We start from the raw sequence: 133,901 nt of genomic DNA, 5'->3' as shown, positions 1-133,901 counted from the left end.
CACAAATCAATAGAGCAATATCTCAACAACAATCGCAATAACTAATCAGCATGCTAATCAATAACCTTTAACGAGAGTCAATAAAGTGAACACACCATGATCTTTCAGTCATGAATAACCACACCAATTTAGTTAAGTGTTAGGATATTTATTTCCCTACTGGTTACAATCTAAAGTCATTTCTGTTAATCTCCTCAGCAATTCATCTCATTAGTAACTCTTCAGATTTGCAATTAGAAACACAATTAATCAATGCATAGAGAATATTCACTCAGTATTAACACATAATTATTAAGAAGCAACTTAGCAAAGTCTCAGTAGTGCATGGTTCAACAAAGCAAGAACTCAGTCATTTGTCTATTTGCGTCAGATTTTAGTGAACACCTTAAATAACCTCGTATTAGCATCAGCATGTTGGGCTTCATGCAAAACAATTTAGCAAACACAAATTTGGAAAACATCTAACTATGGCCTCTATCAAAGAGCAGTTGGTACCTAGAAAGAAAAGGCAAACAGACAATTACAATTTTCAATAGATAGTTACCGATCCAACGGATCAGCAAACAGCGTCAGCCTTCGTCCTCGGGACATCAGTCGTTTGCATCATCAGCAAAGAAAGGGCAGGGCAAAGTATCAGTATGGCATAGCTAAGGAACAAGAACTTCCCTCATATAGAGGAGAAGTAAGTATCAGGTAAGGAATAAGTAAAGGGTGGTTTAGAGTAACAGGGCGAACAAACGGCAAAGTCTCAAACGAAATGGCCTAAATGGCTCAGTAGAATGGCAAAGAATGGCTTGGAGTGGAATGTCCAATAAATGCCTGATTTCTCCTCGGGTCATGTGGTTAAATCAAAACTGTCTAATTTACTCCTAATTCCTTAATGGATAATCATTGGTGCATCGCCATCTCTGTCCAATAATCTTCACCAGAGTTTTACACAAACCACAGTTCTCATGTCGTTGATTGGCCCATGTTATTGACGTTTTCATCGGTTGGAATGTCAGGTAAGAAAAGTTAAATTTTACGCTACAGTCAGTAGTTCCATTGTTTTCTCCTACTCCAGGCAGCCTTGCACCTGTTACAAATTACACTGTTGCATTCAGCAAGAATGTCTCCTTGAGCAAGTAGGGTCCCATGAGAAAGAATTTACTACAGCTACACACATCTCTAGCTTCTGGGAAAGTACAGTTTCATGTCCTTCAGGAAAATAGCACATTGCACGTTAGAAAAAGGCAGTTTAATATGAGACCAGGCAGCTAGGCACAGACCTTCGCTAAACTAAGGCCTACTGCTTAATGAACAAACTCCTAATACATAACTCCAATTTTGATATGTTAATACAAATTAAAAACATTAGTACATAATTAATTCAGCATTAATAACTTTCATTAGTCTTCGTATACATTGGTAGCCACTCCCCGTGGGCACATTTCAAACGTGTGCATTATTTCTACGTTAACACATTTTTTATGCAGCTTCATTACACAATATATTGTAAGCTTTTCATGTTAATATTAATTTTAAAAGACTCACTCCAGCAATCCCTCCTCTGATGACTCTTGTCATCACACAAATCTTCCCTACTAATTTTACATACTAAAATTCCCTCATATCAATCTCTTCCCTTCTTGGTTTCCCCTTTGATCTTGCCCTGAATAATTTTTCCCTTTGTTTTTCTTCCCTCCTCCTATTATTTTTCGCCATCTTCAATTTTATTCTTTTACTAATTTTACATGCCACCCATGATCCAAATAAGCAATCTATAACAATCAATATCCCCTGTATTATTTTAGACAATATCCCATGCCAAATGTTACTAATCCAATTTCCCACTGAAGCAAATCCTTTCCCAACCTTTTTCCAAACACCTGGTTCTTTCAAATCCTTCAAGTCCGTACTATCCCTAGTCAAGTTAGTAAGCATACTTCTAATCTCATTACTATTATCTGGTATGTAAGCGCAACAATTACACCCATTGAGCAATCTACAAACTCTGCCATTTTACACTAAAAGAATGTCTAAAGCAAGCCTGTTTTGAAGAGTCATAGCCCCCTCCGCAGCAAGTTCAGTATCCATCAGGAGTATAGCCCCTGAAAAGTTTGTCAGCATGTTATCCTCAATAGTAGACAACTTTTGAATCTTTATGGAGTTCATAATAACTCCCACTGAAGAAATTATCGTCCCAAATATGTCTCCTACTACACCAGCAGCAGTCTCTTTCTTATGTCTAGTACGATGTAATTCAGACAATTTTGGTAACCTTTTCAAATCGTCAAGTTGATATATCTTTGGGAAAACTATCCTCAAATAACATGTCCCATACTATCCCTTTGGAAGACGGTAATAAGCATTAAGTCCACATATATAATAAATCCCGGGGATTGCTGGATCCTGTCCATTTAACATGAACGTCCATTTACTCTGAAACAAAAACACACGCTTACATTCACTCATTCCCACAAACACATTGTCATAGTATGATTTGGTCTTGGATATGCAAAGCTTTCCTACATGTAGTGCGTCTAAAGCTAACTTCCCTTGTTCTCTAATTGCACTATAACCGTCACTACTAGCAAAGGCCCGTTGCTGTAATCCTTTCTCTAGTTTACCCTTCAATGCCCTTCTTCTCTCTTCCGTGTGATCTAAAAAGCTTTTCTCTACAGGTGTAAGCAAACATGTCAAATTATTGTGGTGTGCATAAGATGTACTAATTGTTAATGTCGCCTGAAAGAATCCTTAAACTAACTTTATGCTATAGTACTTAGCTACCCCACTCACATCCTCTATGATAGGCACATTAGAAAACACAAGATCATGATTTGAGCAAAAATATTGAATCTCTTCCTGGTTATAGAATCTTGTTAGTAACAGACTACAACGTATCCCATATGTAAATGACAGTCTATGATAGGTAACCCCCTCTTGTACCGAAACAGGAATCTGTGTACACACAAAACAATCTTTTGCATCCATTGTGTCAACATACTCACTCAGCAAGCAATAGAAAACATCAGTGGATAGTTCCCCTTTCGAGTTAGTTCCCTCATGCAAGTATCTTGTATCCAGCTCAAACCTCTCCCAGGCTGTTAGTGCAGTGGTAGTCTCAGGAATTGTAGCATTGTTAGTCCCACTTTTATCCATTAGTGTCATACTCACAACCACGACCCTAATGAATATTTATTACATGAACCTTTTTTGCAAAAGTATTTGGTTCAAGTAAACTTAAAGTGTTGGGATTCAAGCCCACGGCTCCAGAGAGACTGGAGCCTAAATCTAGCCAGTTTAGCCTGCTCAGCCACGCTACCTCACATCTACAAGCTCACAACTATAGTAACTTGGCCAAACACTGTGGACACCCGCTGTGGTGACCTGGCTATGCAGGGTAACGCAGCATTCACCGACAGTTGAGCGAGTTACAGGTGAAAAGCAAAGTATAATAACTGTCTGCATATAATATATGTCTTTCCTTATTTATTCTTCTTCCCCATTGTATGTTTGCTCTCTGCTTTAGAAACGCGAGCTGTCATCACTGCAAGGAAACGTATCACACAGCGTTCTACTGTTTACACTCACTGAACCTTCAGCATCACAGTGACCCCTCTCGTCACCTCTATAGTTAGACTTCAAGACAGCTGGTTTGTTTACCGATACAATTCTTGTCACCTTAGGTTGTGCTTTTTTAAAATAAGAAGGCTCGGTCCCACTGTCTGGCTACCCTTATATATATACGTCACCACTTTACATAGTCTCACCTCTCGCTATGTGGATCGTAGGTGCAGGAGGCAGAGAGTGAGACACTGATGCTGACAAAATATGTTTGTGAGTTGAAAAATACTGGCAGCAGTGGGATTCGAACCCACGCCTCCAAAGAGACTGGAGCCTTAATCCACCGCCTAAGACCGCTCAGCCACACTACCCTGTGCAAACCTGCTTCTGTAAGCTTTCTGAAGTGAGATGTTCTGTTGTATAGGGTAGTTGGAGAATAAGGGTGTATAGCCTGTGAAGTGATCCTAGGAAAGTCAACGCCAACAGCAGCAGGCACGTGATACATTCAGTAGGTCAGGATTGGCCCCGGGCCATGGGAGGTGTCAGGGAGCGCCAGTCCTGAGAGTCCGTAGGAAGACAACCCTTACATTGGCGTCCCGCACGCGCTGCTTCTCTTTCTTTAAGGATAAGGAATCAAACTATCTACGTCCCTCAACTTACCAACCCTCCGCCTCAGGAAAGATTTTGTGATTCATGAGCAGAACCCGGCTGGCGCTGTTTACAGTAATGCCTAAGCACAGTACTCAACTGAGCGGTGTTTCCAAACTGAGCCGTTGTACTGCCGGAAATACCATGGGATATGTCATTTAACTTTCACATAAAATAGGGTTAACCCAGCCCTACCACATACTAAAAACTAAAGACGGAACAATAAGCCGACGAGGATGGGATTCGAACGCTCGCGTGCAGAGCACAATGGATTAGCAGTCCATCGCATTAACCACTCGGCCACCTCGTCTTCAAAACACCATGTTTCAGGAGTACAAAATATGGTAGCCAAAATGTGTTCTATTAGGTGATAGTTGTCTAAACATAATAAAGAGCATATATTTACAGATTGTTATGGTAACTTGTTGTCTTCAGCTTTGCTCTATACGACCTTGTTGTCCATCCCTACTTCAGCTTGAATTTATATGTTAAATGTAATGTAATCATGAAAATTACACTTTCCAAACGTGTTCTATCCATATCTGATGTACTATCACACTACCCTCAAATGAGCTAAGATTGCTTTAATTCAGTTGTACGTGGATTTAAAGTGCAATATCATACAAATATTGTACTGGTATGGCGCTTTCGAGTCTCTAGGTGTCATACGAGATGTCTTTTGGCATCACAAATCAATAGAGCAATATCTCAACAACAATCGCAATAACTAATCAGCATGCTAATCAATAACCTTTAATGAGAGTCAATAAAGTGAACACACCATGATCTTTCAGTCATGAATAACCACACCAATTTAGTTAAGTGTTAGGATATTTATTTCCCTACTGGTTACAATCTAAAGTCATTTCTGTTAATCTCATCAGCAATTCATCTCATTAGTAACTCTTCAGATTTGCAATTAGAAATGCAATTAATCAACGCATAGAGAATATTCACTCATAATTAACACATAATTATTAAGAAGCAAATTAGCAAAGTCTCAGTAGTGCATGGTTCAACAAAGCAAGAACTCAGTCATTTGTCTATTTGCGTCAGATTTTAGTGAACACCTTAAATAACCTCGTATTAGCATCAGCATGTTGGGCTTCATGCAAAACAATTTAGCAAACACAAATTTGGAAAACATCTAACTATGGCCTCTATCAAAGAGCAGTTGGTACCTAGAAAGAAAAGGCAAACAGACAATTACAATTTTCATCAGATAGTTACCCATCCAACGGATCAGCAAACAGCGTCAGTCTTCGTCCTCAGGACATCAGTCGTTTGCATCATCAGCAAAGAAAGGACAGGGCAAAGTATCAGTATGGCATAGCTAAGGAACAAGAACTTCCCTCATATAGAGGAGAAGTAAGTATCAGGTAAGGAATAAGTAAAGGGTGGTTCAGAGTAACAGGGCGAACAAACGGCAAAGTCTCAAACGAAATGGCTCAGTAGAATGGCAAAGAATGGCTTGGAGTGGAATGTCCAATAAATGCCTGATTTCTCCTCAGGTCATGTGGTTAAATCAAAACTGTCTAATTTACTCCTAATTCCTCAATGGATAATCATTGGTGCATCGCCATCTCTGTCCAATAATCTTCACCAGAGTTTTACACAAACCACAGTTCTCATGTCATTGATTGGCCCATGTTATTGACATTTTCATCGGTTGGAATGTCAGGTAAGAAAAGTTACATTTTACGCTACAGTCAGTAGTTCCATTGTTTTCTCCTACTCCAGGCAGCCTTGCACCTGTTACAAATTACATTGTTGCATTCAGCAAGAATGTCTCCTTGAGTAAGTAGGGTCCCATGAGAAAGAATTTACTACAGCTACACACATCTCTAGCTCCTGGGAAAGTACAGTTTCATGTCCTTCAGGAAAATAGCACATTGCACGTTAGAAAAAGACAGTTTAATATGAGACCAGGCAGCTAGGCACAGACCTTCGCTAAACTAAGGCCTACTGCTTAATGAACAAACTCCTAATACATAACTCCAATTTTGATATGTTAATACAAATTAAAAACATTAGTACATAATTAATTCAGCATTAATAACTTTCATTAGTCTTCGTATACATTGGTAGCCACTCCCCGTGGGCACATTTCAAACGTGTGCATTATTTCTACTTTAACACATTTTTTATGCAGCTTCATTACACAATATATGTAAGCTTTTCATGTTAATATTAATTTTAAAAGACACACTCCAGCAATCCCTCCTCTGATGACTCTTGTCATCACACAAATCTTCACTACTAATTTTACATACTAAAATTCCCTCATATCAATCTCTTCCCTTCTTGGTTTCCCCTTTGATCTTGCCCTGAATAATTTTTCCCTTTGTTTTTCTTCCCTCCTCCTATTATTTTTCGCCATCTTCAATTTTATTCTTTTACTAATTTTACATGCCACCCATGATCCAAATAAGCAATCTATAACAATCAATATCCCCTGTATTATTTTAGACAATATCCCATGCCAAATGTTACTAATCCAATTTCCCACTGAAGCAAATCCTTTCCCAACCTTTTTCCAAACACCTGGTTCTTTCAAATCCTTCAAGTCCGTACTATCCCTAGTCAAGTTAGTAAGCATACTTCTAATCTCATTACTATTATCTGGTATGTAAGCGCAACAATTACACCCATTGAGCAATCTACAAACTCTGCCATTTTACACTAAAAGAATGTCTAAAGCAAGCCTGTTTTGAAGAGTCATAGCCCCCTCCGCAGCAAGTTCAGTATCCATCAGGAGTATAGCCCCTGAAAAGTTTGTCAGCATGTTATCCTCAATAGTAGACAACTTTTGAATCTTTATGGAGTTCATAATAACTCCCACTGAAGAAATTATCGTCCCAAATATGTCTCCTACTACACCAGCAGCAGTCTCTTTCTTATGTCTAGTACGATGTAATTCAGACAATTTTGGTAACCTTTTCAAATCGTCAAGTTGATATATCTTTGGGAAAACTATCCTCAAATAACATGTCCCATACTATCCCTTTGGAAGACGGTAATAAGCATTAAGTCCACATATATAATAAATCCCGGGGATTGCTGGATCCTGTCCATTTAACATGAACGTCCATTTACTCTGAAACAAAAACACACGCTTACATTCACTCATTCCCACAAACACATTGTCATAGTATGATTTGGTCTTGGATATGCAAAGCTTTCCTACATGTAGTGCGTCTAAAGCTAACTTCCCTTGTTCTCTAATTGCACTATAACCGTCACTACTAGCAAAGGCCCGTTGCTGTAATCCTTTCTCTAGTTTACCCTTCAATGCCCTTCTTCTCTCTTCCGTGTGATCTAAAAAGCTTTTCTCTACAGGTGTAAGCAAACATGTCAAATTATTGTGGTGTGCATAAGATGTACTAATTGTTAATGTCGCCTGAAAGAATCCTTAAACTAACTTTATGCTATAGTACTTAGCTACCCCACTCACATCCTCTATGATAGGCACATTAGAAAACACAAGATCATGATTTGAGCAAAAATATTGAATCTCTTCCTGGTTATAGAATCTTGTTAGTAACAGACTACAACGTATCCCATATGTTAATGACAGTCTATGATAGGTAACCCCCTCTTGTACCGAAACAGGAATCTGTGTACACACAAAACAATCTTTTGCATCCATTGTGTCAACATACTCACTCAGCAAGCAATAGAAAACATCAGTGGATAGTTCCCCTTTCGAGTTAGTTCCCTCATGCAAGTATCTTGTATCCAGCTCAAACCTCTCCCAGGCTGTTAGTGCAGTGGTAGTCTCAGGAATTGTAGCATTGTTAGTCCCACTTTTATCCATTAGTGTCATACTCACAACCACGACCCTAATGAATATTTATTGCATGAACCTTTTTTGCAAAAGTATTTGGTTCAAGTAAACTTAAAGTGTTGGGATTCAAGCCCACGGCTCCAGAGAGACTGGAGCCTAAATCTAGCCAGTTTAGCCTGCTCAGCCACGCTACCTCACATCTACAAGCTCACAACTATAGTAACTTGGCCAAACACTGTGGACACCCGCTGTGGTGACCTGGCTATGCAGGGTAACGCAGCATTCACCGACAGTTGAGCGAGTTACAGGTGAAAAGCAAAGTATAATAACTGTCTGCATATAATATATGTCTTTCCTTATTTATTCTTCTTCCCCATTGTATGTTTGCTCTCTGCATTAGAAACACGAGCTGTCATCACTGCAAGGAAACGTATCACACAGCGTTCTACTGTTTACACTCACTGAACCTTCAGCATCACAGTGACCCCTCTCGTCACCTCTATAGTTAGACTTCAAGACAGCTGGTTTGTTTACCGATACAATTCTTGTCACCTTAGGTTGTGCTTTTTTAAAATAAGAAGGCTCGGTCCCACTGTCTGGCTACCCTTATATATATACGTCACCACTTTACATAGTCTCACCTCTCGCTATGTGGATCGTAGGTGCAGGAGGCAGAGAGTGAGACACTGATGCTGACAAAATATGTTTGTGAGTTGAAAAATACTGGCAGCAGTGGGATTCGAACCCACGCCTCCAAAGAGACTGGAGCCTTAATCCACCGCCTAAGACCGCTCAGCCACACTACCCTGTGCAAACCTGCTTCTGTAAGCTTTCTGAAGTGAGATGTTCTGTTGTATAGTGTAGTTGGAGAATAAGGGTGTATAGCCTGTGAAGTGATCCTAGGAAAGTCAACGCCAACAGCAGCAGGCACGTGATACATTCAGTAGGTCAGGATTGGCCCCGGGCCATGGGAGGTGTCAGGGAGCGCCAGTCCTGAGAGTCCGTAGGAAGACAACCCTTACATTGGCGTCCCGCACGCGCTGCTTCTCTTTCTTTAAGGATAAGGAATCAAACTATCTACGTCCCTCAACTTACCAACCCTCCGCCTCAGGAAAGATTTTGTGATTCATGAGCAGAACCCGGCTGGCGCTGTTTACAGTAATGCCTAAGCACAGTACTCAACTGAGCGGTGTTTCCAAACTGAGCCGTTGTACTGCCGGAAATACCATGGGATATGTCATTTAACTTTCACATAAAATAGGGTTAACCCAGCCCTACCACATACTAAAAACTAAAGACGGAACAATAAGCCGACGAGGATGGGATTCGAACGCTCGCGTGCAGAGCACAATGGATTAGCAGTCCATCGCATTAACCACTCGGCCACCTCGTCTTCAAAACACCATGTTTCAGGAGTACAAAATATGGTAGCCAAAATGTGTTCTATTAGGTGATAGTTGTCTAAACATAATAAAGAGCATATATTTACAGATTGTTATGGTAACTTGTTGTCTTCAGCTTTGCTCTATACGACCTTGTTGTCCATCCCTACTTCAGCTTGAATTTATATGTTAAATGTAATGTAATCATGAAAATTACACTTTCCAAACGTGTTCTATCCATATCTGATGTACTATCACACTACCCTCAAATGAGCTAAGATTGCTTTAATTCAGTTGTACGTGGATTTAAAGTGCAATATCATACAAATATTGTACTGGTATGGCGCTTTCGAGTCTCTAGGTGTCATACGAGATGTCTTTTGGCATCACAAATCAATAGAGCAATATCTCAACAACAATCGCAATAACTAATCAGCATGCTAATCAATAACCTTTAATGAGAGTCAATAAAGTGAACACACCATGATCTTTCAGTCATGAATAACCACACCAATTTAGTTAAGTGTTAGGATATTTATTTCCCTACTGGTTACAATCTAAAGTCATTTCTGTTAATCTCATCAGCAATTCATCTCATTAGTAACTCTTCAGATTTGCAATTAGAAATGCAATTAATCAACGCATAGAGAATATTCACTCATAATTAACACATAATTATTAAGAAGCAAATTAGCAAAGTCTCAGTAGTGCATGGTTCAACAAAGCAAGAACTCAGTCATTTGTCTATTTGCGTCAGATTTTAGTGAACACCTTAAATAACCTCGTATTAGCATCAGCATGTTGGGCTTCATGCAAAACAATTTAGCAAACACAAATTTGGAAAACATCTAACTATGGCCTCTATCAAAGAGCAGTTGGTACCTAGAAAGAAAAGGCAAACAGACAATTACAATTTTCATCAGATAGTTACCCATCCAACGGATCAGCAAACAGCGTCAGTCTTCGTCCTCAGGACATCAGTCGTTTGCATCATCAGCAAAGAAAGGACAGGGCAAAGTATCAGTATGGCATAGCTAAGGAACAAGAACTTCCCTCATATAGAGGAGAAGTAAGTATCAGGTAAGGAATAAGTAAAGGGTGGTTCAGAGTAACAGGGCGAACAAACGGCAAAGTCTCAAACGAAATGGCTCAGTAGAATGGCAAAGAATGGCTTGGAGTGGAATGTCCAATAAATGCCTGATTTCTCCTCAGGTCATGTGGTTAAATCAAAACTGTCTAATTTACTCCTAATTCCTCAATGGATAATCATTGGTGCATCGCCATCTCTGTCCAATAATCTTCACCAGAGTTTTACACAAACCACAGTTCTCATGTCATTGATTGGCCCATGTTATTGACATTTTCATCGGTTGGAATGTCAGGTAAGAAAAGTTACATTTTACGCTACAGTCAGTAGTTCCATTGTTTTCTCCTACTCCAGGCAGCCTTGCACCTGTTACAAATTACATTGTTGCATTCAGCAAGAATGTCTCCTTGAGTAAGTAGGGTCCCATGAGAAAGAATTTACTACAGCTACACACATCTCTAGCTCCTGGGAAAGTACAGTTTCATGTCCTTCAGGAAAATAGCACATTGCACGTTAGAAAAAGACAGTTTAATATGAGACCAGGCAGCTAGGCACAGACCTTCGCTAAACTAAGGCCTACTGCTTAATGAACAAACTCCTAATACATAACTCCAATTTTGATATGTTAATACAAATTAAAAACATTAGTACATAATTAATTCAGCATTAATAACTTTCATTAGTCTTCGTATACATTGGTAGCCACTCCCCGTGGGCACATTTCAAACGTGTGCATTATTTCTACTTTAACACATTTTTTATGCAGCTTCATTACACAATATATGTAAGCTTTTCATGTTAATATTAATTTTAAAAGACACACTCCAGCAATCCCTCCTCTGATGACTCTTGTCATCACACAAATCTTCACTACTAATTTTACATACTAAAATTCCCTCATATCAATCTCTTCCCTTCTTGGTTTCCCCTTTGATCTTGCCCTGAATAATTTTTCCCTTTGTTTTTCTTCCCTCCTCCTATTATTTTTCGCCATCTTCAATTTTATTCTTTTACTAATTTTACACGCCACCCATGATCCAAATAAGCAATCTATAACAATCAATATCCCCTGTATTATTTTAGACAATATCCCATGCCAAATGTTACTAAACCAATTTCCCACTGAAGCAAATCCTTTCCCAACCTTTTTCCAAACACCTGGTTCTTTCAAATCCTTCAAGTCCGTACTATCCCTAGTCAAGTTAGTAAGCATACTTCTAATCTCATTACTATTATCTGGTATGTAAGCGCAACAATTACACCCATTGAGCAATCTACAAACTCTGCCATTTTTCACTAAAAGAATGTCTAAAGCAAGCCTGTTTTGAAGAGTCATAGCCCCCTCCGCAGCAAGTTCAGTATCCATCAGGAGTATAGCCCCTGAAAAGTTTGTCAGCATGTTATCCTCAATAGTAGACAACTTTTGAATCTTTATGGAGTTCATAATAACTCCCACTGAAGAAATTATCGTCGCAAACATGTCTCCTACTACACCAGCAGCAGTCTCTTTCTTATGTCTAGTACGATGTAATTCAGACAATTTTGGTAACCTTTTCAAATCGTCAAGTTGATATATCTTTGGGAAAACTATCCCCAAATAACATGTCCCATACTATCCCTTTGGAAGACGGTAATAAGCATTAAGTCCACATATATAATAAATTCCGGGGATTGCTGGATCCTGTCCATTTAACATGAACGTCCATTTACTCTGAAACAAAAACACACGCTTACATTCACTCATTCCCACAAACACATTGTCATAGTATGATTTGGTCTTGGATATGCAAAGCTTTCCTACATGTAGTGCGTCTAAAGCTAACTTCCCTTGTTCTCTAATTGCACTATAACCGTCACTACTAGCAAAGGCCCGTTGCTGTAATCCTTTCTCTAGTTTACCCTTCAATGCCCTTCTTCTCTCTTCCGTGTGATCTAAAAAGCTTTTCTCTACAGGTGTAAGCAAACATGTCAAATTATTGTTGTGCGCATAAGATGTACTAATTGTTAATGTCGCCTGAAAGAATCCTTTAACTAACTTTATGCTATAGTACTTAGCTACCCCACTCACATCCTCTATGATAGACACATTAGAAAACACAAGATCATGATTTGAGTAAAAATATTGAATCTCTTCCTGGTTATAGAATCTTGTTAGTAACAGACTACAACGTATCCCATATGTTAATGAAAGTCTATGATAGGTAACCCCCTCTTGTACCGAAACAGGAATCTGTGTACACACAAAACAATCTTTTGCATCCATTGTGTCAACATACTCACTCAGCAAGCGATAGAAAACATCAGTGGATAGTTCCCCTTTCGAGTTAGTTCCCTCATGCAAGTATCTTGTATCCAGCTCAAACCTCTCCCAGGCTGTTAGTGCAGTGGTAGTCTCAGGAATTGTAGCATTGTTAGTCCCACTTTTATCCATTAGTGTCATACTCACAACCACGACCCTAATGAATATTTATTACATGAACCTTTTTTGCAAAAGTATTTGGTTCAAGTAAACTTAAAGTGTTGGGATTCAAGCCGACGGCTCCAGAGAGACTGGAGCCTAAATCTAGCCAGTTTAGCCTGCTCAGCCACACTACCTCACATCTACAAGCTCACAACTATAGTAACTTGGCCAAACACTGTGGACACCCGCTGTGGTGACCTGGCTATGCAGGGTAACGCAGCATTCACCGACAGTTGAGCGAGTTACAGGTGAAAAGCAAAGTATAATAACTGTCTGCATATAATATATGTCTTTCCTTATTTATTCTTCTTCCCCATTGTATGTTTGCTGTCTGCTTTAGAAACGCGAGCTGTCATCACTGCAAGGAAACGTATCACACAGCGTTCTACTGTTTACACTCACTGAACTTTCAGCATCACAGTGACCCCTCTCGTCGCCTCTATAGTTAGACTTCAAGACAGCTGGTTTGTTTACCGATACAATTCTTGTCACCTTAGGTTGTGGTTTTTTAAAATAAGAAGGCTCGGTCCCACTGTCTGGCTACCCTTATATATATACGTCACCACTTTACATAGTCTCACCTCTCGCTATGTGGATCGTAGGTGCAGAAGGCAGAGAGTGAGACACTGATGCAGACAAAATACGTTTGTGAGTTGAAAAATACTGGCAGCAGTGGGAATCGAACCCATGCCTCCAAAGAGACTGGAGCCTTAAGCCAGCGCCTTAGACCGCTCAGCCACACTACCCTGTGCAAACCTGTTTCTGTAAGCTTTCTGAAGTGAGATGTTCTGTTGTATAGGGGAGTTGGAGAATAAGGGTGTATAGCCTGTGAAGTGATCCTAGGAAAGTCAACGCCAACAGCAGCAGGCACGTGATACATTCAGTAGGTCAGGATTGGCCCCGGGCCATGGGAGGTGTCAGGGAGCACCAGTCCTGAGAGTCCATAGGAAGACAACCCTTACATTGGCGTCCCGCACGCGCTGCTTCTCTTTCTTTAAGGATAAGGAATCAAACTATCTACGTCCCTCAACTTACCAACCCTCCGCCTCAGGAAAGATTTTGTGATTCATGAGCAGAACCCGGCTGGCGCTGTTTACAGTAATGCCTAAGCACAGTACTCAACTGAGCGGTGTTTCCAAACTGAGCCGTTGTACTGCCGGAAATACCATGGGATATGTCATTTAACTTTCACATAAAATAGGGTTAACCCAGCCCTACCACATACTAAAAACTAAAGACGGAACAATAAACCAACGAGGATGGGATTCGAACCCACGCGTGCAGAGCACAATGGATTAGCAGTCCATCGCCTTAACCACTCGGCCACCTCGTCTTCAAAACACCATGTTTCAGGAGTACAAAATATGGTAGCCAAAATGTGTTCTATTAGGTGATAGTTGTCTAAACATAATAAAGAGCATATATTTACAGATTGTTATGGTAACTTGTTGTCTTCAGCTTTGCTCTATACGACCTTGTTGTCCATCCCTACTTCAGCTTGAATTTATATGTTAAATGTAATGTAATCATGAAAATTACACTTTCCAAACGTGTTCTATCCATATGTGATGTACTATCACACTACCCTCAAATGAGCTAAGATTGCTTTAATTCAGTTGTACGTGGATTTAAAGTGCAATATCATACAAATATTGTACTGGTATGGCGCTTTCGAGTCTCTAGGTGTCAGTTATTGGTGGTGTGCTTACATGTCAACATTAGGCAGCAAATAGTACACAATTAAGGAAAACTGCCTTCCCGTTTAATGTGCATTGTTCTGCAAAATGTTTTAAGTAGGAGAAAGTAAAACTTAGTTTATAAAACCACCTAAACTGGGAGTATTGCCGCTACAGCTATGACACTTCAGTTTAAAAACGTACGTGCATCAACAAGAAATATTTTTGCACTAAATAAATTGCTGTCCGACTACTCACGTAATGAATAAAACTGAGGCAGTCGTAATTACAATACATTGAAGTAATATTTTGGTAGTTTTTGTTGACGATGACTCCGCAGCAAGCGATCAGATTACTTTTTATTAGTGAAGGCTCGTCAGAGCCTTGATAAGTAAACTTACAAGGAGACACGCCTAGGTCGATGAACCTTTTAGACCAGGTTCGGGGACTTCCCAGTACGAGATGTCTTTTGGCATCACAAATCAATAGATCAATATCTCAACAACAATCGCAATAACTAATCAGCATGCTAATCAATAACCTTTAATGAGAGTCAATAAAGTGAACACACCATGATCTTTCAGTCATGAATAACCACACCAATTTAGTTAAGTGTTAGGATATTTATTTCCCTACTGGTTACAATCTAAAGTCATTTCTGTTAATCTCATCAGCAATTCATCTCATTAGTAACTCTTCAGATTTGCAATTAGAAACGCAATTAATCAATGCATAGAGAATATTCACTCAGTATTAACACATAATTATTAAGAAGCAACTTAGCAAAGTCTCAGTAGTGCATGGTTCAACAAAGCAAGAACTCAGTCATTTGTCTATTTGCGTCAGATTTTAGTGAACACCTTAAATAACGTCCTATTAGCATCAGCATGTTGGGCTTCATGCAAAACAATTTAGCAAACACAAATTTGGAAAACATCTAACTATGGCCTCTATCAAAGAGCAGTTGGTACCTAGAAAGAAAAGGCAAACAGACAATTACAATTTTCATCAGATAGTTACCCATCCAACGGATCAGCAAACAGCTTCAGTCTTCGTCCTCGGGACATCAGTCGTTTGCATCATCAGCAAAGAAAGGACAGGGCAAAGTATCAGTATGGCATAGCTAAGGAACAAGAACTTCCCTCATATAGAGGAGAAGTAAGTATCAGGTAAGGAATAAGTAAAGGGTGGTTTAGAGTAACAGGGCGATCAAACGGCAAAGTCTCAAACAAAATGGCCTAAATGGCTCAGTAGAATGGCAAAGCCTGGCTTGGAGTGGAATGTCCAATAAATGCCTGATTTCTCCTCGGGTCATGTGGTTAAATCAAAACTGTCTAATTTACTCCTAATTCCTCAATGGATAATCATTGGTGCATCGCCATCTCTGTCCAATAATCTTCACCAGAGTTTTACACAAACCACAGTTCGCATGTCGTTGATTGGCCCCTGTTATTGACGTTTTCATCGGTTGGAATGTCAGGTAAGAAAAGTTACATTTTACGCTATAGTCAGTAGTTCCATTGTTTTCTCCTACTCCAGGCAGCCTTGCACCTGTTACAAATTACACTGTTGCATTCAGCAAGAATGTCTCCTTGAGCAAGTAGGGTCCCATGAGAAAGAATTTACTACAGCTACACACATCTCTAGCTTCTGGGAAAGTACAGTTTCATGTCCTTCAGGAAAATAGCACATTGCACGTTAGAAAAAGACAGTTTAATATGAGACCAGGCAGCTAGGCACAGACCTTCGCTAAACTAAGGCCTATTGCTTAATGAACAAACTCCTAATACATAACTCCAATTTTGATATGTTAATACAAATTAAAAACATTAGTACATAATTAATTCACCATTAATAACTTTCATTAGTCTTCGTATACATTGGTAGCCACTCCCCGTGGGCACATTTCAAACGTGTGCATTATTTCTACGTTAACACATTTTTTATGCAGCTTCATTACACAATATATTGTAAGCTTTTCATGTTAATATTAATTTTAAAAGACACACTCCAGCAATCCCTCCTCTGATGACTCTTGTCATCACACAAATCTTCCCTACTAATTTTACATACTAAAATTCCCTCATATCAATCTCTTCCCTTCTTGGTTTCCCCTTTGATCTTGCCCTGAATATTTTTTGCCTTTGTTTTTCTTCCCTCCTCCTATTATTTTTCGCCATCTTCAATTTTATTCTTTTACTAATTTTACATGCCACCCATGATCCAAATAAGCAATCTATAACAATCAATATCCCCTGTATTATTTTAGACAATATCCCATGCCAAATGTTACTAATCCAATTTCCCACTGAAGCAAATCCTTTCCCAACCTTTTTCCAAACCCCTGGTTCTTTCAAATCCTTCAAGTCCGTACTATCCCTAGTCAAGTTAGGAAGCATACTTCTAATCTCATTACTATTATCTGGTATGTAAGCGCAACAATTACACCCATTGAGCAATCTACAAACTCTGCCATTTTTCACTAAAAGAATGTCTAAAGCAAACCTGTTTTGAGGAGTCATAGCCCCCTCCGCAGCAAGTTCAGTATCCATCAGGAGTATAACCCCTGAAAAGTTTGTCAGCATGTTATCCTCAATAGTAGACAACTTTTGAATCTTTATGGAGTTCATAATAACTCCCACTGAAGAAATTATCGTCCCAAATATGTCTCCTACTACACCAGCAGCAGTCTCTTTCTTATGTCTAGTACGATGTAATTCAGACAATTTTGGTAACCTTTTCAAATCGTCAAGTTGATATATCTTTGGGAAAACTATCCCCAAATAACATGTCCCATACTATCCCTTTGGAAGACGGTAATAAGCATTAAGTCCACATATATAATAAATCCCGGGGATTGCTGGATCCTGTCCATTTAACATGAACGTCCATTTACTCTGAAACAAAAACACACACTTACATTCACTCATTCCCACAAACATATTGTCATAGTATGATTTGGTCTTGGATATGCAAAGCTTTCCTACATGTAGTGCGTCTAAAGCTAACTTTCCTTGTTCTCTAATTGCACTATAACCGTCACTACTAGCAAAGGCCCGTTGCTGTAATCCTTTCTCTAGTTTACCCTTCAATGCCCTTCTTCTCTCTTCCGTGTGATCTAAAAAGCTTTTCTCTACAGGTGTAAGCAAACATGTCAAATTATTGTGGTGTGCATAAGATGTACTAATTGTTAATGTCGCCTGAAAGAATCCTTTAACTAACTTTATGCTATAGCGCTTAGCTACCCCACTCACAATCTCTATGATAGGCACATTAGAAAACACAAGATCATGATTTGAGTAAAAATATTGAATCTCTTCCTGGTTATAGAATCTTGTTAGTAACAGACTACAACGTATACCATATGTTAATGACAGTCTATGATAGGTAACCCCCTCTTGTACCGAAACAGGAATCTGTGTACACACAAAACAATCTTTTGCATCCATTGTGTCAACATACTCACTCAGCAAGCGAAAGAAAACATTATTGGATAGTTCCCCTTTCGAGTTAGTTCCCTCATGCAAGTATCTTGTATCCAGCTCAAACCTCTCCCAGGCTGTTAGTGCAGTGGTAGTCTCAGGAATTGTAGTATTGTTAGTCCCACTTTTATCCATTAGTGTCATACTCACAACCACGACCCTAATGAATATTTATTACATGAACCTTTTTTGCAAAAGTATTTGGTTCAAGTAAACTTAAAGTGTTGGGATTCAAGCCCACGGCTCCAGAGAGACTGGAGCCTAAACCTAGCCAGTTTAGCCTGGTCAGCCACGCTACCTCACATCTACAAGCTCACAACTATAGTAACTTGGTCAAACACTGTGGACACCCGCTGTGGTGACCTGGCTATGCAGGGTAACGCAGCATTCACCGACAGTTGAGCGAGTTACAGGTGAAAAGTAAAGTATAATAACTGTCTGCATATAATATATGTCTTTCCTTATTTATTCCTCTTCACCATTGTATGTTTGCTCTCTGCGTTAGAAACGCGAGCTGTCATCACTGCAAGGAAACGTATGACACAGCGTTCTACTGTTTACACTCACTGAACTTTCAGCATAAAAGTGACCCCTCTCGTCGCCTCTATAGTTAGACTTCAAGACAGCTGGTTTGTTTACCGATACAATTCTTGTCACCTTAGGTTGTGGTTTTTTAAAATAAGAAGGCTCGGTCCCACTGTCTGGCTACCCTTATATATATATACGTCACCACTTTACATAGTCTCACCTCTCGCTATGTGGATCGTAGGTGCAGAAGGCAGAGAGTGAGACACTGATGCAGACAAAATACGTTTGTGAGTTGAAAAATACTGGCAGCGGTGGGATTCAAACCCACACCTCCAAAGAGACTGGAGCCTTAATCCAGTACCTTAGACTGCTCGGCCACACTACCCTGTGCAAACAGCTTTCTGTAAGCTTTCTGAAGTGAGATGTTCTGTTGTATAGTGGAGTTGAAGAATAAGGGTGTATAGCCTGTGAAGTGATCCTAGGAAAGTCAACGCCAACAGCAGCAGACACGTGATACATTCAGTAGGTCAGGATTGGCCCCGGGCAATGGGAGGTGTCAGGGAGCGCCAGTCCTGAGAGTCCGTAGGAAGACAACCCTTACATTGGCGTCCCGCACGCGCTGCTTCTCTTTCTTTAAGGATAAGGAATCAAACTATCTACGTCCCTCAATTTACCAACCCTCCGCCTCAGGAAAGATTTTGTGATTCATGAGCAGAACCCGGCTGGCGCTGTTTACAGTAATGCCTAAGCACAGTACTCAACTGAGCGGTGTTTCCAAACTGAGCCGTTGTACTGCTGGAAATACCATGGGATATGTCATTTAACTTTCACATAAAATAGGGTTAACCCAGCCCTACCACATACTAAAAACTAAAGACGGAACAATAAACCGACGAGGATGGGATTCGACCCCACGCGTGCAGAGCACAATGGATTAGCAGTCCATCGCCTTAACCACTCGGCCACCTCGTCTTCAAAATGCCATGTTTCAGGAGTACAAAGGCCCATATTTATACTTTTTGACGCTAAACTGCGCTAACGCAGTTTAGCGTCAAATAATTTTGCGCCGTCTAACGCCATTCTGAAGCGCCATGCGGGCGCCGTATTTATGGAATGGCGTTAGCCGGTGCAAGCAGACCGGCGCTGCCTGGTGTGCGTGGAAAAAAACCACGTAGACCAGGCAGCGCCGGCGTTGGGCAAAAATGACGTTAGGGCGTCTTAAAATGGGGCAAGTCAGGTTGAGGCAAAAAAATCGTCTTAACCCGACTTGCGCCATTTTTTAACGACGCCCATCCCCCATCAACATGACTCCTATCATTGTAAAGATAGGAGTCATGCCCCCTTGCCCAATGGCCATGCCCAGGGGACTTCTGTCCCCTGGGCATGGTCATTGGGCATAGTGGCATGTAGGGGGGCACAAATCAGGCCCCCCTATGCCAAAAAAAATTATAAAAAAAAAAAAAAAAATACTTACCTGAACTTACCTGAATGTCCCTGGGGTGGGTCCCTCCAGCCTTGGGTGTCCTCCTGGGGTGGGCAAGGGTGGCAGGGGGGGTCCCTGGGGGCAGGGGAGGGCACTCTGGGCTCATTTTGAGCCCACTTGTCCCTTAACGCCATGCCTGACCCAGGCATTAAAAAGCGGCGCAAATGCGCCGTTTTTAGCCACGCCCACTCCCGGGCGTCTCTTTTGCCCGGGAGTATAAATACCACGTAAAGGCCTGGGAGTCATTTTTTAGACGGGAACGCCTCCCTTGCATATCATTAACGCAAGGAAGGGGTTCACGCTAAAAAATGACGCACATTCCGGGAACTTTGGCGCTATACGCCTCTAACGCCATAGTATAAATATGGCGTTAGTTGGCGTTAGTTTAGCGTCGAATTTGCGTCGAAAAAAACGACGCAAATTCGGCGCAAACGGAGTATAAATACGGCCCAAAATATGGTAGCCAAAATGTGTTCTATTAGGTGATAGTTGTCTAAACATAATAAAGAGCATATATTTACAGATTGTTATGGTAACTTGTTGTCTTCAGCTTTGCTCTATACGACCTTGTTGTCCATCCCTACTTCAGCTTGAATTTATATGTTAAATGTAATGTAATCATGAAAATTACACTTTCCAAACATGTTCTATCCATATGTGATGTACTATCACACTACCCTCAAATGAGCTAAGATTGCTTTAATTCAGTTGTACGTGGATTTAAAGTGCAATATCATACAAATATTGTACTGGTATGGCGCTTTCGAGTCTCTAGGTGTCAGTTATTGGTGGTGTGCTTACATGTCAACATTAGTCAGCAAATAGTACACAATTAAGGAAAACTGCCTTCCCATTTAATGTGCATTGTTCTGCAAAAACTTTTAAGTAGGAGAAAGTAAAACTTAGTTTATAAAACCACCTAAACTGGGAGTATTGCCGCTACAGCTATGACACTTCAGTTTAAAAACGTACGTGCATCAACAAGAAATATTTTTGCGCTAAATAAATTGCTGTCCGACTACTCACGTAATGCATAAAACTGAGGCAGTCGTAATTACAATACATTGAAGTAATATTTTGGTAGTTTTTGTTGACGATGACTCCGCAGCAAGCGATCAGATTACTTTTTATTAGTGAAGGCGCGTCAGAGCCTTGATAAGTAAACTTACAAGGAGACACGCCTAGGTCGATGAACCTTTTAGACCAGGTTCGGGGACTTCCCAGTACGAGATGTCTTTTGGCATCACAAATCAATAGATCAATATCTCAACAACAATCGCAATAACTAATCAGCATGCTAATCAATAACCTTTAATGAGAGTCAATAAAGTGAACACACCATGATCTTTCAGTCATGAATAACCACACCAATTTAGTTAAGTGTTAGGATATTTATTTCCCTACTGGTTACAATCTAAAGTCATTTCTGTTAATCTCATCAGCAATTCATCTCATTAGTAACTCTTCAGATTTGCAATTAGAAACGCAATCAATCAATGCATAGAGAATATTCACTCAGTATTAACACATAATTATTAAGAAGCAACTTAGCAAAGTCTCAGTAGTGCATGGTTCAACAAAGCAAGAACTCAGTCATTTGTCTATTTGCGTCAGATTTTAGTGAACACCTTAAATAACCTCGTATTAGCATCAGCATGTTGGGCTTCATGCAAAACAATTTAGCAAACACAAATTTGGAAAACATCTAACTTTGGCCTCTATCAAAGAGCAGTTGGTACCTAGAAAGAAAAGGCAAACAGACAATTACAATTTTCATCAGATAGTTACCCATCCAACGGATCAGCAAACAGCGTCAGTCTTCGTCCTCGGGACATCAGTCGTTTGCATCATCAGCAAAGAAAGGACAGGGCAAAGTATCAGTATGGCACAGCTAAGGAACAAGAACTTCCCTCATATAGAGGAGAAGTAAGTATCAGGTAAGGAATAAGTAAAGGGTGGTTTAGAGTAACAGGGCGAACAAACGGCAAAGTCTCAAACGAAATGGCCTAAATGGCTCAGTAGAATGGCAAAGAATGGCTTGGAGTGGAATGTCCAATAAAGGCCTGATTTCTCCTCGGGTCATGTGGTTAAATCAAAACTGTCTAATTTACTCCTAATTCCTCAATGGATAATCATTGGTGCATCGCCATCTCTGTCCAATAATCTTCACCAGAGTTTTACACAAACCAAAGTTCTCATGTCGTTGATTGGCCCATGTTATTGACGTTTTCATCGTTACTGACATTTCAGGTAAGAAAAGTTACATTTTACGCTACAGTCAGTAGTTCCATTGTTTTCTCCTACTCCAGGCAGCCTTGCACCTGTTACAAATTACACTGTTGCATTCAGCAAGAATGTCTCCTTGAGCAAGTAGGGTCCCATGAGAAAGAATTTACTACAGCTACACACATCTCTAGCTTCTGGGAAAGTACAGTTTCATGTCCTTCAGGAAAATAGCACATTGCACGTTAGAAAAAGACAGTTTAATATGAGACCAGGCAGCTAGGCACAGACCTTCGCTAAACTAAGGCCTACTGCTTAATGAACAAACTCCTAATACATAACTCCAATTTTGATATGTTAATACAAATTAAAAACATTAGTACATAATTAATTCAGCATTAATAACTTTCATTAGTCTTCGTATACATTGGTAGCCACTCCCCATGGGCACATTTCAAACGTGTGCATTATTTCTACGTTAACACATTTTTTATGCAGCTTCATTACACAATATATTGTAAGCTTTTCATGTTAATATTAATTTTAAAAGACACACTCCAGCAATCCCTCCTCTGATGACTCTTGTCATCACACAAATCTTCCCTACTAATTTTATACTAAAATTCCCTCATATCAATCTCTTCCCTTCTTGGTTTCCCCTTTGATGTTGCCCTGAATAATTTTTCCCTTTGTTTTTCTTCCCTCCTCCTATTATTATTCGCCATCTTCAATTTTATTCTTTTACTAATTTTACATGCCACCCATGATCCAAATAAGCAATCTATAACAATCAATATCCCCTGTATTATTTTAGACAATATCCCATGCCAAATCTTACCAATCCAATTTCCCACTGAAGCAAATCCTTTCCCAACCTTTTTCCAAACACCTGGTTCTTTCAAATCCTTCAAGTCCGTACTGTCCCTAGTCAAGTTAGTGAGCATACTTCTAATCTCATTACTATTATCTGGTATGTAAGCGCAACAATTACACCCATTGAGCAATCTACAAACTCTGCCATTTTTCACTAAAAGAATGTCTAAAGCAAGCCTGTTTTGAAGAGTCATAGCCCCCTCCGCAGCAAGTACAGTATCTATCAGGAGTATAGCCCCCTGAAAAGTTTGTCAGCATGTTATCCTCAATAGTAGACAACTTTTGAATCTTTATGGAGTTCATAATAACTCCCACTGAAGAAATTATCGTCCCAAATATGTCTCCTACTACACCGGCAGCAGTCTCATTCTTATGTCTATTACGATGTAATTCAGACAATTTTGGTAACCTTTTCAAATCGTCAAGTTGATATATCTTTGGGAAAACTATCCCCAAATAACATGTCCCATACTATCCCGTTGGAAGACGGTAATAAGAATTAAGTCCACATATATAATAAATCCCGGGGATTGCTGGATCCTGTCCATTTAACATGAACGTCCATTTACTCTGAAACAAAAACCCACGCTTACATTCACTCATTCCCACAAACACATTGTCATAGTATGATTTGGTCTTGGATATGCAAAGCTTTCCTACATGTAGTGTGTCTAAAGCTAACTTCCCTTGTTCTCTAATTGCACTATAACCGTCACTACTAGCAAAGGCCCGTTGCTGTAATCCTTTCTCTAGTTTACCCTTCAATGCCCTTCTTCTCTCTTCCGTGTGATCTAAAAAGCTTTTCTCTACAGGTGTAAACAAACATGTCAAATTATTGTGGTGTGCATAAGATGTACTAATTGTTAATGTCGCATGAAATAATTCTTTAACTAACTTTATGCTATAGTACTTAGCTACCCCACTCACATCCTCTATGATAGCCACATTAGAAAACACAAGATCATGATTTGAGTAAAAATATTGAATCTCTTCCTGGTTATAGAATCTTGTTAGTAACAGACTACAACGTATCCCATATGTTAATGACAGTCTATGATAGGTAACCCCCTCTTGTACCGAAACAGGAATCTGTGTACACAAAAAACAATCTTTTTCATCCATTGTGTCAACATACTCACTCAGCAAGCGATAGAAAACATCAGTGGATAGTTCCCCTTTCGAGTTAATTCCCTCGTGCAAGTATCTTGTATCCAGCTCAAACCTCTCCCAGGCTATTAGTGCAGTGGTAGTCTCAGGAATTGTAGCATTGTTAGTCCCACTTTTATCCATTAGTGTCATACTCACAACCCTAATGAATATTTATTACATGAACCTTTTTTGCAAAAGTATTTGGTTCAAGTCAACTTAAAGTGTTGGGATTCAAGCCCACGGCTCCAGAGAGACTGGAGCCTAAATCTAGCCAGTTTAGCCTGTTCAGCCACGCTACCTCACATCTACAAGCGCACAGCTATAGTAACTTGGCCAAACACTGTGGACACCCGCTGTGGTGACCTGGCTATGCAGGGTAACGCAGCATTCACCGACAGTTGAGCGAGTTACAGGTGAAAAGCAAAGTATAAAAACTATCTGCATATAATATATGTCTTTCCTTATTTATTCTTCTTCCCCATTGTATGTTTGCTCTCTGCTTTAGAAACGCGAGCTGTCATCACTGCAAGGAAACGTATCACACAGCGTTCTACTGTTTACACTCACTGAACTTTCAGCATCACAGTGACCCCTCTCGTCGCCTCTATAGTTAGACTTCAAGACAGCTGGTTTGTTTACCGATACAATTCTTGTCACCTTAGGTTGTGGTTTTTTAAAATAAGAAGGCTCGGTCCCACTGTCTGGCTACCCTTATATATATACGTCACCACTTTACATAGTCTCAACTCTCGCTATGTGGATCGTAGGTGCAGAAGGCAGAGAGTGAGACACTGATGCAGACAAAATACGTTTGTGAGTTGAAAAATACTGGCAGCGGTGGGATTCGAACCCACGTCTCCAAAGAGACTGGAGCCTTAATCCAGCACCTTAGACCACTCAGCCACACTACCCTGTGCAAACCTGTTTCTGTAAGCTTTCTGAAGTGAGATGTTCTGTTGTATAGGGGAGTTGGAGAATAAGGGTGTATAGCCTGTGAAGTGATCCTAGGAAAGTCAACGCCAACAGCAGCAGGCACGTGATACATTCAGTAGGTCAGGATTGGCCCCGGGCCATGGGACGTGTCAGGGAGCGCCAGTCCTGAGAGTCCGTAGGAAGACAACCCTTACATTGGCGTCCCGCAAGCGCTGCTTCTCTTTCTTTAAGGATAAGGAATCAAACTATCTACGTCCCTCAACTTACCAACCCTCCGCCTCAGGAAAGATTTTGTGATTCATGAGCAGAACCCGGCTGGCGCTGTTTACAGTAATGCCTAAGCACAGTACTCAACTGAGCAGTGTTTCCAAACTGAGCCGTTGTACTGCCGGAAATACCATGGGATATGTCATTTAACTTTCACATAAAATAGGGTTAACCCAGCCCTACCACATACTAAAAACTAAAGACAGAACAATAAACCGACGAGGATGGGATACGAACCCTCGCGTGCAGAGCACAATGGATTAGCAGTCCATCGCCTTAACCACTCGGCCACCTCATCTTCAAAACACCATGTTTCAGGAGTACAAAATATGGTAGCCAAAATGTGTTCTATTAGGTGATAGTTGTCTAAACATAATAAAGAGCATATATTTACAGATTGTTATGGTAACTTGTTGTCTTCAGCTTTGCTCTATACGACCTTGTTGTCCATCCCTACTTCAGCTTGAATTTATATGTTAAATGTAATGTAATCATGAAAATTACACTTTCCAAACGTGTTCTATCCATATGTGATGTACTATCACACTACCCTCAAATGAGCTAAGATTGCTTTAATTCAGTTGTACGTGGATTTAAAGTGCAATATCATACAAATATTATACTGGTATGGCGCTTTCGAGTCTCTAGGTGTCAGTTATTGGTGGTGTGCTTACATGTCAACATTAGGCAGCAACTAGTACACAATTAAGGAAAACTGCCTTCCCATTTAATGTGCATTGTTCTGCAAAAAGTTTTAAGTAGGAGAAAGTAAAACTTAGTTTATAAAACCACCTAAACTGGGAGTATTGCCGCTACAGCTATGACACTTCAGTTTAAAAACGTACGTGCATCAACAAGAAATATTTTTGCGCTAAATAAATTGCTGTCCGACTACTCACGTAATGCATAAAACTGAGGCAGTCGTAATTACAATACATTGAAGTAATATTTTGGTAGTTTTTGTTGACGATGACTCCGCAGCAAGCGATCAGATTACTTTTTATTAGTGAAGGCGCGTCAGAGCCTTGATAAGTAAACTTACAAGGAGACAAGCCTAGGTCGATGAACCTTTTAGACCAGGTTCGGGGACTTCCCAGTACGAGATGTCTTTTGGCATCACAAATCAATAGATCAATATCTCAACAACAATCGCAATAACTAATCAGCATGCTAATCAATAACCTTTAATGAGAGTCAATAAAGTGAACACACCATGATCTTTCAGTCATGAATAACCACACCAATTTAGTTAAGTGTTAGGATATTTATTTCCCTACTGGTTACAATCTAAAGTCATTTCTGTTAATCTCATCAGCAATTCATCTCATTAGTAACTCTTCAGATTTGCAATTAGAAACGCAATTAATCAATGCATAGAGAATATTCACTCAGTATTAACACATAATTATTAAGAAGCAACTTAGCAAAGTCTCAGTAGTGCATGGTTCAACAAAGCAAGAACTCAGTCATTTGTCTATTTGCGTCAGATTTTAGTGAACACCTTAAATAACCTCGTATTAGCATCAGCATGTTGGGCTTCATGCAAAACAATTTAGCAAACACAAAATTGGAAAACATCTAACTATGGCCTCTATCAAAGAGCAGTTGGTACCTAGAAAGAAAAGGCAAACAGACAATTCCAATTTTCATCAGATAGTTACCCATCCAACGGATCAGCAAACAGCGTCAGTCTTCCTCCTCGGGACATCAGTCGTTTGCATCATCAGCAAAGAAAGGACAGGGGAATGTATCAGTATGGCATAGCTAAGGAACAAGAACTTCCCTCATATATAGGAGAAGTAAGTATCAGGTAAGGAATAAGTAAAGGGTGGTTTAGAGTAACAGGGCGAACAAACGGCAAAGTCTCAAACTAAATGGCCTAAATGGCTCAGTAGAATGGCAAAGAATGGCTTGGAGTGGAATGTCCAATAAATGCCTGATTTCTCCTCGGGTCATGTGGTTAAATCAAAACTGTCTAATTTACTCCTAATTCCTCAATGGATAATCATTGGTGCATCGCCATCTCTGTCCAATAATCTTCACCAGAGTTTTACACAAACCACAGTTCTCATGTCGTTGATTGGCCCATGTTATTGACGTTTTCATCGGTTGGAATGACAGGTAAGAAAAGTTACATTTTACGCTACAGTCAGTAGTTCCATTGTTTTCTCCTACTCCAGGCAGCCTTGCACCTGTTACAAATTACACTGTTGTATTCAGCAAGAATGTCTCCTTGAGCAAGTTTGGTCCCATGAGAAAGAATTTACTACAGCTACACACATCTCTAGCTTCTGGGAAAGTACAGTTTCATGTCCTTCAGGAAAATAGCACATTGCACGTTAGAAAAAGACAGTTTAATATGAGACCAGGCAGCTAGGCACAGACCTTCGCTAAACTAAGGCCTACTGCTTAATGAACAAACTCCTAATACATAACTCCAATTTTGATGTTAATACAAATTAAAAACATTAGTACATAATTAATTCAGCATTAATAACTTTCATTAGTCTTCGTATACATTGGTAGCCACTCCCCGTGGGCACATTTCAAACGTGTGCATTATTTCTACGTTAACACATTTTTTATGCAGCTTCATTACACAATATATTGTAAGCTTTTCATGTTAATATTAATTTTAAAAGACACACTCCAGCAATCCCTCCTCTGATGACTCTTGTCATCACACAAATCTTCCCTACTAATTTTACATACTAAAATTCCCTCATATCAATCTCTTCCCTTCTTGGTTTCCCCTTTGATCTTGCCCTGAATAATTTTTCCCTTTGTTTTTCTTCCCTCCTCCTATTATTTTTCGCCATCTTCAATTTTATTCTTTTACTAATTTTACATGCCACCCATGATCCAAATAAGCAATCTATAACAATCAATATCCCCTGTATTATTTTAGACAATATCCCATGCCAAATGTTACTAATCCAATTTCCCACTGAAGCAAATCCTTTCCCAACCTTTTTCCAAACACCTGGTTCTTTCAAATCCTTCAAGTCCGTACTATCCCTAGTCAAGTTAGTAAGCATACTTCTAATCTCATTACTATTATCTGTTATGTAAGCGCAACAATCACACCCATTGAGCAATCTACAAACTCTGCCATTTTTCACTAAAAGAATGTCTAAAGCAAGCCTGTTTTGAAGAGTCATAGCCCCCTCCGCAGCAAGTTCAGTATCCATCAGGAGTATAGCCCCTGAAAAGTTTGTCAGCATGTTATCTTCAATAGTAGACAACTTTTGAATCTTTATGGAGTTCATAATAACTCCCACTGAAGAAATTATCGTCCCAAATATGTCTCCTACTACACCAGCAGCAGTCTCTTTCTTATGTCTAGTACGATGTAATTCAGACAATTTTGGTAACCTTTTCAAATCGTCAAGTTGATATATCTTTGGGAAAACTATCCCCAAATAACATGTCCCATACTATCCCTTTGGAAGACGGTAATAAGCATTAAGTCCACATATATAATAAATCCCGGGGATTGCTGGATCCTGTCCATTTAACATGAACGTCTATTTACTCTGAAACAAAAACACACGCTTACATTCACTCATTCCCACAAACACATTGTCATAGTTTGATTTGGTCTTGGATATGCAAAGCTTTCCTACATGTAGTGCGTCTAAAGCTAACTTCCCTTGTTCTCTAATTGCACTATAACCGTCACTACTAGCAAAGGCCCGTTGCTGTAATCCTTTCTCTAGTTTACCCTTCAATGCCCTTCTTCTCTCTTCCGTGTGATCTAAAAAGCTTTTCTCTACAGGTGTAAGCAAACATGACAAATTATTGTGGTGTGCATAAGATGTACTAATTGTTAATGTCGCCTGAAAGAATCCTTTAACTAACTTTATGCTATAGTACTTAGCTACCCCACTCACATCCTCTATGATAGGCACATTAGAAAACACAAGATCATGATTTGAGTAAAAATATTGAATCTCTTCCTGGTTATAGAATCTTGTTAGTAACAGACTACAACGTATCCCATATGATAATGACAGTCTATGATAGGTAACCCCCTCTTGAACCGAAACAGGAATCTGTGTACACACAAAACAATCTTTTGCATCCATTGTGTCAACATACTCACTCAGCAAGCGATAGAAAACATCAGTGGATAGTTCCCCTTTCGAGTTAGTTCCCTCATGCAAGTATCTTGTATCCAGCTCAAACCTCTCCCAGGCTGTTAGTGCAGTGGTAGTCTCAGGAATTGTAGCATTGTTAGTCCCACTTTTATCCATTAGTGTCATACTCACAACCACGACCCTAATGAATATTTATTACATGAACCTTTTTTGCAAAAGTATTTGGTTCAAGTAAACTTAAAGTGTTGGGATTCAAGCCCACGGCTCCAGAGAGACTGGAGCATAAATCTAGCCAGTTTAGCCTGCTCAGCCACGCTACCTCACATCTACAAGCGCACAGCTATAGTAACTTGGCCAAACACTGAGGACACCCGCTGTGGTGACCTGGCTATGCAGGGTAAAGCAGCATTCACCGACAGTTGAGCGAGTTACAGGTGAAAAGCAAAGTATAATAACTGTCTGCATATAATATATGTCTTTCCTTATTTATTCTTCTTCCCCATTGTATGTTTGCTCTCTGCTTTAGAAACGCGAGCTGTCATCACTGCAAGGAAACGTATCACACAGCGTTCTACTGTTTACACTCACTGAACTTTCAGCATCACAGTGACCCCTCTCGTCGCCTCTATAGTTAGACTTCAAGACAGCTGGTTTGTTTACCGATACAATTCTTGTCACCTTAGGTTGTGTTTTTTTAAAATAAGAAGGCTCGGTCCCACTGTCTGGCTACCCTTATATATATACGTCACCACTTTACATAGTCTCACCTCTCGCTATGTGGATCGTAGGTGCAGAAGGCAGAGAGTGAGACACTGATGCAGACAAAATACGTTTGTGAGTTGAAAAATACTGGCAGCGGTGGGATTCGAACCCACGCCTCCAAAGAGACTGGAGCCTTAATCCAGCGCCTTAGACCTCTCAGCCACACTACCCTGTGAAAACCTGTTTCTGTAAGCTTTCTGAAGTGAGATGTTCTGTTGTATAGGGGAGTTGGAGAATAAGGGTGTATAGCCTGTGAAGTGATCCTAGGAAAGTCAACGCCAACAGCAGCAGGCACGTGATACATTCAGTAGGTCAGGATTGGCCCCGGGCCATGGGAGGTGTCAGGGAGCGCCAGTCCTGAGAGTCCGTAGGAAGACAACCCTTACATTGGCGTCCCGCAAGCGCTGCTTCTCTTTCTTTAAGGATAAGGAATCAAACTATCTACGTCCCTCAACTTACCAACCCTCCGCCTCAGGAAAGATTTTGTGATTCATGAGCAGAACCCGGCTGGCGCTGTTTACAGTAATGCCTAAGCACAGTACTCAACTGAGCGGTGTTTCCAAACTGAGCCGTTGTACTACTGGAAATACCATGGGATATGTCATTTAACTTTCACATAAAATAGGGTTAACCCAGCCGTACCACATACTAAAAACTAAAGACGGAACAATAAACTGACGAGGATGGGATTCGAACCCACGCGTGCAGAGCACAATGGATTAGCAGTCCATCGCCTTAACCACTCGGCCGCCTCATCTTCAAAACACCATGTTTCAGGAGTACAAAATATGGTAGCCAAAATGTGTTCTATTAGGTGATAGTTGTCTAAACATAATAAAGAGCATATATTTACAGATTGTTATGGTAACTTGTTGTCTTCAGCTTTGCTCTATACGACCTTGTTGTCCATCCCTACTTCAGCTTGAATTTATATGTTAAATGTAACGTAATCATGAAAATTACACTTTCCAAACGTGTTCTATCCATATGTGATGTACTATCACACTACCCTCAAATGAGCTAAGATTGCTTTAATTCAGTTGTACGTGGATTTAAAGTGCAATATCATACAAATATTATACTGGTATGGCGCTTTCGAGTCTCTAGGTGTCAGTTATTGGTGGTGTGCTTACATGTCAACATTAGGCAGCAACTAGTACACAATTAAGGAAAACTGCCTTCCCATTTAATGTGCATTGTTCTGCAAAAAGTTTTAAGTAGGAGAAAGTAAAACTTAGTTTATAAAACCACCTAAACTGGGAGTATTGCCGCTACAGCTATGACACTTCAGTTTAAAAACGTACGTGCATCAACAAGACATATTTTTGCGCTAAATAAATTGCTGTCCGACTACTCACGTAATGCATAAAACTGAGGCAGTCGTAATTACAATACATTGAAGTAATATTTTGGTAGTTTTTGTTGACGTTGACTCCGCAGCAAGCGATCAGATTACTTTTTATTAGTGAAGGCGCATCAGAGCCTTGATAAGTAAACTTACAAGGAGACAAGCCTAGGTCGATGAACCTTTTAGACCAGGTTCGGGGACTTCCCAGTACGAGATGTCTTTTGGCATCACAAATCAATAGATCAATATCTCAACAACAATCGCAATAACTAATCAGCATGCTAATCAATAACCTTTAATGAGAGTCAATAAAGTGAACACACCATGATCTTTCAGTCATGAATAACCACACCAATTTAGTTAAGTGTTAGGATATTTATTTCCCTACTGGTTACAATCTAAAGTCTTTTCTGTTAATCTCATCAGCAATTCATCTCATTAGTAACTCTTCAGATTTGCAATTAGAAACGCAATTAATCAATGCATAGAGAATATTCACTCAGTATTAACACATAATTATTAAGAAGCAACTTAGCAAAGTCTCAGTAGTGCATGGTTCAACAAAGCAAGAACTCAGTCATTTGTCTATTTGCGTCAGATTTTAGTGAACACCTTAAATAACCTCGTACTAGCATCAGCATGTTGGGCTTCATGCAAAACAATTTAGCAAACACAAATTTGGAAAACATCTAACTATGGCCTCTATCAAAGAGCAGTTGGTACCTAGAAAGAAAAGGCAAACAGACAATTCCAATTTTCATCAGATAGTTACCCATTCAACGGATCAGCAAACAGCGTCAGACTTCGTCCTCGGGACATCAGTCGTTTGCATCATCAGCAAAGAAAGGACAGGGGAATGTATCAGTATGGCATAGCTAAGGAACAAGAACTTCCCTCATATATAGGAGAAGTAAGTATCAGGTAAGGAATAAGTAAAGGGTGGTTTAGAGTAACAGGGCGAACAAACGGCAAAGTCTCAAACTAAATGGCCTAAATGGCTCAGTAGAATGGCAAAGAATGGCTTGGAGTGGAATGTCCAATAAATGCCTGATTTCTCCTCGGGTCATGTGGTTAAATCAAAACTGTCTAATTTACTCCTAATTCCTCAATGGATAATCATTGGTGCATCGCCATCTCTGTCCAATAATCTTCACCAGAGTTTTACACAAACCACAGTTCTCATGTCGTTGATTGGCCCATGTTATTGACGTTTTCATCGGTTGGAATGACAGGTAAGAAAAGTTACATTTTATGCTACAGTCAGTAGTTCCATTGTTTTCTCCTACTCCAGGCAGCCTTGCACCTGTTACAAATTACACTGTTGTATTCAGCAAGAATGTCTCCTTGAGCAAGTTTGGTCCCATGAGAAAGAATTTACTACAGCTACACACATCTCTAGCTTCTGGGAAAGTACAGTTTCATGTCCTTCAGGAAAATAGCACATTGCACGTTAGAAAAAGACAGTTTAATATGAGACCAGGCAGCTAGGCACAGACCTTCGCTAAACTAAGGCCTACTGCTTAATGAACAAACTCCTAATACATAACTCCAATTTTGATATGTTAATACAAATTAAAAACATTAGTACATAATTAATTCAGCATTAATAACTTTAATTAGTCTTCGTATACATTGGTAGCCACTCCCCGTGGGCACATTTCAAACGTGTGCATTATTTCTACGTTAACACATTTTTTATGCAGCTTCATTACACAATATATTGTAAGCTTTTCATGTTAATATTAATTTTAAAAGACACACTCCAGCAATCCCTCCTCTGATGACTCTTGTCATCACACAAATCTTCTCTACTAATTTTACATTCTAAAATTCCCTCATATCAATCTCTTCCCTTCTTGGTTTCCCCTTTGATCTTGCCCTGAATAATTTTTCCCTTTGTTTTTCTTCCCTCCTCCTATTATTTTTCGCCATCTTCAATTTTATTCTTTTACTAATTTTACATGCCACCCATGATCCAAATAAGCAATCTATAACAATCAATATCCCCTGTATTATTTTAGACAATATCCCATGCCAAATGTTACTAATCCAATTTCCCACTGAAGCAAATCCTTTCCCAACCTTTTTCCAAACACCTGGTTCTTTCAAATCCTTCAACTCCGTACTATCCCTAGTCAAGTTAGTAAGCATACTTCTAATCTCATTACTATTATCTGTTATGTAAGCGCAACAATTACACCCATTGAGCAATCTACAAACTCTGCCATTTTTCACTAAAATAATGTCTAAAGCAAGCCTGTTTTGAAGAGTCATAGCCCCCTCCGCAGCAAGTTCAGTATCCATCAGGAGTATAGCCCCTGAAAAGTTTGTCAGCATGTTATCCTCAATAGTAGACAACTTTTGAATCTTTATGGAGTTCATAATAACTCCCACTGAAGAAATTATCGTCCCAAATATGTCTCCTACTACACCAGCAGCAGTCTCTTTCTTATGTCTAGTACGATGTAATTCAGACAATTTTGGTAACCTTTTCAAATCGTCAAGTTGATATATCTTTGGGAAAACTATCCCCAAATAACATGTCCCATACTATCCCTTTGGAAGACGGTAATAAGCATTAAGTCCACATATATAATAAATCCCGGGGATTGCTGGATCCTGTCCATTTAACATGAACGTCCATTTACTCTGAAACAAAAACACACGCTTACATTCACTCATTCCCACAAACACATTGTCATAGTATGATTTGGTCTTGGATATGCAAAGCTTTCCTACATGTAGTGCGTCTAAAGCTAACTTCCCTTGTTCTCTAATTGCACTATAACCGTCACTACTAGCAAAGGCCCGTTGTTGTAATCCTTTCTCTAGTTTACCCTTCAATGCCCTTCTTCTCTCTTCCGTGTGATCTAAAAAGCTTTTCTCTACAGGTGTAAGCAAACATGTCAAATTATTGTGGTGTGCATAAGATGTACTAATTGTTAATGTCGCCTGAAAGAATCCTTTAACTAACTTTATGCTATAGTACTTAGCTACCCCACTCACATCCTCTATGATAGGCACATTAGAAAACACAAGATCATGATTTGAGTAAAAATATTGAATCTCTTCCTGGTTATAGAATCTTGTTAGTAACAGACTACAACGTATCCCATATGTTAATGACAGTCTATGATAGGTAACCCCCTCTTGTACCGAAACAGGAATCTGTGTACACACAATACAATCTTTTGCATCCATTGTGTCAACATACTCACTCAGCAAGCGATAGAACACATCAGTGGATAGTTCCCCTTTCGAGTTAGTTCCCTCATGCAAGTATCTTGTATCCAGCTCAAACCTCTCCCAGGCTGTTTGTGCAGTGGTAGTCTCAGGAATTGTAGCATTGTTAGTCCCACTTTTATCCATTAGTGTCATACTCACAACCACGACCCTAATGAATATTTATTACATGAACCTTTTTTGCAAAAGTATTTGGTTCAAGTAAACTTAAAGTGTTGGGATTCAAGCACACGGCTCCAGAGAGACTGGAGCCTAAATCTAGCCAGTTTAGCCTGCTCAGCCACGCTACCTCACATGTACAAGCTCACAACTATAGTAACTTGGCCAAACACTGTGGACACCCTCTGTGGTGACCTGGCTATGCAGGGTAACGCAGCATTCACCGACAGTTGAGCGAGTTACAGGTGAAAAGCAAAGTATAATAACTGTCTGCATATAATATATGTCTTTCCTTATTTATTCTTCTTCCCCATTGTATGTTTGCTCTCTGCTTTAGAAACGCGAGCTGTCATCACTGCAAGGAAACGTATCACACAGCGTTCTACTGTTTACACTCACTGAACTTTCAGCATCACAGTGACCCCTCTCGTCGCCTCTATAGTTAGACTTCAAGACAGCTGGTTTGTTTACCGATACAATTCTTGTCACCTTAGGTTGTGGTTTTTTAAAATAAGAAGGCTCGGTCCCACTGTCTGGCTACCCTTATATATATACGTCACCACTTTACATAGTCTCACCTCTCGCTATGTGGATCCTAGGTGCAGAAGGCAGAGAGTGAGACACTGATGCAGACAAAATACGTTTGTGATTTGAAAAATACTGGCAGCGGTGGGATTCGAACCCACGCCTCCAAAGAGACTGGAGCCTTAATCCAGTGCCTTAGACCGCTCAGCCACACTACCCTGTGCAAACCTGTTTCTGTAAGCTTTCTGAAGAGAGATGTTCTATTGTATAGGGGAGTTGGAGAATAAGGGTTTATAGCCTGTGAAGTGATCCTAGGAAAGTCAACGCCAACAGCAGCAGGCACGTGATACATTCAGTAGGTCAGGATTGGCCCCGGGCCATGGGAGGTGTCAGGGAGCGCCAGTCCTGAGAGTCCGTAGGAAGACAACCCTTACATTGGCGTCCCGCAAGCGCTGCTTCTCTTTCTTTAAGGATAAGGAATCAAACTATCTACCTCCCTCAACTTACCAACCCTCCGCCTCAGGAAAGATTTTGTGATTCATGAGCAGAACCCGGCTGGCGCTGTTTACAGTAATGCCTAAGCACAGTACTCAACTGAGCGGTGTTTCCAAACTGAGCCGTTGTACTACCGGAAATACCATGGGATATGTCATTTAACTTTCACATAAAATAGGGTTAACCCAGCCCTACCACATACTAAAAACTAAAGACGGAACAATAAACCGACGAGGATGGGATTCGAACCCACGCGTGCAGAGCACAATGGATTAGCAGTCCATCGCCTTAACCACTCGGCCACCTCATCTTCAAAACACCATGTTTCAGGAGTACAAAATATGGTAGCCAAAATGTGTTCTATTAGGTGATAGTTGTCTAAACATAATAAAGAGCATATATTTACAGATTGTTATGGTAACTTGTTGTCTTCAGCTTTGCTCTATACGACCTTGTTGTCCATCCCTACTTCAGCTTGAATTTATATGTTAAATGTAATGTAATCATGAAAATTACACTTTCCAAACGTGTTCTATCCATATGTGATGTACTATCACACTACCCTCAAATGAGCTAAGATTGCTTTAATTCAGTTGTACGTGGATTTAAAGTGCAATATCATACAAATATTGTACTGGTATGGCGCTTTCGAGTCTCTAGGTGTCAGTTATTGGTGGTGTGCTTACATGTCAACATTAGGCAGCAAATAGTACACAATTAAGGAAAACTGCCTTCCCATTTAATGTGCATTGTTCTGCAAAAAGTTTTAAGTAGGAGAAAGTAAAACTTAGTTTATAAAACCACCTAAACTGGGAGTATTGCCGCTACAGCTATGACACTTCAGTTTAAAAACGTACGTGCATCAACAAGAAATATTTTTGCGCTAAATAAATTGCTGTCCGACTACTCACGTAATGCATAAAACTGAGGCAGTCGTAATTACAATACATTGAAGTAATATTTTGGTAGTTTTTGTTGACGATGACTCCGCAGCAAGCGATCAGATTACTTTTTATTAGTGAAGGCGCATCAGAGCCTTGATAAGTAAACTTACAAGGAGACAAGCCTAGGTCGATGAATCTTTTAGACCAGGTTCGGGGACTTCCCAGTACGAGATGTCTTTTGGCATCACAAATCAATAGATCAATATCTCAACAACAATCGCAATAACTAATCAGCATGCTAATCAATAACCTTTAATGAGAGTCAATAAAGTGAACACACCATGATCTTTCAGTCATGAATAACCACACCAATTTAGTTAAGTGTTAGGATATTTATTTCCCTACTGGTTACAATCTAAAGTCATTTCTGTTAATCTCATCAGCAATTCATCTCATTAGTAACTCTTCAGATTTGCAATTAGAAACGCAATTAATCAATGCATAGAGAATATTCACTCAGTATTAACACATAATTATTAAGAAGCAACTTAGCAAAGTCTCAGTAGTGCATGGTTCAACAAAGCAAGAACTCAGTCATTTGTCTATTTGCGTCAGATTTTAGTGAACACCTTAAATAACCTCGTACTAGCATCAGCATGTTGGGCTTCATGCAAAACAATTTAGCAAACACAAATTTGGAAAACATCTAACTATGGCCTCTATCAAAGAGCAGTTGGTACCTAGAAAGAAAAGGCAAACAGACAATTCCAATTTTCATCAGATAGTTACCCATCCAAGGGATCAGCAAACAGCGTCAGTCTTCGTCCTCGGGACATCAGTCGTTTGCATCATCAGCAAAGAAAGGACAGGGGAATGTATCAGTATGGCATAGCTAAGGAACAAGAACTTCCCTCATATATAGGAGAAGTAAGTATCAGGTAAGGAATAAGTAAAGGGTGGTTTAGAGTAACAGGGCGAACAAACGGCAAAGTCTCAAACTAAATGGCCTAAATGGCTCAGTAGAATGGCAAAGAATGGCTTGGAGTGGAATGTCCAATAAATGCCTGATTTCTCCTCGGGTCATGTGGTTAAATCAAAACTGTCTAATTTACTCCTAATTCCTCAATGGATAATCATTGGTGCATCGCCATCTCTGTCCAATAATCTTCACCAGAGTTTTACACAAACCACAGTTCTCATGTCGTTGATTGGCCCATGTTATTGACGTTTTCATCGGTTGGAATGACAGGTAAGAAAAGTTACATTTTACGCTACAGTCAGTAGTTCCATTGTTTTCTCCTACTCCAGGCAGCCTTGCACCTGTTACAAATTACACTGTTGTATTCAGCAAGAATGTCTCCTTGAGCAAGTTTGGTCCCATGAGAAAGAATTTACTACAGCTACACACATATCTAGCTTCTGGGAAAGTACAGTTTCATGTCCTTCAGGAAAATAGCACATTGCACGTTAGAAAAAGACAGTTTAATATGAGACCAGGCAGATAGGCACAGACCTTCGCTAAACTAAGGCCTACTGCTTAATGAACAAACTCCTAATACATAACTCCAATTTTGATATGTTAATACAAATTAAAAACATTAGTACATAATTAATTCAGCATTAATAACTTTCATTAGTCTTCGTATACATTGGTAGCCACTCCCCGTGGGCACATTTCAAACGTGTGCATTATTTCTACGTTAACACATTTTTTATGCAGCTTCATTACACAATATATTGTAAGCTTTTCATGTTAATATTAATTTTAAAAGACACACTCCAGCAATCCCTCCTCTGATGACTCTTGTCATCACACAAATCTTCCCTACTAATTTTACATACTAAAATTCCCTCATATCAATCTCTTCCCTTCTTGGTTTCCCCTTTGATCTTGCCCTGAATAATTTTTCCCTTTGTTTTTCTTCCCTCCTCCTATTATTTTTCGCCATCTTCAATTTTATTCTTTTACTAATTTTACATGCCACCCATGATCCAAATAAGCAATCTATAACAATCAATATCCCCTGTATTATTTTAGACAATATCCCATGCCAAATGTTACTAATCCAATTTCCCACTGAAGCAAATCCTTTCCCAACCTTTTTCCAAACACCTGGTTCTTTCAAATCCTTCAAGTCCGTACTATCCCTAGTCAAGTTAGTAAGCATACTTCTAATCTCATTACTATTATCTGGTATGTAAGCGCAACAATTACACCCATTGAGCAATCTACAAACTCTGCCATTTTTCACTAAAAGAATGTCTAAAGCAAGCCTGTTGTGAAGAGTCATAGCCCCCTCCGCAGCAAGTTCAGTATCCATCAGGAGTATAGCCCCTGAAAAGTTTGTCAGCATGTTATCCTCAATAGTAGACAACTTTTGAATCTTTATGGAGTTCATAATAACTCCCACTGAAGAAATTATCGTCCCAAATATGTCTCCTACTACACCAGCAGCAGTCTCTTTCTTATGTCTAGTACGATGTAATTCAGACAATTTTGGTAACCTTTTCAAATCGTCAAGTTGATATATCTTTGGGAAAACTATCCCCAAATAACATGTCCCATACTATCCCTTTGGAAGACGGTAATAAGCATTAAGTCCACATATATAATAAATCCCGGGGATTGCTGGATCCTGTCCATTTAACATGAACGTCCATTTACTCTGAAACAAAAACACACGCTTACATTCACTCATTCCCACAAACACATTGTCATAGTATGATTTGGTCTTGGATATGCAAAGCTTTCCTACATGTAGTGCGTCTAAAGCTAACTTCCCTTGTTCTCTAATTGCACTATAACCGTCACTACTAGCAAAGGCCCGTTGTTGTAATCCTTTCTCTAGTTTACCCTTCAATGCCCTTCTTCTCTCTTCCGTGTGATCTAAAAAGCTTTTCTCTACAGGTGTAAGCAAACATGTCAAATTATTGTGGTGTGCATAAGATGTACTAATTGTTAATGTCGCCTGAAAGAATCCTTTAACTAACTTTATGCTATAGTACTTAGCTACCCCACTCACATCCTCTATGATAGGCACATTAGAAAACACAAGATCATGATTTGAGTAAAAATATTGAATCTCTTCCTGGTTATAGAATCTTGTTAGTAACAGACTACAACGTATCCCATATGTTAATGACAGTCTATGATAGGTAACCCCCTCTTGTACCGAAACAGGAATCTGTGTACACACAATACAATCTTTTGCATCCATTGTGTCAACATACTCACTCAGCAAGCGATAGAACACATCAGTGGATAGTTCCCCTTTCGAGTTAGTTCCCTCATGCAAGTATCTTGTATCCAGCTCAAACCTCTCCCAGGCTGTTTGTGCAGTGGTAGTCTCAGGAATTGTAGCATTGTTAGTCCCACTTTTATCCATTAGTGTCATACTCACAACCACGACCCTAATGAATATTTATTACATGAACCTTTTTTGCAAAAGTATTTGGTTCAAGTAAACTTAAAGTGTTGGGATTCAAGCACACGGCTCCAGAGAGACTGGAGCCTAAATCTAGCCAGTTTAGCCTGCTCAGCCACACTACCTCACATGTACAAGCTCACAACTATAGTAACTTGGCCAAACACTGTGGACACCCTCTGTGGTGACCTGGCTATGCAGGGTAACGCAGCATTCACCGACAGTTGAGCGAGTTACAGGTGAAAAGCAAAGTATAATAACTGTCTGCATATAATATATGTCTTTCCTTATTTATTCTTCTTCCCCATTGTATGTTTGCTCTCTGCTTTAGAAACGCGAGCTGTCATCACTGCAAGGAAACGTATCACACAGCGTTCTACTGTTTACACTCACTGAACTTTCAGCATCACAGTGACCCCTCTCGTCGCCTCTATAGTTAGACTTCAAGACAGCTGGTTTGTTTACCGATACAATTCTTGTCACCTTAGGTTGTGGTTTTTTAAAATAAGAAGGCTCGGTCCCACTGTCTGGCTACCCTTATATATATACGTCACCACTTTACATAGTCTCACCTCTCGCTATGTGGATCCTAGGTGCAGAAGGCAGAGAGTGAGACACTGATGCAGACAAAATACGTTTGTGATTTGAAAAATACTGGCAGCGGTGGGATTCAAACCCACGCCTCCAAAGAGACTGGAGCCTTAATCCAGTGCCTTAGACCGCTCAGCCACACTACCCTGTGCAAACCTGTTTCTGTAAGCTTTCTGAAGAGAGATGTTCTATTGTATAGGGGAGTTGGAGAATAAGGGTTTATAGCCTGTGAAGTGATCCTAGGAAAGTCAACGCCAACAGCAGCAGGCACGTGATACATTCAGTAGGTCAGGATTGGCCCCGGGCCATGGGAGGTGTCAGGGAGCGCCAGTCCTGAGAGTCCGTAGGAAGACAACCCTTACATTGGCGTCCCGCAAGCGCTGCTTCTCTTTCTTTAAGGATAAGGAATCAAACTATCTACGTCCCTCAACTTACCAACCCTCCGCCTCAGGAAAGATTTTGTGATTCATGAGCAGAACCCGGCTGGCGCTGTTTACAGTAATGCCTAAGCACAGTACTCAACTGAGCGGTGTTTCCAAACTGAGCCGTTGTACTACCGGAAATACCATGGGATATGTCATTTAACTTTCACATAAAATAGGGTTAACCCAGCCCTACCACATACTAAAAACTAAAGACGGAACAATAAACCGACGAGGATGGGATTCGAACCCACGCGTGCAGAGCACAATGGATTAGCAGTCCATCGCCTTAACCACTCGGCCACCTCATCTTCAAAACACCATGTTTCAGGAGTACAAAATATGGTAGCCAAAATGTGTTCTATTAGGTGATAGTTGTCTAAACATAATAAAGAGCATATATTTACAGATTGTTATGGTAACTTGTTGTCTTCAGCTTTGCTCTATACGACCTTGTTGTCCATCCCTACTTCAGCTTGAATTTATATGTTAAATGTAATGTAATCATGAAAATTACACTTTCCAAACGTGTTCTATCCATATGTGATGTACTATCACACTACCCTCAAATGAGCTAAGATTGCTTTAATTCAGTTGTACGTGGATTTAAAGTGCAATATCATACAAATATTGTACTGGTATGGCGCTTTCGAGTCTCTAGGTGTCAGTTATTGGTGGTGTGCTTACATGTCAACATTAGGCAGCAAATAGTACACAATTAAGGAAAACTGCCTTCCCATTTAATGTGCATTGTTCTGCGAAAAGTTTTAAGTAGGAGAAAGTAAAACTTAGTTTATAAAACCACCTAAACTGGGAGTATTGCCGCTACAGCTATGACACTTCAGTTTAAAAACGTACGTGCATCAACAAGAAATATTTTTGCGCTAAATAAATTGCTGTCCGACTACTCACGTAATGCATAAAACTGAGGCAGTCGTAATTACAATACATTGAAGTAATATTTTGGTAGTTTTTGTTGACGATGACTCCGCAGCAAGCGATCAGATTACTTTTTATTAGTGAAGGCGCATCAGAGCCTTGATAAGTAAACTTACAAGGAGACAAGCCTAGGTCGATGAATCTTTTAGACCAGGTTCGGGGACTTCCCAGTACGAGATGTCTTTTGGCATCACAAATCAATAGATCAATATCTCAACAACAATCGCAATAACTAATCAGCATGCTAATCAATAACCTTTAATGAGAGTCAATAAAGTGAACACACCATGATCTTTCAGTCATGAATAACCACACCAATTTAGTTAAGTGTTAGGATATTTATTTCCCTACTGGTTACAATCTAAAGTCATTTCTGTTAATCTCATCAGCAATTCATCTCATTAGTAACTCTTCAGATTTGCAATTAGAAACGCAATTAATCAATGCATAGAGAATATTCACTCAGTATTAACACATAATTATTAAGAAGCAACTTAGCAAAGTCTCAGTAGTGCATGGTTCAACAAAGCAAGAACTCAGTCATTTGTCTATTTGCGTCAGATTTTAGTGAACACCTTAAATAACCTCGTACTAGCATCAGCATGTTGGGCTTCATGCAAAACAATTTAGCAAACACAAATTTGGAAAACATCTAACTATGGCCTCTATCAAAGAGCAGTTGGTACCTAGAAAGAAAAGGCAAACAGACAATTCCAATTTTCATCAGATAGTTACCCATCCAACGGATCAGCAAACAGCGTCAGTCTTCGTCCTCGGGACATCAGTCGTTTGCATCATCAGCAAAGAAAGGACAGGGGAATGTATCAGTATGGCATAGCTAAGGAACAAGAACTTCCCTCATATATAGGAGAAGTAAGTATCAGGTAAGGAATAAGTAAAGGGTGGTTTAGAGTAACAGGGCGAACAAACGGCAAAGTCTCAAACTAAATGGCCTAAATGGCTCAGTAGAATGGCAAAGAATGGCTTGGAGTGGAATGTCCAATAAATGCCTGATTTCTCCTCGGGTCATGTGGTTAAATCAAAACTGTCTAATTTACTCCTAATTCCTCAATGGATAATCATTGGTGCATCGCCATCTCTGTCCAATAATCTTCACCAGAGTTTTACACAAACCACAGTTCTCATGTCGTTGATTGGCCCATGTTATTGACGTTTTCATCGGTTGGAATGACAGGTAAGAAAAGTTACATTTTACGCTACAGTCAGTAGTTCCATTGTTTTCTCCTACTCCAGGCAGCCTTGCACCTGTTACAAATTACACTGTTGTATTCAGCAAGAATGTCTCCTTGAGCAAGTTTGGTCCCATGAGAAAGAATTTACTACAGCTACACACATATCTAGCTTCTGGGAAAGTACAGTTTCATGTCCTTCAGGAAAATAGCACATTGCACGTTAGAAAAAGACAGTTTAATATGAGACCAGGCAGATAGGCACAGACCTTCGCTAAACTAAGGCCTACTGCTTAATGAACAAACTCCTAATACATAACTCCAATTTTGATATGTTAATACAAATTAAAAACATTAGTACATAATTAATTCAGCATTAATAACTTTCATTAGTCTTCGTATACATTGGTAGCCACTCCCCGTGGGCACATTTCAAACGTGTGCATTATTTCTACGTTAACACATTTTTTATGCAGCTTCATTACACAATATATTGTAAGCTTTTCATGTTAATATTAATTTTAAAAGACACACTCCAGCAATCCCTCCTCTGATGACTCTTGTCATCACACAAATCTTCCCTACTAATTTTACATACTAAAATTCCCTCATATCAATCTCTTCCCTTCTTGGTTTCCCCTTTGATCTTGCCCTGAATAATTTTTCCCTTTGTTTTTCTTCCCTCCTCCTATTATTTTTCGCCATCTTCAATTTTATTCTTTTACTAATTTTACATGCCACCCATGATCCAAATAAGCAATCTATAACAATCAATATCCCCTGTATTATTTTAGACAATATCCCATGCCAAATGTTACTAATCCAATTTCCCACTGAAGCAAATCCTTTCCCAACCTTTTTCCAAACACCTGGTTCTTTCAAATCCTTCAAGTCCGTACTATCCCTAGTCAAGTTAGTAAGCATACTTCTAATCTCATTACTATTATCTGTTATGTAAGCGCAACAATTACACCCATTGAGCAATCTACAAACTCTGCCATTTTTCACTAAAAGAATGTCTAAAGCAAGCCTGTTTTGAAGAGTCATAGCCCCCTCCGCAGCAAGTTCAGTATCCATCAGGAGTATAGCCCCTGAAAAGTTTGTCAGCATGTTATCCTCAATAGTAGACAACTTTTGAATCTTTATGGAGTTCATAATAACTCCCACTGAAGAAATTATCGTCCCAAATATGTCTCCTACTACACCAGCAGCAGTCTCTTTCTTATGTCTAGTACGATGTAATTCAGACAATTTTGGTAACCTTTTCAAATCGTCAAGTTGATATATCTTTGGGAAAACTATCCCCAAATAACATGTCCCATACTATCCCTTTGGAAGACGGTAATAAGCATTAAGTCCACATATATAATAAATCCCGGGGATTGCTGGATCCTGTCCATTTAACATGAACGTCCATTTACTCTGAAACAAAAACATACGCTTACATTCACTCATTCCCACAAACACATTGTCATAGTATGATTTGGTCTTGGATATGCAAAGCTTTCCTACATGTAGTGCGTCTAAAGCTAACTTCCCTTGTTCTCTAATTGCACTATAACCGTCACTACTAGCAAAGGCCCGTTGCTGTAATCCTTTCTCTAGTTTACCCTTCAATGCCCTTCTTCTCTCTTCCGTGTGATCTAAAAAGCTTTTCTCTACAGGTGTAAGCAAATATGTCAAATTATTGTGGTGTGCATAAGATGTACTAATTGTTAATGTCGCCTGAAAGAATCCTTTAACTAACTTTATGCTATAGTACTTAGCTACCCCACTCACATCCTCTATGATAGGCACATTAGAAAACACAAGATCATGATTTGAGTAAAAATACTGAATCTCTTCCTGGTTATAGAATCTTGTTAGTAACAGACTACAACGTATCCCATATGTTAATGACAGTCTATGATAGGTAACCCCCTCTTGTACCGAAACAGGAATCTGTGTACACACAATACAATCTTTTGCATCCATTGTGTCAACATACTCACTCAGCAAGCGATAGAACACATCAGTGGATAGTTCCCCTTTCGAGTTAGTTCCCTCATGCGAGTATCTTGTATCCAGCTCAAACCTCTCCCAGGCTGTTAGTGCAGTGGTAGTCTCAGGAATTGTAGCATTGTTAGTCCCACTTTTATCCATTAGTGTCATACTCACAACCACGACCCTAATGAATATTTATTACATGAACCTTTTTTGCAAAAGTATTTTGTTAAAGTAAACTTAAAGTGTTGGGATTCAAGCACACGGCTCCAGAGAGACTGGAGTCTAAATCTAGCCAGTTTAGCCTGCTCAGCCATGCTACCTCACATGTACAAGCTCACAACTATAGTAACTTGGCCAAACACTGTGGACACCCTCTGTGGTGACCTGGCTATGCAGGGTAACGCAGCATTCACCGACAGTTGAGCGAGTTACAGGTGAAAAGCAAAGTATAATAACTGTCTGCATATAATATATGTCTTTCCTTATTTATTCTTCTTCCCCATTGTATGTTTGCTCTCTGCTTTAGAAACGCGAGCTGTCATCACTGCAAGGAAACGTATCACACAGCGTTCTACTGTTTACACTCACTGAACTTTCAGCATCACAGTGACCCCTCTCGTCGCCTCTATAGTTAGACTTCAAGACAGCTGGTTTGTTTACCGATACAATTCTTGTCACCTTAGGTTGTGGTTTTTTAAAATAATAAGGCTCGGTCCCACTGTCTGGCTACCCTTATATATATACGTCACCACTTTACATAGACTCACCTCTCGCTATGTGGATCCTAGGTGCAGAAGGCAGAGAGTGAGACACTGATGCAGACAAAATACGTTTGTGATTTGAAAAATACTGGCAGCGGTGGGATTCGAACCCACGCCTCCAAAGAGACTGGAGCCTTAATCCAGTGCCTTAGACCGCTCAGCCACACTACCCTGTGCAAAGCTGTTTCTGTAAGCTTTCTGAAGTGAGATGTTCTATTGTATAGGGGAGTTGGAGAATAAGGGTGTATAGCCTGTGAAGTGATCCTAGGAAAGTCAACGCCAACAGCAGCAGGCACGTGATACATTCAGTAGGTCAGGATTGGTCCCGGGCCATGGGAGGTGTCAGGGAGCGCCAGTCCTGAGAGTCCGTAGGAAGACAACCCTTACATTGGCGTCCCGCACGCGCTGCTTCACTTTCTTTAACGATAAGGAATCAAACTATCTACGTCCCTCAACTTACCAACCCTCCGCCTCAGGAAAGATTGTGTGATTTATGAGCAGAACCCGGCTGGCGCTGTTTACAGTAATGCCTAAGCACAGTACTCAACTGAGCGGTGTTTCCAAACTGAGCCGTTGTACTGCCGGAAATACCATGGGATATGTCATTTAACTTTCACGTAAAATAGGGTTAATCCAGCCCTACCACATACTAAAATCTGAGAACGGAACAATAAACCAACGAGGATGGGATTCGAACCCACGCGTGCAGAGCACAATGGATTAGCAGTCCATCGCCTTAACCACTCGGCCACCTCATCTTCAAAGCACCATGTTTCAGGACTACAAAATATGGTAGCCAAAATGTGTTCTATTAGGTGATAGTTGTCTAAACATAATAAAGAGCATATATTTACAGATTGTTATGGTAACTTGTTGTCTTCAGCTTTGCTCTATACGACCTTGTTGTCCATCCCTACTTCAGCTTGAATTTATATGTTAAATGTAATGTAATCATGAAAATTACACTTTCCAAACGTGTTCTATCCATATGTGATGTACTATCACACTACCCTCAAATGAGCTAAGATTGCTTTAATTCAGTTGTACGTGGATTTAAAGTGCAATATCATACAAATATTGTACTGGTATGGCGCTTTCGAGTCTCTAGGTGTCAGTTATTGGTGGTGTGCTTACATGTCAACATTAGGCAGCAAATAGTACACAATTAAGGAAAACTGCCTTCCCATTTAATGTGCATTGTTCTGCAAAAAGTTTTAAGTAGGAGAAAGTAAAACTTAGTTTATAAAACCACCTAAACTGGGAGTATTGCCGCTACAGCTATGACACTTCAGTTTAAAGACGTACGTGCATCAACAAGAAATATTTTTGCGCTAAATAAATTGCAGTCCGACTACTCACGTAATGCATAAAACTGAGGCAGTCGTAATTACAATACATTGAAGTAATATTTTGGTAGTTTTTGTTGACGATGACTCCGCTGCAAGCGATCAGATTACTTTTTATTAGTGAAGGTGCGTCAGAGCCTTGATAAGTAAACTTACAAGGAGACACGCCTAGGTCGATGAACCTTTTAGACCAGGTTCGGGGACTTCCCAGTACGAGATGTCTTTTGGCATCACAAATCAATAGATCAATATCTCAACAACAATCGCAATAACTAATCAGCATGCTAATCAATAACCTTTAATGAGAGTCAATAAAGTGAACACACCATGATATTTCAGTCATGAATAACCACACCAATTTAGTTAAGTGTTAGGATATTTATTTCCCTACTGGTTACAATCTAAAGTCATTTCTGTTAATCTCATCAGCAATTCATCTCATTAGTAACTCTTCAGATTTGCAATTAGAAACGCAATTAATCAATGCATAGAGAATATTCACTCAGTATTAACACATAATTATTAAGAAGCAACTTAGCAAAGTCTCAGTAGTGCATGGTTCAACAAAGCAAGAACTCAGTCATTTGTCTATTTGCGTCAGATTTTAGTGAACACCTTAAATAACCTCGTATTAGCATCAGCATGTTGGGCTTCATGCAAAACAATTTAGCAAACACAAATTTGGAAAACATCTAACTATGGCCTCTATCAAAGAGCAGTTGGTACCTAGAAAGAAAAGGCAAACAGACAATTACAATTTTCATCAGATAGTTACCCATCCAACGGATCAGCAAACAGCGTCAGTCTCCGTCCTCGGGACATCAGTCGTTTGCATCATCAGCAAAGAAAGGACAGGGCAAAGTATCAGTATGGCATAGCTAAGGAACAAGAACTTCCCTCATATAGAGGAGAAGTAAGTATCAGGTAAGGAATAAGTAAAGGGTGGTTTAGAGTAACAGGGCGAACAAACGGCAAAGTCTCAAACGAAATGGCCTAAATGGCTCAGTAGAATGGCAAAGAATGGCTTGGAGTGGAATGTCCAATAAATGCCTGATTTCTCCTCGGGTCATGTGGTTAAATCAAAGCTGTCTAATTTACTCCTAATTCCTCAATGGATAATCATTGGTGCATCGCCATCTCTGTCCAATAATCTTCACCAGAGTTTTACACAAACCACAGTTCTCATGTCGTTGATTGGCCCATGTTATTGACGTTTTCATCGGTTGGAATGACAGGTGAGAAAAGTTACATTTTACGCTACAGTCAGTAGTTCCATTGTTTTCTCCTACTCCAGGCAGCCTTGCACCTGTTACAAATTACACTGTTGCATTCAGTAAGAATGTCTCCTTGAGCAAGTAGGGTCCCATGAGAAAGAATTGACTACAGCTACACACATCTCTAGCTTCTGGGAAAGTACAGTTTCATGTCCTTCAGGAAAATAGCACATTGTACGTTAGAAAAAGACAGTTTGATATGAGACCAGGCAGCTAGGCACAGACCTTCGCTAAACTAAGGCCTACTGCTTAATGAACAAACTCCTAATACATAACTCCAATTTTGATACGTTAATACAAATTAAAAACATTAGTACATAATTAATTCAGCATTAATAACTTTCATTAGTCTTCGTATACATTGGTAGCCACTCCCCGTGGGCACATTTCAAACGTGTGCATTATTTCTACGTTAACACATTTTTTATGCAGCTTCATTACACAATATATTGTAAGCTTTTCATGTTAATATTAATTTTAAAAGACACACTCCAGCAATCCCTCCTCTGATGACTCTTGTCATCACACAAGTCTTCCCTACTAATTTTACATACTAAAATTCCCTCATATCAATCTCTTCCCTTCTTGGTTTCCCCTTTGATCTTGCCCTGAATAATTTTTCCCTTTGTTTTTCTTCCCTCCTCCTATTATTTTTCGCCATCTTCAATTTTATTCTTTTACTAATTTTACATGCCACCCATGATCCAAATAAGCAATCTATAACAATCAATATCCCCTGTATTATTTTAGACAATATCCCATGCCAAATGTTACTAATCCAATTTCCCACTGAAGCAAATCCTTTCCCAACCTTTTTCCAAACACCTGGTTCTTTCAAATCCTTCAAGTCCGTACTATCCCTAGTCAAGTTAGTAAGCATACTTCTAATCTCATTACTATTATCTGTTATGTAAGCGCAACAATTACACCCATTGAGCAATCTACAAACTCTGCCATTTTTCACTAAAAGAATGTCTAAAGCAAGCCTGTTTTGAAGAGTCATAGCCCCCTCCGCAGCAAGTTCAGTATCCATCAGGAGTATAGCCCCTGAAAAGTTTGTCAGCATGTTATCCTCAATAGTAGACAACTTTTGAATCTTTATGGAGTTCATAATAACTCCCACTGAAGAAATTATCATCCCAAATATGTCTCCTACTACACCAGCAGCAGTCTCTTTCTTATGTCTAGTACGATGTAATTCAGACAATTTTGGTAACCTTTTCAAATCGTCAAGTTGATATATCTTTGGGAAAACTATCCCCAAATAACATGTCCCATACTATCCCTTTGGAAGACGGTAATAAGCATTAAGTCCACATATATAATAAATCCCGGGGATTGCTGGATCCTGTCCATTTAACATGAACGTCCATTTACTCTGAAACAAAAACACACGCTTACATTCACTCATTCCCACAAACACATTGTCATAGTATGATTTGGTCTTGGATATGCAAAGCTTTCCTACATGTAGTGCGTCTAAAGCTAACTTCCCTTGTTCTCTAATTGCACTATAACCGTCACTACTAGCAAAGGCCCGTTGCTGTAATCCTTTCTCTAGTTTACCCTTCAATGCCCTTCTTCTCTCTTCCGTGTGATCTAGAAAGCTTTTCTCTACAGGTGTAAGCAAACATGTCAAATTATTGTGGTGTGCATAAGATGTACTAATTGTTAATGTCGCCTGAAAGAATCCTTTAACTAACTTTATGCTATAGTACTTAGCTACCCCACTCACATCCTCTATGATAGGCACATTAGAAAACACAAGATCATGATTTGAGTAAAAATATTGAATCTCTTCCTGGTTATAGAATCTTGTTAGTAACAGACTACAACGTATCCCATATGTTAATGACAGTCTATGATAGGTAACCCCCTCTTGTACCGAAACAGGAATCTGTGTACACACAATACAATCTTTTGCATCCATTGTGTCAACATACTCACTCAGCAAGCGATAGAACACATCAGTGGATAGTTCCCCTTTCGAGTTAGTTCCCTCATGCAAGTATCTTGTATCCAGCTCAAACCTCTCCCAGGCTGTTAGTGCAGTGGTAGTCTCAGGAATTGTAGCATTGTTAGTCCCACTTTTATCCATTAGTGTCATACTCACAACCACGACCCTAATGAATATTTATTACATGAACCTTTTTTGCAAAAGTATTTGGTTCAAGTAAACTTAAAGTGTTGGGATTCAAGCCCACGGCTCCAGAGAGACTGGAGCCTAAATCTAGCCAGTTTAGCCTGCTCAGCCACGCTACCTCACATGTACAAGCTCACAACTATAGTAACTTGGCCAAACACTGTGGACACCCGCTGTGGTGACCTGGCTATGCAGGGTAACGCAGCATTCACCGACAGTTGAGCGAGTTACAGGTGAAAAGCAAAGTATAATAACTGTCTGCATATAATATATGTCTTTCCTTATTTATTCTTCTTCCCCATTGTATGTTTGCTCTCTGCTTTAGAAACGCGAGCTGTCATCACTGCAAGGAAACGTATCACACAGCGTTCTACTGTTTACACTCACTGAACTTTCAGCATCACAGTGACCCCTCTCGTCGCCTCTATAGTTAGACTTCAAGACAGCTGGTTTGTTTACCGATACAATTCTTGTCTCCTTAGGTTGTGGTTTTTTAAAATAAGAATGCTCGGTCCCACTGTCTGGCTACCCTTATATATATACGTCACCACTTTACATAGTCTCACCTCTCGCTATGTGGATCCTAGGTGCAGAAGGCAGAGAGTGAGACACTGATGCAGACAAAATACGTTTGTGAGTTGAAAAATACTGCCAGCAGTGGAATTTGAACCCACGCCTCCAAAGAGACTGGAGCCTTAATCCAGTGCCTTAGACCTCTCAGCCACACTACCCTGTGCAAACCTGTTTCTGTAAGCTTTCTGAAGTGAGATGTTCTATTGTATAGGGGAGTTGGAGAATAAGGGTGTATAGCCTGTGAAGTGATCTAGGAAAGTCAACGCCAACAGCAACAGGCACGTGATACATTCAGTAGGTCAGGATTGGTCCCGGGCCATGGGAGGTGTCAGGGAGCGCCAGTCCTGAGAGTCCGTAGGAAGACAACCCTTACATTGGCGTCCCGCACGCGCTGCTTCTCTTTCTTTAACGACAAGGAATCAAACTATCTACGTCCCTCAACTTACCAACCCTCCGCCTCAGGAAAGATTTTGTGATTAATGAGCAGAACCCGGCTGGCGCTGTTTACAGTAATGCCTAAGCACAGTACTCAACTGAGCGGTGTTTCCAAACTGAGCCGTTGTACTGCCGGAAATACCATGGGATATGTCATTTAACTTTCACATAAAATAGGGTTAATCCAGCCCTACCATACTAAAATCTGAGAACGGAACAATAAACCAACGAGGATGGGATTCTAACCCACGCGTTCAGAGCACAATGGATTAGCAGTCCATCGCCTTAACCACTCGGCCACCTCGTCTTCAAAACACCATGTTTCAGGAGTACAAAATATGGTAGCCAAAATGTGTTCTATTAGGTGATAGTTGTCTAAACATAATAAAGAGCATATATTTACAGATTGTTATGGTAACTTGTTGTCTTCAGCTTTGCTCTATACAACCTTGTTGTCCATCCCTTCTTCAGCTTGAATTTATATGTTAAATGTAATGTAATCATGAAAATTACTCTTTCCAAACGTGTTCTATCCATATGTGATGTACTATCACACTACCCTCAAATGAGCTAAGATTGCTTTAATTCAGTTGTACGTGGATTTAAAGTGCAACATCATACAAATATTGTACTGGTATGTCGCTTTCGAGTCTCTAGGTGTCAGTTATTGGTGGTGTGCTTACATGTCAACATTAGGCAGCAAATAGTACACAATAAAGGAAAACTGCCTCCCCATTTAATGTGCATTGTTCTGCAAAAAGTTTTAAGTAGGAGAAAGTAAAACTTAGTTTATAAAACCACCTAAACTGGGAGTATTGCCGCTACAGCTATGACACTTCAGTTTAAAAACGTACGTGCATCAACAAGAAATATTTTTGCGCTAAATAAATTGCTGTCCAACTACTCACGTAATGCATAAAACTGAGGCAGTCGTAATTACAATACATTGAAGTAATATTTTGGTAGTTTTTGTTGACGATGACTCCGCAGCAAGCGATCAGATTACTTTTTATTAGTGAAGGTGCGTCAGAGCCTTGATAAGTAAACTTACAAGGAGACACGCCTAGGTCGATGAACCTTTTAGACCAGGTTCGGGGACTTCCCAGTACGAGATGTCTTTTGGCATCACAAATCAATAGATCAATATCTCAACAACAATCGCAATAACTAATCAGCATGCTAATCAATAACCTTTAATGAGAGTCAATAAAGTGAACACACCATGATATTTCAGTCATGAATAACCACACCAATTTAGTTAAGTGTTAGGATATTTATTTCCCTACTGGTTACAATCTAAAGTCATTTCTGTTAATCTCATCAGCAATTCATCTCATTAGTAACTCTTCAGATTTGCAATTAGAAATGCAATTAATCAATGCATAGAGAATATTCACTCAGTATTAACACATAATTATTAAGAAGCAACTTAGCAAAGTCTCAGTAGTGCATGGTTCAACAAAGCAAGAACTCAGTCATTTGTCTATTTGCGTCAGATTTTAGTGAACACCTTAAATAACCTCGTATTAGCATCAGCATGTTGGGCTTCATGCAAAACAATTTAGGAAACACAAATTTGGAAAACATCTAACTATGGCCTCTATCAAAGAGCAGTTGGTACCTAGAAAGAAAAGGCAAACAGACAATTACAATTTTCATCAGATAGTTACCCATCCAACGGATCAGCAAACAGCGTCAGTCTCCGTCCTCGGGACATCAGTCGTTTGCATCATCAGCAAAGAAAGGACAGGGCAAAGTATCAGTATGGCATAGCTAAGGAACAAGAACTTCCCTCATATAGAGGAGAAGTAAGTATCAGGTAAGGAATAAGTAAAGGGTGGTTTAGAGTAACAGGGCGAACAAACGGCAAAGTCTCAAACGAAATGGCCTAAATGGCTCAGTACAATGGCAAAGAATGGCTTGGAGTGGAATGTCCAATAAATGCCTGATTTCTCCTCGGGTCATGTGGTTAAATCAAAGCTGTCTAATTTACTCCTAATTCCTCAATGGATAATCATTGGTGCATCGCCATCTCTGTCCAATAATCTTCACCAGAGTTTTACACAAACCACAGTTCTCATGTCGTTGATTGGCCCATGTTATTGATGTTTTCATCGGTTGGAATGTCAGGTAAGAAAAGTTACATTTTACGCTACAGTCAGTAGTTCCATTGTTTTCTCCTACTCCAGGCAGCCTTGCACCTGTTACAAATTACACTGTTGCATTCAGCAAGAATGTCTCCTTGAGCAAGTAGGGTCCCATGAGAAAGAATTTACTACAGCTACACACATCTCTAGCTTCTGGGAAAGTACAGTTTCATGTCCTTCAGAAAAATAGCACATTGCACGTTAGAAAAAGACAGTTTAATATGAGACCAGGCAGCTAGGCACAGACCTTCGCTAAACTAAGGCCTACTGCTTAATGAACAAACTCCTAATACATAACTCCAATTTTGATATTTTAATACAAATTAAAAACAGTAGTACATAATTAATTCAGCATTAATAACTTTCATTAGTCTTCGTATACATTGGTAGCCACTCTCCATGGGCACATTTCAAACGTGTGCATTATTTCTACGTTAACACATTTATAATGCAGCTTCATTACACAATATATTGTAAGCTTTTCATGTTAATATTAATTTTAAAAGACACACTCCAGCAATCCCTCCTCTGATGACTCTTGTCATCACACAAATCTTCCCTACTAATTTTACATACTAAAATTCCCTCATATCAATCTCTTCCCTTCTTGGTTTCCCCTTTGATCTTGCCCTGAATAATTTTTCCCTTTGTTTTTCTTCCCTCCTCCTATTATTTTTCGCCATCTTCAATTTTATTCTTTTACTAATTTTACATGCCACCCATGATCCAAATAAGCAATCTATAACAATCAATATCCCCTGTATTATTTTAGACAATATCCCATGCCAAATGTTACTAATCCAATTTCCCACTGAAGCAAATCCTTTCCCAACCTTTTTCCAAACACCTGGTTCTTTCAAATCCTTCAAGTCCGTACTATCCCTAGTCAAGTTAGTAAGCATACTTCTAATCTCATTACTATTATCTGGTATGTAAGCACAACAATTACACCCATTGAGCAATCTACAAACTCTGCCATTTTTCACTAAAAGAATGTCTAAAGCAAGCCTGTTTTGAAGAGTCATAGCCCCCTCCGCAGCAAGTTCAGTATCCATCAGGAGTATAGCCCCTGAAAAGTTTGTCAGCATGTTATCCTCAATAGTAGACAACTTTTGAATCTTTATGGAGTTCATAATAACTCCCACTGAAGAAATTATCGTCCCAAATATGTCTCCTACTACACCAGCAGCAGTCTCTTTCTTATGTCTAGTACAATGTAATTCAGACAATTTTGGTAACCTTTTCAAATCGTCAAGTTGATATATCTTTGGGAAAACTATCCCCAAATAACATGTCCCATACTATCCCTTTGGAAGACGGTAATAAGCATTAAGTCCACATATATAATAAATCCCGGGGATTGCTGGATCCTGTCCATTTAACATGAACGTCCATTTACCCTGAAACAAAAACAAACGCTTACATTCACTCATTCCCACAAACACATTGTCATAGTATGATTTGGTCTTGGATATGCAAAGCTTTCCTACATGTAGTGCTTCTAAAGCTAACTTCACTTGTTCTCTAATTGCACTATAACCGTCACTACTAGCAAAGGCCCGTTGCTGTAATCCTTTCTCTAGTTTACCCTTCAATGCCCTTCTTCTCTCTTCCGTGTGATCTAAAAAGCTTTTCTCTACAGGTGTAAGCAAACATGTCAAATTATTGTGGTGTGCATAAGATGTACTAATTGTTAATGTCGCCTGAAAGAATCCTTTAACTAACTTTATGCTATAGTACTTAGCAACCCCACTCACATCCTCTATGATAGGCACATTAGAAAACACAAGATCATGATTTGAGTAAAAATATTGAATCTCTTCCTGGTTATAGAATCTTGTTAGTAACAGACTACAACGTATCCCATATGGTAATGACAGTCTATGATAGGTAACCCCCTCTTGTACCGAAACAGGAATCTGTGTACACACAAAACAATCTTTTGCAACCATTGTGTCAACATACTCACTCAGCAAGCGATAGAAAACATCAGTGGATAGTTCCCCTTTCGAGTTAGTTCCCTCATGCAAGTATCCTGTATCCAGCTCAAACCTCTCCCAGGCTGTTAGTGCAGTGGTAGTCTCAGGAATTGTAGCATTGTTAGTCCCACTTTTATTCATTAGTGTCATACTCACAACCACGACCCTAATGAATATTTATTACATGAACCTTTTTTGCAAAAGTATTTGGTTCAAGTAAACTTAAAGTGTTGGGATTCAAGCCCACGGCTCCAGAGAGACTGGAGCCTAAATCTAGCCAGTTTAGCCTGCTCAGCCACGCTACCTCACATGTACAAGCTCACAACTATAGTAACTTGGCCAAACACTGTGGACACCCGCTGTGGTGACCTGGCTATGCTGGGTAACGCAGCATTCACCGACAGTTGAGCGAGTTACAGGTGAAAAGCAAAGTATAATAACTGTCTGCATATAATATATGTCTTTCCTTATTTATTCTTCTTCCCCATTGTATGTTTGCTCTCTGCTTTAGAAACGCGAGCTGTCCTCACTGCAAGGAAACGTATCACACAGCGTTCTACTGTTTACACTCACTGAACTTTCAGCATCACAGTGACCCCTCTCGTCGCCTCTATAGTTAGACTTCAAGACAGCTGGTTTGTTTACCGATACAATTCTTGTCACCTTAGGTTGTGGTTTTTTAAAATAAGAAGGCTCGGTCCCACTGTCTGGCTACCCTTATATATATACGTCACCACTTTAAATAGTCTCACCTCTCGCTATGTGGATCGTAGGTGCAGAAGGCAGAGAGTGAGACACTGATGCAGACATAATTCTTTTGTGAGTTGAAAAATACTGGCAGCGGTGGGATTCGAACCCACACCTCCAAAGAGACTGGAACCTTAATCCAGCGCCTTAGACTGCTCGGCCACACTACCCTGTGCAAACCTGTTTCTGTAAGCTTTCTGAAGTGAGATGTTCTGTTGTATAGGGGAGTTGGAGAATAAGGGTGTATAGCCTGTGAAGTGATCCTAGGAAAGTCAACGCCAACAGCAGCAGGCACGTGATACATTCAGTAGGTCAGGATTGGCCCCGGGCCATGGGAGGTGTCAGGGAGTGCCAGTCCTGAGAGTCCGTAGGAAGACAACCCTTACATTGGCGTCCCGCACGCACTGCTTCTCTTTCTTTAAGGATAAGGAATCAAACTATCTACGTCCCTCAACTTACCAACCCTCCGCCTCAGGAAAGATTTTGTGATTCATGAGCAGAACCCGGCTGGCGCTGTTTACAGTAATGCCTAAGCACAGTACTCAACTGAGCGGTGTTTCCAAACTGAGCCGTTGTACTGCCGGAAATACCATGGGATATGTCATTTAACTTTCACATAAAATAGGGTTAACCCAGCCCTACCACATACTAAAAACGGAACAATAAACCAACGAGGATGGGATTCGAACCCACGCGTGCAGAGCACAATAGATTAGCAGTCCATCGCCTTAACCACTCTGTCACCTCGTCTTCAAAACACCATGTTTCAGGAGTACAAAATATGGTAGCCAAAATGTGTTCTATTAGGTGATAGTTGTCTAAACATAATAAAGAGCATATATTTACAGATTGTTATGGTAACTTGTTGTCTTCAGCTTTGCTCTATACGACCTTGTTGTCCATCCCTACTTCAGCTTGAATTTATATGTTAAATGTAATGTAATCATGAAAATTACACTTTCCAAACGTGTTCTATCCATATGTGATGTACTATCACACTACCCTCAAATGAGCTAAGATTGCTTTAATTCAGTTGTACGTGGATTTAAAGTGCAATATCATACAAATATTGTACTGGTATGGCGCTTTCGAGTCTCTAGGTGTCAGTTATTGGTGGTGTGCTTACATGTCAACATTAGGCTGCAAATAGTACACAATTAAGGAAAACTGCCTTCCCATTTAATGTGCATTGTTCTGCAAAAAGTTTTAAGTAGGAGAAAGTAAAACTTAGTTTATAAAACCATCTAAACTGGGAGTATTGCCGCTACAGCTATGACACTTCAGTTTAAAAACGTACGTGCATCAACAAGAAATATTTTTGCGCTAAATAAATTGCTGTCCGACTACTCACGTAATGCATAAAACTGAGGCAGTCGTAATTACAATACATTGAAGTAATATTTTGGTAGTTTTTGTTGACGATGACTCCGCAGCAAGCGATCAGATTACTTTTTATTAGTGAAGGCGCGTCAGAGCCTTGATAAGTAAACTTACAAGGAGACACGCCTGGGTCGATGAACCTTTTAGACCAAGTTCGGGGACTTCCCAGTACGAGATGTCTTTTGGCATCACAAATCAATAGATCTATCTCAACAACAATCGCAATAACTAATCAGCATGCTAATCAATAACCTTTAATGAGAGTCAATAAAGTGAACACACCATGATCTTTCAGTCATGAATAACCACACCAATTTAGTTAAGTGTTAGGATATTTATTTCCCTACTGGTTACAATCTAAACTCATTTCTGTTAATCTCATCAGCAATTCATCTCATTAGTAACTCTTCAGATTTGCAATTAGAAACGCAATTAATCAATGCATAGAGAATATTCACTCAGTGTTAACACATAATTATTAAGAAGCAACTTAGCAAAGTCTCAGTAGTGCATGGTTCAACAAAGCAAGAACTCAGTCATTTGTCTATTTGCGTCAGATTTTAGTGAACACCTTAAATAACCTCGTATTAGCATCAGCATGTTGGGCTTCATGCAAAACAATTTAGCAAACACAAATTTGGAAAACATCTAACTATGGCCTCTATGAAAGAGCAGTTGGTACCTAGAAAGAAAAGGCAAACAGACAATTACAATTTTCATCAGATAGTTACCCATCCAACGGATCAGCAAACAGCGTCAGTCTTCGTCCTCGGGACATCAGTCGTTTGCATCATCAGCAAAGAAAGGACAGGGCAAAGTATCAGTATGGCATAGTTAAGGAACAAGAACTTCCCTCATATAGAGGAGAAGTAAGTATCAGGTAAGGAATAAGTAAAGGGTGGTTTCGAGTAACAGGGCGAACAAACGGCAAAGTCTCAAACGAAATGGCCTAAATGGCTCAGTAGAATGGCAAATAATGGCTTGGAGTGGAATGTCCAATAAATGCGTGATTTCTCCTCGGGTCATGTGGTTAAATCAAAACTGTCTAATTTACTCCTAATTCCTCAATGGATAATAATTGGTGCATCGCCATCTCTGTCCAATAATCTTCACCAGAGTTTTACACAAACCACAGTTCTCATGTCGTTGATTGGCCCCTGTTATTGACGTTTTCATCGGTTGGAATGTCAGGTAAGAAAAGTTACATTTTACGCTACAGTCAGTAGTTCCATTGTTTTCTCCTACTCCAGGCAGCCTTGCACCTGTTACAAATTACACTGTTGCATTCAGCAAGAATGTCTCCTTGAGCAAGTAGGGTCCCATGAGAAAGAATTTACTACAGCTACACACATCTCTAGCTTCTGGGAAAGTACAGTTTCATGTCCTTCAGGAAAATAGCACATTGCACGTTAGAAAAAGACAGTTTAATATGAGACCAGGCAGCTAGGCACAGACCTTCGCTAAACTAAGGCCTACTGCTTAATGAACAAACTCCTAATACATAACTCCAATTTTGATATGTTAATACAAATTAAAAACATTAGTACATAATTAATTCAGCATTAATAACTTTCATTAGTCTTTGTATACATTGGTAGCCACTCCCCGTGGGCACATTTCAAACGTGTGCATTATTTCTACGTTAACACATTTTTTATGCAGCTTCATTACACAATATATTGTAAGCTTTTCATGTTAATATTAATTTTAAAAGACACACTCCAGCAATCCCTCCTCTGATGACTCTTGTCATCACACAAATCTTCCCTACTAATTTTACATACTAAAATTCCCTCATATCAATCTCTTCCCTTCTTGGTTTCCCCTTTGATCTTGCCCTGAATAATTTTTCCCTTTGTTTTTCTTCCCTCCTCCTATTATTTTTCGCCATCTTCAATTTTATTCTTTTACTAATTTTACATGCCACCCATGATCCAAATAAGCAATCTATAACAATCAATATCCCCTGTATTATTTTAGATAATATCCCATGCCAAATGTTACTAATCCAATTTCCCACTGAAGCAAATCCTTTCCCAACCTTTTTCCAAACACCTGGTTCTTTCAAATCCTTCAAGTCCGTACTATCCCTAGTCAAGTTAGTAAGCATACTTCTAATCTCATTACTATTATCTGGTATGTAAGCGCAACAATTACACCCATTGAGCAATCTACAAACTCTGCCATTTTTCACTAAAAGAATGTCTAAAGCAAGCCTGTTTTGAAGAGTCATAGCCCACTCCGCAGCAAGTTCAGTATCCATCAGGAGTATAGCCCCTGAAAAGTTTGTCAGCATGTTATCCTCAATAGTAGACAACTTTTGAATCTTTATGGAGTTCATAATAACTCCCACTGAAGAAATTATCGTCCCAAATATGTCTCCTACTACACCAGCAGCAGTCTCTTTCTTATGTCTAGTACGATGTAATTCAGACAATTTTGGTAACCTTTTCAAATCGTCAAGTTGATATATCTTTGGGAAAACTATCCCCAAATAACATGTCCAATACTATCCCTTTGGAAGACGGTAATAAGTATTAAGTCCACATATATAATAAATCCCGGGGATTGCTGGATCCTGTCCATTTAACATGAACGTCCATTTACCCTGAAACAAAAACAAACGCTTACATTCACTCATTCCCACAAACACATTGTCATAGTATGATTTGGTCTTGGATATGCAAAGCTTTCCTACATGTAGTGCGTCTAAAGCTAACTTCCCTTGTTCTCTAATTGCACTATAACCGTCACTACTAGCAAAGGCCCGTTGCTGTAATCCTTTCTCTAGTTTACCCTTCAATGCCCTTCTTCTCTCTTCCGTGTGATCTAAAAAGCTTTTCTCTACAGGTGTAAGCAAACATGTCAAATTATTGTGGTGTGCATAAGATGTACTAATTGTTAATGTCGCCTGAAAGAATCCTTTAACTAACTTTATGCTATAGTACTTAGCTACCCCACTCACATCCTCTATGATAGGCACATTAGAAAACACAAGATCATGATTTGAGTAAAAATATTGAATCTCTTCCTGGTTATAGAATCTTGTTAGTAACAGACTACAACGTATCCCATATGTTAATGACAGTCTATGATAGGTAACCCCCTCTTGTACCGAAACAGGAATCTGTGTACACACAAAACAATCTTTTGCAACCATTGTGTCAACATACTCACTCAGCAAGCGATAGAAAACATCAGTGGATAGTTCCCCTTTCGAGTTAGTTCCCTCATGCAAGTATCTTGTATCCAGCTCAAACCTCTCCCAGGCTGTTAGTGCAGTGGTAGTCTCAGGAATTGTAGCATTGTTAGTCCCACTTTTATTCATTAGTGTCATACTCACAACCACAACCCTAATGAATATTTATTACATGAACCTTTTTTGCAAAAGTATTTGGTTCAAGTAAACTTAAAGTGTTGGGATTCAAGCCCACGGCTCCAGAGAGACTGGAGCCTAAATCTAGCCAGTTTAGCCTGCTCAGCCACGCTACCTCACATGTACAAGCTCACAAATATAGTAACTTGGCCAAACACTGTGGACACCCGCTGTGGTGACCTGGCTATGCTGGGTAACGCAGCATTCACCGACAGTTGAGCGAGTTACAGGTGAAAAGCAAAGTATAATAACTGTCTGCATATAATATATGTCTTTCCTTATTTATTCTTCTTCCCCATTGTATGTTTGCTCTCTGCTTTAGAAACGCGAGCTGTCATCACTGCAAGGAAATGTATCACACAGCGTTCTACTGTTTACACTCACTGAACTTTCAGCATCACAGTGACCCCTCTCGTCGCCTCTATAGTTAGACTTCAAGACAGCTGGTTTGTTTACCGATACAATTCTTGTCACCTTAGGTTGTGGTTTTTTAAAATAAGAAGGCTCGGTCCCACTGTCTGGCTACCCTTATATATATACGTCACCACTTTACATAGTCTCACCTCTCGCTATGTGGATCGTAGGTGCAGAAGGCAGAGAGTGAGACACTGATGCAGACATAATTCTTTTGTGAGTTGAAAAATACTTGCAGCAGTGGGATTCGAACCCACACCTCCAAAGAGACTGGAACCTTAATCCAGCGCCTTAGACCGCTCGGCCACACTACCCTGTGCAAACCTGTTTCTGTAAGCTTTCTGAAGTGAGATGTTCTGTTGTATAGGGGAGTTGGAGAATAAGGGCGTATAGCCTGTGAAGTGATCCTAGGAAAGTCAACGCCAACAGCAGCAGGCATGTGATACATTCAGTAGGTCAGGATTGGCCCCGGGCCATGGGAGGTGTCAGGGAGTGCCAGTCCTGAGAGTCCGTAGGAAGACAACCCTTACATTGGCGTCCCGCACGCGCTGCTTCTCTTTCTTTAAGGATAAGGAATCAAACTATCTACGTCCCTCAACTTACCAACCCTCCGCCTCAGGAAAGATTTTGTGATTCATGAGCAGAACCCGGCTGGCGCTGTTTACAGTAATGCCTAAGCACAGTACTCAACTGAGCGGTGTTTCCAAACTGAGCCGTTGTACTGCCGGAAATACCATGGGATATGTCATTTAACTTTCACATAAAATAGGGTTAACCCAGCCCTACCACATACTAAAAACTAAAGACGGAACAATAAACCGACAAGGATGGGATTCGAACCCACGCGTGCAGAGCACAATGGATTAGCAGTCCATCGCCTTAACCACTCGGCCACCTCGTCTTCAAAACAACATGTTTCAGGAGTACAAAATATGGTAGCCAAAATGTGTTCTATTAGGTGATAGTTGTCTAAACATAATAAAGAGCATATATTTACAGATTGTTATGGTAACTTGTTGTCTTCAGCTTTGCTCTATACGACCTTGTTGTCCATCCCTACTTCAGCTTGAATTTATATGTTAAATGTAATGTAATCATGAAAATGACACTTTCCAAACGTGTTCTATCCATATGTGATGTACTATCACACTACCCTCAAATGAGCTAAGATTGCTTTAATTCAGTTGTACATGGATTTAAAGTGCAATATCATACAAATATTGTACTGGTATGGCGCTTTCGAGTCTCTAGGTGTCAGTTATTGGTGGTGTGCTTGCATGTCAACATTAGGCAGCAAATAGTACACAATTAAGGAAAACTGCCTTCCCATTTAATGTGCATTGTTCTGCAAAACGTTTTAAGTAGGAGAAAGTAAAACTTAGGTTATAAAACCACCTAAACTGGGAGTATTGCCGCTACAGCTATGACACTTCAGTTTAAAAACGTACGTGCATCAACAAGAAATATTTTTGCGCTAAATAAATTGCTGTCCTACTACTCACGTAATGCATAAAACTGAGGCAGTCGTAATTACAATACATTGAAGTAATATTTTGGTAGTTTTTGTTGACGATGACTCCGCAGCAAGCGATCAGATTACTTTTTATTAGTGAAGGCGCGTCAGAGCCTTGATAAGTAAACTTACAAGGAGACACGCCTAGGTCGATGAACCTTTTAGACCAGGTTCGGGGACTTCCCAGTACGAGATGTCTTTTGGCATCACAAATCAATAGATCAATATCTCAACAACAATCGCAATAACTAATCAGCATGCTAATCAATAACCTTTAATGAGAGTCAAGAAAGTGAACACACCATGATCTTTCAGTCATGAATAACCACACCAATTTAGTTAAGTGTTAGGATATTTATTTCCCTACTGGTTACAATCTAAAGTCATTTCTGTTAATCTCATCAGCAATTCATCTCATTAGTAACTCTTCAGATTTGCAATTAGAAACGCAATTAATCAATGCATAGAGAATATTCACTCAGTATTAACACATAATTATTAAGAAGCAACTTAGCAAAGTCTCAGTAGTGCATGGTTCAACAAAGCAAGAACTCAGTCATTTGTCTATTTGCGTCAGATTTTAGTGAACACCTTAAATAACCTCGTATTAGCATCAGCATGTTGGACTTCATGCAAAACAATTTAGCAAACACAAATTTGGAAAACATCTAACTATGGCCTCTATGAAAGAGCAGTTGGTACCTAGAAAGAAAAGGCAAAGAGACAATTACAATTTTCATAAGATAGTTACCCATCCAACGGATCAGCAAACAGCGTCAGTCTTCGTCCTCGGGACATCAGTCGTTTGCATCATCAGCAAAGAAAGGATAGGGCAAAGTATCAGTATGGCATAGCTAAGGAACAAGAACTTCCCTCATATAGAGGAGAAGTAAGTATCAGGTAAGGAATAAGTAAAGGGTGGTTTAGAGTAACAGGGCGAACAAACGGCAAAGTCTCAAACGAAATGGCCTAAATGGCTCAGTAGAATGGCAAAGAATGGCTTGGAGTGGAATGTCCAATAAATGCCTGATTTCTCCTCGGGTCATGTGGTTAAATCAAAACTGTCTAATTTACTCCTAATTCCTCAATGGATAATCATTGGTGCATCGCCATCTCTGTCCAATAATCTTCACCAGAGTTTTACACAAACCACAGTTCTCATGTCGTTGATTGGCCCATGTTATTGACGTTTTCATCGGTTGGAATGTCAGGTAAGAAAAGTTACATTTTACGCTACAGTCAGTAGTTCCATTGTTTTCTCCTACTCCAGGCAGCCTTGTACCTGTTACATATTACACTGTTGCATTCAGCAAGAATGTCTCCTTGAGCAAGTAGGGTCCCATGAGAAAGAATTTACTACAGCTACACACATCTCTAGCTTCTGGGAAAGTACAGTTTCATGTCCTTCAGGAAAATAGCACATTGCACATTAGAAAAAGACAGTTTAATATGAGACCAGGCAGCTAGGCACAGACCTTCGCTAAACTAAGGCCTAATGCTTAATGAACAAACTCCTAATACATAACTCCAATTTTGATATGTTAATACAAATTAAAAACATTAGTACATAATTAATTCAGCATTATTAACTTTCATTAGTCTTCGTATACATTGGTAGCCACTCCCCGTGGGCACATTTTTAAACGTGTGCATTATTTCTACGTTAACACATTTTTTATGCAGCTTCATTACACAATATATTGTAAGCTTTTCATGTTAATATTAATTTTAAAAGACACACTCCAGCAATCCCTCCTCTGATGACTCTTGTCATCACACAAATCTTCCCTACTAATTTTACATACTAAAATTCCCTCATATCAATCTCTTCCCTTCTTGGTTTCCTCTTTGATCTTGCCCTGAATAATTTTTCCCTTTGTTTTTCTTCCCTCCTCCTATTATTTTTCGCCATCTTAAATTTTATTATTTTACTAATTTGACATGCCACCCATGATCCAAATTAGCAATCTATAACAATCAATATCCCCTGTATTATTTTAGACAATATCCCATGCCAAATGTTACTAATCCAGTTTCCCACTGAAGCAAATCCTTTCCCAACCTTTTTCCAAACACCTGGTTCTTTCAAATCCTTCAAGTCCGTACTATCCCTAGTCAAGTTAGTAAGCATACTTCTAATCTCATTACTATTATCTGGTATGTAAGCGCAACAATTACACCCATTGAGCAATCTACAAACTCTGCCATTTTTCACTAAAAGAACGTCTAAAGCAAGCCTGTTTTGAAGAGTCATAGCCCCCTCCGCAGCAAGTTCAGTATCCATCAGGAGTATAGCCCCTGAAAAGTTTGTCAGCATGTTATCCTCAATAGTAGACAACTTTTGAATCTTTATGGAGTTCATAATAACTCCCACTGAAGAAATTATCGTCCCAAATATGTCTTCTACTACACCAGCAGCAGTCTCTTTCTTATGTCTAGTACGATGTAATTCAGACAATTTTGGTAACCTTTTCAAATCGTCAAGTTGATATATCTTTGGGAAAACTATCCCCAAATAACATGTCCCATACTATCCCTTTGGAAGACGGTAATAAGCATTAAGTCCACATATATAATAAATCCCGGGGATTGCTGGATCCTGTCCATTTAACATGAACGTCCATTTACTCTGAAACAAAAACACACGCTTACATTCACTCATTCCCACAAACACATTGTCATAGTATGATTTGGTCTTGGATATGCAAAGCTTTCCTACATGTAGTGCGTCTAAAGCTAACTTCCCTTGTTCTCTAATTGCACTATAACCGTCACTACTAGCAAAGGCCCGTTGCTGTAATCCTTTCTCTAGTTTATCCTTCAATGCCCTTCTTCTCTCTTCCGTGTGATCTAAAAAGCTTTTCTCTACAGGTGTAAGCAAACATGTCAAATTATTGTGGTGTGCATAAGATGTACTAATTGTTAATGTCGCCTGAAAGAATCCTTTAACTAACTTTATGCTATAGTACTTAGCTACCCCACTCACATCCTCTATGATAGGCACATTAGAAAACACAAGATCATGATTTGAGTAAAAATATTGAATCTCTTCCTGGTTATAGAATCTTGTTAGTAACAGACTACAACGTATCCCATATGTTAATGACAGTCTATGATAGGTAACCCCCTCTTGTACCGAAACAGGAATCTGTGTACACACAAAACAATCTTTTGCATCCATTGTGTCAACATACTCACTCAGCAAGCGATAGAAAACATCAGTGGATAGTTCCCCTTTCGAGTTAGTTCCCTCATGCAAGTTTCTTGTATCCAGCTCAAACCTCTCCCAGGCTGTTAGTCCAGTGGTAGTCTCAGGAATTGTAGCATTGTTAGTCCCACTTTTATCCATTAGTGTCATACTCACAACCACGACCCTAATGAATATTTATTACATGAACCTTTTTTGCAAAAGTATTTGGTTCAAGTAAACTTAAAGTGTTGGGATTCAAGCCCACGGCTCCAGAGTGACTGGAGCCTAAATGTAGCCAGTTTAGCCTGCTCAGCCACGCTACCTCACATCGACAAGCTCACAACTATAGTAACTTGGCCAAACACTGTGGACACCCGCTGTGGTGACCTGGCTATGCAGGGTAACGCAGCATTCACCGACAGTTGAGCGAGTTACAGGTGAAAAGCAAAGTATAATAACTGTCTGCACATAATATATGTCTTTCCTTATTTATTCTTCTTCCCCATTGTATGTTTGCTCTCTGCTTTAGAAACGCGAGCTGTCATCACTGCAAGGAAACGTATCACACAGCGTTGTATTGTTTACACTCACTGAACTTTCAGCATCACAGTGACCCCTCTCATCGCCTCTATAGTTAGACTTCAAGACAGCTGGTTTGTTTACCGATACAATTCTTGTCACCTTAGGTTGTTTTTTTTTAAAATAAGAAGGCTCGGTCCCACTGTCTGGCTACCCTTATATATATACGTCACCACTTTACATAGTCTCACCTCTCGCTATGTGGATCGTAGGTGCAGAAGGCAGAGAGTGAGACACTGATGCAGACAAAATACGTTTGTGAGTTGAAAAATACTGGCAGCAGTGGGAATCGAACCCACGCCTCCAAAGAGACTGGAGCCTTAATCCAGCACCTTAGACCGCTCAGCCACACTACCCTGTGCAAACCTGTTTCTGTAAGCTTTCTGAAGTGAGATGTTCTGTTGTATAGGGGAGTTGGAGAATAAGGGTGTATAGCCTGTGAAGTGATCCTAGGAAAGTCAACGCCAACAGCAGCAGGCATGTGATACATTCAGTAGGTCAGGATTGGCCCCGGGCCATGGGAGGTGTCAGGGAGCGCCAGTCCTGAGAGTCCATAGGAAGACAACCCTTACATTGGCGTCCCGCACGCGCTGCTTCTCTTTCTTTAAGGATAAGGAATCAAACTATCTACGTCCCTCAACTTACCAACCCTCCGCCTCAGGAAAGATTTTGTGATTCATGAGCAGAACCCGGCTGGCGCTGTTTACAGTAATGCCTAAGCACAGTACTCAACTGAGCGGTGTTTCCAAACTGAGCCGTTGTACTGCCGGAAATACCATGGGATATGTCATTTAACTTTCACATAAAATAGGGTTAACCCAGCCCTACCACATACTAAAAACTAAAGATGGAACAATAAACCGACGAGGATGGGATTCGAACCCACGCGTGCAGAGCACAATGGATTAGCAGTCCATCGCCTTAACCACTCGGCTAACTCATCTTCGAAACAACATGTTTCAGGAGTACAAAATATGGTAGCCAAAATGTGTTCTATTAGGTGATAGTTGTCTAAACATAATAAAGAGCATATATTTACAGATTGTTATGGTAACTTGTTGTCTTCAGCTTTGCTCTATACGACCTTGTTGTCCATCCCTACTTCAGCTTGAATTTATATGTTAAATGTAATGTAATCATGAAAATTACACTTTCCAAACGTGTTCTATCCATATGTGATGTACTATCACACTAGCCTCAAATGAGCTAAAATTGCTTTAATTCAGTTGTACGTGGATTTAAAGTGCAATATCATACAAATATTGTACTGGTATGGCGCTTTCGAGTCTCTAGGTGTCAGTTATTGGTGGTGTGCTTACATGTCAACATTAGGCAGCAAATAGTACACAATTAAGGAAAACTGCCTTCCCATTTAATGTGCATTGTTCTGCAAAAAGTTTTAAGTAGGAGAAAGTAAAACTTAGTTTATAAAACCACCTGAACTGGGAGTATTGCCGCTACAGCTATGACACTTCAGTTTAAAAACGTACGTGCATCAACAAGAAATATTTTTGCGCTAAATAAATTGCTGTCCGACTACTCACGTAATGCATAAAACTGAGGCAGTCGTAATTACAATACATTGAAGTAATATTTTGGTAGTTTTTGTTGACGATGACTCCGCAGCAAGTGATCAGATTACTTTTTATTAGTGAAGGCGCGTCAGAGCCTTGATAAGTAAACTTACAAGGAGACATCCTAGGTCGATGAACCTTTTAGACTTGGTTCGGGGACGTCCCAGTACGAGATGTCTTTTGGCATCACAAATCAATAGCTCAATATCTCAACAACAATCGCAATAACTAATCAGCATGCTAATCAATAACCTTTAATGAGAGTCAATAAAGTGAACACACCATGATCTTTCAGTCATGAATAACCACACCAATTTAGTTAAGTGTTAGGATATTTATTTCCCTACTGGTTACAATCTAAAGTCATTTCTGTTAATCTCATCAGCAATTCATCTCATTAGTAACTCTTCAGATTTGCAATTAGAAACGCAATTAATCAATGCATAGAGAATATTCACTCAGTATTAACACATAATTATTAAGAAGCAACTTAGCAAAGTCTCAGTAGTGCATGGTTCAACAAAGCAAGAACTCAGTAATTTGTCTATTTGCGTCAGATTTTAGTGAACACCTTAAATAACCTCGTATTAGCATCAGCATGTTGGGCTTCATGCAAAACACTTTAGCAAACACAAATTTGGAAAACATCTAACTATGGCCTCTATCAAAGAGCAGTTGGTACCTAGAAAGAAAAGGCAAAGAGACAATTACAATTTTCATAAGATAGTTACCCATCCAACGGATCAGCAAACAGCGTCAGTCTTCGTCCTCGGGACATCAGTCGTTTGCATCATCAGCAAAGAAAGGACAGGGCAAAGTATCAGTATGGCATAGCTAAGGAACAAGAACTTCCCTCATATAGAGGAGAAGTAAGTATCAGGTAAGGAATAAGTAAAGGGTGGTTTAGAGTAACAGGGCGAACAAACGGCAAAGTCTCAAACGAAATGGCCTAAATGGCTCAGTAGAATGGCAAAGAATGGCTTGGAGTGGAATGTCCAATAAATGCCTGATTTCTCCTCGGGTCATGTGGTTAAATCAAAACTGTCTAATTTACTCCTAATTCCTCAATGGATAATCATTGGTGCATCGCCATCTCTGTCCAATAATCTTCACCAGAGTTTTACACAAACCACAGTTCTCATGTCGTTGATTGGCCCATGTTATTGACGTTTTCATCGGTTGGAATGTCAGGTAAGAAAAGTTACATTTTACGCTACAGTCAGTAGTTCCATTGTTTTCTCCTACTCCAGGCAGCCTTGCACCTGTTACAAATTACACTGTTGCATTCAGCAAGAATGTCTCCTTGAGCAAGTAGGGTCCCATGAGAAAGAATTTACTACAGCTACACACATCTCTAGCTTCTGGGAAAGTACAGTTTCATGTCCTTCAGGAAAATAGCACATTGCACGTTAGAAAAAGACAGTTTAATATGAGACCAGGCAGCTAGGCACAGACCTTCGCTAAACTAAGGCCTACTGCTTAATGAACAAACTCCTAATACATAACTCCAATTTTGATATGTTAATACAAATTAAAAAAATTAGTACATAATTAATTCAGCATTAATAACTTTCATTAGTCTTCGTATACATTGGTAGCCACTCCCCGTGGGCACATTTTTAAACGTGTGCATTATTTCTACATTAACACATTTTTTATGCAGCTTCATTACACTATATATTGTAAGCTTTTCATGTTAAGATTAATTTTAAAAGACACACTCCAGCAATCCCTCCTCTGATGACTCTTGCTATCACACAAATCTTCCCTTCTAATTTTACATACTAAAATTCCCTCATATCAATCTCTTCCCTTCTTGGTTTCCTCTTTGATCTTGCCCTGAATAATTTTTCCCTTTGTTTTTCTTCCCTCCTCCTATTATTTTTCGCTATCTTAAATTTTATTATTTTACTAATTTGACATGCCACCCATGATCCAAATAAGCAATCTATAACAATCAATATCCCCTGTATTATTTTAGTCAATATCCCATGCCAAATGTTACTAATCCAGTTTCCCACTGAAGCAAATCCTTTCCCAACCTTTTTCCAAACACCTGGTTCTTTCAAATCCTTCAAGTCCGTACTATCCCTAGTCAAGTTAGTAAGCATACTTCTAATCTCATTACTGTTATCTGGTATGTAAGCGCAACAATTATACCCATTGAGCAATCTACAAACTCTGCCATTTTTCACTAAAAGAATGTCTAAAGCAAGCATGTTTTGAAGAGTCATAGCCCCCTCCGCAGCAAGTTCAGTATCCATCAGGAGTATAGCCCCTGAAAAGTTTGTCAGCATGTTATCCTCAATAGTAGACAACTTTTGAATCTTTATGGAGTTCATAAAAACTCCCACTGAAGAAATTATCGTCCCAAATATGTCTCCTACTACACCAGCAGCAGTCTCTTTCTTATGTCTAGTACGATGTAATTCAGACAATTTTGGTAACCTTTTCAAATCGTCAAGTTGATATATCTTTGGGAAAACTATCCCCAAATAACATGTCCCATACTATCCCTTTGGAAGACGGTAATAAGCATTAAGTCCACATATATAATAAATCCCGGGGATTGCTGGATCCTGTCCATTTAACATGAACGTCCATTTACTCTGAAACAAAAACACACGCTTACATTCACTCATTCCCACAAACACATTGTCATAGTATGATTTGGTCTTGGATATGCAAAGCTTTCCTACATGTAGTGCGTCTAAAGCTAACTTCCCTTGTTCTCTAATTGCACTATAACCGTCACTACTAGCAAAGGCCCGTTGCTGTAATCCTTTCTCTAGTTTATCCTTCAATGCCCTTCTTCTCTCTTCCGTGTGATCTAAAAAGCTTTTCTCTACAGGTGTAAGCAAACATGTCAAATTATTGTGGTGTGCATAAGATGTACTAATTGTTAATGTCGCCTGAAAGAATCCTTTAACTAACTTTATGCTATAGTACTTAGCTACCCCACTCACATCCTCTATGATAGGCACATTAGAAAACACAAGATCATGATTTGAGTAAAAATATTGAATCTCTTCCTGGTTATAGAATCTTGTTAGTAACAGACTACAACGTATCCCATATGTTAATGACAGTCTATGATAGGTAACCCCCTCTTGTACCGAAACAGGAATCTGTGTACACACAAAACAATCTTTTGCATCCATTGTGTCAACATACTCACTCAGCAAGCGATAGAAAACATCAGTGGATAGTTCCCCTTTCGAGTTAGTTCCCTCATGCAAGTATCTTGTATCCAGCTCAAACCTCTCCCAGGCTGTTAGTGCAGTGGTAGTCTCAGGAATTGTAGCATTGTTAGTCCCACTTTTATCCATTAGTGTCATACTCACAACCACGACCGTAATGAATATTTATTACATGAACCTTTTTTGCAAAAGTATTTGGTTCAAGTAAACTTAAAGTGTTGGGATTCAAGCACATGGCTCCAGAGAGACTGGAGCCTAAATCTAGCCAGTTTAGCCTGCTCAGCCATGCTGCCTCACATCTACAAGCTCACAACTATAGTAACTTGGTCAAACACTGTGGACACCCGCTGTGGTGACCTGGCTATGCAGGGTAACGCAGCATTCACCGACAGTTGAGCGAGTTACAGGTGAAAAGCAAAGTATAATAACTGTCTGCATATAATATATGTCTTTCCTTATTTATTCTTCTTCCCCATTGTATGTTTGCTCTCTGCTTTAGAAACGCGAGCTGTCATCACTTCAAGGAAACGTATCACACAGCGTTCTACTGTTTTCACTCACTGAACTTTAAGCATCACAGTGACCCCTCTCGTCGCCTCTATAGTTAGACTTCAAGACAGCTGGTTTGTTTACCGATACAATTCTTGTCACCTTAGGTTGTGGTTTTTTAAAATAAGAAGGCTCGGTCCCACTGTCTGGCTACCCTTATATATATACGTCACCACTTTACATAGTCTCACCTCTCGCTATGTGGATCGTAGGTGCAGAAGGCAGAGAGTGAGACACTGATGCAGACAAAATACGTTTGTGAGTTGAAAAATACTGGCAGCGGTGGGATTCGAACCCACGCCTCTAAAGAGACTGGAGCCTTAATCCAGCGCCTTAGACCGCTCAGCCACACTACCCTGTGCAAACCTGTTTCTGTAAGCTTTCTGAAGTGAGATGTTCTGTTGTACAGGGGAGTTGGAGAATAAGGGTGTATAGCCTGTGAAGTGATCCTAGGAAAGTCAACGCCAACAGCAGCAGGCACGTGATACATTCAGTAGGTCAGGATTGGCCCCGGGCCATGGGAGGTGTCAGGGAGCGCCAGTCCTGAGAGTCCGTAGGAAGACAACCCTTACATTGGCGTCCCGCACGCGCTGCTTCTCTTTCTTTAAGGATAAGGAATCAAACTATCTATGTCCCTCAACTTACCAACCCTCCGCCTCAGGAAAGATTTTGTGATTCATGAGCAGAACCCGGCTGGCGCTGTTTACAGTAATGCCTAAGCACAGTACTCAACGGAGCGGTGTTTCCAAACTGAGCCGTTGTACTGCCGGAAATACCATGGGATATGTCATTTAACTTTCACATAAAATAGGGTTAACCCAGCCCTACCACATACTAAAAACTAAAGACGGAACAATAAACCGACGAGGATGGGATTCGAACCCACGCGTGCAGAGCACAATGGATTAGCAGTCCATCGCCTTAACCACTCGGCCACCTCGTCTTCAAAAACACCATGTTTCAGGAGTACAAAATATGGTAGCCAAAATGTGTTCTATTAGGTGATAGTTGTCTAAACATAATAAAGAGCATATATTTACAGATTGTTATGGTAACTTGTTGTCTTCAGCTTTGCTCTATACGACCTTGTTGTCCATCCCTACTTCAGCTTGAATTTATATGTTAAATGTAATGTAATCATGAAAACTACACTTTCCAAACGTGTTCTATCCATATGTGATGTACTATCACACTACCCTCAAATGAGCTAAGATTGCTTTAATTCAGTTGTACGTGGATTTAAAGTGCAATATCATGCAAATATTGTACTGGTATGGCGCTTTCGAGTCTCTAGGTGTCAGTTATTGGTGGTGTGCTTACATGTCAACATTAGGCAGCAAATAGTACACAATTAAGGAAAACTGCCTTCCCATTTAATGTGCATTGTTCTGCAAAAAGTTTTAAGTAGGAGAAAGTAAAACTTAGTTTATAAAACCACCTAAACTGGGAGTATTGCCGCTACAGCTATGACACTTCAGTTTAAAAACGTACGTGCATCAACAAGAAATATTTTTGCGCTAAATAAATTGCTGTCCGACTACTCACGTAATGCATAAAACTGAGGCAGTCGTAATTACAATACATTGAAGTTATATTTTGGTAGTTTTTGTTGACGATGACTCCGCAGCAAGCGATCAGATTACTTTTTATTAGTGAAGGCGCGTCAGAGCCTTGATAAGTAAACTTACAAGGAGACACGCCTAGGTCGATGAACCTTTTAGACCAGGTTCGGGGACTTCCCAGTACGAGATGTCTTTTGGCATCACTAATCAATAGATCAATATCTCAACAACAATCGCAATAACTAATCAGCATGCTAATCAATAACCTTTAATGAGAGTCAATAAAGTGAACACACCATGATCTTTCAGTCATGAATAACCACACCAATTTAGTTAAGTGTTAGGATATTTATTTCCCTACTGGTTACAATCTAAAGTCATTTCTGTTAATCTCATCAGCAATTCATCTCATTAGTAACTCTTCAGATTTGCAATTAGAAACGCAATTAATCAATGCATAGAAAATATTCACTCAGTATTAACACATAATTATTAAGAAGCAACTTAGCAAAGTCTCAGTAGTGCATGGTTCAACAAAGCAAGAACTCAGTCATTTGTCTATTTACGTCAGATTTTAGTGAACACCTTAAATAACCTCGTATTAGCATCAGCATGTTGGGCTTCATGCATAACAATTTAGCAAACTCAAATTTGGAAAACATCTAACTATGGCCTCTATCAAAGAGCAGTTGGTACCTAGAAAGAAAAGGCAAACAGACAATTACAATTTTCATCAGATAGTTACCCATCCAACGGATCAGCAAACAGCGTCAGTCTTCGTCTTCGGGACATCAGTCGTTTGCATCATCAGCAAAGAAAGGACAGGGCAAAGTATCAGTATGGCATAGCCAAGGAACAAGAACTTCCCTCATATAGAGGAGAAGTAAGTATCAGGTAAGGAATAAGTAAAGGGTGGTTTAGAGTAACAGGGCGAACAAACGGCAAAGTCTCAAATGAAATGGCCTAAATGGCTCAGTAGAATGGCAAAGAATGGCTTGGAGTGGAATGTCCAATAAATGCCTGATTTCTCCTCGGGTCATGTGGTTAAATCAAAACTGTCTAATTTACTCCTAATTCCTCAATGGATAATCATTGGTGCATCGCCATCTCTGTCCAATAATCTTCACCAGAGTTTTACACAAACCACAGTTCTCATGTCGTTGATTGGCCCATGTTATTGACGTTTTCATTGGTTGGAATGTCAGGTAAGAAAAGTTACATTTTACGCTACAGTCAGTAGTTCCATTGTTTTCTCCTACTCCAGGCAGCCTTGCACCTGTTACAGATTACACTGTTGCATTCAGCAAGAAAGTCTCCTTGAGCAAGTAGGGTCCCATGAGAAAGAATTTACTACAGCTACACACATCTCTAGCTTCTGGGAAAGTACAGTTTCATGTCCTTCAGGAAAATAGCACATTGCACGTTAGAAAAAGACAGTTTAATATGAGACCAGGCAGCTAGGCACAGACCTTCGCTAAACTAAGGCCTACTGCTTAATGAACAAACTCCTAATACATAACTCCAATTTTGATATTTTAATACAAATTAAAAACATTAGTACATAATTAATTCAGCATTAATAACTTTCATTAGTCTTCGTATACATTGGTAGCCACTCCCCGTGGGCACATTTCAAACGTGTGCATTATTTCTACGTTAACACATTTTTAATGCAGCTTCATTACACAATATATTGTAAGCTTTTCATGTTAATATTAATTTTAAAAGACACACTCCAGCAATCCCTCCTCTGATGACTCTTGTCATCACACAAATCTTCCCTACTAATTTTACATACTAAAATTCCCTCATATCAATCTCTTCCCTTCTTGGTTTCCCCTTTGATCTTGCCCTGAATAATTTTTCCCTTTGTTTTTCTTCCCTCCTCCTATTATTTTTCGCCATCTTCAATTTTATTGTTTTACTAATTTTACATGCCACCCATGATCCAAATAAGCAATCTATAAAAATCAATATCCCCTGTATTATTTTAGACAATATCCCATGCCAAATGTTACTAATCCAATTTCCCACTGAAGCAAATCCTTTCCCAACCTTTTTCCAAACACCTGGTTCTTTCAAATCCTTCAAGTCCGTACTATCCCTAGTCAAGTTAGTAAGCATACTTCTAATCTCATTACTATTATCTGGTATGTGAGCGTAACAATTACACCCATTGAGCAATCTACAAACTCTGCCATTTTTCACTGAAAGAATGTCTAAAGCAAGCCTGTTTTGAAGAGTCATAGCCCCCTCCGCAGCAAGTTCAGTATCCATCAGGAGTATAGCCCCTGAAAAGTTTGTCAGCATGTTATCCTCAATAGTAGACAGCTTTTGAATCTTTATGGAGTTCATAATAACTCCCACTGAAGAAATTGTCGTCCCAAATATGTCTCCTTCTACACCAGCAGCAATCTCTTTCTTGTGTCTAGTACGATGTAATTCAGACAATTTTGGTAACCTTTTCAAATCGTCAAGTTGATATATCTTTGGGAAAACTATCCCCAAATAACATGTCCCATACTATCCCTTTGGAAGACGGTAATAAGCATTAAGTCCACATATATAATAAATCCCAGGGATTGCTGGATCCTGTCCATTTAACATGAACGTCCATTTACTCTGAAACAAAAACACACGCTTACATTCACTCATTCCCACAAACACATTGTCATAGTATGATTTGGTCTTGGATATGCAAAGCTTTCCTACATGTAGTGCGTCTAAATCTAACTTCCCTTGTTCTCTAATTGCACTATAACCGTCACTACTAGCAAAGGCCCGTCGCTGTAATCCTTTCTCTAGTTTACCCTTCAATGCCCTTCTTCTCTCTTCCGTGTGATCTAAAAAGCTTTTCTCTACAGGTGTAAGCAAACATGTCAAATTATTGTGGTGTGCATAAGATGTACTAATTGTTAATGTCGCCTGAAAGAATCCTTTAACTAACTTTATGCTATAGTACTTAGCTACCCCACTCACATCCTCTATGATAGGCACATTAGAAAACACAAGATCATGATTTGAGTAAAAATATTGAATCTCTTCCTGGTTATAGAATCTTGTTAGTAACAGACTACAACGTATCCCATATGTTAATGACAGTCTATGATAGGTAACCCCCTATTGTACCGAAACAGGAATCTGTGTACACACAAAACAATCTTTTGCATCCATTGTGTCAACATACTCACTCAGCAAGCGATAGAAAACATCAGTGGATAGTTCCCCTTTCGAGTTTGTTCCCTCATGCAAGTATTTTGTATCCAGCTCAAACCTCTCCCAGGCTATTAGTGCAGTGGTAGTCTCAGGAATTGTAGCATTGTTAGTCCCACTTTTATCCATTAGTGTCATACTCACAACCATGACCCTAATGAATATTTATTACATGAACCTTTTTTGCAAAAGTATTTGGTTCAAGTAAACTTAAAGTGATGGGATTCAAGCCCAAGGCTCCAGAGAGACTGGAGCCTAAATCTAGCCAGTTTAGCCTGCTCAGCCACGCTACCTCACATCTACAAGCGCACAACTATAGTAACTTGGCCAAACACTGTGGACACCCGCAGTGGTGACCTGGCTATGCAGGGTAACGCAGCATTCACCGACAGTTGAGCGAGTTACAGGTGAAAAGCAAAGTATATTAACTGTCTGCATATAATATATGTCTTTCCTTATTTATTCTTCTTCCCCATTGTATGTTTGCTCTCTGCTTTAGAAACGCGAGCTGTCATCACTGCAAGGAAACGTATCACACAGCGTTCTACTGTTTACTCTCACTGAACTTTCAGCATCACAGTGACCCCTCTCGTCGCCTCTATAGTTAGACTTCAAGACAGCTGGTTTGTTTACCGATACAATTCTTGTCACCTTAGGTTGTTGTTTTTTAAAATAAGAAGGCTCGGTCCCACTGTCTGGCTACCCTTATATATATACGTCACCACTTTACATAGTCTCACCTCTCGCTATGTGGAGCGTAGGTGCAGAAGGCAGAGAGTGAGACACTGATGCAGACTAAATACGTTTGTGAGTTGAAAAATACTGGCAGCGGTGGGATTAGAACACACGCCTCCAAAGAGACTGGAGCCTTAATCCAGCGCATTAGACCGCTCAGCCACACTACCCTGTGCAAACTTGTTTCTGTAAGCTTTCTGAAGTGAGATGTTCTGTTGTATAGGGGAGTTGGAGAATAAGGGTGTATAGCCTGTGAAGTGATCCTAGGAAAGTCAACGCCAACAGCAGCAGGCACGTGATACATTCAGTAGGTCAGGATTGGTCCCGGGCCATGGGAGGTGTCAGGGACCGCCAGTCCTGAGAGTCCGTAGGAAGACAACCCTTACATTGGCGTCCCGCACGGGCTGCTTCTCTTTCTTTAAGGATAAGGAATCAAGCTATCTACATCCCTCAACTTACCAACCCTCCGCCTCAGGAAAGATTTTGTGATTCATGAGCAGAACCCGGCTGGCGCTGTTTACAGTAATGCCTAAGCACAGTACTCAACTGAGCGGTGTTTCCAAACTGAGCCGTTGTACTGCCGGAAATACCATGGGATATGTCATTTAACTTTCACATAAAATAGGGTTAATCCAGCCCTACCACATACTAAAAACTAAGGACGGAACAATAAACCGACAAGGATGGGATTCGAACCCACGCGTGCAGAGCACAATGGATTAGCAGTCCATCACCATAACCACTCGGCCACCTCGTCTTCAAAACACCATCTTTCAGGAGTACAAAATATGGTAGCCAAAATGTGTTCTAATAGGTGATAGTTTTCTAAACATAATAAAGAGCATATATTTACAGATTGTTATGGTAACTTGTTGTCTTCAGCTTTGCTCTATACGACCTTGTTGTCCATCCCTACTTCAGCTTGAATTTATATGTTAAATGTAATGTAATCATGAAAATTACACTTTCCAAACGTGTTCTATCCATATGTGATGTACTATCACACTACCCTCAAATGAGCTAAGATTGCTTTAATTCAGTTGTACGTGGATTTAAAGTGCAATATCATACAAATATTGTACTGGTATGGCGCTTTCAAGTCTCTAGGTGTCAGTTATTGGTGGTGTGCTTACATGTCAACATTAGGCAGCAAATAGTACACAATTAAGGAAAACTGCCTTCCCATTTAATGTGCATTGTTCTGCAAAAAGTTTTAAGTAGGAGAAAGTAAAACTTAGTTTATAAAACCACCTAAACTGGGAGTATTGCCGCTACAGCTATGACACTTCAGTTTAAAAACGTACGTACATCAACAAGAAATATTTTTGCGCTAAATAAATTGCTGTCCGACTACTCACGTAATGCATAAAACTGAGGCAGTCGTAATTACAATACATTGAAGTAATATTTTGGTAGTTTTTATTGACGATGACTCGCAGCAAGCGATCAGCATTACTTTTTATTAGTGAAGGCGCGTCAGAGCCTTGATAAGTAAACTTACAAGGAGACACGCCTAGGTCGATGAACCTTTTAGACCAGGTTCGGGGACTTCCCAGTACGAGATGTCTTTTGGCATCACAAATCAATAGATCAATATCTCAACAACAATCGCAATAACTAATCAGCATGCTAATCAATAACCTTTAATGAGAGTCAATAAAGTGAACACACCATGATCTTTCAGTCATGAATAACCACACCAATTTAGTTAAGTGTTAGGATATTTATTTCCCTACTGGTTACATCTAAAGTCATTTCTGTTAATCTCATCAGCAATTCATCTCATTAGTAACTCTTCAGATTTGCAATTAGAAACGCAATGGTTCAACAAAGCAAGAACTCAGTCATTTGTCTATTTGCGTCAGATTTTAGTGAACACCTTAAATAACCTCGTATTAGCATCAGCATGTTGGGCTTCATGCAAAACAATTTAGCAAAAACAAATTTGGAAAACATCTAACTATGGCCTCTATCAAAGAGCAGTTGGTACCTAGAAAGAAAAGGCAAAGAGACAATTACAATTTTCATAAGATAGTTACCCATCCAACGGATCAGCAAACAGCGTCAGTCTTCGTCCTCGGGACATCAGTCGTTTGCATCATCAGCAAAGAAAGGACAGGGCAAAGTATCAGTATGGCATAGCTAAGGAACAAGAACTTCCCTCATATAGAGGAGAAGTAAGTATCAGGTAAGGAATAAGTAAAGGGTGGTTTAGAGTAACAGGGCGAACAAACGGCAAAGTCTCAAACTAAATGGCCTAAATGGCTCAGTAGAATGGCAAAGAATGGCTTGGAGTGGAATGTCCAATAAATGCCTGATTTCTCCTCGGGTCATGTGGTTAAATCAAAGCTGTCTAATTTACTCCTAATTCCTCAATGGATAATCATTGGTGCATCGCCATCTCTGTCCAATAATCATCACCAGAGTTTTACACAAACCACAGTTCTCATGTCGTTGATTGGCCCATGTTATTGACGTTTTCATCGGTTGGAATGACAGGTAAGAAAAGTTACATTTTACGCTACAGTCAGTAGTTCCATTGTTTTCTCCTACTCCAGGCAGCCTTGCACCTGTTACAAATTACACTGTTGCATTCAGCAAGAATGTCTCCTTGAGCAAGTAGGGTCCCATGAGAAAGAATTTACTACAGCTACACACATCTCTAGCTTCTGGGAAAGTACAGTTTCATGTGCTTCAGGAAAATAGCACATTGCACGTTAGAAAAAGACAGTTTAATATGAGACCAGGCAGCTAGGCACAGACCTTCGCTAAACTAAGGCCTACTGCTTAATGAACAAACTCCTAATAAATAACTCCAAATTTGATATGTTAATACAAATTAAAAACATTAGTACATAATTAATTCAGCATTAATAACTTTCATTAGTCTTCGTATACATTGGTAGCCAATCCCCGTGGGCACATTTCAAACGTGTGCATTATTTCTACGTTAACACATTTTTTATGCAGCTTCATTACACAATATATTGTAAGCTTTTCATGTTAATATTCATTTTAAAAGACACACTCCAGCAATCCCTCCTCTGATGACTCTTGTCATCACACAAATCTTCCCTACTAATTTTACATACTAAAATTCCCTCATATCAATCTCTTCCCTTCTTGGTTTCCCCTTTGATCTTGCCCTGAATAATTTTTCCCTTTGTTTTTCTTCCCTCCTCCTATTATTTTTCGCCATCTTCAATTTTATTCTTTTACTAATTTTACATGCCACCCATGATCCAAATAAGCAATCTATAACAATCATTATCCCCTGTATTATTTTAGACAATATCCCATGCCAAATGTTACTAATCCAATTTCCCACTGAAGCAAATCCTTTCCCAACCTTTTTCCAAACACCTGGTTCTTTCAAATCCTTCAAGTCCGTACTATCCCTAGTCAAGTTAGTAAGCATACTTCTAATCTCTTTACTATTATCTGGTATGTAAGCGCAACAATTACACCCATTGAGCAATCTACAAACTCTGCCATTTTTCACTAAAAGAATGTCTAAAGCAAGCCTGTTTTGAAGAGTCATAGCCCCCTCCGCAGCAAGTTCAGTATGCATCAGGAGTATAGCCCCTGAAAAGTTTGTCAGCATGTTATCCTCAATAGTAGACAACTTTTGAATCTTTATGGAGTTCATAATAACTCCCACTGAAGAAATTATCGTCCCAAATATGTCTCCTACTACACCAGCAGCAGTCTCTTTCTTATGTCTAGTACGATGTAATTCAGACAATTTTGGTAACCTTTTCAAATCGTCAAGTTGATATATCTTTGGGAAAACTATCCCCAAATAACATGTCCCATACTATCCCTTTGGAAGATGGTAATAAGCATTAAGTCCACATATGTAATAAATCCCGGGGATTGCTGGATCCTGTCCATTTAACATGAACGTCCATTTACTCTGAAACAAAAACACACGCTTACATTCACTCATTCCCACAAACACATTGTAATAGTATGATTTGGTCTTGGATATGCAAAGCTTTCCTACATGTAGTGCGTCTAAAGCTAACTTCCCTTGTTCTCTAATTGCACTATAACCGTCACTACTAGCAAAGGCCCGTTGCTGTAATCCTTTCTCTAGTTTACCCTTCAATGCCCTTCTTCTCTCTTCCCTGTAATCTAAAAAGCTTTTCTCTACAGGTGTAAGCAAACATGTCAAATTATTGTGGAGTGCATAAGATGTACTAATTGTTAATGTCGCCTGAAAGAATCCTTTAACTAACTTTATGCTATAGTACTTAGCTACCCCACTCACATCCTCTATGATAGGCACATTAGAAAACACAAGATCATGATTTGAGTAAAAATACTGAATCTCTTCCTGGTTATAGAATCTTGTTAGTAACAGACTACAACGTATCCCATATGTTAATGACAGTCTATGATAGGTAACCGCCTCTTGTACCGAAACAGGAATCTCTGTACACACAAAACAATCTTTTGCATCCATTGTGTCAACATACTCAATTAGCAAGCAATAGAACACATCAGTGGATAGTTCCCCTTTCGAGTTAGTTCCCTCATGCAAGTATCTTGTATCCAGCTCAAACCTCTCCCAGGCTGTTAGTGCAGTGGTAGTCTCAGGAATTGTAGCATTGTTAGTCCCACTTTTATCCATTAGTGTCATACTCACAACCACGACCCTAATGAATATTTATTACATGAACCTTTTTTGCAAAAGTATTTGGTTCAAGTAAACTTAAAGTGTTGGGATTCAAGCCCACGGCTCCTGAGAGACTGGAGCCTAAATCTAGCCAGTTTAGCTTGCTCAGCCACGCTACCTCACATCTACAATCTCACAACTATAGTAACTTGGCCAAACACTGTGGACACCTGCTGTGGTGACCTGGCTATGCAGGGTAACGCAGCATTCACCGACAGTTGAGCGAGTTACAGGTGAATAGCAAAGTATAATAACTGTCTGCATATAATATATGTCTTTCCTTATTTATTCTTCTTCCCCATTGTATGTTTGCTCTCTGCTTTAGAAACGCGAGCTGTCATCACTGCAAGGAAACGTATCACACAGCGTTCTACTGTTTACACTCACTGAACTTTCAGCATCACAGTGACCCCTCTCGTCGCCTCTATAGTTAGACTTCAAGACAGCTGGTTTGTTTACCGATACAATTCTTGTCACCTTAGGTTGTGGTTTTTTAAAATAAGAAGGCTCGGTCCCGCTGTCTGGCTACCCTTATATATATACGTCACCACTTTACATAGTCTCACCTCTCGCTATGTGGATTGTAGGTGCAGAAGGCAGAGAGTGAGACACTGATGCAGACAAAATACGTTTGTGAGTTGAAAAATACTGGCAGCGGTGGGATTCGAACCCACGCCTCCAAAGAGACTGGAGCCTTAATCCAGCGCCTTAGACCGCTCAGCCACACTACTCTGTGCAAACCTGTTTCTGTAAGCTTTCTGAAGTGAGATGTTCTGTTGTATAGGGGAGTTGGAGAATAAGGGTGAATAACCTGTGAAGTGATCCTAGGAAAGTCAACGCCAACAGCAGCAGGCACGTGATACATTCAGTAGGTCAGGATTGGTTCCGGGCCATGGGAGGTGTCAGGGAGCGCCAGTCCTGAGAGTCCGTAGGAAGACAACCCTTACATTGGCGTCCCGCACGCGCTGCTTCTCTTTCTTTAAGGATAAGGAATCAAACTATCTATATCCCTCAACTTACTAACCCTCCGCCTCAGGAAAGATTTTGTGACTCATGAGCAGAACCCGGCTGGCGCTGTTTACAGTAATGTCTAAGCACAGTACTCAACTGAGCGGTGTTTCCAAACTGAGCCGTTGTACTGCCGGAAATACCATGGGATATGTCATTTAACTTTCACATAAAATAGGGTTAACCCAGCCCTACCACATACTAAAAACTAAAGACGGAACAATAAACCAACGAGGATGGGATTCGAACCCACGCGTGCAGAGCTCAATGGATTAGAAGTCCATCGCCTTAACCACTCTGCAACCTCGTCTTCAAAACACCATGTTTCAGGAGTACAAAATATGGTAGCCAAAATGTGTTCTATTTGGTGATAGTTGTCTAAACATAATAAAGAGCATATATTTACAGATTGTTATGGTAACTTGTTGTCTTCAGCTTTGCTCTATACGACCTTGTTGTCCATCCCTACTTCAGCTTGAATTTATATGTTAAATGTAATGTAATCATGAAAATTACACTTTCCAAACGTGTTCTATCCATATGTGATGTACTATCACACTACCCTCAAATGAGCTAAGATTGCTTTAATTCAGTTGTACGTGGATTTAAAGTGCAATATCATACAAATATTGTACTGGTATGGCGCTTTCGAGTCTCCAGGTGTCAGTTATTGGTGGTGTGCTTACATGTCAACATTAGGCTGCAAACAGTACACAATTAAGGAAAACTGCCTTCCCATTTAATGTGCATTGTTCTGCAAAAAGTTTTAAGTAGGAGAAAGTAAAACTTAGTTTATAAAACCACCTAAACTGGGAGTATTGCCGCTACAGCTATGACACTTCAGTTTAAAAACATACGTGCATCAACAAGAAATATTTTTGCGCTAAATAAATTGCTGTCCGAATACTCACGTAATGCATAAAACTGAGGCAGTCGTAATTACAATACATTGAAGTAATATTTTGGTAGTTTTTGTTGACGATGACTCCGCAGCAAGCGATCAGATTACTTTTTATTAGTGAAGGCGCGTCAGAGCCTTGATAAGTAAACTTACAAGGAGACACGCCTAGGTCGATGAACCTTTTAGACCAGGTTCGGGGACTTCCCAGTACGAGATGTCTTTTGGCATCACAAATCAATAGATCAATATCTCAACAACAATCGCAATAAATAATCAGCATTCTAATCAATAACCTTTAATGAGAGTTAATAAAGTGAACACACCATGATCTTTCAGTCAAGAATAACCACCCCAATTTAGTTAAGTGTTAGGATATTTATTTCCCTACTGGTTACAATCTAAAGTCATATCTGTTAATCTCATCAGCAATTCATCTCATTAGTAACTCTTCAGATTTGCAATTAGAAACGCAATTAATCAATGCATAGAGAATATTCACTCAGTATTAACACATAATTATTAAGAAGCAACTTAGCAAAGTCTCAGTAGTGCATGGTTCAACAAAGCAAGAACTCAGTCATTTGTCTATTTGCGTCAGATTTTAGTGAACACCTTAAATAACCTCGTATTAGCATCAGCATGTTGGGCTTCATGCAAAACAATTTAGCAAACACAAATTTGGAAAACATCTAACTATGGCCTCTATCAAAGAGCAGTTGGTACCTAGAAAGAAAAGGCAAACAGACAATCACAATTTTCATCAGATAGTTACCCATCCAACGGATCAGCAAACAGCGTCAGTCTTCGTCCTCGGGACATCAGTCGTTTGCATCATCAGCAAAGAAAGGACAGGGCAAAGTATCAGTATGGCATAGCTAAGGAACAAGAACTTACCTCATATAGAGGAGAAGTAAGTACCAGGTAAGGAATAAGTAAAGGGTGGTTTAGAGTAACAGGGCGAACAAACGGCAAAGTCTCAAACGAAATGGCCTAAATGGCTCAGTAGAATGGCAAAGAATGGCTTGGAGTGGAATGTCCAATAAATGCCTGATTTCTCCTCGGGTCATGTGGTTAAATCAAAACTGTCTAATTTACTCCTAATTCCTCAATGGATAATCATTGGTGCATCGCCATCTCTGTCCAATAATCTTCACCAGAGTTTTACACAAACCACAGTTCTCATGTCGTTGATTGGCCCCTGTTATTGACGTTTTCATCGGTTGGAATGTCAGGTAAGAAAAGTTACATTTTACGCTACAGTCAGTAGTTCCATTGTTTTCTCCTACTCCAGGCAGCCTTGCACCTGTTACAAATTACACTGTTGCATTCAGCAAGAATGTCTCCTTGAGCAAGTAGGGTCCCATGAGAAAGAATTTAATACAGCTACACACATCTCTAGCTTCTGGGAAAGTACAGTTTCATGTCCTTCAGGAAAATAGCACATTGCACGTTAGAAAATGACAGTTTAATATGAGACCAGGCAGCTAGGCACAGACCTTCGCTAAACTAAGGCCTACTCCTTAATGAACAAACTCCTAATACATAACTCCAATTTTGATATGTTAATACAAATTAAAAACATTAGTACATAATTAATTCAGCATTAATAACTTTCATTAGTCTTCGTATACATTGGTAGCCACTCCCCGTGGGCACATTTCAAACGTGTGCATTATTTCTACGTTAACACATTTTTTATGCAGCTTCATTACACAATATATTGTAAGCTTTTCATGTTAATATTAATTTTAAAAGACACACTCCAGCAATCCCTCCTCTGATGACTCTTGTCATCACACAAATCTTCCCTACTAATTTTACATACTAAAATTCCCTCATATCAATCTCTTCCCTTCTTGGTTTCCCCTTTGATCTTGCCCTGAATAATTTTTCCCTTTGTTTTTCTTCCCTCCTCCTATTATTTTTCGCCATCTTCAATTTTATTCTTTTACTAATTTTACATGCCACCCATGATCCAAATAAGCAATCTATAACAATCAATATCCCCTGTATTATTTTAGACAATATCCCATGCCAAATGTTACTAATCCAATTTCCCAATGAAGCAAATCCTTTCCCAACCTTTTTCCAAACACCTGGTTCTTTCAAATCCTTCAAGTCCGTGCTATCCCTAGTCAAGTTAGAAAGCATACTTCTAATCTCATTACTATTATCTGGTATGTAAGCGCAACAATTACACCCATTGAGCAATCTACAAACTCTGCCATTTTTCACTAAAAGAATGTCTAAAGCAAGCCTGTTTTGAAGAGTCATAGCCCCCTCCGCAGCAAGTTCAGTATCCATCAGGAGTATAGCCCCTGAAAAGTTTGTCAGTATGTTATCCTCAATAGTAGACAACTTTTGAATCTTTATGGAGTTCATAATAACTCCCACTGAAGAAATTATCGTCCCAAATATGTCTCCTACTACACCAGCAGCAGTCTCTTTCTTATGTCTAGTACGATGTAATTTAGACAATTTTGGTAACCTTTTCAAATCGTCAAGTTGATATATCTTTGGGAAAACTATCGCCAAATAACATGTCCCATACTATCCCTTTGGAAGACGGTAATAAGCATTAAGTCCACATATATAATAAATCCCGGGGATTGCTGGATCCTGTCCATTTAACATGAACGTCCATTTACTCTGAAACAAAAACACACGCTTACATTCACTCATTCCCACAAACACATTGTCATAGTATGATTTGGTCTTGGATATGCAAAGCTTTCCTACATGTAGTGCGTCTAAAGCTAACTTCCCTTGTTCTCTAATTGCACTATAACCGTCACTACTAGCAAAGGCCCGTTGCTGTAATCCTTTCTCTAGTTTACCCTTCAATGCCCTTCTTCTCTCTTCCGTGTGATCTAAAAAGCTTTTCTCTACACGTGTAAGCAAACATGTCAAATTATTGTGGTGTGCATAAGATGTAATAATTGTTAATGTCGCCTGAAAGAATCCTTTAACTAACTTTATGCTATAGTACTTAGCTACCCCACTCACATCCTCTATGATAGGCACATTAGAAAACACAAGATCATGATTTGAGTAAAAATATTGAATCTCTTCCTGGTTATAGAATCTTGTTAGTAACAGACTACAACGTATCCCATATGTTAATGACAGTCTATTATAGGTAACCCCCACTTGTACCGAAACAGGTATCTGTGTACACACAAAACAATCTTTTGCATCCATTGTGTCTACATACTCACTCAGAAAGCGATAGAAAACATCAGTGGATAGTTCCCCTTTCGAGTTAGTTCCCTCATGCAAGTATCTTGTATCCAGCTCAAACCTCTCCCAGGCTGTTAGTGCAGTGGTAGTCTCAGGAATTGTAGCATTGTTAGTCCCACTTTTATCCATTAATGTCATACTCACAACCACGACCCTAATGAATATTTATTACATGAACCTTTTTTGCAAAAGTATTTGGTTCAAGTAAACTTAAAGTGTTGGGATTCAAGCCCACGGCTCCAGAGAGACTGGAGCCTAAATCTAGCCAGTTTAGCCTGCTCAGCCACACTACCTCACATCTACAAGCTCACAACTATAGTAACTTGGCCAAACACTGTGGACACCCGCTGTGGTGACCTGGCTATGCAGGGTAACGCAGCATTCACCGACAGTTGAGCGAGTTACAGGTGAAAAGCAAAGTATAATAACTGTCTGCATATAATATATGTCTTTCCTTATTTATTCTTCTTCCCCATTGTATGTTTGCTCTCTGCTTTAGAAACGCGAGCTGTCATCACTGCAAGGAAACGTATCACACAGCGTTCTACTGTTTACACTCACTGAACTTTCAGCATCACAGTGACCCCTCTCGTCGCCTCTATAGTTAGACTTCAAGACAGCTGGTTTGTTTACCGATACAATTCTTGTCACCTTAGGTTGTGGTTTTTTAAAATAAGAAGGCTCGGTCCCACTGTCTGGCTACCCTTATATATATATGTCACCACTTTACATAGTCTCACCTCTCGCTATGTGGATCGTAGGTGCAGAAGGCAAAGAGTGAGACACTGATGCAGACAAAATACGTTTGTGAGTTGAAAAATACTGGCAGCGGTGGGATTTGAACCCACGCCTCCAAAGAGACTGGAGCCTTAATCCAGCGCCTTAGACCGCTCGGCCACACTACCCTGTGCAAACCTGTTTCTGTAAGCTTTCTGAAGTGAGATGTTCTGTTGTATAGGGGAGTTGGAGAATAAGGGTGTATAGCCTGTGAAGTGATCCTAGGAAAGTCAACGCCAACAGCAGCAGGCACGTGATACATTCAGTAGGTCAGGATTGGCCCCGGGCCATGGGAGGTGTCAGGGAGCGCCAGTCCTGAGAGTCCGTAGGAAGACAACCCTTACATTGGCGTCCCGCACGCGCTGCTTCTCTTTCTTTAAGGATAAGGAATCAAACTATCTACGTCCCTCAACTTACCAACCCTCCACCTCAGGAAAGATTTTGTGATTCATGAGCAGAACCCGGCTGGCGCTGTTTACAGTAATGCCTAAGCACAGTACTCAACTGAGCGGTGTTTCCAAACTGAGCCGTTGTACTGCCGGAAATACCATGGGATATGTCATTTAACTTTCACATAAAATAGGGTTAACCCAGCCCTACCACATACTAAAAACTAAAGACGGAACAATAAACCAATGAGGATGGGATTTGAACCCACGCGTGCAGAGTACAATGGATTAGCAGTCCATCGCCTTAAACACTTTGCCACCTCATCTTCAAAACACCATGTTTCAGGAGGACAAAATATGGTAGCCAAAATGTGTTCTATTAGGTGATAGTTGTCTAAACAATTAAAGAGCATATATTTACAGATTGTTATGGTAACTTGTTGTCTTCAGCTTTGCTCTATACGACCTTGTTGTCCATCCCTACTTCAGCTTGAATTTATATGTTAAATGTAATGTAATCATGAAAATTACACTTTCCAAACGTGTTCTATCCATATGTGATGTACTATCACACTACCCTCAAATGAGCTAAGATTGCTTTAATTCAGTTGTACGTGGATTTAAAGTGCAATATCATACAAATATTGTACTGGTATGGCGCTTTCGAGTCTCTAGGTGTCAGTTATTGGTGGTGTGCTTACATGTCAACATTAGGCTGCAAATAGTACACAATTAAGGAAAACTGCCTTCCCATTTAATGTGCATTGTTCTGCAAAAAGTTTTAAGTAGGAGAAAGTAAAACTTAGTTTATAAAACCACCTAAACTGGGAGTATTGCCGCTACAGCTATGACACTTCAGTTTAAAAACGTACGTGCATCAACAAGAAATATTTTTGCGCTAAATAAATTGCTGTCCGACTACTCACGTAATGCATAAAACTGAGGCAGTCGTAATTACAATACATTGAAGTAATATTTTGGTAGTTTTTGTTGACGATTACTCCACAGCAAGCGATCAGATTACTTTTTATTAGTGAAGGCGCGTCAGAGCCTTGATAAGTAAACTTACAAAGAGACACGCCTAGGTCGATGAACCTTTTAGACCAGGTTCGGGGACTTCCCAGTACGAGATGTCTTTTGGCATCACAAATCAATAGATCAATATCTCAACAACAATCGCAATAACTAATCAGCATGCTAATCAATAACCTTTAATGAGAGTTAATAAAGTGAACACACCATGATCTTTCAGTCATGAATAACCACACCAATTTAGTTAAGTGTTAGGATATTTATTTCCCTACTGGTTACAATCTAAAGTCTTTTCTGTTAATCTCATCAGCAATTCATCTCATTAGTAACTCTTCAGATTTGCAATCAGAAACGCAATTAATCAATGCATAGAGAATATTCACTCAGTATTAACACATTATTATTAAGAAGCAACTTAGCAAAGTCTCAGTAGTGCATGGTTCAACAAAGCAAGAACTCAGTCATTTGTCTATTTGCGTCAGATTTTAGTGAACACCTTAAATAACCTCGTATTAGCATCAGCATGTTGGGCTTCATGCAAAACAATTTAGCAAACACAAATTTGGAAAACATCTAACTATGACCTCTATCAAAGAGCAGTTGGTACCTAGAAAGAAAAGGCAAACAGACAATTACAATTTTCATCAGATAGTTACCCATCCAACGGATCAGCAAACAGCGTCAGTCTTCGTCCTCGGGACATCAGTCGTTTGCATCATCAGCAAAGAAAGGACAGGGCAAAGTATCAGTATGGCATAGCTAAGGAACAAGAACTTCCCTCATATAGAGGAGAAGTAAGTATCAGGTAAGGAATAAGTAAAGGGTGGTTTAGAGTAACAGGGCGAACAAACGGCAAAGTCTCAAACGAAATGGCCTAAATGGCTCAGTAGAATGGCAAAGAATGGCTTGGAGTGGAATGTCCAATAAATTCCTGAATTCTCCTCGGGTCATGTGGTTAAATCAAAACTGTCTAATTTACTCCTAATTCCTCAATGGATAATCATTGGTGCATCGCCATCTCTGTCCAATAATCTTCACCGGAGTTTTACACAAACCACAGTTCTCATGTAGTTGATTGGCCCATGTTATTGACGTTTTCATCGGTTGGAATGTCAGGTAAGAAAAGTAACATTTTACGCTACAGTCAGTAGTTCCATTGTTTTCTCCTACTCCAGGCAGCCTTGCACCTGTTACAAATTACACTGTTGCATTCAGCAAAAATGTCTCCTTGAGCAAGTAGGGTCCCATGAGAAAGAATTTACTACAGCTACACACATCTCTAGCTTCTGGGAAAGTTCAGTTTCATGTCCTTCAGGAAAATAGCACATTGCCCGTTAGAAAAAGACAGTTTAATATGAGACCAGGCAGCTAGGCACAGACCTTCGCTAAACTAAGGCCTACTGCTTAATGAACAAACACCTAATACATAACTCCAATTTAGATATGTTAATACAAATTAAAAACATTAGTACATAATTAATTCAGCATTAATAACTTTCATTAGTCTTCGTATACATTGGTAGCCACTCCCCGTGGGCACATTTCAAACGTGTGCATTATTTCTACGTTAACACATTTTTTATGCAGCTTCATTACACAATATATTGTAAGCTTTTCATGTTAATATTAATTTTAAAAGACACACTCCAGCAATCCCTCCTCTGATGACTCTTGTCATCACACAAATCTTCCCTACTAATTTTACATACTAAAATTCCCTCATATCAATCTCTTCCCTTCTTGGTTTCCCCTTTGATCTTGCCCTGAATAATTTTTCCCTTTGTTTTTCTTCCCTCCTCCTATTATTTTTCGCAATCTTCAATTTTATTCTTTTACTAATTTTACATGCCACCCATGATCCAAATAAGCAATCTATAACAATCAATATCCCCTGTATTATTTTAGACAATATCCCATGCCAAATGTTACTAATCCAATTTCCCACTGAAGCAAATCCTTTCCCAACCTTTTTCCAAACACCTGGTTCTTTCAAATCCTTCAAGTCCGTACTATCCCTAGTCAAGTTAGTAAGCATACTTCTAATCTCATTACTATTATCTGGTATGTAAGCGCAGCAATAACACCCATTGAGCAATCTACAAACACTGCCATTTTTCACTAAAAGAATGTCTAAAGCAAGCCTGTTTTGAAGAGTCATAGCCCCCTCCGCAGCAAGTTCAGTATCCATCAGGAGTATAGCCCCTGAAAAGTTTGTCAGCATGTTATCCTCAATAGTAGACAACTTTTGAATCTTTATGGAGTTCATAATAACTCCCACTGAAGAAATTATCGTCCCAAATATGTCTCCTACTACACCAGCAGCAGTCTCTTTCTTATGTCTAGTACGATGTAATTCAGTCAATTTTGTTAACCTTTTCAAATCGTCAAGTTGATATATCTTTGGGAAAACTATCCCCAAATAACATGTCCCATACTATCCCTTTGGAAGACGGTAATAAGCATTAAGTCCACATATATAATAAATCCTGGGGATTGCTGGATCCTGTCCATTTAACATGAACGTCCATTTACTCTGAAACAAAAACACACGCTTACATTCACTCATTCCCACAAACACATTGTCATAGTATGATTTGGTCTTGGATATGCAAAGCTTTCCTACACGTAGTGCGTCTAAAGCTAACTTCCCTTGTTCTCTAATTGCACTATAACCGTCACTACTAGCAAAGGCCCGTTGCTGTAATCCTTTCTCTAGTTTACCCTTCAATGCCCTTCTTCTCTCTTCCGTGTGATCTAAAAAGTTTTTCTCTACAGGTGTAAGCAAACATGTCAAATTATTGTGGTGTGCATAAGATGTACTAATTGTTAATGTCGCCTGAAAGAATCCTTTAACTAACTTTATGCTATAGTACTTAGCTACCCCACTCACATCCTCTATGATAGGCACATTAGAAAACACAAGATCATGATTTGAGTAAAAATATTGAATCTCTTCCTGGTTATAGAATCTTGTTAGTAACAGACTACAACGTATCCCATATGTTAATGACAGTCTATGATAGGTAACCCCCTCTTGTACCGAAACAGGAATCTGTGTACACACAAAACAATCTTTTGCATCCATTGTGTCAACATACTCTCTCAGCAAGCGATAGAAAACATCAGTGGATAGTTCCCCTTTCGAGTTAGTTCCCTCATGCAAGTATCTTGTATCCAGCTCAAACCTCTCCCAGGCTGTTAGTGCAGTGGTAGTCTCAGGAATTGTAGCATTGTTAGTCCCACTTTTATCCATTAGTGTCATACTCACAACCACGACCCTAATGAATATTTATTACATGAACCTTTTTTGCAAAAGTATTTGGTTCAAGTTAACTTAAAATGTTGGGATTCAAGCCCACGGCTCTAGAGAGACTGAAGCCTAAATCTAGCCAGTTTAGCCTGCTCAGCCACGCTACCTCACATCTACCAGCTCACAACTATAGTAACTTGGCCAAACACTGTGGACACCCGCTGTGGTGACCTGGCTATGCAGGGTAACGCAGCATTCACCGACAGTAGAGCGAGTTACAGGTGAAAAGCAAAGTATAATAACTGTCTGCATATAATATATGTCTTTCCTTATTTATTCTTCTTCCCCATTGTATGTTTGCTCTCTGCTTTAAAAACGCGAGCTGTCATCACTGCAAGGAAACGTATCACACAGCGTTCTACTGTTTACACTCACTGAACTTTCAGCATCACAGTGACCCCTCTCGTCGCCTCTATAGTTAGACTTCAAGACAGCTGGTTTGTTTACCAATACAATTCTTGTCACCTTAGGTTGTGGTTTTTTAAAATAAGAAGGCTCGGTCCCACTGTCTGGCTACCCTTATATATATACGTAACCACTTTACATAGTCTCACCTCTCGCTATGTGGATCGTAGGTGCAGAAGGCAGAGAGTGAGACACTGATGCAGACAAAATACGTTTGTGAGTTGAAAAATACTGGCAGCGGTGGGATTTGAACCCACGCCTCCAAAGAGACTGGAGCCTTAATCCAGCACCTTAGACCGCTCGGCCACACTACCCTGTGCAAACCTGTTTCTGTAAGCTTTCTGAAGTGAGATGTTCTGTTGTATAGGGGAGTTGGAGAATAAGGGTGTATAGCCTGTGAAGTGATCCTAGGAAAGTCAACGCCAACAGCAGCAGGCACGTGATACATTCAGTAGGTCAGGATTGGCCCCGGGCCATGGGAGGTGTCAGGGAGCGCCAGTCCTGAGAGTCCGTAGGAAGGCAACCCTTACATTGGCGTCCCACACGCGCTGCTTCTCTTTCTCTAAGGATAAGGAATCAAACTATCTACGTCCCTCAACTTACCAACCCTCCACCTCAGGAAAGATTTTGTGATTCATGAGCAGTACCCGTCTGGCGCTGTTTACAGTAATGCCTAAGCACAGTACTCAACTGAGCGGTGTTTCCAAACTGAGCCGTTGTACTGCCGGAAATACCATGGGATATGTCATTTAACTTTCACATAAAATAGGGTTAACCCAGCCCTACCACATACTAAAAACTAAAGACGGAACAATAAACCTACGAGGATGGGATTCGAACCCACGCGTGCAGAGCACAATGGATTAGCAGTCCATCACCTTAACCCCTCGGCCACCTCGTCTTCAAAACACCATGTTTCAGGAGTACAAAATATGGTAGCCAAAATGTGTGCTATTAGGTGATAGTTGTCTAAACATAATAAAGAGCATATATTTACTGATTGTTATGGTAACTTGTTGTCTTCAGCTTTGCTCTATACGACCTTGTTGTCCATCCCTACTTCAGCTTGAATTTATATGTTAAATGTAATGTACTCATGAAAATTACACTTTCCAAACGTGTTCTATCCATATGTGATGTACTATCACACTACCCTCAAATGAGCTAAGATTGCTTTAATTCAGTTGTACGTGGATTTAAAGTGCAATATCATACAAATATTGTACTGGTAAGGCGCTTTCGAGTCTCTAGGTGTCAGTTATTGGTGGTGTGCTTACATGTCAACATTAGGCAGCAAATAGTACACAATTAAGGAAAACTGCCTTCCCATTTAATGTGCAATGTTCTGCAAAAAGTTTTAAGTAGGAGAAAGTAAAACTTAGTTTATAAAACCACCTAAACTGGGAGTATTGCCGCTACAGCTATGTCACTTCAGTTTAAAAACGTACGTGCATCAACAAGAAATATTTTTGCGCTAAATAAATTGCTGTCCGACTACTCACGTAATGCATAAAACTGAGGCAGTCGTAATTACAATACATTGAAGTAATATTTTGGTAGTTTTTGTTGACGATGACTCCGCAGCAAGCGATCAGATTACTTTTTATTAGTGAAGGCGCGTCAGAGCCTTGATAAGTAAACTTACAAGGAGACACACCTAGGTCGATGAACCTTTTAGACCAGGTTCGGGGACTTCCCAGTACGAGATGTCTTTTGGCATCACAAATCAATAGATCAATATCTCAACAACAATCGCAATAACTAATCAGCATGCTAATCAATAACCTTTAATGAGAGTCAATAAAGTGAACACACCATGATCTTTCAGTCATGAATAACCACACCAATTTAGTTAAGTGTTAGGATATTTATTTCCCTACTGGTTACAATCTAAAGTCATTTCTGTTAATCTCATCAGCAATTCATCTCATTAGTAACTCTTCAGATTTGCAAATAGAAACGCAATTAATCAATGCATAGAGCATATTCGCTCAGTATTAACCCATAATTATTAAGAAGCAACTTAGCAAAGTCTCAGTAGTGCATGGTTCAACAAAGCAAGAACTCAGTCATTTGTCTATTTGCGTCAGATTTTAGTGAACACCTTAAATAACCTCGTATTAGCATCAGCATGTTGGGTTTCATGCAAAACAATTTAGCAAACACAAATTTGGAAAACATCTAACTATGGCCTCTATCAAAGAGCAGTTGGTACCTAGAAAGAAAAGGCAAACAGACAATTACAATTTTCATCAGATAGTTACCCATCCAACGGATCAGCAAACAGCGTCAGTCTTCATCCTCGGGACATCAGTCGTTTGCATCATCAGCAAAGAAAGGACAGGGCAAAGTATCAGTATGGCATAGCTAAGGAACAAAAACTTCCCTCATATAGAGGAGAAGTAAGTATCAGGTAAGGAATAAGTAAAGGGTGGTTTAGAGTAACAGGGCGAACAAACGGCAAAGTCTCAAACAAAATGGCCTAAATGGCTCAGTAGAATGGCAAAGAATGGCTTGGAGTGGAATGTCCAATAAATTCCTGAATTCTCCTCGGGTCATGTGGTTAAATCAAAACTGTCTAAATTACTCCTAATTCCTCAATGGATAATCATTGGTGCATCGCCATCTCTGTCCAATACACTTCACCGGAGTTTTACACAAACCACAGTTCTCATGTAGTTGATTGGCCCATGTTATTGACGTTTTCATCGGTTGGAATGTCAGGTAAGAAAAGTTACATTTTACGCTACAGTCAGTAGTTCCATTGTTTTCTCCTACTCCAGGCAGCCTTGCACCTGTTACAAATTACACTGTTGCATTCAGCAAGAATGTCTCCTTGAGCAAGTAGGGTCACATGAGAAAGAATTTACTACAGCTACACACATCTCTAGCTTCTGGGAAAGTACAGTTTCATGTCCTTCAGGAAAATAGCACATTGCACGTTAGAAAAAGACAGTTTACTATGAGACCAGGCAGCTAGGCACAGACCTTCGCTAAACTAAGGCCTACTGCTTAATGAACAAACTCCTAATACATAACTCCAATTTTGATATGTTAATACAAATTAAAAACATTAGTACATAATTAATTCAGCATTAATAACTTTCATTAGTCTTCGTATACATTGGTAGCCACTCTCCGTGGGCACATTTCAAACGTGTGCATTATTTCTACGTTAACACATTTTTTATGCAGCTTCATTACACAATATATTGTAAGGTTTTCATGTTAATATTAATTTTAAAAGACACACTCCAGCAATCCCTCCTCTGATGACTCTTGTCATCACACAAATCTTCCCTACTAATTTTACATACTAAAATTCCCTCATATCAATCTCTTCCCTTCTTGGTTTCCCCTTTGATCTTGCCCTGAATAATTTTTCCCTTTGTTTTTCTTCCCTCCTCCTATTATTTTTCGCCATCTTCAATTTTATTCTTTTACTAATTTTACATGCCACCCATGATCCAAATAAGCAATCTATAACAATCAATATCCCCTGTATTATTTTAGACAATATCCCATGCCAAATGTTACTAATCCAATTTCCCACTGAAGCAAATCCTTTCCCAACCTTTTTCCAAACACCTGGTTCTTTCAAATCCTTCAAGTCCGTACTATCCCTAGTCAAGTTAGTAAGCATACTTCTAATCTCATTACTATTATCTGGTATGTAAGCGCAACAATTACACCCATTGAGCAATCTACAAACTCTGCCATTTTTCACTAAAAGAATGTCTAAAGCAAGCCTGTTTTGAAGAGTCATAGCCCCCTCCGCAGCAAGTTCAGTATCCATCAGGAGTATAGCCCCGGAAAAGTTTGTCAGCATGTTATCCTCAATAGTAGACAACTTTTGAATCTTTATGGAGTTCATAATAACTCCCACTGAAGAAATTATCGTCCCAAATATGTCTCCTACTACACCAGCAGCAGTCTCTTTCTTATGTCTAGTACGATGTAATTCAGACAACTTTGGTAACCTTTTCAAATCGTCAAGTTGATATATCTTTGGGAAAACTATCCCCAAATAACATGTCCCATACTATCCCTTTGGAAGACGGTAATAAGCATTAAGTCCACATATATAATAAATCCTGGGGATTGCTGGATCCTGTCCATTTAACATGAACGTCCATTTACTCTGAAACAAAAACACACGCTTACATTCACTCATTCCCACAAACACATTGTCATAGTATGATTTGGTCTTGGATATGCAAAGCTTTCCTACATGTAGTGCGTCTAAAGCTAACTTCCCTTGTTCTCTAATTGCACTATAACCGTCACTACTAGCAAAGGCCCGTTGCTGTAATCCTTTCTCTAGTTTACCCTTCAATGCCCTTCTTCTCTCTTCCGTGTGATCTAAAAAGCTTTTCTCTACAGGTGTAAGCAAACATGTCAAATTATTGTGGTGTGCATAAGATGTACTAATTGTTAATGTCGCCTGAAAGAATCCTTTAACTAACTTTATGCTATAGTACTTAGCTACCCCACTCACATCCTCTATGATAGGCACATTAGAAAACACAAGATCATGATTTGAGTAAAAATATTGAATCTCTTCCTGGTTATAGAATCTTGTTAGTGACAGACTACAACGTATCCCATATGTTAATGACAGTCTATGATAGGTAACCCCCTCTTGTACCGAAACAGGAATCTGTGTACACACAAAACAATCTTTTGCATCCATTGTGTCAACATACTCACTCAGCAAGCGATAGAAAACATCAGTGGATAGTTCCCCTTTCGAGTTAGTTCCCTCATGCAAGTATCTTGTATGCAGCTCAAACCTCTCCCAGGCTGTTAGTGCAGTGGTAGTCTCAGGAATTGTAGCATTGTTAGTCCCACTTTTATTCATTAGTGTCATACTCACAACCACGACCCTAATGAATATTTATTACATGAACCTTTTTTGCAAAAGTATTTGGTTCAAGTAAACTTAAAGTGTTGGGATTCAAGCCCACGGCTCCAGAGAGACTGGAGCCTAAATCTAGCCAGTTTAGCATGCTCAGCCACGCTACCTCACATCTAGAAGCTCACAACTATAGTAACTTGGCCAAACACTGTGGACACCCGCTGTGGTGACCTGGCTATGCTGGGTAACGCAGCATTCAACGACAGTTGAGCGAGTTACAGGTGAAAAGCAAAGTATAATAACTGTCTGCATATAATATATGTCTTTCCTTATTTATTCTTCTTCCCCATTGTATGTTTGCTCTCTGCTTTAGAAACGCGAGCTGTCATCACTGCAAGGAAACGTATCACACAGCGTTCTACTGTTTACACTCACTGAACTTTCAGCATCACAGTGACCCCTCTCGTCGCCTCTATAGTTAGACTTCAAGACAGCTGGTTTGTTTACCGATTCAATTCTTGTCACCTTAGGTTGTGTTTTTTTAAAATAAGAAGGCTCGGTCCACTGTCTGGCTACCCTTATATATATACGTCACCACTTTACATAGTCTCACCTCTCGCTATGTGGATCGTAGGTGCAGAAGGCAGAGAGTGAGACACTGATGCAGACAAAATACGTTTGTGAGTTGAAAAATACTGGCAGCAGTGGGATTCGTTCCCACGCCTCCAAAGAGACTCGAGCCTTAATCTAGTACCTTAGACCGCTCGACCACACTACCCTGTGCAAACCTGTTTCTGTAAGCTTTCTGAAGTGAGATGTTCTGTTGTATAGGGGAGTTGGAGAATAAGGGTGTATAGCCTGTGAAGTGATCCTAGGAAAGTCAACGCCAACAGCAGCAGGCACGTGATACATTCAGTAGGTCAGGATTGGCCCCGGGCCATGGGAGGTGTCAGGGAGCGCCAGTCCTGAGAGTCCGTAGGAAGACAACCCTTACATTGGCGTCCCGCACGCGCTGCTTCTCTTTCTTTAAGGATAAGGAATCAAACTATCTACGTCCCTCAACTTACCAACCCTCCGCCTCAGGAAAGATTTTGTGATTCATGAGCAGAACCCGGCTGGCGCTGTTTACAGTAAGGCCTAAGCATAGTACTCAACTGAGCGGTGTTTCCAAACTGAGCCGTTGTACTGCCGGAAATACCATGGGATATGTCATTTAACTTTCAAATAAAATAGGGTTTACCGAGCCCTACCACATTCTAAAAACTAAAGACGGAACAATAAACCGACAAGGATGGGATTCGAACCCACGTGTGCAGAGCACAATGGATTAGCAGTCCATCGCCTTAACCACTCGGCCACCTCGTCTTCAAAACACTATGTTTCAGGAGTACAAAATATGTTAGCCAAAATGTGTTCTATTAGGTGATAGTTGTCTAAACATAATAAAGAGCATATATTTACAGATTGTTATGGTAACTTGTTGTCTTCAGCTTTGCTCTATACGACCTTGTTGTCCATCCCTACTTCAGCTTGAATTTATATGTTAAATGTAATGTAATCATGAAAATTACACTTTCCAAACGTGTTCTATCCATATGTGATGTACTATCACACTACCCTCAAATGAGCTAAGATTGCTTTAATTCAGTTGTACGTGGATTTAAAGTGCAATATCATACAAATATTGTATTGGTATGGCGCTTTCGAGTCTCTAGGTGTCAGTTATTGGTGGTGTGCTTAAATGTCAACATTAGGCAGCAAATAGTACACAATTCAGGAAAACTGCCTTCCCATTTAATGTGCATTGTTCTGCAAAAAGTTTTAAGTAGGAGAAAGTAAAATTTAGTTTATAAAACCACCTAAACTGGGAGTATTGCCGCTACAGCTATGACACTTCAGTTTAAAAACGTACGTGCATCAACAAGAAATATTTTTGCGCTAAATAAATTGCTGTCCGACTACTCACGTAATGCATAAAACTGAGGCAGTCGTAATTACAATACATTGAAGTCATATTTTGGTAGTTTTTGTTGACGATGACTCCGCAGCAAGCGATCAGATTACTTTTTATTAGTGAAGGCGCGTCAGAGCCTTGATAAGTAAACTTACAAGAAGACACGCCTAGGTCGATGAACCTTTTAGACCTGGTTCGGGGACTTCCCAGTACGAGATGTCTTTTGGCATCACAAATCAATAGATCAATATCTCAACAACAATCGCAATAACTAATCAGCATGCTAATCAATAACCTTTAATGAGAGTCAATAAAGTAAACACACCATGATCTTTCAGTCATGAATAACCACACCAATTTAGTTAAGTGTTAGGATATTTATTTCCCTACTGGTTACAATCTAAAGTCATTTCTGTTAATCTCATCAGCAATTCATCTCATTAGTAACTCTTCAGATTTGCAAATAGAAACGCAATTAATCAATGCATAGAGCATATTCGCTCAGTATTAACCCATAATTATTAAGAAGCAACTTAGCAAAGTCTCAGTAGTGCATGGTTCAACAAAGCAAGAACTCAGTCATTTGTCTATTTGCGTCAGATTTTAGTGAACACCTTAAATAACCTCGTATTAGCATCAGCATGTTGGGTTTCATGCAAAACAATTTAGCAAACACAAATTTGGAAAACATCTAACTATGGCCTCTATCAAAGAGCAGTTGGTACCTAGAAAGAAAAGGCAAACAGACAATTACAATTTTCATCAGATAGTTACCCATCCAACGGATCAGCAAACAGCGTCAGTCTTCATCCTCGGGACATCAGTCGTTTGCATCATCAGCAAAGAAAGGACAGGGCAAAGTATCAGTATGGCATAGCTAAGGAACAAAAACTTCCCTCATATAGAGGAGAAGTAAGTATCAGGTAAGGAATAAGTAAAGGGTGGTTTAGAGTAACAGGGCGAACAAACGGCAAAGTCTCAAACAAAATGGCCTAAATGGCTCAGTAGAATGGCAAAGAATGGCTTGGAGTGGAATGTCCAATAAATTCCTGAATTCTCCTCGGGTCATGTGGTTAAATCAAAACTGTCTAAATTACTCCTAATTCCTCAATGGATAATCATTGGTGCATCGCCATCTCTGTCCAATACACTTCACCGGAGTTTTACACAAACCACAGTTCTCATGTAGTTGATTGGCCCATGTTATTGACGTTTTCATCGGTTGGAATGTCAGGTAAGAAAAGTTACATTTTACGCTACAGTCAGTAGTTCCATTGTTTTCTCCTACTCCAGGCAGCCTTGCACCTGTTACAAATTACACTGTTGCATTCAGCAAGAATGTCTCCTTGAGCAAGTAGGGTCACATGAGAAAGAATTTACTACAGCTACACACATCTCTAGCTTCTGGGAAAGTACAGTTTCATGTCCTTCAGGAAAATAGCACATTGCACGTTAGAAAAAGACAGTTTACTATGAGACCAGGCAGCTAGGCACAGACCTTCGCTAAACTAAGGCCTACTGCTTAATGAACAAACTCCTAATACATAACTCCAATTTTGATATGTTAATACAAATTAAAAACATTAGTACATAATTAATTCAGCATTAATAACTTTCATTAGTCTTCGTATACATTGGTAGCCACTCTCCGTGGGCACATTTCAAACGTGTGCATTATTTCTACGTTAACACATTTTTTATGCAGCTTCATTACACAATATATTGTAAGGTTTTCATGTTAATATTAATTTTAAAAGACACACTCCAGCAATCCCTCCTCTGATGACTCTTGTCATCACACAAATCTTCCCTACTAATTTTACATACTAAAATTCCCTCATATCAATCTCTTCCCTTCTTGGTTTCCCCTTTGATCTTGCCCTGAATAATTTTTCCCTTTGTTTTTCTTCCCTCCTCCTATTATTTTTCGCCATCTTCAATTTTATTCTTTTACTAATTTTACATGCCACCCATGATCCAAATAAGCAATCTATAACAATCAATATCCCCTGTATTATTTTAGACAATATCCCATGCCAAATGTTACTAATCCAATTTCCCACTGAAGCAAATCCTTTCCCAACCTTTTTCCAAACACCTGGTTCTTTCAAATCCTTCAAGTCCGTACTATCCCTAGTCAAGTTAGTAAGCATACTTCTAATCTCATTACTATTATCTGGTATGTAAGCGCAACAATTACACCCATTGAGCAATCTACAAACTCTGCCATTTTTCACTAAAAGAATGTCTAAAGCAAGCCTGTTTTGAAGAGTCATAGCCCCCTCCGCAGCAAGTTCAGTATCCATCAGGAGTATAGCCCCGGAAAAGTTTGTCAGCATGTTATCCTCAATAGTAGACAACTTTTGAATCTTTATGGAGTTCATAATAACTCCCACTGAAGAAATTATCGTCCCAAATATGTCTCCTACTACACCAGCAGCAGTCTCTTTCTTATGTCTAGTACGATGTAATTCAGACAACTTTGGTAACCTTTTCAAATCGTCAAGTTGATATATCTTTGGGAAAACTATCCCCAAATAACATGTCCCATACTATCCCTTTGGAAGACGGTAATAAGCATTAAGTCCACATATATAATAAATCCTGGGGATTGCTGGATCCTGTCCATTTAACATGAACGTCCATTTACTCTGAAACAAAAACACACGCTTACATTCACTCATTCCCACAAACACATTGTCATAGTATGATTTGGTCTTGGATATGCAAAGCTTTCCTACATGTAGTGCGTCTAAAGCTAACTTCCCTTGTTCTCTAATTGCACTATAACCGTCACTACTAGCAAAGGCCCGTTGCTGTAATCCTTTCTCTAGTTTACCCTTCAATGCCCTTCTTCTCTCTTCCGTGTGATCTAAAAAGCTTTTCTCTACAGGTGTAAGCAAACATGTCAAATTATTGTGGTGTGCATAAGATGTACTAATTGTTAATGTCGCCTGAAAGAATCCTTTAACTAACTTTATGCTATAGTACTTAGCTACCCCACTCACATCCTCTATGATAGGCACATTAGAAAACACAAGATCATGATTTGAGTAAAAATATTGAATCTCTTCCTGGTTATAGAATCTTGTTAGTGACAGACTACAACGTATCCCATATGTTAATGACAGTCTATGATAGGTAACCCCCTCTTGTACCGAAACAGGAATCTGTGTACACACAAAACAATCTTTTGCATCCATTGTGTCAACATACTCACTCAGCAAGCGATAGAAAACATCAGTGGATAGTTCCCCTTTCGAGTTAGTTCCCTCATGCAAGTATCTTGTATGCAGCTCAAACCTCTCCCAGGCTGTTAGTGCAGTGGTAGTCTCAGGAATTGTAGCATTGTTAGTCCCACTTTTATTCATTAGTGTCATACTCACAACCACGACCCTAATGAATATTTATTACATGAACCTTTTTTGCAAAAGTATTTGGTTCAAGTAAACTTAAAGTGTTGGGATTCAAGCCCACGGCTCCAGAGAGACTGGAGCCTAAATCTAGCCAGTTTAGCATGCTCAGCCACGCTACCTCACATCTAGAAGCTCACAACTATAGTAACTTGGCCAAACACTGTGGACACCCGCTGTGGTGACCTGGCTATGCTGGGTAACGCAGCATTCACCGACAGTTGAGCGAGTTACAGGTGAAAAGCAAAGTATAATAACTGTCTGCATATAATATATGTCTTTCCTTATTTATTCTTCTTCCCCATTGTATGTTTGCTCTCTGCTTTAGAAACGCGAGCTGTCATCACTGCAAGGAAACGTATCACACAGCGTTCTACTGTTTACACTCACTGAACTTTCAGCATCACAGTGACCCCTCTCGTCGCCTCTATAGTTAGACTTCAAGACAGCTGGTTTGTTTACCGATTCAATTCTTGTCACCTTAGGTTGTGTTTTTTTAAAATAAGAAGGCTCGGTCCACTGTCTGGCTACCCTTATATATATACGTCACCACTTTACATAGTCTCACCTCTCGCTATGTGGATCTTAGGTGCAGAAGGCAGAGAGTGAGACACTGATGCAGACAAAATACGTTTGTGAGTTGAAAAATACTGGCAGCAGTGGGATTCGTTCCCACGCCTCCAAAGAGACTCGAGCCTTAATCTAGTACCTTAGACCGCTCGACCACACTACCCTGTGCAAACCTGTTTCTGTAAGCTTTCTGAAGTGAGATGTTCTGTTGTATAGGGGAGTTGGAGAATAAGGGTGTATAGCCTGTGAAGTGATCCTAGGAAAGTCAACGCCAACAGCAGCAGGCACGTGATACATTCAGTAGGTCAGGATTGGCCCCGGGCCATGGGAGGTGTCAGGGAGCGCCAGTCCTGAGAGTCCGTAGGAAGACAACCCTTACATTGGCGTCCCGCACGCGCTGCTTCTCTTTCTTTAAGGATAAGGAATCAAACTATCTACGTCCCTCAACTTACCAACCCTCCGCCTCAGGAAAGATTTTGTGATTCATGAGCAGAACCCGGCTGGCGCTGTTTACAGTAAGGCCTAAGCATAGTACTCAACTGAGCGGTGTTTCCAAACTGAGCCGTTGTACTGCCGGAAATACCATGGGATATGTCATTTAACTTTCACATAAAATAGGGTTTACCGAGCCCTACCACATTCTAAAAACTAAAGACGGAACAATAAACCGACAAGGATGGGATTCGAACCCACGTGTGCAGAGCACAATGGATTAGCAGTCCATCGCCTTAACCACTCGGCCACCTCGTCTTCAAAACACTATGTTTCAGGAGTACAAAATATGTTAGCCAAAATGTGTTCTATTAGGTGATAGTTGTCTAAACATAATAAAGAGCATATATTTACAGATTGTTATGGTAACTTGTTGTCTTCAGCTTTGCTCTATACGACCTTGTTGTCCATCCCTACTTCAGCTTGAATTTATATGTTAAATGTAATGTAATCATGAAAATTACACTTTCCAAACGTGTTCTATCCATATGTGATGTACTATCACACTACCCTCAAATGAGCTAAGATTGCTTTAATTCAGTTGTACGTGGATTTAAAGTGCAATATCATACAAATATTGTATTGGTATGGCGCTTTCGAGTCTCTAGGTGTCAGTTATTGGTGGTGTGCTTAAATGTCAACATTAGGCAGCAAATAGTACACAATTCAGGAAAACTGCCTTCCCATTTAATGTGCATTGTTCTGCAAAAAGTTTTAAGTAGGAGAAAGTAAAATTTAGTTTATAAAACCACCTAAACTGGGAGTATTGCCGCTACAGCTATGACACTTCAGTTTAAAAACGTACGTGCATCAACAAGAAATATTTTTGCGCTAAATAAATTGCTGTCCGACTACTCACGTAATGCATAAAACTGAGGCAGTCGTAATTACAATACATTGAAGTCATATTTTGGTAGTTTTTGTTGACGATGACTCCGCAGCAAGCGATCAGATTACTTTTTATTAGTGAAGGCGCGTCAGAGCCTTGATAAGTAAACTTACAAGAAGACACGCCTAGGTCGATGAACCTTTTAGACCTGGTTCGGGGACTTCCCAGTACGAGATGTCTTTTGGCATCACAAATCAATAGATCAATATCTCAACAACAATCGCAATAACTAATCAGCATGCTAATCAATAACCTTTAATGAGAGTCAATAAAGTAAACACACCATGATCTTTCAGTCATGAATAACCACACCAATTTAGTTAAGTGTTAGGATATTTATTTCCCTACTGGTTACAATCTAAAGTCATTTCTGTTAATCTCATCAGCAATTCATCTCATTAGTAACTCTTCAGATTTGCAATTAGAAAAGCAATTCATCAATGCATAGAGAATATTCACTCAGTATTAACACATAATTATTAAGAAGCAACTCAGCAAAGTCTCAGTAGTGCATGGTTCAACAAAGCAAGAACTCAGTCATTTGTCTATTTGCGTCAGATTTTAGTGAACACCTTAAATAACCTCCTATTAGCATCAGCATGTTGGGCTTCATGCAAAACAATTTAGCAAACACAAATTTGGAAAACATCTAACTATGGCCTCTATCAAAGAGCAGTTGGTACCTAGAAAGAAAAGGCAAAGAGACAATTACAATTTTCATCAGATAGTTACCCATCCAACGGATCAGCAAACAGCGTCAGTCTTCGTCCTCGGGACATCAGTCGTTTGCATCATCAGCAAAGAAAGGACAGGGCAAAGTATTAGTATGGCATAGCTAAGGAACAAGAACTTCCCTCATATAGAGGAGAAGTAAGTATCAGGTAAGGAATAAGTAAAGGGTGGTTTAGAGTAACAGGGCGAACAAACGGCAAAGTCTCAAACGAAATGGCCTAAATGGCTCAGTAGAATGGCAAAGAATGGCTTGGAGTGGAATGTCCAATAAATGCCTGATTTCTCCTCGGGTCATGTGGTTAAATCAAAACTGTCTAATTTACTCCTAATTCCTCAATGGATATTCATTTTGCATCGCCATCTCTGTCCAATAATCTTCACCAGAGTTTTTACACAAACCACAGTTCTCATGTCGTTGATTGGCCCATGTTATTGACGTTTTCATCGGTTGGAATGTCAGGTAAGAAAAGTTACATTTTACGCTACAGTCAGTAGTTCCATTGTTTTCTCCTACTCCAGGCAGCCTTGCACCTGTTACAAATTACACTGTTGCATTCAGCAGGAATGTCTCCTTGAGCAAGTAGGGTCCCATGAGAAAGAATTTACTACAGCTACACACATCTCTAGCTTCTGGGAAAGTACAGTTTCATGTCCTTCAGGAATATAGCACATTGCACGTTAGAAAAAGACAGTTTAATATGAGACCAGGCAGCTAGGCACAGACCTTCGCTAAACTAAGGCCTACTGCTTAATGAACAAACTCCTAATACATAACTCCAATTTTGATACGTTAATACAAATTAAAAACATTAGTACATAATTAATTCAGCATTAATAACTTTCATTAGTCTTCGTATACATTGGTAGCCACTCCCCGTGGGCACATTTCAAACGTGTGTATTATTTCTACGTTAACACATTTTTTATGCAGCTTCATTACACAATATATTGTAAGCTTTTCATGTTAATATTAATTTTAAAAGACACACTCCAGCAATCCCTCCTCTGATGACTCTTGTCATCACACAAATCTTCCCTACTAATTTTACATACTAAAATTCCCTCATATCAATCTCTTCCCTTCTTGGTTTCCTCTTTGATCTTGCCCTGAATAATATTTCCCTTTGTTTTTCTTCCCTCCTCCTATTATTTTTCGCCATCTTAAATTGTATTATTTTACTAATTTGACATGCCACCCATGATCCAAATAAGCAATCTATAACAATCAATATCCCCTGTATTATTTTAGACAATATCCCATGCCAAATGTTTCTAATCCAGTTTCCCACTGAAGCAAATCCTTTCCCAACCTTTTTCCAAACACCTGGTTCTTTCAAATCCTTCAAGTCCGTACTATCCCTAGTCAAGTTAGTAAGCATACTTCTAATCTCATTACTATTATCTGGTATGTAAGCGCAACAATTACACCCATTGAGCAATCTACAAACTCTGCCATTTTTCACTAAAAGAATGTCTAAAGCAAGCCTGTTTTGAAGAGTCATAGCCACCTCCGCAGCAAGTTCAGTATCCATCAAGAGTATAGCCCCTGAAAAGTTTGTCAGCATGTTATCCTCAATAGTAGACAACTTTTGAATCTTTATGGAGTTCATAATAACTCCCACTGAAGAAATTATCGTCCCAAATATGTCTCCTACTACACCAGCAGCAGTCTCTTTCTTATGTCTAGTACGATGTAATTCAGACAATTTTGGTAACCTTTTCAAATCGTCAAGTTGATATATCTTTGGGAAAACTATCCCCAAATAACATGTCCCATACTATCCCTTTGGAAGACGGTAATAAGCATTAAGTCCACATATATAATAAATCCCGGGGATTGCTGGATCCTGTCCATTTAACATGAACGTCCATTTACTCTGAAACAAAAACACACGCTTACATTCACTCATTCCCATAAACACATTGTCATAGTATGATTTGGTCTTGGATATGCAAAGCTTTCCTACATGTAGTGCGTCTAAAGCTAACTTCCCTTGTTCTCTAATTGCACTATAACCATCACTACTAGCAAAGGCCCGTTGCTGTAATCCTTTCTCTAGTTTATCCTTCAATGCCCTTCTTCTCTCTTCCGTGTGATCTAAAAAGCATTTCTCTACAGGTGTAAGCAAACATGTCAAATTATTGTGGTGTGCATAAGATGTACTAATTGTTAATGTCGCCTGAAAGAATCCTTTAACTAACTTTATGCTATAGTACTTAGCTACCCCACTCACATCCTCTATGATAGGCACATTAGAAAACACAAGATCATGATTTGAGTAAAAATATTGAATCTCTTCCTGGTTATAGAATCTTGTTAGTAACAGACTACAACGTATCCCATATGTTAATGACAGTCTATGATAGGTAACCCCCTCTTGTACCGAAACAGGAATCTGTGTACACACAAAACAATCTTTTGCATCCATTGTGTCAACATACTCACTCAGCAAGCGATAGAAAACATCAGTGGATAGTTCTCCTTTCGAGTTAGATCCCTCATGCAAGTATCTTATATCCAGCTCAAACCTCTCCCAGGCTGTTAGTGCAGTGGTAGTCTCAGGAATTGTAGCATTGTTAGTCCCACTTTTATCCATTAGTGTCATACTCACAACCACGACCCTAATGAATATTTATTACATCAACCTATTTTGCAAAAGTATTTGGTTCAAGTAAACTTGAAGTGTTTTGATTTAAGCCCACGGCTCCAGAGAGACTGGAGCCTAAATCTAGCCAGTTTAGCCTGCTCAGCCACGCTACCTCACATCTACAAGCTCACAACTATAGTAACTTGGCCAAACACTGTGGACACCCGCTGTGGTGACCTGGCTATGCAGGGTAACGCAGCATTCACCGACAGTTGAGCGAGTTACAAGTGAAAAGCAAAGTATAATAACTGTCTGCATATAATATATGTCTTTCCTTATTTATTCTTCTTCCCCATTGTATGTTTGCTCTCTGCTTTAGAAACGCGAGCTGTCATCACTGCAAGGAAACGTATCATACAGCGTTCTACTGTTTACACTCACTGAACTTTCAGCATCACAGTGACCCCTCTCGTCGCCTCTATAGTTAGACTTCAAGAAAGCTGGTTTGTTTACCGATACAATTCTTGTCACCTTAGGTTGTGGTTTTTTAAAATAAGAAGGCTCGGTCCCACTGTCTGGCTACCCTTATATATATACGTCACCACTGTACATAGTCTCACCTCTCGCTATGTGGATCGTAGGTGCAGAAGGCAGAGAGTGAGACACTGATGCAGACAAAATATGTTTGTGAGTTGAAAAATACTGGCAGTGGTGGGATTCAAACCCACGCCTCCAAAGAGACTGGAGCCTTAATCCAGCGCCTTAGACCACTCGGCCACACTACCCTGTGCAAACCTGTTTCTGTAAGCTTTCTGAAGTGAGATGTTCTGTTGTATAGGTGAGTTGGAGAATAAGGGTGTATAGCCTGTGAAGTGATCCTAGGAAAGTCAACGCCAACCGCAGCAGGCACGTGATACATTCAGTAGGTCAGGATTGGCCCCGGGCCATGGGAGGTGTCAGGGAGCGCCAGTCCTGAGAGTCCGTAGGAAGACAACCCTTACATTGGCGTCTCGCACGCGCTGCTTCTCTTTCTTTAAGGATAAGGAATCAAACTATCTACGTCCCTCAACTTACCAACCCTCCGCCTCAGGAAAGATTTTGTGATTCATGAGCAGAACCCGGCTGGCGCTGTTTACAGTAATGCCTAAGCACAGTACACAACTGAGCGGTGTTTCCAAACTGAGCCGTTGTACTGCCGGAAATACCATGGGATATGTCATTTAACTTTCACATAAAATAGGGTTAACCCAGCCCTACCACATGCTAAAAACTAAAGATGGAACAATAAACCGACGAGAATGGGATTCGAAACCACGCGTGCAGAGCACAATGGATTAGCAGTCCAACGCCTTAATCACTCGGCCACCTCGTCTTCAAAACACCATATTTCAGGAGTTCAAAATATGGTAGCCAAAATGTGTTCTATTAGGTGATAGTTGTCTAAACATAATAAAGAGCACATATTTACAGATTGTTATGGTAACTTGTTGTCTTCAGCTTTGCTCTATACGACCTTGTTGTCCATCCCTACTTCAGCTTGAATTTATATGTTAAATGTAATGTAATCATGAAAATTACATTTTCCAAACGTGTTCTATCCATATGTGATGTACTATCACACTACCCTCAAATGAGCTAAGATTGCTTTAATTCAGTTGTACGTGGATTTAAAGTGCAATATCATACAAATATTGTACTGGTATGGCGCTTTCGAGTCTCTAGGTGTCAGTTATTGGTGGTGTGCTTACATGTCAACATTAGGCAGCAAATAGTACACAATTAAGGAAAACTGCCTTCCCATTTAATGTGCATTGTTCTGCAAAAAGTTTTAAGTAGGAGAAAGTAAAACTTAGTTTATAAAACCACCTAAACTGGGAGTATTGCCGCTACAGGTATGACACTTCAGTTTAAAAACGTACGTGCATCAACAAGAAATATTTTTGCGCTAAATAAATTGCTGTCCGACTACTCACGTAATGCATAAAACTGAGGCAGTCGTAACTACAAAACATTGAAGTAATATTTTGGTAGTTTTTGTTGACGATGACTCCGCAGCAAGCGATCAGATTACTTTTTATTAGTGAAGGCGAGTCAGAGCCTTGATAAGTAAACTTACAAGGAGACATCCTAGGTCGATGAACCTTTTAGACCAGGTTCGGGGACTTCCCAGTACGAGATGTCTTTTGGCATCACAAATCAATAGATCAATATCTCAACAACAATCGCAATAACTAATCAGCATGCTAATCAATAATCTTTAATGAGAGTCAATAAGGTGAACACACCATGATCTTTCAGTCATGAATAACCACACCAATTTAGTTAAGTGTTAGGATATTTATTTCCCTACTGGTTACAATCCAAAGTCATTTCTGTTAATCTCATCAGCAATTCATCTCATTAGTAACTCTTCAGATTTGCAATTAGAAACGCAATTAATCAATGCATAGAGAATATTCACTCAGTATTAACACATAATTATTAAGAAGCAACTTAGCAAAGTCTCAGTAGTGCATGGTTCAACAAAGCAAGAACTCAGTCATTTGTCTATTTGCGTCAGATTTTAGTGAACACCTTAAATAACCTCGTATTAGCATCAGGATGTTGGGCTTCATGCAAAACTATTTAGCAAACACAAATTTGGAAAACATCTAACTATGGCCTCTATCAAAGAGCAGTTGGTACCTAGAAAGAAAAGGCAAACAGACAATTACAATTTTCATCAGATAGTTACCCATCCAACGGATCAGCAAACAGCGTCAGTCTTCGTTCTCGGGACATCAGTCGTTTGCATCATCAGCAAAGAAAGGACAGGGCAAAGTATCAGTATGGCATAGCTAAGGAACAAGAACTTCCCTCATATAGAGGAGAAGTAAGTATCAGGTAAGGAATAAGTAAAGGGTGGTTTAGAGTAACAGGGCGAACAAACGGCAAAGTCTCAAACGAAATGGCCTAAATGGCTCAGTAGAATGGCAAAGAATGGCTTGGAGTGGAATGTCCAATAAATGCCTGATTTCTCCTCGGGTCATGTGGTTAAATCAAAACTGTCTAATTTACTCCTAATTCCTCAATGGATAATCATTGGTGCATCGCCATCTCTGTCCAATAATCTTCACCAGAGTTTTACTCAAACCACAGTTCTCATGTCGTTGATTGGCCCATGTTATTGACGTTTTCATCGGTTGGAATGTCAGGTAAGAAAAGTTACATTTTACGCTACAGTCAGTAGTTCCATTGTTTTCTCCTACTCCAGGCAGCCTTGCACCTGTTACAAATTACACTGTTGCATTCAGCAAGAATGTCTCCTTGAGCAAGTAGGGTCCCATGAGAAATAATTTACTACAGCTACACACATCTCTAGCTTCTGGGAAAGTACAGTTTCATGTCCTTCAGGAAAAAAGCACATTGCACGTTAGAAAAAGACAGTTTAATATGAGACCAGGCAGCTAGGCACAGACCTTCGCTAAACTAAGGCCTACTGCTTAATGAACAAACTCCTAATACATAACTCCAATTTTGATATGTTAATACAAATTAAAAACATTAGTACATAATTAATTCAGCATTAATAACTTTCATTAGTCTTCGTATACATTGGTAGCCACTCCCCGTGGGCACATTTCAAACGTGTGCATTATTTCTACGTTAACACATTTTTTATGCAGCTTCATTACACAATATATTGTAAGCTTTTCATGTTAATATTAATTTTAAAAGACACACTCCAGCAATCCCTCCTCTGATGACTCTTGTCATCACACAAATCTTCCCTACTAATTTTTCATACTAAAATTCTCTCATATCAATCTCTTCCCTTCTTGGTTTCCCCTTTGATCTTGCCCTGAATAATTTTTCCCTTTGTTTTTCTTCCCTCCTCCTATTATTTTTCGCCATATTCAATTTTATTCTTTTACTACTTTTACATGCCACCCATGATCCAAATAAGCAATCTATAACAATCCATACCCCCTGTATTATTTTAGACAATATCCCATGCCAAATGTTACTAATCCAATTTCCCACTGAAGCAAATCCTTTCCCAACCTTTTTCCAAACACCTGGTTCTTTCAAATCCTTCAAGTCCGTACTATCCCTAGTCAAGTTAGTAAGCATACTTCTAATCTCATTACTATTATCTGGTATGTAAGCGCAACAATTACACCCATTGAGCAATCTACAAACTCTGCCATTTTTCACTAAAAGAATGTCTAAAGCAAGCCTGTTTTGAAGAGTCATAGCCCCCTCCGCAGCAAGTTCAGTATCCATCAGGAGTATAGCCCCTGAAAAGTTTGTCAGCATGTTATCCTCAATAGTAGACAACTTTTGAATCTTTATGGAGTTCATAATAACTCCCACTGAAGAAATTATTGTCCCAAATATGTCTCCTACTACACCAGCAGCAGTCTCTTTCTTATGTCTAGTACGATGTAATTCAGACAATTTTGGTAACCCTTTCAAATCGTCAAGTTGATATATCTTTGGGAAAACTATCCCCAAATAACATGTCCCATACTATCCCTTTGGAAGACGGTAATAAGCATTAAGTCCACATATATAATAAATCCCGGGGATTGCTGGATCCTGTCCATTTAACATGAACGTCCATTTACTCTGAAACAAAAACACACGCTTACATTCACTCATTCCCACAAACACATTGTCATAGTATGATTTGGTCTTGGATATGCAAAGCTTTCCTACATGTAGTGCGTCTAAAGCTAACTTCCCTTGTTCTCTAATTGCACTATAACCGTCACTACTAGCAAAGGCCCGTTGCTGTAATCCTTTCTCTAGTTTACCCTTCAATGCCCTTCTTCTCTCTTCCGTGTGATCTAAAAAGCTTTTCTCTACAGGTGTAAGCAAACATGTCAAATTATTGTGGTGTGCATAAGATGTACTAATTGTTAATGCCGCCTGAAAGAATCCTTTAACTAACTTTATGCTATAGTACTTAGCTACCCCACTCACATCCTCTATGATAGGCACATTAGAAAACACAAGATCATGATTTGAGTAAAAATATTGAATCTCTTCCTGGTTATAGAATCTTGTTAGTAACAGACTACAATGTATCCCATATGTTAATGACAGTCTATGATAGGTAACCCCCTCTTGTACCGAAACAGGAATCTGTGTACACACAAAACAATCTTTTGCATCCATTGTGTCAACATACTCACTCAGCAAGCGATAGAAAACATCAGTGGATAGTTCCCCTTTCGAGTTAGTTCCCTCATGCAAGTATCTTGTATCCAGCTCAAACCTCTCCCAGGCTGTTAGTGCAGTGGTAGTCTCAGGAATTGTAGCATTGTTAGTCCCACTTTTATCCATTAGTGTCATACTCACAACCACGACCCTAATGAATATTTATTACATGAACCTTTTTTGCAAAAGTATTTGGTTCAAGTAAACTTAAAGTGTTGGGATTCAAGCCCACGGCTCCAGAGAGACTGGAGCCTAAATCTAGCCAGTTTAGCCTGCTCAGCCACGCTACCTCACATCTACAAGCTCACAACTATAGTAACTTGGCCAAACACTGTGGACACCCGCTGTGGTGACCTGGCTATGCAGGGTAACGCAGCATTCACCGACAGTTGAGCGAGTTACAGGTGAAAAGCAAAGTATAATAACTGTCTGCATATAATATATGTCTTTCCTTATTTATTCTTCTTCCCCATTGTATGTTTGCTCTCTGCTTTAGAAACGCGAGCTGTCATCACTGCAAGGAAACGTATCACACAGCGTTCTACTGTTTACACTCACTGAACTTTCAGCATCACAGTGACCCCTCTCGTCGCCTCTATAGTTAGACTTCAAGACAGCTGGTTTGTTTACCGATACAATTCTTGTCACCTTAGGTTGTGGTTTGTTAAAATAAGAAGGCTTGGTCCCACTGTCTGGCTACCCTTATATATATACGTCACCACTTTACATAGTCTCCTCTCGCTATGTGGATCGTAGGTGCAGAAGGCAGAGAGTGAGACACTGATGCAGACAAAATACGTTTGTGAGTTGAAAAACACTGGCAGCGGTGGGATTCGAACCCACGCCTCCAAAGAGACTGGAGCCTTAATCCAGCGCCTTAGACCGCTCGGCCACACTACCCTGTGCAAACCTGCTTCTGTAAGCTTTCTGAAGTGAGATGTTCTGTTGTATAGGGGAGTTGGAGAATAAGGGTGTATAGCCTGTGAAGTGATCCTAGGAAAGTCAACGCCAACAGCAGCAGGCACGTGATAAATTCAGTAGGTCAGGATTGGCCCCGGGCCATGGGAGGTGTCAGTGAGCGCGAGTCCTGAGAGTCCGTAGGAAGACAACCCTTACATTGGCGTCCCGCACGCGCTGCTTCTCTTTCTTTAAGGATAAGGAATCAAACTATCTACGTCCCTCAACTTACCAACCCTCCGCCTCAGGAAAGATTTTGTGATTCATGAGCAGAACCCAGCTGGCGCTGTTTACAGTAATGCCTAAGCACAGTACTCAACTGAGCGGTGTTTCCAAACTGAGCCGTTGTACTGCCGGAAATACCATGGGATATGTCATTTAACTTTCACATAAAATAGGGTTAACCCAGCCCTACCACATACTAAAAACTAAAGACGGAACAATAAACCGACGAGGATGGGATTCGAACCCACGCGTGCAGAGCACAATGGATTAGCAGTCCATCGCCTTAACCATTCGGCCACCTCGTCTTCAAAACACCATGTTTCAGGAGTACAAAATATGGTAGCCAAAATGTGTTCTATTAGGTGATAGTTGTCTAAACATAATAAAGAGCACATATTTACAGATTGTTATGGTAACTTGTTGTCTTCAGCTTTGCTCTATACGACCTTGTTGTCCATCCCTACTTCAGCTTGAATTTATATGTTAAATGTAATGTAATCATGAAAATTACACTTTCCAAACGTGTTCTATCCATATGTGTTGTACTATCACACTACCCTCAAATGAGCTAAGATTGCTTTAATTCAGTTGTACGTGGATTTAAAGTGCAATATCATACAAATATTGAACTGGTATGGCGCTTTCGAGTCTCTAGGTGTAAGTTATTGGTGGTGTGCTTACATGTCAACATTAGGCAGCAAATAGTACACAATTAAGGAAAACTGCCTTCCCATTTAATGTGCATTGTTCTGCAAAAAGTTTTAAGTAGGAGAAAGTAAAACTTAGTTTATAAAACCACCTAACCTGGGAGTATTGCCGCTACAGCTATGACACTTCAGTTTAAAAACGTACGTGCATCAACAAGAAATATTTTTGCGCTAAATAAATTGCTGTCCGACTACTCACGTAATGCATAAAACTGAGGCAGTCGTAATTACAATACATTGAAGTAATATTTTGGTAGTTTTTGTTGACGATGACTCCGCAGCAAGCGATCAGATTACTTTTTATTAGTGAAGGCGCGTCAGAGCCTTGATAAGTAAACTTACAAGGAGACACGCCTAGGTCGATGAACCTTTTAGACCAGATTCGGGGACTTCCCAGTACGAGATGTCTTTTGGCATCGCAAATCAATAGATCAATATCTCAACAACAATCGCAATAACTAATCAGCATGCTAATCAATAACCTTTAATGAGAGTCAATAAAGTGAACACACCATGATCTTTCAGTCATGAATAACCACACCAATTTAGTTAAGTGTTAGGATATTTATTTCCCTACTGGTTACAATCTAAAGTCATTTCTGTTAATCTCATCAGCAATTCATCTCATTAGTAACTCTTCAGATTTGCAATTAGAAACGCAATTAATCAATGCATAGAGAATATTCACTCAGTATTAACACATAATTATTAAGAAGCAACTTAGCAAAGTCTCAGTAGTGCATGGTTCAACAAAGCAAGAACTCAGTCATTTGTCTATTTGCGTCAGATTTTAGTGAACACCTTAAATAACCTCGTATTAGCATCAGCATGTTGGGCTTCATGCAAAACAATTTAGCAAACACAAATTTGGAAAACATCTAACTATGGCCTCTATCAAAGAGCAGTTGGTACCTAGAAAGAAAAGGCAAACAGACAATTACAATTTTCATCAGATAGTTACCCATCCAACGGATCAGCAAACAGCGTCAGTCTTCGTTCTCGGGACATCAATCGTTTGCATCATCAGCAAAGAAAGGACATGGCAAAGTATCAGTATGGCATAGCTAAGGAACAAGAACTTCCCTCATATAGAGGAGAAGTAAGTATCAGGTAAGGAATAAGTAAAGGGTGGTTTAGAGTAACAGGGCGAACAAACGGCAAAGTCTCAAACGAAATGGCCTAAATGGCTCAGTAGAATGGCAAAGAATGGCTTGGAGTGGAATGTCCAATAAATGCCTGATTTCTCCTCGGGTCATGAGGTTAAATCAAAACTGTCTAATTTACTCCTAATTCCTCAATGGATAATCATTGGTGCATCGCCATCTCTGTCCAATAATCTTCACCAGAGTTTTACACAAACCACAGTTCTCATGTCGTTGATTGGCCCATGTTATTCACGTTTTCATAGGTTGGAATGTCAGGTAAGAAAAGTTACATTTTACGCTCACAGTCAGTAGTTCCATTGTTTTCTCCTACTCCAGGCAGCCTTGCACCTGTTACATATTACCCTGTTGCATTCAGCAAGAATGTCTCCTTGAGCAAGTAGGGTCCCATGAGAAAGAATTTACTACAGCTACACACATCTCTAGCTTCTGGGAAAGTACAGTTTCATGTCCTTCAGGAAAATAGCACATTGCACGATAGAAAAAGACAGTTCAATATGAGACCAGGCAGCTAGGCACAGACCTTCGCTAAACTAAGGCCTACTGCTTAATGAACAAACTCCTAATACATAACTCCAATTTTGATGTTAATACAAATTAAAAACATTAGTACATAATTAATTCAGCATTAATAACTTTCATTAGTCTTCGTATACATTGGTAGCCACTCCCCGTGGGCACATTTCAAACGTGTGCATTATTTCTACGTTAACACATTTTTTATGCAGCTTCATTACACAATATATTGTAAGCTTTTCATGTTAATATTAATTTTAAAAGACACACTCCAGCAATCCCTCCTCTGATGACTCTTGTCATCACACAAATCTTCCCTACTAATTTTACATACTAAAATTCCCTCATATCAATCTCTTCCCTTCTTGGTTTCCCCTTTGATCTTGCCCTGAATAATTTTTCCCTTTGTTTTTCTTCCCTCCTCCTATTATTTTTCGCCATCTTCAATTTTATTCTTTTACTAATTTTACATGCCACCCATGATCCAAATAAGCAATCTATAACAATCAATATCCCCTGTATTATTTTAGACAATATCCCATGCCAAATGTTACTAATCCAATTTCCCACTGAAGCAAATCCTTTCCCAACCTTTTTCCAAACACCTGGTTCTTTCAAATCCTTCAAGTCCGTACTATCCCTAGTCAAGTTAGTAAGCATACTTCTAATCTCATTACTATTATCTGGTATGTAAGCGCAACAATTACACCCATTGAGCAATCTACAAACTCTGCCATTTTTCACTAAAAGAATGTCTAAAGCAAGCCTGTTTTGAAGAGTCATAGCCCCCTCCGCAGCAAGTTCAGTATCCATCAGGAGTATAGCCCCTGAAAAGTTTGTCAGCATGTTATCCTCAATAGTAGACAACTTTTGAATCTTTATGGAGTTCACAATAACTCCCACTGAAGAAATTATCGTCCCAAATATGTCTCCTACTACACCAGCAGCAGTCTCTTTCTTATGTCTAGTACGATGTAATTCAGACAATTTTGGTAACCTTTTCAAATCGTCAAGTTGATATATCTTTGGGAAAACTATCCCCAAATAACATGTCCCATACTATCCCTTTGGAAGACGGTAATAAGCATTAAGTCCACATATATAATAAATCCCGGGGATTGCTGGATCCTGTCCATTTAACATGAACGTCCATTTACTCTGAAACAAAAACACACGCTTACATTCACTCATTCCCACAAACACATTGTAATAGTATGATTTGGTCTTGGATATGCAAAGCTTTCCTACATGTAGTGCGTCTAAAGCTAACTTCCCTTGTTCTCTAATTGCACTATAACCGTCCCTACTAGCAAAGGCCCGTTGCTGTAATCCTTCCTCTAGTTTACCCTTCAATGCCCTTCTTCTTTCTTCCGTGTGATCTAAAAAGCTTTTCTCTACAGGTGTAAGCAAACATGTCAAATTACTGTGGTGTGCATAAGATGTACTAATTGTTAATGTTGCCTGAAAGAATCCTTTATCTAACTTTATGCTATAGTACTTAGCTACCCCACTCACATCCTCTATGATAGGCACATTAGAAAACACAAGATCATGATTTGAGTAAAAATATTGAATCTCTTCCTGGTTATAGAATCTTGTTAGTAACAGACTACAACGTATCCCATATGTTAATGACAGTCTATGAGAGGTAACCCCCTCTTGTACCGAAACAGGAATCTGTGTACACACAAAACAATCTTTTGCATCCATTGTGTCAACATACTCACTCAGCAAGCGATAGAAAACATCAGTGGATAGTTCCCCTTTCGAGTTAGTTCCCTCATGCAAGTATCTTGTATCCAGCTCAAACCTCTCCCAGGCTGTTAGTGCAGTGGTAGTCTCAGGAATTGTAGCATTGTTAGTCCCACTTTTATCCATTAGTGTCATACTCACAACCACGACCCTAATGAACATTTATTACATGAACCTTTTTTGCAAAAGTATTTGGTTCAAGTAAACTTAAAGTGTTGGGATTGAAGCCCACGGCTCCAGAGAGACTGGAGCCTAAATCTAGCCAGTTTAGCCTGCTCAGCCACGCTACCTCACATCTACAAGCTCACAACTATAGTAACTTGGCCAAACACTGTGGACACCCGCTGTGGTGACCTGGCTATGCAGGGTAACGCAGCATTCACCGACAGTTGAGCGAGTTACAGGTGAAAAGCAAAGTATAATAACTGTCTGCATATAATATATGTCTTTCCTTTTTTATTCTTCTTCCCCATTGTATGTTTGCTCTCTGCTTTAGAAACGCGAGCTGTCATCACTGCAAGGAAACGTATCACACAGCGTTCTACTGTTTACACTCACTGAACTTTCAGCATCACAGTGACCCCTCTCGTCGCCTCTATAGTTAGACTTCAAGACAGCTGGTTTGTTTACCGATACAATTCTTGTCACCTGAGGTTGTGGTTTTTTAAAATAAGAAGGCTCGGTCCCACTGTCTGGCTACCCTTATATATATACGTCACCACTTTACATAGTCTCACCTCTCGCTATGTGGATCGTAGGTGCAGAAGGCAGAGAGTGAGACACTGATGCAGACAAAATACGTTTGTGAGTTGAAAAATACTGGCAGCAGTGGGATTCGAACCCACACCTCCAAAGAGACTGGAGCCTTAATCCAGCGCCTTAGACCGCTCGGCCACACTACCCTGTGCAAACCTGTTTCTGTAAGCTTTCTGAAGTGAGATGTTCTGTTGAAAAGGGGAGTTGGAGAATAAGGGTGTATAGCCTGCGAAGTGATCCTAGGAAAGTCAACGCCAACAGCAGCAGACACGTGATACATTCAGTAGGTCAGGATAGGCCCCGGGCCATGGGAGGTGTCAGGGAGCGCCAGTCCTGAGAGTCCGTAGGAAGACAACCCTTACATTGGCGTCCCGCACGCGCTGCTTCTCTTTCTTTAAGGATAAGGAATCAAACTATCTACGTCCCTCAACTTACCAACCCTCCGCCTCAGGAAAGATTTTGCGATTCATGAGCAGAACCCAGCTGGCGCTGTTTACAGTAATGCCTAAGCACAGTACTCAACTGAGCGGTGTTTCCAAACTGAGCCGTTGTACTGCCGGAAATACCATGGGATATGTCATTTAACTTTCTCATAAAATAGGGTTAACCCAGCCCTACCACATACTAAAAACGAAAGACGGAACAATAAACCGACGAGAATGGGATTCGAACCCACGCGTGCAGAGCACAATGGATTAGCAGTCCATCGCCTTAACCACTCGGCCACCTCGTCTTGAAAACACCATGTTTCAGGAGTACAAAATATGGTAGCCAAAATGTGTTCTATTAGGTGATAGTTGTCTAAACATAATAAAGAGCACATATTTACAGATTGTTATGGTAACTTGTTGTCTTCAGCTTTGCTCTATACGACCTTGTTGTCCATCCCTACTTCAGCTTGAATTTATATGTTAAATGTAATGTAATCATGAAAATTACACTTTCCAAACGTGTTCTATCCATATGTGATGTATTATCACACTACCCTCAAATGAGCTAAGATTGCTTTAATTCAGTTGTACGTGGATTTAAAGTGCAATATCATACAAATATTGTACTGGTATGGCGCTTTCGAGTCTCTAGGTGTCAGTTATTGGTGGTGTGCTTACATGTCAACATTAGGCAGCAAATAGTACACAATTAAGGAAAACTGCCTTCCCATTTAATGTGCATTGTTCTGCAAAAAGTTTTAAGTAGGAGAAAGTAAAACTTAGTTTATAAAACCACCTAAACTGGGAGTATTGCCGCTACAGCTATGACACTTCAGTTTAAAAACGTACGTGCATCAACAAGAAATATTTTTGCGCTAAATAAATTGCTGTCCGACTACTCACGTAATGCATAAAACTGAGGCAGTCGTAATTACAATACATTGAAGTAATATTTTGGTAGTTTTTGTTGACGATGACTCCGCAGCAAGCGATCAGATTACTTTTTATTAGTGAAGGCGCGTCAGAGCCTTGATAAGTAAACTTACAAGGAGACACGCCTAGGTCGATGAACCTTTTAGACCAGGTTCGGGGACTTCCCAGTACGAGATGTCTTTTGGCATCGCAAATCAATAGATCAATATCTCAACAACAATCGCAATAAATAATCAGCATGCTAATCAATAACCTTTAATGAGAGTCAATAAAGTGAACACACCATGATCGTTCAGTCATGAATAACCACACCAATTTAGTTAAGTGTTAGGATATTTATTTCCCTACTGGTTACAATCTAAAGTCATTTCTGTTAATCTCATCAGCAATTCATCTCATTAGTAACTCTTCAGATTTGCAATTAGAAACGCAATTAATCAATGCATAGAGAATATTCACTCAGTATTAACACATAATTATTAAGAAGCAACTTAGCAAAGTCTCAGTAGTGCATGGTTCAACAAAGCAAGAACTCAGTCATTTGTCTATTTGCGGCAGATTTTAGTGAACACCTTAAATAACCTCGTATTAGCATCAGCATGTTGGGCTTCATGCAAAACTATTTAGCAAACACAAATTTGGAAAACATCTAACTATGGCCTCTATCAAAGAGCAGTTGGTACCTAGAAAGAAAAGGCAAACAGACAATTACAATTTTCATCAGATAGTTACCCATCCAACGGATCAGCAAACAGCGTCAGTCTTCGTTCTCGGGACATCAGTCGTTTGCATCATCAGCAAAGAAAGGACAGGGCAAAGTATCAGTATGGCATTGCTAAGGAACAAGAACTTCCCTCATATAGAGGAGAAGTAAGTATCAGGTAAGGAATAAGTAAAGGGTGGTTTAGAGTAACAGGGCGAACAAACGGCAAAGTCTCAAACGAAATGGCCTAAATGGCTCAGTAGAATGGCAAAGAATGGCTTGGAGTGGAATGTCCAATAAATGCCTGATTTCTCCTCGGGTCATGTGGTTAAATCAAAACTGTCTAATTTACTTCTAATTCCTCAATGGATAATCATTGGTGCATCGCCATCTCTGTCCAATAATCTTCACCAGAGTATTACACAAACCACAGTTCTCATGTCGTTGATTGGCCCATGTTATTGACGTTTTCATCGGTTGGAATGTCAGGTAAGAAAAGTTACATTTTACGCTACAGTCAGTAGTTCCATTGTTTTCTCCTACTCCAGGCAGCCTTGCACCTGTTACAAATTACCCTGTTGCATTCAGCAAGAATGTCTCCTTGAACAAGTAGGGTCCCATGAGAAAGAATTTACTACAGCTACACTCATCTCTAGCTTCTGGGAAAGTACAGTTTCATGTCCTTCAGGAAAATAGCACATTGCACGTTAGAAAAAGACAGTTCAATATGAGACCAGGCAGCTAGGCACAGACCTGCGCTAAACTAAGGCCTACTGCTTAATGAACAAACTCCTAATACATAACTCCAATTTTGATATGTTAATACAAATTAAAAACATTAGTACATAATTAATTCAGCATTAATAACTTTCATTAGTCTTCGTATACATTGGTAGCCACTCCCCGTGGGCACATTTCAAACGTGTGCATTATTTCTACGTTAACACATTTTTTATGCAGCTTCATTACACAATATATTGTAAGCTTTTCATGTTAATATTAATTTTAAAAGACACACTCCAGCAATCCCTCCTCTGATGACTCTTGTCATCACACAAATCTTCCCTACTAATTTTACATACTAAAATTCCCTCATATCAATCTCTTCCCTTCTTGGTTTCCCCTTTGATCTTGCCCTGAATAATTTTTCCCTTTGTTTTTCTTCCCTCCTCCTATTATTTTTCGCCATCTTCAATTTTATTCTTTTACTAATTTTACATGCCACCCATGATCCAAATAAGCAATCTATAACAATCAATATCCCCTGTATTATTTTAGACAATATCCCATGCCAAATGTTACTAATCCAATTTCCCACTGAAGCAAATCCTTTCCCAACCTTTTTCCAAACACCTGGTTCTTTCAAATCCTTCAAGTCCGTACTATCCCTAGTCAAGTTAGTAAGCATACTTCTAATCTCATTACTATTATCTGGTATGTAAGCGCAACAATTACACCCATTGAGCAATCTACAAACTCTGCCATTTTTCACTAAAAGAATGTCTAAAGCAAGCCTGTTTTGAAGAGTCATAGCCCCCTCCGCAGCAAGTTCAGTATCCATCAGGAGTATAGCCCCTGAAAAGTTTGTCAGCATGTTATCCTCAATAGTAGACAACTTTTGAATCTTTATGGAGTTCACAATAACTCCAACTGAAGAAATTATCGTCCCAAATATGTCTCCTACTACACCAGCAGCAGTCTCTTTCTTATGTCTAGTACGATGAAATTCAGACAATTTTGGTAACCTTTTCAAATCGTCAAGTTGATATATCTTTGGGAAAACTATCCCCAAATAACATGTCCCATACTATCCCTTTGGAAGACGGTAATAAGCATTAAGTCCACATATATAATAAATCCCGGGGATTGCTGGATCCTGTCCATTTAACATGAACGTCCATTTACTCTGAAACAAAAACACACGCTTACATTCACTCATTCCCACAAACACATTGTAATAGTATGATTTGGTCTTGGATATGCAAAGCTTTCCTACATGTAGTGCGTCTAAAGCTAACTTCCCTTGTTCTCTAATTGCACTATAACCGTCCCTACTAGCAAAGGCCCGTTGCTGTAATCCTTTCTCTAGTTTACCCTTCAATGCCCTTCTTCTCTCTTCCGTGTGATCTAAAAAGCTTTTCTCTACAGGTGTAAGCAAACATGTCAAATTATTGTGGTGTGCATAAGATGTACTAATTGTTAATGTTGCCTGAAAGAATCCTTTAACTAACTTTATGCTATAGTACTTAGCTACCCCACTCACATCCTCTATGATAGGCACATTAGAAAACACAAGATCATGATTTGAGTAAAAATATTGAATCTCTTCCTGGTTATAGAATCTTGTTAGTAACAGACTACAACGTATCCCATATGTTAATGACAGTCTATGAGAGGTAACCCCCTCTTGTACCGAAACAGGAATCTGTGTACACACAAAACAATCTTTTGCATCCATTGTGTCAACATACTCACTCAGCAAGCGATAGAAAACATCAGTGGATAGTTCCCCTTTCGAGTTAGTTCCCTCATGCAAGTATCTTGTATCCAGCTCAAACCTCTCCCAGGCTGTTAGTGCAGTGGTAGTCTCAGGAATTGTAGCATTGTTAGTCCCACTTTTATCCATTAGTGTCATACTCACAACCACGACCCTAATGAACATTTATTACATGAACCTTTTTTGCAAAAGTATTTGGTTCAAGTAAACTTAAAGTGTTGGGATTGAAGCCCACGGCTCCAGAGAGACTGGAGCCTAAATCTAGCCAGTTTAGCCTGCTCAGCCACGCTACCTCACATCTACAAGCTCACAACTATAGTAACTTGGCCAAACACTGTGGACACCCGCTGTGGTGACCTGGCTATGCAGGGTAACGCAGCATTCACCGACAGTTGAGCGAGTTACAGGTGAAAAGCAAAGTATAATAACTGTCTGCATATAATATATGTCTTTCCTTTTTTATTCTTCTTCCCCATTGTATGTTTGCTCTCTGCTTTAGAAACGCGAGCTGTCATCACTGCAAGGAAACGTATCACACAGCGTTCTACTGTTTACACTCACTGAACTTTCAGCATCACAGTGACCCCTCTCGTCGCCTCTATAGTTAGACTTCAAGACAGCTGGTTTGTTTACCGATACAATTCTTGTCACCTGAGGTTGTGGTTTTTTAAAATAAGAAGGCTCGGTCCCACTGTCTGGCTACCCTTATATATATACGTCACCACTTTACATAGTCTCACCTCTCGCTATGTGGATCGTAGGTGCAGAAGGCAGAGAGTGAGACACTGATGCAGACAAAATACGTTTGTGAGTTGAAAAATACTGGCAGCAGTGGGATTCGAACCCACACCTCCAAAGAGACTGGAGCCTTAATCCAGCGCCTTAGACCGCTCGGCCACACTACCCTGTGCAAACCTGTTTCTGTAAGCTTTCTGAAGTGAGATGTTCTGTTGTATAGGGGAGTTGGAGAATAAGGGTGTATAGCCTGCGAAGTGATCCTAGGAAAGTCAACGCCAACAGCAGCAGACACGTGATACATTCAGTAGGTCAGGATTGGCCCCGGGCCATGGGAGGTGTCAGGGAGCGCCAGTCCTGAGAGTCCGTAGGAAGACAACCCTTACATTGGCGTCCCGCACGCGCTGCTTCTCTTTCTTTAAGGATAAGGAATCAAACTATCTACGTCCCTCAACTTACCAACCCTCCGCCTCAGGAAAGATTTTGCGATTCATGAGCAGAACCCAGCTGGCGCTGTTTACAGTAATGCCTAAGCACAGTACTCAACTGAGCGGTGTTTCCAAACTGAGCCGTTGAACTGCCGGAAATACCATGGGATATGTCATTTAACTTTCTCATAAAATAGGGTTAACCCAGCCATACCACATTCTAAAAACGAAAGACGGAACAATAAACCGACGAGAATGGGATTCGAACCCACGCGTGCAGAGCACAATGGATTAGCAGTCCATCGCCTTAACCACTCGGCCACCTCGTCTTGAAAACACCATGTTTCAGGAGTACAAAATATGGTAGCCAAAATGTGTTCTATTAGGTGATAGTTGTCTAAACATAATAAAGAGCACATATTTACAGATTGTTATGGTAACTTGTTGTCTTCAGCTTTGCTCTATACGACCTTGTTGTCCATCCCTACTTCAGCTTGAATTTATATGTTAAATGTAATGTAATCATGAAAATTACACTTTCCAAACGTGTTCTATCCATATGTGATGTATTATCACACTACCCTCAAATGAGCTAAGATTGCTTTAATTCAGTTGTACGTGGATTTAAAGTGCAATATCATACAAATATTGTACTGGTATGGCGCTTTCGAGTCTCTAGGTGTCAGTTATTGGTGGTGTGCTTACATGTCAACATTAGGCAGCAAATAGTACACAATTAAGGAAAACTGCCTTCCCATTTAATGTGCATTGTTCTGCAAAAAGTTTTAAGTAGGAGAAAGTAAAACTTAGTTTATAAAACCACCTAAACTGGGAGTATTGCCGCTACAGCTATGACACTTCAGTTTAAAAACGTACGTGCATCAACAAGAAATATTTTTGCGCTAAATAAATTGCTGTCCGACTACTCACGTAATGCATAAAACTGAGGCAGTCGTAATTACAATACATTGAAGTAATATTTTGGTAGTTTTTGTTGACGATGACTCCGCAGCAAGCGATCAGATTACTTTTTATTAGTGAAGGCGCGTCAGAGCCTTGATAAGTAAACTTACAAGGAGACACGCCTAGGTCGATGAACCTTTTAGACCAGGTTCGGGGACTTCCCAGTACGAGATGTCTTTTGGCATCGCAAATCAATAGATCAATATCTCAACAACAATCGCAATAAATAATCAGCATGCTAATCAATAACCTTTAATGAGAGTCAATAAAGTGAACACACCATGATCGTTCAGTCATGAATAACCACACCAATTTAGTTAAGTGTTAGGATATTTATTTCCCTACTGGTTACAATCTAAACTCATTTCTGTTAATCTCATCAGCAATTCATCTCATTAGTAACTCTTCAGATTTGCAATTAGAAACGCAATTAATCAATGCATAGAGAATATTCACTCAGTATTAACACATAATTATTAAGAAGCAACTTAGCAAAGTCTCAGTAGTGCATGGTTCAACAAAGCAAGAACTCAGTCATTTGTCTATTTGCGGCAGATTTTAGTGAACACCTTAAATAACCTCGTATTAGCATCAGCATGTTGGGCTTCATGCAAAACTATTTAGCAAACACAAATTTGGAAAACATCTAACTATGGCCTCTATCAAAGAGCAGTTGGTACCTAGAAAGAAAAGGCAAACAGACAATTACAATTTTCATCAGATAGTTACCCATCCAACGGATCAGCAAACAGCGTCAGTCTTCGTTCTCGGGACATCAGTCGTTTGCATCATCAGCAAAGAAAGGACAGGGCAAAGTATCAGTATGGCATTGCTAAGGAACAAGAACTTCCCTCATATAGAGGAGAAGTAAGTATCAGGTAAGGAATAAGTAAAGGGTGGTTTAGAGTAACAGGGCGAACAAACGGCAAAGTCTCAAACGAAATGGCCTAAATGGCTCAGTAGAATGGCAAAGAATGGCTTGGAGTGGAATGTCCAATAAATGCCTGATTTCTCCTCGGGTCATGTGGTTAAATCAAAACTGTCTAATTTACTTCTAATTCCTCAATGGATAATCATTGGTGCATCGCCATCTCTGTCCAATAATCTTCACCAGAGTATTACACAAACCACAGTTCTCATGTCGTTGATTGGCCCATGTTATTGACGTTTTCATCGGTTGGAATGTCAGGTAAGAAAAGTTACATTTTACGCTACAGTCAGTAGTTCCATTGTTTTCTCCTACTCCAGGCAGCCTTGCACCTGTTACAAATTACCCTGTTGCATTCAGCAAGAATGTCTCCTTGAACAAGTAGGGTCCCATGAGAAAGAATTTACTACAGCTACACTCATCTCTAGCTTCTGGGAAAGTACAGTTTCATGTCCTTCAGGAAAATAGCACATTGCACGTTAGAAAAAGACAGTTCAATATGAGACCAGGCAGCTAGGCACAGACCTGCGCTAAACTAAGGCCTACTGCTTAATGAACAAACTCCTAATACATAACTCCAATTTTGATATGTTAATACAAATTAAAAACATTAGTACATAATTAATTCAGCATTAATAACTTTCATTAGTCTTCGTATACATTGGTAGCCACTCCCCGTGGGCACATTTCAAACGTGTGCATTATTTCTACGTTAACACATTTTTTATGCAGCTTCATTACACAATATATTGTAAGCTTTTCATGTTAATATTAATTTTAAAAGACACACTCCAGCAATCCCTCCTCTGATGACTCTTGTCATCACACAAATCTTCCCTACTAATTTTACATACTAAAATTCCCTCATATCAATCTCTTCCCTTCTTGGTTTCCCCTTTGATCTTGCCCTGAATAATTTTTCCCTTTGTTTTTCTTCCCTCCTCCTATTATTTTTCGCCATCTTCAATTTTATTCTTTTACTAATTTTACATGCCACCCATGATCCAAATAAGCAATCTATAACAATCAATATCCCCTGTATTATTTTAGACAATATCCCATGCCAAATGTTACTAATCCAATTTCCCACTGAAGCAAATCCTTTCCCAACCTTTTTCCAAACACCTGGTTCTTTCAAATCCTTCAAGTCCGTACTATCCCTAGTCAAGTTAGTAAGCATACTTCTAATCTCATTACTATTATCTGGTATGTAAGCGCAACAATTACACCCATTGAGCAATCTACAAACTCTGCCATTTTTCACTAAAAGAATGTCTAAAGCAAGCCTGTTTTGAAGAGTCATAGCCCCCTCCGCAGCAAGTTCAGTATCCATCAGGAGTATAGCCCCTGAAAAGTTTGTCAGCATGTTATCCTCAATAGTAGACAACTTTTGAATCTTTATGGAGTTCACAATAACTCCAACTGAAGAAATTATCGTCCCAAATATGTCTCCTACTACACCAGCAGCAGTCTCTTTCTTATGTCTAGTACGATGTAATTCAGACAATTTTGGTAACCTTTTCAAATCGTCAAGTTGATATATCTTTGGGAAAACTATCCCCAAATAACATGTCCCATACTATCCCTTTGGAAGACGGTAATAAGCATTAAGTCTACATATATAATAAATCCCGGGGATTGCTGGATCCTGTCCATTTAACATGAACGTCCATTTACTCTGAAACAAAAACACACGCTTACATTCACTCATTCCCACAAACACATTGTAATAGTATGATTTGGTCTTGGATATGCAAAGCTTTCCTACATGTAGTGCGTCTAAAGCTAACTTCCCTTGTTCTCTAATTGCACTATAACCGTCCCTACTAGCAAAGGCCCGTTGCTGTAATCCTTTCTCTAGTTTACCCTTCAATGCCCTTCTTCTCTCTTCCGTGTGATCTAAAAAGCTTTTCTCTACAGGTGTAAGCAAACATGTCAAATTATTGTGGTGTGCATAAGATGTACTAATTGTTAATGTTGCCTGAAAGAATCCTTTAACTAACTTTATGCTATAGTACTTAGCTACCCCACTCACATCCTCTATGATAGGCACATTAGAAAACACAAGATCATGATTTGAGTAAAAATATTGAATCTCTTCCTGGTTATAGAATCTTGTTAGTAACAGACTACAACGTATCCCATATGTTAATGACAGTCTATGATAGGTAACCCCCTCTTGTACCGAAACAGGAATCTGTGTACACACAAAACAATCTTTTGCATCCATTGTGTCAACATACTCACTCAGCAAGCGATAGAAAACATCAGTGGATAGTTCCCCTTTCGAGTTAGTTCCCTCATGCAAGTATCTTGTATCCAGCTCAAACCTCTCCCAGGCTGTTAGTGCAGTGGTAGTCTCAGGAATTGTAGCATTGTTAGTCCCACTTTTATCCATTAGTGTCATACTCACAACCACGACCCTAATGAATATTTATTACATTAACCTTTTTTGCAAAAGAATTTGGTTCAAGTAAACTTAAAGTGTTGGGATTCAAGCCCACGGCTCCAGAGAGACTGGAGCCTAAATCTAGCCAGTTTAGCCTGCTCAGCCACGCTGCCTCACATCTACAAGCTCACAACTATAGTAACTTGGCCAAAGACTGTGGACACCCGCTGTGGTGACCTGGCTATGCAGGGTAACGCAGCATTCACCGACAGTTGAGCGAGTTACAGGTGAAAAGCAAAGTATAATAACTGTCTGCATATAATATATGTCTTTACTTATTTATTCGTCTTCCCCATTGTATGTTTGCTCTCTGCTTTAGAAACGCGAGCTGTCATCACTGCAAGGAAACGTATCACTACTGTTTACACTCACTGAACTTTCAGCATCACAGTGACCCCTCTCGTCGCCTCTATAGTTAGACTTCAAGACAGCTGGTTTGTTTACCGATACAATTCTTGTCACCTTAGGTTGTGGTTTTTTAAAATAAGAAGGCTCGGTCCCACTGTCTGACTACCCTTATATATATACGTCACCACTTTACATAGTCTCACCTCTCGCTATGTGGATCGTAGGTGCAGAAGGCAGAGAGTGAGACACTGATGCAGACAAAATACGTTTGTGAGTTGAAAAATACTGGCAGCGGTGGGATTCGAACCAACGCCTCCAAAGAGACTGGAGCCTTAATCCAGCGCCTTAGACCGCTCGGCCACACTACCCTGTGCAAACCTGTTTCTGTAAGCTTTCTGAAGTGAGATGTTCTGCTGTATAGGGGAGTTGGAGAATAAGGGTGTATAGCCTGTGAAGTGATCCTAGGAAAGTCAACGCCAACAGCAGCAGGCACGTGATACATTCAGTAGGTCAGGATTGGCCCCGGGCCATGGGAGGTGTCAGGGAGCGCCAGTCCTGAGAGTCTGTAGGAAGACAACCCTTACATTGGCGTCTCGCACGCGCTGCTTCTCTTTCTTTAAGGATAAGGAATCAAACTATCTACGTCCCTCAACTTACCAACCCTCCGCCTCAGGAAAGATTTTGTGATTCATGAGCAGAACCCGGCTGGCGCTGTTTACAGTAATGCCTAAGCACAGTACTCAACTGAGCGGTGTTTCCAAACTGAGCCGTTGTACTGCCGGAAATACCATGGGATATGTCATTTAACTTTCACATAAAATAGGGTTAACCCAGCCCTACCACATACTAAAAACTAAAGATGGAACAATAAACCGACGAGGATGGGATTCGAACCCACGCGTGCAGAGTACAATGGATTAGCAGTCCATCGCCTTAACCACTCGGCCACCTCGTCTTCAAAACACCATGTTTCAGGAGTACAAAATATGGTAGCCAAAATGTGTTCTATTAGGTGATAGTTGTCTAAACATAATAAAGAGCATATATTTACAGATTGTTATGGTAACTTGTTGTCTTCAGTTTTGCTCTATACGACCTTGTTGTCCATCCCTACTTCAGCTTGAATTTATATGTTAAATGTAATGTAATCATGAAAATTACACTTTCCAAACGTGTTCTATCCATATGTGATGTACTATCACACTACCCTCAAATGAGCTAAGATTGCTTTAATTCAGTTGTACGTGGATTTAAAGTGCAATATCATACAAATATTGTACTGGTATGGCGCTTTCGAGTCTCTAGGTGTCAGTTATTGGTGGTGTGCTTACATGTCAACATTAGGCAGCAAATAGTACACAATTAAGGAAAACTGCCTTCCCATTTAATGTGCATTGTTCTGCAAAACGTTTTAAGTAGGAGAAAGTAAAACTTAGTTTATAAAACCACCTAAACTGGGAGTATTGCCGCTACAGCTATGACACTTCAGTTTAAAAACGTACGTGCATCAACAAGAAATATTTTTGCGCTAAATAAATTGCTGTCCGACTACTCACGTAAAGCATAAAACTGAGGCAGTCGTAATTACAATACATTGAAGTAATATTTTGGTAGTTTTTGTTGACGATGACTCCGCAGCAAGCGATCAGATTACTTTTTATTAGTGAAGGCGCGTCAGAGCCTTGATAAGTAAACTTACAAGGAGACACGCCTAGGTCGATGAACCTTTTAGACCAGGTTCGGGGACTTCCCAGTACGAGATGTCTTTTGGCATCACAAATCAATAGATCAATATCTCAACAACAATCGCAATAACTAATCAGCATGCTAATCAATAACCTTTAATGAGAGTCAATATAGTGAACACACCATGATCTTTCAGTCATGAATAACCACACCAATTTAGTTAAGTGTTAGGATATTTATTTCCCTACTGGTTACAATCTAAAGTCATTTCTGTTAATCTCATCAGCAATTCATCTCATTAGTAACTCTTCAGATTTGCAATTAGAAACGCAATTAATCAATGCATAGAGAATATTCACTCAGTATTAACACATAATTATTAAGAAGCAACTTAGCAAAGTCTGAGTAGTGCATGGTTCAACAAAGCAAGAACTCAGTCATTTGTCTATTTGCGTCAGATTTTAGTGAACACCTTAAATAACCTCGTATTAGCATCAGCATGTTGGGCTTCATGCAAAACAATTTAGCAAACACAAATTTGGAAAACATCTAACTATGGCCTCTATCAAAGAGCAGTTGGTACCTAGAAAGAAAAGGCAAACAGACAATTACAATTTTCATCAGATAGTTACCCATCCAACGGATCAGCAAACAGCATCAGTCTTCGTCCTCGGGACATCAGTCGTTTGCATCAGCAGCAAAGAAAGGACAGGGCAAAGTATCAGTATGGCATAGCTAAGGAACAAGAACTTCCCTCATATAGAGGAGAAGTAAGTATCAGGTAAGGAATAAGTAAAGGGTGGTTTAGAGTAACAGGGCGAACAAACGGCAAAGTCTCAAACGAAATGGCCTAAATGGCTCAGTAGAATGGCAAAGAATGGCTTGGAGTGGAATGTCCAATAAATGCCTGATTTCTCCTCGGGTCATGTGGTTAAATCAAAACTGTCTAATTTACTCCTGATTCCTCAATGGATAATCATTGGTGCATCGCCATCT

General features: G+C 39.7%; 39 non-coding genes across 39 annotated transcripts; all 39 read right to left on the bottom strand.

The window, feature by feature from the left end:
• Positions 1–14,162: 14,162 nt before the first annotated feature.
• TRNAS-GCU (transfer RNA serine (anticodon GCU)) lies at positions 14,163–14,244 on the bottom strand. Its single transcript has one exon. It is a non-coding gene; the product is annotated as a tRNA-Ser (tRNA).
• Positions 14,245–19,487: 5,243 nt separating this feature from the next.
• Positions 19,488–19,569, bottom strand: TRNAS-GCU (transfer RNA serine (anticodon GCU)). The gene has a single exon. It is a non-coding gene; the product is annotated as a tRNA-Ser (tRNA).
• A 5,585-nt stretch (positions 19,570–25,154) lies between these two features.
• TRNAL-AAG (transfer RNA leucine (anticodon AAG)) lies at positions 25,155–25,236 on the bottom strand. The gene has a single exon. It is a non-coding gene; the product is annotated as a tRNA-Leu (tRNA).
• A 505-nt stretch (positions 25,237–25,741) lies between these two features.
• Positions 25,742–25,823, bottom strand: TRNAS-GCU (transfer RNA serine (anticodon GCU)). The gene has a single exon. It is a non-coding gene; the product is annotated as a tRNA-Ser (tRNA).
• Positions 25,824–30,475: 4,652 nt separating this feature from the next.
• TRNAL-AAG (transfer RNA leucine (anticodon AAG)) lies at positions 30,476–30,557 on the bottom strand. The gene has a single exon. It is a non-coding gene; the product is annotated as a tRNA-Leu (tRNA).
• A 505-nt stretch (positions 30,558–31,062) lies between these two features.
• Positions 31,063–31,144, bottom strand: TRNAS-GCU (transfer RNA serine (anticodon GCU)). The gene has a single exon. It is a non-coding gene; the product is annotated as a tRNA-Ser (tRNA).
• Positions 31,145–35,798: 4,654 nt separating this feature from the next.
• Positions 35,799–35,880, bottom strand: TRNAL-AAG (transfer RNA leucine (anticodon AAG)). The gene has a single exon. It is a non-coding gene; the product is annotated as a tRNA-Leu (tRNA).
• A 505-nt stretch (positions 35,881–36,385) lies between these two features.
• Positions 36,386–36,467, bottom strand: TRNAS-GCU (transfer RNA serine (anticodon GCU)). The gene has a single exon. It is a non-coding gene; the product is annotated as a tRNA-Ser (tRNA).
• Positions 36,468–41,121: 4,654 nt separating this feature from the next.
• Positions 41,122–41,203, bottom strand: TRNAL-AAG (transfer RNA leucine (anticodon AAG)). Its single transcript has one exon. It is a non-coding gene; the product is annotated as a tRNA-Leu (tRNA).
• Positions 41,204–41,708: 505 nt separating this feature from the next.
• Positions 41,709–41,790, bottom strand: TRNAS-GCU (transfer RNA serine (anticodon GCU)). Its single transcript has one exon. It is a non-coding gene; the product is annotated as a tRNA-Ser (tRNA).
• A 4,654-nt stretch (positions 41,791–46,444) lies between these two features.
• On the bottom strand, positions 46,445–46,526 carry TRNAL-AAG (transfer RNA leucine (anticodon AAG)). The gene has a single exon. It is a non-coding gene; the product is annotated as a tRNA-Leu (tRNA).
• A 505-nt stretch (positions 46,527–47,031) lies between these two features.
• On the bottom strand, positions 47,032–47,113 carry TRNAS-GCU (transfer RNA serine (anticodon GCU)). Its single transcript has one exon. It is a non-coding gene; the product is annotated as a tRNA-Ser (tRNA).
• Positions 47,114–52,351: 5,238 nt separating this feature from the next.
• TRNAS-GCU (transfer RNA serine (anticodon GCU)) lies at positions 52,352–52,433 on the bottom strand. Its single transcript has one exon. It is a non-coding gene; the product is annotated as a tRNA-Ser (tRNA).
• A 4,654-nt stretch (positions 52,434–57,087) lies between these two features.
• On the bottom strand, positions 57,088–57,169 carry TRNAL-AAG (transfer RNA leucine (anticodon AAG)). The gene has a single exon. It is a non-coding gene; the product is annotated as a tRNA-Leu (tRNA).
• A 498-nt stretch (positions 57,170–57,667) lies between these two features.
• Positions 57,668–57,749, bottom strand: TRNAS-GCU (transfer RNA serine (anticodon GCU)). The gene has a single exon. It is a non-coding gene; the product is annotated as a tRNA-Ser (tRNA).
• A 4,652-nt stretch (positions 57,750–62,401) lies between these two features.
• TRNAL-AAG (transfer RNA leucine (anticodon AAG)) lies at positions 62,402–62,483 on the bottom strand. The gene has a single exon. It is a non-coding gene; the product is annotated as a tRNA-Leu (tRNA).
• A 505-nt stretch (positions 62,484–62,988) lies between these two features.
• TRNAS-GCU (transfer RNA serine (anticodon GCU)) lies at positions 62,989–63,070 on the bottom strand. Its single transcript has one exon. It is a non-coding gene; the product is annotated as a tRNA-Ser (tRNA).
• A 4,655-nt stretch (positions 63,071–67,725) lies between these two features.
• On the bottom strand, positions 67,726–67,807 carry TRNAL-AAG (transfer RNA leucine (anticodon AAG)). The gene has a single exon. It is a non-coding gene; the product is annotated as a tRNA-Leu (tRNA).
• Positions 67,808–68,312: 505 nt separating this feature from the next.
• TRNAS-GCU (transfer RNA serine (anticodon GCU)) lies at positions 68,313–68,394 on the bottom strand. The gene has a single exon. It is a non-coding gene; the product is annotated as a tRNA-Ser (tRNA).
• A 4,654-nt stretch (positions 68,395–73,048) lies between these two features.
• TRNAL-AAG (transfer RNA leucine (anticodon AAG)) lies at positions 73,049–73,130 on the bottom strand. The gene has a single exon. It is a non-coding gene; the product is annotated as a tRNA-Leu (tRNA).
• Positions 73,131–73,635: 505 nt separating this feature from the next.
• On the bottom strand, positions 73,636–73,717 carry TRNAS-GCU (transfer RNA serine (anticodon GCU)). Its single transcript has one exon. It is a non-coding gene; the product is annotated as a tRNA-Ser (tRNA).
• A 5,242-nt stretch (positions 73,718–78,959) lies between these two features.
• On the bottom strand, positions 78,960–79,041 carry TRNAS-GCU (transfer RNA serine (anticodon GCU)). The gene has a single exon. It is a non-coding gene; the product is annotated as a tRNA-Ser (tRNA).
• Positions 79,042–83,614: 4,573 nt separating this feature from the next.
• Positions 83,615–83,696, bottom strand: TRNAL-AAG (transfer RNA leucine (anticodon AAG)). The gene has a single exon. It is a non-coding gene; the product is annotated as a tRNA-Leu (tRNA).
• Positions 83,697–84,201: 505 nt separating this feature from the next.
• Positions 84,202–84,283, bottom strand: TRNAR-UCU (transfer RNA arginine (anticodon UCU)). The gene has a single exon. It is a non-coding gene; the product is annotated as a tRNA-Arg (tRNA).
• Positions 84,284–88,937: 4,654 nt separating this feature from the next.
• Positions 88,938–89,019, bottom strand: TRNAL-AAG (transfer RNA leucine (anticodon AAG)). Its single transcript has one exon. It is a non-coding gene; the product is annotated as a tRNA-Leu (tRNA).
• A 5,240-nt stretch (positions 89,020–94,259) lies between these two features.
• TRNAL-AAG (transfer RNA leucine (anticodon AAG)) lies at positions 94,260–94,341 on the bottom strand. The gene has a single exon. It is a non-coding gene; the product is annotated as a tRNA-Leu (tRNA).
• A 505-nt stretch (positions 94,342–94,846) lies between these two features.
• TRNAS-GCU (transfer RNA serine (anticodon GCU)) lies at positions 94,847–94,928 on the bottom strand. The gene has a single exon. It is a non-coding gene; the product is annotated as a tRNA-Ser (tRNA).
• Positions 94,929–100,168: 5,240 nt separating this feature from the next.
• On the bottom strand, positions 100,169–100,250 carry TRNAS-GCU (transfer RNA serine (anticodon GCU)). Its single transcript has one exon. It is a non-coding gene; the product is annotated as a tRNA-Ser (tRNA).
• Positions 100,251–105,490: 5,240 nt separating this feature from the next.
• On the bottom strand, positions 105,491–105,572 carry TRNAS-GCU (transfer RNA serine (anticodon GCU)). The gene has a single exon. It is a non-coding gene; the product is annotated as a tRNA-Ser (tRNA).
• Positions 105,573–110,226: 4,654 nt separating this feature from the next.
• TRNAL-AAG (transfer RNA leucine (anticodon AAG)) lies at positions 110,227–110,308 on the bottom strand. The gene has a single exon. It is a non-coding gene; the product is annotated as a tRNA-Leu (tRNA).
• Positions 110,309–110,813: 505 nt separating this feature from the next.
• Positions 110,814–110,895, bottom strand: TRNAS-GCU (transfer RNA serine (anticodon GCU)). Its single transcript has one exon. It is a non-coding gene; the product is annotated as a tRNA-Ser (tRNA).
• A 4,651-nt stretch (positions 110,896–115,546) lies between these two features.
• Positions 115,547–115,628, bottom strand: TRNAL-AAG (transfer RNA leucine (anticodon AAG)). Its single transcript has one exon. It is a non-coding gene; the product is annotated as a tRNA-Leu (tRNA).
• A 505-nt stretch (positions 115,629–116,133) lies between these two features.
• TRNAS-GCU (transfer RNA serine (anticodon GCU)) lies at positions 116,134–116,215 on the bottom strand. Its single transcript has one exon. It is a non-coding gene; the product is annotated as a tRNA-Ser (tRNA).
• Positions 116,216–120,868: 4,653 nt separating this feature from the next.
• TRNAL-AAG (transfer RNA leucine (anticodon AAG)) lies at positions 120,869–120,950 on the bottom strand. Its single transcript has one exon. It is a non-coding gene; the product is annotated as a tRNA-Leu (tRNA).
• Positions 120,951–121,455: 505 nt separating this feature from the next.
• Positions 121,456–121,537, bottom strand: TRNAS-GCU (transfer RNA serine (anticodon GCU)). The gene has a single exon. It is a non-coding gene; the product is annotated as a tRNA-Ser (tRNA).
• A 4,654-nt stretch (positions 121,538–126,191) lies between these two features.
• TRNAL-AAG (transfer RNA leucine (anticodon AAG)) lies at positions 126,192–126,273 on the bottom strand. Its single transcript has one exon. It is a non-coding gene; the product is annotated as a tRNA-Leu (tRNA).
• Positions 126,274–126,778: 505 nt separating this feature from the next.
• TRNAS-GCU (transfer RNA serine (anticodon GCU)) lies at positions 126,779–126,860 on the bottom strand. Its single transcript has one exon. It is a non-coding gene; the product is annotated as a tRNA-Ser (tRNA).
• A 4,645-nt stretch (positions 126,861–131,505) lies between these two features.
• On the bottom strand, positions 131,506–131,587 carry TRNAL-AAG (transfer RNA leucine (anticodon AAG)). The gene has a single exon. It is a non-coding gene; the product is annotated as a tRNA-Leu (tRNA).
• A 505-nt stretch (positions 131,588–132,092) lies between these two features.
• TRNAS-GCU (transfer RNA serine (anticodon GCU)) lies at positions 132,093–132,174 on the bottom strand. The gene has a single exon. It is a non-coding gene; the product is annotated as a tRNA-Ser (tRNA).
• Positions 132,175–133,901: the final 1,727 nt, after the last annotated feature.

Source organism: Pleurodeles waltl, chromosome 12 (assembly GCF_031143425.1).
Source record: "Pleurodeles waltl isolate 20211129_DDA chromosome 12, aPleWal1.hap1.20221129, whole genome shotgun sequence".
Lineage (NCBI taxonomy): Eukaryota > Metazoa > Chordata > Amphibia > Caudata > Salamandridae > Pleurodeles > Pleurodeles waltl.
This window is presented reverse-complemented; position numbering and strand designations above follow the sequence as displayed.